Below are 144,179 nucleotides of genomic sequence, written 5' to 3'. Positions count from 1 at the left end.
AGGACACATTATTAGCACTCTGGTAATATTTGCGTGCAACTCCTACATTACGTTTCGAGATATTAAAGTATTGATAGTTGAAATTGTCACAGTTTGTACGATAAGTGAACTTGAAGCAAACAGGCGTGATGTCATTATTCCACACTGACAGCAAAATGTTTTGCTTTTCTTTATGTAGGCTTATCACTGTCACTTTGTTTTGGCATTGGATAGGATAGGGTCCTACTTTGCTTCATCATGCATGTCTTAAGTTATTTATACCACAATGACCGTGTGTGATAATTCATCTCAATTTTGAAGACGACACGGTCTATGACATTACATTTCCTGTTTGCTTCAAGTTTGCGCACTTTGGGTACACACGTTATCTCAACAACGGTATTTAGGAATCGAACGCAAATTTCACAAGGATGATAAAGAAAAATAATTGAGAAATGTACGAATCGCGCTAATCGAGTAGCAGTTCAAAGTAGCAGTGATGTACTGTATAGGATTAGGATTCGCGCATACATATGGCTACTGTATAGTGTATGCCTAAAGTGTATACTAGTGGAGCCATAATGTAACCGAAGCCAAGTTATCTTCGTAGGTATTTTTGCAGATGTTTTATTTTTATTTGTTTGAGACATTACAGTATGCCTAGCTGCTTATTTACGATTCTGAGACATGTTTTACTTTGTCCATCACTTACTTTTGGTGGAAAAAAAGTTTAAATTTCATACCGCACAGAAACATAATTTTCCAATGTGCAATTACGTAGTAGGCCTACCAAGTATCTGCCTCGTGCCTAACCTTTTGCTCATAGAAAGTATTGATATTGTAGATCTGTACTATGGAGACTTGAAGAGCAGTCATAGTGGAGAGTGAATTCTGCGTTTTGGCGAGTAGATTTTTAGTCACGTTCGCTAAATAGCGAGTACATTTAAATACGTTTGTCAAGGCCTGTAAACCTTTAAAACATGATTTCTCATGGAAGAAATCATAGATACTTTCATCGGCTATGGTATATTTGGATTTGCCATATTGAGTACAACAATCCTGTTGCTTGTGAGGTCAAATTTCATATGAGGTCACCAGAGGTCAAAACTCTGAAATGCCTTTTACATGATATCTAACGATGAATCGTAGATACTTCTCATACTTGGTGTGTGGATGTATCACATTGAGTACAGGACCCCTATTGTTTATGGTGGAGGTGTGTATTGCCACGTACAGTAGACTGACCTGTGTTTACCATGTCATATTGTAATTGTACATCAACATAGTGAGTGGTTCGGGAAATTTATATTGTAGCAGCTATTTCTGGTTTACAAGCAGAAGTCTACAGGAAACATCCCTTCTTAAAGCATTCTTTCTGCATAAATAAGGCATCCTCGGTCTATCATAGAACAGTGATTACATTCAATAACATAAATTCCATCATTTTGTTGAAACTATGTTAAGGATGTGAAAAAGAGCGTTGTCGGATTTAGACTTGGGTGAGGCCTTAAGCTATATATAGTTATTAAAAAAAATTAAAAAATAAAATCTTTTCTATTTTAAACGAAAGTTGAAAATTATGATACATTACACGTGAGACAAACATGAAATGCATATGCTTACAATCAAATCAAGTTTGTTGTATTTATTCCACCGGTCGTAAGATCACCACCGATCTTTTCAAACTGACTTCATCATTAAGGCGAACGTTTTGCTCGCCGGTATATACTTCCGTCAGTCCACTTTGCACCGTTCTTGATCATAATATTTGAACCGATCAAAATTACGAAGCTTCAAGTTGATGACAGTTGATCTCGTTTTAGATTCTGAGTACAGGTTACAAAATAAGTCGTAAATCTTGACTGTATTATGAGTTCGTCTCAAGAGAGTTGTTGCGGAATTGATTACTGTTAACTATAGGATTGAGTTAGTCACAAGTTCCTCTGGACATAACCACTAATTTTTTTGGGGACTTCCGATTTGAGTTTTACTGAATTGCTATGACAAATATGTACATATATGAGATACTTCCAAGCTATAACGTATGATGTAAGCTGCACAGTGGTGTTCACCACAAACAGGTGTTACTATCTGAGGGACTTCATGAATATAAGAAAAGCTTAGTAGATTTACAGTTAATTGTTGTGATGTTTCTATGGAATCATCAATACCAACAGGTTGTAAAATCATACTAAGTTTGGCAACAGTTGAGAAATAAAACACTGGCAAATACGGTTTCGATGATAATCGTTACCTTTGCAGTCATGCAGGCGAAAGGGTGTGCGAGTGTGTGTATGAGTGAGTTTGTTTTGAATTCTTTTGCAATTGTCGAGATTTAGTGCCATGATTAAAACTTCAGGTTTGGATATATAGTAACTGTAGAAAATGACCGGGCGCCTGCACAAGGGTGTTTGACAGGTTATCGGAAGAGCGTTCCTTATGTGTGGTGTCAGTGTACTGTTGTAGACACGGACTTACCTTCCCTTGGTGTTATATCGTTGCTATCATAAACATATCACACTGGATAACCAGGACCTTAGTAGAAGAGTAGCGGGGGGGGGGGGGGGGGTTGGTGGGTCGTGTATGATGGGTGATGAGAGGGAGTGATTGGGAGTGGAAATTGAGGAAAGAGAATGGGGTAAAGGGTGAGAAAAATAGTCGTGTATCGGTTGCTCCTAAATATTCTAGAAGTTCGTATAATGGTCACCCTTGTTCATGTATGTATATGTATGTATGTATTTTAGATCCTCATGCAAGCAGTAACTCGCGAAGAAGCCTCATTGGCTTATCAAAAAAAAAAAAAGCTTACTGAAGTCAGTCTCTTAGATTCATATTTAACGTCCATGCTTAGGAATTGTAAATTGTCAACAACTCTGTAACTGGACGACATACATTAATCTTGGAGTGACTCGAACTGGGGAACGTATGATTGGAAGGTTATGATTGGAAGGTTAATCTTTCCAAGAAACATCTACACTGTCACTCCCAAAACAGCTCATGCCTACATTGTAATATTTGTCTTCACAGTGGCCATAAGAAGCTCGGAGGCCAGACAAGACTATTGGCATGATACCAAATGCAGGCCGTAACCAGTAATAAAGTTAAGGCATTAAAAACGCAATGGTTTGCGGTTCAAGGACACCATTGTAAGATGGTCATTTGTTGAGCATTGATGTACAATTTGAGGTTTCAGTTGTCACATTAACGCTCTCATTATAACACCGTTATCATGCACTGCATTACGTCTTCCTGATGAAGTAAACCTCTATCACCAGTCCCATAATCTTATTCTTTAAAGAGATATGTAGACCCACCACGTTAACAAATACGTGCTGACAATATAGACAGCCACAGTAAACAGCTTGAAATAGGCCACGAAAAGTAGGTAGGCCTACATATTGCCCTGCGGTTGACACGGCTTGTAGCTGTACATGTCGTTAGCAGAATATGTGTACAACCTTGAAACTGGAGTAATAATTTAATTTTGGCCTGTTTCAACTGAAGCAATTCGGTGTCGTTTTATATCAAGTAACATATGTAACTTATTTCGTCTGGCACGAAATATTCAATAAGGCGATAAATAGCCTACCAATGAACAACTTGGCACCGTTTCAATACATGTAAAATATAGGTTATAGGACTATGAAATTTCTATTATGAAACATGGTTTAGACATTGGACACGTATGAAAGTTTGTTTGGGAAAATAAAGTACGAATTCAAGCATGGTCGGTGACGAGAGTGCAATTTTTAAGTAACGATATGGACTCTTTACATGTCAATTACATGTGCAGTCATATCAAAGGACGTTACCAGGGCAACCAGCTGTTTTATCAGTTTCATACTCTCTTTTACAATAACATCATTTTCATCTGAAACACTAATTGCGGTAACTTTACATAATGAAAGCCTTGTTGTCCTTATAGTGGGTCACACTTATGAGACTATACTTTATGTCCCGCAAGGCACAGAAAGGGCAATCTAAGGGTTGTAAAGGTAGTTATCGATCAGCCCGATTATATGTTGACTGGTATTCGGGCAGGAGTTGTAGATAATAGACCATTATAAATAAATCCTATTTGACCAGTGTACAATTACTGTCATCTCATGAGGGGCTCATATATCGGTTCATTATCTAACCTGCTTTATCATTTTCCAAAGGGAGATACCAATTAAAATTACCAATTAAAATGAAGTGATAATAATGGACGTTGATGATCAATGGATAGGCCTATACATGATACGATGCAACTATGCAACATCATAGTGTTGAAATCTCGTATACAGGATTATCTCTTATCATACAACGCGCGCAGATTAAATTAAACTCTACGACAGTTACTAGCAGAATGTATGATCAGATATATGCATGCTACATATACGAGTAGTGCTGTCATTGAGCTTACCGTAAAAGATACACTGAGCTTCATACTTAAATTTGGTTTAATGTCAACAGTCCTGGCCCTAAAATTTAAGCGCGTTAAATATTGCTAGAAGTTTTTGAAAAGTTCTTTACTTTTGATTATGCATCTTCATATTTACTTGCCGACTTTGAGAAATATAAATTTGAAAAATGTGTTGAATTTAAATAGCCAATGAAATGTGCAGGCCCGTAGTCAAGGGGGGGCGAAAGGGGGCGCCGCCCCCCTCGACATATTTTGGCCCCCCCCCCAAGACAATTTCAAGCCATAAAAATAAAATGTCATACTCTATTTGTGAAATGTACCAGCCTTGCATAATTACATATATATTCTGTTTATCTGAAAACAATCCAATACCAGTAACAGGCCATAAGCTTCCATACATACCCCATATGATGTGATATAAACTAACTTGTTACATACCAACGTCGGCAAAGTCGGCTATTCCATGTCACCTTGCCTTGAAATAATTTTGACGCTGCACTGCAATTAGTTTCATGCACCCTCGTTCCCTTGTATGTACTGGTACGGTACGGTATTACTCGTACTCGTAATCTTGCGCACCCTTTCGACACACTCCAACCAGAAAATTCAGGCTCACACTGTTGACTGCTCCGGTGCTCCCCCTTCCAACCAGAATGTGAGTACACGGCACAATCATGTTTATTATGACGACAAGTTTCACATCTATTCTTGTGCTTGTACAAACATGTTGTTAGTGCGGCTATTTTTATGTTTACAGGTCGGTCAATCGTTTTTCACTAGCCTAACTGTTAGGCTAGCCTGCCTGGGCCCATGGGGGCCTTACGTTAATTCTTTTCGAGTTTTTGTACTCTTGTGTACTAGGGCCGTGTCACACAGTCCGAAAATAGTTATCAGAATTGTAACAATTGTTCCTTTCTGATCGTGAAACCACCGATCCACATGCGTCTAACTTACGGGGGGCAATTTTACAGACGAGTTGAAGTCGTGGTTTTCCCACACATGACATATTACGTATTGGATTTGTACAGGGTCCAGTTCCACGACATTATTTCACTATAGTACTGTGCACTGTAGCTTTGTGAGAGGAACATGCACATTCAGTCCCTTGTATCCCCACATCGGGATATAATGGTTTTGCCTTCGTCTCCGCCGGATCCGCCGCCGCCGGACGCTTTTCGCCTTAGCGCTCTCACGCTCCGAGACATTAACCGATCGACTTCAAACTTTGCAGATGTGTTCGCCTAAGTAAAATCTCGGATGAGTTCGAATTTGCACATGGTCGCACCCCTGGGGGCAGCTAATTTGCATAATTTGCGCCAATTTTTGTCCGATTTGAATGAAAATTGGTATATGGAGGTAACATTAGATGCAGAAAAAGATGGCACTAATTTTGAGGTCATCCGAGGTCAAATTGGCTGCCATTTTGAATTTTGGGACGAAACGCTTAAATTATCACAGATCTATGGTCTTTATTCATGTTCCCTCAATTTCCTTGCACAGACAACATACTGCACAATGGCCAACAGTCGGCCCGCCAACTTGGACAAGTGGTTTGTAAGAAAACAACGCACACCCGGACTGGAAACCGAACCAAGTGAGCCAAGGGCAGCAGTCCAGGCCCAGGATCAACCAGGCAGTTCTACCAGGGAGACTATCAGGCGTCCCACAAACGTTCCATTTCCAAGTGATGCAAACAACCGTAGATTCCACCCCGAGTGGTACGACAAATATGATTGGCTGGAGTATTCTGTAGAGAAAAATGCTGCATTTTGTTATTGCTGTAGAGTCTTCTCGCCCCCAGGAGTGAGCAAAGAATGGAGTGTGATTGGTTACAAAGCATGGAAGACTGCATTGGGTGACAAACGGAAGGGGCTGGAAAAGCACAACTTATCAGCTCCTCACATCACAGCTATGGTGTCCTGGAGAGAGAAGGAACTGCGGGTTGAGAAAGGCTGCTCTATTTCCACATTGGTGAACGCAGATGTTCTTGAGAAACGTCGGTACTATGTCCGGTCAATTGCGGAAATCATACAGTTCATTGCTGTGAATGAACTTCCACTCAGAGGAGACTATGATATCACTACCCATAATGAAAGGGGCTTGTTTGAGAAACTTTTCCAGTTTACCTTAAGAAAGGACCAGAAACTTGCTGATATTGCAAAAGTCATGCCGAGTAATGCAACCTATCGATCACCGGAAATCCAAAATGAAATAATAGACACACTAGCAGATATGGTCATGAAAGATGTTGCTAAAGATGTGAATAGCACATCCACGAAACGATATACACTTCTAGCGGATGGTGCGCGTGATAAGAACAATGTTGAAAACATCTCGGTAGGCGTACGCTTTGTTAAGGAAGGAAAATGCATGGAATCTTTGGTAAGAATGCCCCATACCACAGAGCTAGATGCAGAAGCATTGACGGAAGTGATTTGCAGCACTTTGGAATATGCAGGTATCCCATTGGATAATGTGATTACCCAGTGCTACGATGGGGCGAGTGTTATGAGTGGAGACAAAAGTGGGGTTCAGAGGCGCATACAGGAAAAAATTGGCAGACAAGTGCCATACGTGCACTGCTACGATCACAGAATCCACTTGATAGTCATCAGCCTGGTGTCATTCATACAAGACATTGGCATATATTTTGACCAAGTAGAGATGCTGTATAATTTCTTCAGAAAGCCGAAAGTAGCAGCCTTGTACAGTGGCACACACATCAAGCGTGTTCTCGAGACACGTTGGTCCGGGCACCTCCAAGCAACCAAGGCCATCGCTGATAACTTCACCAAGATAATGGAAGCACTTACTGGCATCAAGCTAAATACATCAATGTTTGATAGGGAGACCATTGCTACTGCTACAGGCCTTCGACAGACGATCTCGGATTTCAAGTTCCGGTTTCTTATGGTGTTCCTAAAAGAACTACTGGAAGTAATGTCGCCGATCAACAGAATGCTGCAGGCACGTGAAACAGACCTGATCGAGGCATTGAACCTGGTGAGTGCTACGACTGGAGAGCTGGGCGATCTACGGTCAGATGAGCATTTCACAACATTTGTGGCAAGTGCTCATAAGCTAATGGAGGCGGAAAGTGATGAGATTACTGGACCCGAGACATCCCGCCCAAAGCGTGCTAGATTACCCAATGGTCGTCTGGATGATTACGTAATCACGGAAGCTATCGGTAACAGGAGTGCTAGCGCATCTTCTCAACAAATGTCCAAATTAAAAGCCACCATGTATGAAGCAGTTGACATAACACTGTCGGAATTCAGACGGCGCTTCAGTGACAATGCATGGCTCTATCAAGCAACTTCCGCTGCGAGCCGAAAGTCCGACGATTTCTTTCATCACGAAAAGTTAGCCCCGTTGGCAGCGCTCGGTGTTACAGTACCATCTGAAGCCGAACTTTCCGTGTGCAAGAAATTCCTTGATCGCAGCCTTCCTGTTGCAGACTCGAGCGACTCTAATGCTGTACTCAAGAAAGTGTATGAGCAGAGAACTGCTTTCCCAGATACCTACAACATGTTGGCAGACATCTCAACGTTTGGAAGTAGCAGTGCTCTCTGTGAGAGTACTTTCTCTACAGAGGGCAGGATTGATAAACCTACACGTCGCTCAATGCTCACAAGCCGGAAAAGTAACTTGGTCATGCTTGCATTCGAGAAAAAGAGAACAGAGGCCTTGAACCTGGATGAATTTTTGAGCATATTTGCACAGAAGCAAAGACACTTGCAATTGTTCTGAATGACTACAGCAGTACGGTGCTAGGTCAACTCCCACCCTGACAATTCCCACCCGGACAATTACCACCCATAGCGAACCCTAACTTTAGACCCTAACCCTAACCCACTAACGCTAACTCTGACCCTAAACCTAACTCATTGACACTAACCATAACCCCTAACCCTAAAACTAACCCTAATTCTGACGAAAATAAAGCTTCAGTTGGGTGGGAACTGTCCGGGTGGGAATTGTCCGGGTGGGAGTTGTCCGGACACGACAGCAGTTCAGAGTACATGTGTTATCATTTTCACGTATAACACCACAAATTGATGTATGGGACTGAATTCATGTGGTTCAAGATTATCGTATTCGTTTACTTAAAGTGTAACATAAATTTCAATGTGGATGTGGACTTGTACAAATATCAACCATTATTGATATCAATGCCCAGTAACAATCTGTCAGTAGCATCTCCCTGCATGGTCGCACTAAGTCGTGTGAAAGATATTTCAATTAGCTGTTTCATGCTGTAGATTTCACCCTAGAACCGTGGGTGGGTCACTGTGAGACAGAAAAATCCGTTTGGCCAATTCCATAACTTAGCCATTGAACTATCAAAAGAAGCTCATGTTTGGTATATGTAAGGGCACATTCGCACATTCAATTCTAGAAGTTTGTATGCATGTGGCAACAGGGATTTTAGAGCATTTCAAAAATTTCTGGATGTGTCTCACTGTGCCCCAATTTGTGGGGCACTGGGCACAGCGAGACATTGTTCTCAAAAATAGGAAACACAGGGGATTAATAGAATACCTATTCGTGTCTTTCTATGTTTTTTGTGACTGCTGACTATAAATACACAAAGAACTGGTGTTACTCTCAACATGAATCCCTACCCATCTGGGCTAAAATCATTTTATTATAAATGATTTGATTTGACACATGATTTCAATACATGAAAACCCTTTCAAATTTGATGTTCAGATGTCACAATTGAGTCCGAGAAGTGCTATTTCCAGTGATCTGGGGTGTTGTAGAAATCAAAAATTTTCTGGTACGCTCCGCGCCAACCGATGGTGGCGCTCCGCTTAGATAGTGTACCGATTGTTTGCCCCCCTTGGACAACTCCCAGCCCCCCCAGGCTGAACTCCCTGGCTACGGGCCTGGAAATGTGTCAGAGACGAAAACATGTTAAGTAATGCGAGGCTGGTAATAACATGTACTTTGCAGTTTAAACATGGGTGACCATTACTGTGACTTTCTAGCATATTTATGGGCCATAGAAATGACTAAGAATACAGTAAATGCAACAATACACGAGTGTAACGTTATAGGAAACCACATAAATGCTGTCGTGAGAATTTCCTTCTTTTCATTTTATTCGTTCAGTTCCTTTTACAAACAGTACAAGAAATGAAAGTAATACACGGTTGCAATATCAACATATAGCACGACATTGTATGTGATTACATCATTGCAAAAAAAAATGCTTCATCATGGCTTCTCACGCGTTTTTCTTGACGCAGTATTATTGTAAACATCGTAATAACTTTCGTTAGACATGTGCTTTTGTTTTTATCGTCAAGTTATTTTTTTTTATTTCGTGTTCTTAAATTTATATTTAAAACAACAAAATGCACTTTGTTTTTGGCATATCGAACACTTATACCGGCATGCAGTGCTGCACTGGGTTTTCGACGGTGTGCAAAAATCCGAAACAAACTTTCTTGCAGGAAAGTTTAAACAGAAATCGTTATTAGTCAAACCTGACCTATGAACATACTAAAAACCATGGAGGTAAAAACAGAACCTCCTTGTAAAAACCGATGGATAAACTTCGAATATCTTATACCCCTTTGTCACCTATTTCAGTACTTTTGTTTGTTTTTCATTACGTTTAGACATTTTTCGAGGAAACTTGAGCTTTGTGTCATGTTCATGGGGCAATACAAATACAACTTACCCGTCAAGATACCAAGAATGGACCTCGACGAAATAAACGGACGGTCCTCGACGTCACCCTCGGGGTCCTTATTGATGGTGACGGCCAGCGCAATGACGATTTTATAGTTGCGTGCTACCGCCGTATTCAGTTCATGATTGACACGAGAGAAGCAAGTTCAGCGCACTATCATAACTGAGCTGATCTCACACTTACTCACTGTTTTTGCATTAACATCGCATCGCAGGAATGACATAGCTTCGGTTCCTCCCACGCCAGTCAGAGGAGGGTTGGCAGCTGACAGTGGGGCCACATGATGACGAGACTGTACTGTCGTAAAGGATGCCATACGACACCCATACCAAGTAAAATAGTCTAAATCAGGGTTGCTCTAACTTTATCCCCCCACGGACCCCCTGTGGATGTCAGAGTTGTCCACGAACCCCCAACTTTTCGAGACACGATCTAAGTTATTATTATACTATAATACGCATAACAGTGCATCGTAAAAGATCAAGTTCATGTGAGTAATATTGAAATGAAAAATAAAAACAAGAGATGAACACATACTTATTTGGTAACTGTCTGTTTCATAATTCAGTTATTTATCACATACACGGTACGGTACTACTATGGCAACATATGCGTATGGAACGCGAAAAGAGTTTGTCGATAGGTACGACTTTTGTACATTACTAATTTATATGATATCAGATTTTAATTCAACAAAAAGTACTCTAGTTTTGCATTGCAGAAACGTCTCACGAACCCCCTGGGATGGACCCACGCGCCCCCTGGGGGTTCATGCGCCCCAGTTAGGGAACCCCTGGTCTAAATTGTAAAGACTAACACAAGTTAGTTCGAGTCACTCCAAGATTAATGTACGTCGTCCAGTTACAGAGTTGTTGACAACTAACAATTCATAATCATGGACGTTGAATATGAATGTAAGAGACTGACTTCGGTCAGCTTGCGGCTTTGATAAGCCAATGAGGCTTCTTCGCGAGATCTAAAATACATACATACAAGTTCAATATCACAGAGACTTGCTCCTTCTTCGGTTAAAGCTCTTTCTCGACATCAAATTTGAGCCTGCCAAAAGGTTGGGAATAAAGGCTGAAATGAAACATGAAAGTTTAAGACTGGTTCAAGTGACGTAACAACGCAGCACAAAATTGTTCATACAGGGCAGTGATATTGGGTGGGGGAGGGGTTTGCATGCATGTGCGGGATGGGGGGGGGGTTGGATGCACTCCGCAGCAAGAGGTTTTCCATTTGTGAATAGTTAATCAAGTTAAAATGACCAAAAATTACAAATACAACTGTGGATCTGCGACGATTCCACTCTGCGGCGGGGGATTCCGCAATATAATATACCAGTTCATTTTATGTACATGGGCGAGTATACTAGGGTTCGGTGAAGTGACGAACAAACACCACAAGCTGTAATAATTATAAATCACACCTAACTGGATATCCCTCATCCCAATCATTGAAACCATAGGTGGAGTAATATAGCTCACACCTAACTAGATATTCCTCTGCCGAATGATTCCGACCAGGTGGTATAATCATGGAGCTATAAACAGTTATAGCTCCATGGTATAATATTGCTCACATCTAACTGGATATCCCTCAATCTAACTTAGCCACGTACAGCACTGTTTACTCGTACAAGAAGTGCATTGTTGACCGAGTTAACTACAGATTTATGTCATATTATATAGTTTCACGCTAGAAACCTTTGTAATTCAATGCCGAACCTACTCTTTCCGATATAATTGACGGCTGAAACAATCTGTATTTTCAGGTGTATACCCGACCTTCTGTCTATTCCGATGCCGCCATTTACCTTCCAAGTACACTTCAGCAGCTTTAAGCGTTGACTTATATAACTTGTTTCCCCCCTCTCTCTCCACCTTTTACTCTTTCTTTCTTTTGGTTCGAGTGTTCGGTCAAATCTAACCACTGTCATTGCTCCAGGAAGACATTAACATGGTCAGTTTCCTCCAATTATGACGTCAGTCCTAAAATATACAGCTCTAACCAATTACAACTACGAGTGAGGTTCGGAACCGAAATATTCACTGTTGCTGTGAAAACAAACTGCGGATTTGCATCAGAATACCTTCCCGTCCGATTTTTATCGAGAAGAGCGGAAAGAAGATTGTTTTTGTTTTTGCTTTCTATTGATCACAAAAGTGCCAAACAGTTAATGAATCTAACTGGGAAGTGCAGTGTTGAATCGTTTGTTTTCAATGCTATCGAATGGTCCTCATTATGTGTTACATCGTGTGTCAGTACATAGTGGCTTATCGGTGAATTAGCCCAGTTATAATCAACTTGAATCATGGTAAAGAAAATAATCTAGCTTAACATGCGAAATATGACAAAATCTTCTATTGGTACAGTTTATTATGTTTATTTATGATTTATTTATACCACCATAAGTAATCTATGGCAGGCAACAATTATATTATCTTCAAATATACTGAAATACATCTCACTTTCTTGTCCAAAGCAAGTGAAAACATTTCCTATACCGGACACCAATTTCTACGCTCATATACAGGTTTAGTCATACATAGCACGGCATAGAGGTGTTTGGTATTTAAACATTGCCCGAGTATTTCTAACAACCAACGTGCGTCTCATACCGTACTACATTCGTTACACACATTCACTTACAATTAGAACCTTATTACCTTTAAACACCCACACACAATGAATCCGGTTTTCGGTGGTTGCAAATCTAACTTTTTAGAAGTTAACAAATAGAATTTGGAAAGTCCAAAAATGGTCACCGTCATGCTCAACTTAACTTCAACAGGACAAGATTAATAGAAAACAAAGGCTACGATTATTATGACCTCAAATCATATGTTTACAATGTAGGGCAAACTTGTCAAGGACGAATGGCGTTATATATCACCTATTGATGCTCAGTATTGCTAATATGAAGTTAACAGAACATTTTTTGGGGTTGAGATATTACACAATTTATGAAACAATAGAGTAACTTTAACATTTATAGGCCTACACCGAGGAGCCGTCATTGCCATCAATTTAATCTTAAAGGAGCATCTCAGAGATTTGACAAATGTTTAAATTTTGAATAACTTGAAAATCCGAATAGCTGTAGAAGCGTGTTAACACTCACATTTTTCTTTTTTCTTGCACTATAATATGTGAAGATTAATATTCTGCCAGTGGTTCCCTAACTGGGATGTATGAACCCCCAGGGGGTGCGTGAGTCTATCCCATGGGGTTCGTGAGACGTTTCTGAAGTCAAAACTAGAAGTACTTTTTGTTGAACTAAAATCTGATATATCATATAATTTAATAATGTACAAAAGTCGTATACCGGCGACAAACTCTTGTTTTATTTTATTTTTATTACATTATATTACATATTAACTTGATCTTTTACGAAGCACTGTTATGCGTATTATAGTATAATAATGACTCAGATCGTGTCTCGAAAAGTTGGGGGTTCGTGGACAACTCTGACATCCACAGGGGTGTTCGTGGGGGGGGGGGGGATAAAGTTAGGGAAACCCTGCTTTAAAGTAAAGAAGTTGAAGAGTCAGAGGCTACAGGAAAGAACTGAAGTACATATTTCTGCATGTTAAAATTTGGGGATCATAAAACTTGATATACCGACGACCGTTCAGTAGTGGTGTCTCTTCTTTTGCAAGCTCACAATTTAACAACCGTATATTAGTCTATTGCCCTGAATAAGTTTGTCACATGCACGAGTCTAGTTCACTTCATGGCTTCTATATGTGATCATTGTTTGATTCTATATAGTGATTGTTCAAAGTAATGTTGGCCGGAAGGCAACTTTTTTACTAAGCAGTCAAATATTCATGTGGGATCAGTCATGTGACTTGTAACTTACACTTCGTGTCGTCGGGCGATGACTATCTAAGTGACAGTTTGGTCTCATTTTGGGATATTTTACCATTTGGGAGACCACCCCAGATGAGAAAACTGTGGATTCTCCTGGATTTGAAAAAAAAGACCCACAATATTTGAGTTGGTCAGGGCTCGAATCCGAGACCTCCAATCTGCTGTAGGTGTCATTGCTTCGAATCACCACTACAACATATATCCGCTCATTCATATTCCACTGCGCCAGAACCGTCTGAAATGGTTGCTGTTTCTGTTACTGAAAACATGAATATTCAGGAGTTTGCTGAACTCTTGGCGCGAGTTTCGTTTCTTAGTAACATTTTTTTATTTTGAAGGATCATTAGATCGAGTCATCGGTTGCGATTCGTAGTTTGTAAGTTATTTGCATCACTTGTTTATCGCTTTTCTTTCTATTCCTTAACAACGGTAACCACATGAAAAAACATGGCGCGGGAATTTTCTAGTGAATACCAATCAGGCTTACGCACAGTCATATCGGAAGGACGATATCTCCAAGATAAATAAACATTAACCTACCATACTCAGTTTCCATTGGGAAAGTGCCATGTGACGCATGTAAAGATAATGCCGCACGCATTAATCGGAAAACACCCAGATGAGCTAAAATATACTTGGGAACTCCTAACTTATACGGTTATCCAACGATAAGACTAATTAGAGGAAAGGAATATCCGCATATATAAGAAATGGTACATTCTCGAGGACAAGTAACCATGGTGATGTCGGCTGCATCGTTGTCAGGTGCCAAATTCATCTGATTGTGCTTGTGATAAGCTACAAGAATATTACTATATATAGACATAGAAGGCGAGATGTTTCGACGAGGTGTGACTGACATGCAAATTATAAGATTCCTGTAACATTCAAGGGTACAAATATGATGGGACTTGGGAATCGTTACAATGCTCTTTATATGATGTTTTCCGGCCTCTACATAGCCCTGACGTGTCCCGAACATGCAACCTATACACTACTCACAAATATCCCCAATGAATGTTCCCTCAATTTACCCTCCGTCACATGAGGAACATGAGGAAGAGACATGCTCACATCATAAGATACTCCTCAGAACTCGCATACAAGATTCGGGACAGATGTGATCTTGAAGTATTGATAGTTCACGTCACCAACTTCGCTGCCCCAACGAAGACGAAACGCAAACAACTGTTTCAAGCATCTGTTACAATGACGCGAACGCAAATACGCTTAAAATGCACAGGCATAGTTTTCCTCAAATGTAGGATGTTTGCCGGATACTTCCCACTCTGATTAATATCAATTCCAACCCCTACCACCCTCCCTTCCTCATTCTCATTGTGGGTTCTTTTATGTGTTCAGTCCACCGTGGCAGAGGCACACAAGAAGAGATAATGTGAGTTGACATTGCAGTATAGTAAGCCGTGAATATGGTGTCCCTGACGATACTCGGCAGACACCTCACATAAACCCCACAATAATGGGATCGAAAAACCGGTAAGCACCCCCTGTACCACGGCAGTAACGGCACATATAACACACATGGGTGCATAAGAAATGCCGAGTCAACAAATTATTGGACACATTTATGTTAAACGGATGTTATTAGAATTCTTAATAGCCACCAGTAACACCGTAACCTACAGAGGGGATCGCAATACGTATTAGGCCTACACGAGTAACCTACATAGGGGATCGCAATACGTACTAGGCCTGTACGAGTAACCTACAGAGGGGATCGCAATACGTACTAGGCATATACGAGTAACCGACCACCGTGTGTTAAAGGTTATCAGTATTGGTTCCAAGTAGTAGCATTCTGAAAATTGTTAAAAGTTTCAAATGTATATCTTTCCAGAAGGGTGTGAACATTTCCTTATAGAGTCTGACCCTCCAGGTTATTCACAGACACCGAGGCGGGGTTTACACTGAGACATTTAAATGTATCAACGAAGAATAATAGGCGCAATGCAAAATTGCTTGTTGGAGTTTAAATATGCGTGACCATCAGTTGTAATTCTAGCATATTTGACGGCAATATTGGCGCCTTTAACATTGGTCGCTGCGGAGCCAGGGTATATAATACAAGCGTACCGATATACTTTCAGGCCCACGACACAACGGCGTCAACAGGAACTGATGCCACGACCCACCAGAACCACGCACATCCCTCAAAATCTATGCTTAGAATGCATGAATCTAGTTGGAACTATATGGACGTCGGCAATCTTCGAAAACTGCAGATGAATTTTTCGACTTCTGAAAACTCAGCGAACATTTACCGCGACCCACTTTTTGGGTCGCGGCACATACTTTGCCGACCGCCGTATTATGCTCTTGATACAGGCATGTGTACTGTTACTCATTATCAAGCAATTACCTAGCTATAGGCCCTCCATTACTATCAATATTTTGAAATCATGAACGTGATGAAATGAAACCTTCTCGGAACTCTCATAATTTCCTCTCTTCGGGGGGCCAATGTGTTTGAAGAGAAACATAAATTTGAGACAAAACAGGAACTGGTTCTTTTCATGGACTGTTTAATTGATGTGGCATAGAAATATTATACTTCTTTAGGCTTATAACGTGACTCATCCAGCCGTGTGTGTTCATACCTTACCACAGTTTATTGTGTACATAGAAATATTTAAAGCAAACATTTGCAGGGGTTCTTGGCCTTAATACGAGAAGGTATTTCTAGGATGAGTCGTTTAGCACTATATCCCACACAACCTGTTCGGTCGTATGGGGAGTTCAAAGTCACGTGATTATGAGCACATATAGGGTGAAATGGTCAAAATTTTGATACTAAATTATAAACATTCAGCGCGATAGCTCATCTTGCTGGTTAGGATTCTCGGCCTCTTACAGGTTATATAAAAATGCTGCTATTCTTTCCCTGATCAATACTTATAATTGTGAACTCTGCTTCGATTATATTCCCCTTGAGAATACCGAACAATCATGTATCTTGTCTAAAGAGTTGAATAGGTTTTGAGTCTGTCTATTCACTTCAAACATTGTTTGGTATATCCACAAACCATTGCCGTTGGAAACCATCCGTTGACCTTATCCTAAACTTTTCCCCTGCCTACAATTTGATTTTATCAACTTACCGTAAACAATCACCAAAGCCTCGATGTTTAACTGTTTAAGCTAACTTTCCCTGAATCGTTAGGCCTTTGAATATGTCAGCGGCGAGACTCATCAATGAAACCCTTCACAAACAGGCTCTGTTAATATCCCCTAAGAAAACATGACAACGATTTCCTTGATGCGACAATGTTTGTAGTAGTTGGAGGAGGAGTTGACAAAAGTAGATCGTAGTATGTGGGTGGAAAAAATGTCACGCAAACCATCATCTACACACAGCTCTGTGAAATTCATCTATCTTGGTATACAGGCAACAAATGGCGTCCCTTATAGACTCATAGACTATTTAAACATCATTGAATGACCCCCGTATCATTATTTAACCCCCCCCCCCTGCCCCCTCAAACAGTGCGTGCTTTATCTCATTTACGCAGAACAGATTTACTCTTCCGCAAGGTGTCACATTCATGAGTTCAACATTTCTCCTGTAGGTTTATTTACATACTTTGTGTAGGGTATGTGAGGAAAGTAGTGAATGGATCATATCAAGGCTGAATGAACAAAACAAAACTATTATAGAACAAATGCATGAAAGTAATATGTAAGTTGTAAGATCGTTAGACGCAACTGATATCCACATGTTGTATTTTCCTATGACCCTTTAAATATTATAGGCTCACCAATAAAAGTGACTGAACCAAATAGTCTAGCACACTATTCATGGGGACAGCTCCTCTGACGAACATAATACGAAAACTTGTTTTAAGACATCAAATAACGTGTATAGGCAATGCAGCACAAATTATTAAAGACAACGGGTGCTGGATAACATTCATGGGTACTCTATTGTTTGAAAGAAATTGAAAGAACTAGTTGGGTCAGCAAAATTAAAGAGATGGAAGAATCATATAACCCCCCCCCCCCCACCTTACCCCTCCCTTCTTAATATTAACACGAAGGCTATATGTCTTCTTTCCAAAACGGGTAAAATTAGTGGTAGACCTAGTATATCAGAACCAAAGTCTAATGGTTAACCGAGAGAGAACCTATATGTAAAGCCGTTTGAACATTTAATCGGGAATTTCAGATATTTGAAAATTGTGGGTTATTTTTAGATATCTGAAGTTCTAAATGAAATATCTGATATTGAATTCAAGATATCTGATATTGAATTAAAGATATCTGAAATTGAATGCAAGTTATTTGCAACTCTAATGCAGATATCTGACATTGAATTCGGGATATTAAAGATATCTGAAATTCTAATTCGGTTACCTGAAATTGAATTCGGGATATTTAAAATTTAATTACATGTATTTGAAGCTCGGATACAGATATCTGAATTGAATTCGGGGTAATAAAATTGAATTTAAGATATCTGAAATTGTAATTCAGATATCTGAAATTGAATTCGGGATATCTGAAATTGAGTTTACGATATCTCGAAATTCTTGTTCGGATATTTAGATATCTCGATTTTTTCCTCGAACTTCAATCCTCCACGAGGTTGCCGTGTTGGCAACTACAAAGCTATAGCGATATGCGATGAAAACAACAATATTAAATTTAAAAGCTATAAACTGCACAACTTGAATTAATTTCAGATTTCTAAAATTTAAGTTTCCGATTGCTGGACTAGAATATCAGATATCTTCGTTAAAACTCAGATCTCTAAACTTTCATTTCAGTTATCTCGCATTAGAATTTCAGATAATCGAATAAGAATTTCAGATATATGTAAAGTTAAATTTAGGATATCTGAATTAAAAGTTCAGGTATCTAAATTTCAATTTGAGATATCTGAAATTTAATTTAAAAAATATTATACTTTGAATATCTGAAATTGATTCGAGATATCAAAAATTCTTGATTAAATGTTGAAACGACTTATCATGACGTGGGCGTGGTTAGCTTAGAGGGATGGGGGTGATTAGCCTGGGAACTTTGCCGGAAAGGTAGGTGGGGAGGGCTTATGGAGGGCTTACGGAGGGCTTCCCTTCAACTGAAGGGAAGGGCTGACCCTTTAGCTGGTGGAGAGCAGGGAACATGGCAGCGCTGTTTGTTACTGGTTTTACTGTGAAGGTACCGGCATTAACTTATACAGAGGGAGCAAGGCTGTCAGAAAGATAGTATGGTGGTATGTTTTCACTTTGTTTTATCTATTGCCCTCTTCAGATATGTGACGTCACTTTGGTTTTATAGACCTAGCTTGTTGGGGCGTCGCTTATGCGTCAAGCCAATGGCGGCTAATTTCCCGTGTACTCTTGTCGTTTATAACGTTATCTCTCCTTTAAAGTGTATGGTCTAGATGCATTATTTTCTATGTGATCCGCGTCCGCTGTTTCGTAATTAAAATCTGCCTCCTGTAGTACATGTTGTTTAATTACTAACGTTGCCGCATGGTTTATGTCAGTCCATGTTTCTTTATTTTCATATTCGGGGCATTTTAGCTGAAAATTGTATGTTTATCTCATTTTTCATTCTGCTTACATCATATCAACAAACAAGACGTCTCTTTATACAGAAATCAAGGCAGACTAACAGCTTCTTGTAGAACTGACGAGGACCGTTCCGGGAGCGATGACGTGATAGAACACGCAAACGTCGGCTAAATTCAACTATATTACCGCTGAACTAAAACGAGATCAAGTGAACCGCGTCTTGTGAGTTAGCTGTCGAAACAACAAGGAGGTTGTCAATGTATGGAGCTGGTTACTGCAGTTGTGAACATGTAGGCGCGTTCTCTACAGACGCCAGGAGTTCATCAAACCGACGACACCGGTATCCGATATCTTCAATTCCAAGACACCATTTTAGTCCTTGCCGCTTACAACTATAGCATGGTGTGCTAACTAATGTTACGACAAATTGAACATGCCAGGCAATTAGTCCATACCTTGTAGCTTCCAGGATCGAATGTAGGACAGTCATGGGGTGTATACAAAAACAAGTAACTCTGTTTCACGTCTGAATGTTACATAAATATGTTTACATAAATAATCGCAATAATTGCAACTGGGCTGATTATCTGATTACGGAACCCCGTCAAGGCGGATACAGGATGGCGTCTATATTCGGCCTAGTTTATGCGTATTAATAGAACCCTCATCTAAAAGAGAATGAGCTATGCACATCATGTAGGCTTATGTTATACAAAAGGCGGATCAATTAAAAGTATCGTTCGAACGCCTCACAATTAGATACCCCCCCCCCCCACAGGCTTAACATCCCTTCCCATTTAACATCCCTCACCTCTATAGGGAAAGAGATGCACGACACACTCAAGAACTCGAGTGGGATAGGATAGGGTAAGTAGCCTACCCATGAATGTCACCAACACATTGCCATTTCTCACTTTTAGATCTTTATTGCATTATTTATGATATAGCAGGTTTAAATGTCAGATAGAACCTCTACCCATATACCATGCGACAACGAGTAACCTACATGGAAGTGATAGATAGATTAGTCACCATTTATTAATAAAAGAGTTGCCCTGAATTAATTAGTGTATCAACTTGAACCCATTCATCATTTATTAATTAAAGAGTTGTCCTGAATTAATTAATATATCAACTTGAACCCATTCATTTCTCACGAGGGAGGGAAGACAAGCTAACCTATGTTAGTAATTAAAACATGGGATTTAGATGTTCATACAATAATATTGATCTGCTTTTAAAATTTGGTTTCTTTTTGAAGGTCATCAGTGTATTGCACCAAATTATGGTCACTCATGCTCGATATAACAGATATCAATAATCATTTTACTGCCACACTAAAAGTATTGTTATCTAGACTGAGACATTTAATTGTCTTTTGTTTTAGCAATTCTTAATGTCTAGAAATTATTTGAGCACCAAAACCGCCAGGGAAGTACTTTGGAAACTTTCTAGCAATTTTTGGAATGCAAAAATTGTTGCCAGGAGCCTACTGGTGACCTTTCAATGTGTTTGATTTGTTAATTATATAAACAGTTTATTATCTTACGTCGTCAGCATTTGTTTATACTCTCAAATTAGCTATCTGCGATCAGGTAAATACATTGTCGATGTTCTTGATAATAATGCAGTTAATTGATTATCATCATTAATCAAGTTTCAGTAGAAATAATGAAGGGAACGTCTTTTAATTAGTATAACCACTGACATCCAACGAATTCAATGAATTCTCGACACTAATTACTTCGGTAATTAAATTCATCTTGGTGTGATGAAAAATCTAGTATTCGGTATGCAATCGCAATATTCAAAAGCAGCAGAGGTAATCTTTACAATCGTAACACGTGTGATGTGCGTAGTGTGCCATAAGTCCTGGAATCGACACATGTCGAATTAAACTGACATATGTAAGCTTCTCGTGCTTTCATTGGACGATCATAGTCACATGTCGTTTTTTTGTGCCCTGGTCGTCCAATGAGGAGAACGAGAAAACGACATACGTCAATTTAATTTGACATATGTCGATTTTTTTCTTCCAATCAGAGCGCTAGCAAACAACATATGACACTGGTCGTCCAATGAGAGCACGAGAAACCGACATAATGTCAATTTAATTCGACGTATGTCGATTTCTTACAAGCAGACATGTGATTGGTGGAACACATTTTACGCAATGGATCATGACTTCGGAAGAATTCGAATGACTGCTACATTTGAACACGGTCTATACGATAAACAATGTCCTCTTATTTGTGACCGTAAATAAAAATATCCATTTCTTGGATGTAAACATAAATCATTTTACTCTACTTCATACTTGTCATCAATATTTGAACATATTATACTCATGGGCAAACAATTCAATAACATCACAGAATTGTTTGTTTGAAGAGTTAGGCAGCCTAAAGTTCTCCTATTACTCTTTTACCGGATATATCTTTCACGATACGGAACCAGAAATCTGCCATATTCAAGGAAATCAAGTCCAGTGCATTCCAAGAGGAATACGGCATTTGCCTTAAAGGGAGTGAAGACTCGCGCACAAAGAAACGTCTAATGCCGGTAATCTGACCTAGTTTCGACTGAGGTGTAACAGAAGTGTTAGACACCACTATCGATCCCAGAAAATACACACACAGCTAGCTACCGTCGGGAATTAGACACTAGTGTACAGTCAATACATGCAGCAACGGTCAATACCCACAACACAGTGTACATAGCAGCGATGGACATCTCAGCTAGGAGTTGTTATGGAACTCCCTGATCTCAGGTCCATATAAAAGATAACAAGGTATCACGTTTCATTACTGTCTGCATTTTGTAGCGACAAGAAGAAAACTTCACTTGCAAGCGACGGAAAGTTAACTTTTTCACAGGGCGGCACGCGGTTTGGGGCGAGTCTTCAATGCCTTAGTATAGATGCAACTGTCTGATTCGGGTTGATAAGTTTTCTCAACTTTACTGGTTAATACTAAAATCCCATTATAACGTGTTTCATTATAGCTTGATCTTATAGCCAAGTTTGCTTTATGAGAAAATTTATGAGACAACATAAATATTCCCCTTTGCGTTTACGTGTAAGTTGTACTAGAATGCATAGTGTCTGGAGTACGAAATATTACGAATAGAATGTTCATCTTCATTTCATAGAAATTAAAACGTAGGAAAGTGTTTATTTTGGGGTAACTTCTTCGGTCGGTGTGATAAAATAGTTGATCAAAAGCAAAAAGCTGCTTTAAAATACAACGAAATCTCAAATTCAAGGTTCCGATCGTTGTCAATCAACAGTTGAGTTGCCTAAAAATATGAAAGAATGAGAAAATGCTTGATTGTGTATACAAGCCGTGTAACCGTTGAATTTCATTCTATTTTAAAGGCTGGTATATTTGGGTAACCTTGAGCAGGCGTCGATTTACACGCTATATGTTGTGAAAGTCACCTTCATATTGCCAAGAATCTGTTGGAGTTAAGCAGTAGATATTAACATGAGGGAAATGATAATATTTGGATTCATATTTCTAAAGACCCTCTGAAGACTTGACAAATGACTTATGTCAATCATCCACTAAATTCTACCGGATGACTAATGACAACATATTAAAGCAGTCTACTTGCTTTATGCTTGAATCAATTATCGGTGCTAAAAGTTCACAAGCCAACCAATGAAGAATGTTTATTTGAGATAATGATGGATGATCGGTGGTGTCTTACTTGGATCAAGTTGATATATTTAATGTTTAAACTTTAATGTTGAGTGTCCAGTGGTTTCTATCTGACAATTTAGATGTTTCGGGTAAGGGTATGGTGGTAGGGGGGGGGGGGATAACAAGAGGGTCCTAATATGCTATAGTTAATACCTATGGAATGAAAATTACGCACTTTCTTCAAACTTTGCGAAAACAACTTTATAGATAATATCACAGAGTACTTTATTAAAAATTCTTCGTAGATTTGATTTGCTAGCTATAGCCTATAGGTTACTGTTTTTTATCTGGTATAGCCAATTTGATTACATCTGTCAAATCATTCTGAACTACTGAACGGCTGAATCGATAGAGTTAAACTTTTGTCTATTTTGTATGAAAGAGCACACAAAGACAAAAAGAACAGTGAAGAAACTACCATGAAAGCATGCTCTGTTAAGGAGATATGAAACTTTGAAGATATCAAAATTTCTTTGAAAACGACTGGTGTAGAAAGACTTACTGTGAGGGTGTGACGTCGCATCCTCACTTCCTTAACATTTGTGAATATATTTTTTTAAATATTATTTACATTTTTTAACACATTTGAAAATAAGATAATCAAAAATTCTTCAGATATTTAATCTCAAATACTTCTTTTGACAACTATGAGATCTCCTGGCATATCTTTTGGTTGAAAGTCATGAAATCTCACAAAATATTTAGAGAAAAAAACAAAGACTTTTCAGGAATGTGAGGATGTGACATCACAGCTAGTCAGATTTCAGCAGTTTCTACACAATCTGATAAAACTTTACACTTGAATATCTCTTTAAACGAAAAAGATATTTGAACAGTTTTTTCACCATTGCGTTTCTTTTATTGTCCTCTTTCATATAACATAAACATGTATGACAACTGAACCAATCCTTTAAGTTTGCCTATCGATCAAGTAAATGAAGAGTTAAACATGTTCAGCAAAGCGGTAATTATCATTTCGATGTTCGCCTTAGTTACCGATCATTAGATGTCCGCCCTTTCTTACAGTTGTCAATATTCGTTACTTTAAAGCCTTGTTTTTACTTGGAACCGTAAGTTAGGCTATATAATGTTTGATAATATTTTAACAGAATTCTGCTCTCCGTGAACAAAGATTGACTCCTTACAACTAGTTGCTAACGAGTTTTATCCGTTGAATTCCATGCAGAAAATTGTGTGTTCACAACTTTAATATATTTGAAAACTTTTTGAACCTTATTACCATATCATCGTTCCTAGAGGATTGCAAGCATCTTTATTATTCCTATTCGAGAATGCTAACTTACAGCTATTGTGAACAAAATTCATGGCTTGATGGAGAAACAGATTTGGTCAGCAACAATAGATTCCTTAACCGATGTATCAAACTTGATTAAGCTATAAGAGTCTGCCAATGTTGTTTATCATTGAGGAGACCTTGAGATAAATCCATAGTGATTGAAGGTAAGAATTGTGAATGACTAATCACTCGCTTACGTAAGTCATAACAATGTTATTGTGTGTTCATCTGGGTTTGATGGTCACTTATCGTATAGCCTCAGTTATCAATGGCGCAGTTAGACTGATAATATCTGAGATTTGATTAGCTACATCTGTCCAGTATCCCTGCTAAAGCAGGAGTTTGTTTTTAATACTAATAGTATGCCTACACATCCCATATACCATCATTCATACGTGTTCTCAGTGCACCCATACATGTATACTTGGCTATTAATTACTGATGTTAGTTTACGAGTTCTCCGCAAGTATAGGCTATATATACGATAAAAATTATTCTTGAAATCATGGAAGAAAGTATACAATAGCTCAATCACGATATATTATAACAATAGCAATTTCCTCCCATACCTGCGTAAGCAACATGGGCTAGGCCAGTAAAGCACACAGCTATAATGACAGTGTTATTTATAGGCTTAATAAGTGTTTGTATTATCTTATATGTTTTAGTAAAACTTGGTCCAGTCTCAGATCCGTCATATCAAGTGGTAACGGACGCTCTGTAGCCCCTTCGACCAATTAAGTTATTGGTATATGCACGCAACATGTCTCTATACATTCAGTTTAACAATGGCTCCATTATGATCCATGAACACGCAAACAGATTACAAAGATTCTCTGAAGGGCATAGTACTTTTCAATTCTACACGTGACAGAAAACAAGAAGAAGAAGAAGAAGAAGAAGCGAAGTCGTAAATCGAGCAAGTAAATGATGGTAAAAGAGTGTAAAACATGTATGTATATGGAAGAAAACTTCTTTTTAAACTTTCTGTGCACTCTAAACCAACGGTCTGCAAACTACGGGGCGCGACCCAAAAGTCGTTTGGGAAACGTTTTCAGTGTATCGCGCGCTTTTCCCTGCAGATGTCGGAAAATATATCTATAGCCTTTATCTGGAGCTTGCCGGAGACGATCGATTAAGTTATTTTCTTAACATCAAATCGATTCAGTAATAAGATTAATTTACTGGGTTATTGAGCTATAATTATCTGATTTTCCATACAAGTTTACATTCAACAAACCACTGATTACGCTACTTTGGAAAAAAATATAAATGTAAATAGGCCGTATTATGTCTCAATATTTTCATTTAAACCAGGATACTGTACAGTCCAGCCCCCCACCCCTCCCCCCTTAAAAAATAATAATAATTAGAGATTGTTTATGGTCAAGGTGTTAGAGGCTTTTGAATGATCCGTTTTGAGGACATTTTCAGACAATGTAGTTTTCAAATAAAGAGGGGGCGGGGGGGGGGGGGGAAGTGAGGGATTGTCATACGTCTTTATCGGATATACACGTTAGATAGACACCCAATGTTCTGGTTGCTGTTTATGCATGCCTCTGATATGGAAATGAAAACTTGAAGGCAAATTAATTTACTGGGTGGACAATTGTCCTTCCAGTTAGAGTGTTAATTGTATATACTTCCTATAGCATCATGTACATATTCGAAGCTATAGCTTAAATGCATTCTGAACAATGATTTCGAGGGATGCCATGTGAGACCTGGTGGTTCGTGCTCAATTCTCGTGGGAAGATATTGGGTCGTGGGCCGTAAATGATTACGGACAACTGAACTGAAATCTCACATAAGAGCACCATAAAGAAGTTGATTCGGAATTCCGTGTTCCATCCTTATCTATAGTGTTAACTGGTCCTTAGTAGTATATATGTTGCTTTTTCGGTCAAATCTTCTGAAGTCTAAGAACACCGGCTATCAATGCCGTTAAATCGTATGAGAACCGCTTCCCCTCCCCTCCCCCACCCTCCTAACCCCACCCCCCGGATCTCCACTTTAACTTAGATTGACAATAAATTTACTCTCCTTCATCAAAGGGAATTGTTTCTGACCCAACATGCTGGTTTTAATCATCACGTTTGTGCAATCATATCAATTATGGTGAATTCAAATTCTTTATCTACGGTACCGTACGTACACCGTTTATAGTTAGTAACACAATGCAATGATACACTACGTGCTATTTATGCTGTTTTGAATTTGTAAATTTGTAAATAAAGCGAGCGCTATAAGAGCATTGTATTAAGAGGTGTTCAAGTTAACGCTTTCTACTTGGAAATTGCTATATATGTTTATGTTTCGACTCGCCGTTGGCCTGTACAACGAATATAATAAACCTATAACTCTTTTGCATATACTGAGTGTGCAAAAAGTAAAGAGTTTGTATAATAACGTCAGGACTTTGAACTTGAATAAACCGCTTTGTTTTCGACTGAGTATCGGTTTTACCTATGGTCAGATTGGTTCCCACGTTTATAAGGGTTCAGTTTTCAACAGAGAGGAGACCGAATCGGTGAACTGGGAGGCTTGGTTATATACGTGCGAAGATACTGACCTATATATATTAGTGTCGGCAAAAAATAACTTAAAAGAAAGAAAACAGATTACAGAAACGAGGTGACAGTAAGTTGTTATAGTGACTGATTGATCAATAAATAGAGAGGCGATCAACGTACATCAACCACGCCTAATTCAGAGTTAAATGACGACAGACAAACAGTGGCAGATGTGTCCTAATTAGGACTCGAGTCCCCGGATTCTGACTCGGGGTTGTCATGAACTCAAATTTGGATCGAACTTACAGCATCCGGAATTCCAATCGATCCCACCGATAGTTTAAATTCTCCTCACGGTTATGGCAAGCCATGTGGGGAAAACACTGCATAATATATCCGCGTATTAATTCGAATATATACGCGTATTAATTGTACATGTGTAAAGTTTCGCTTTTTGAAGCGATCTCGCGAACCCGCCTAAACATTTATTGTTGGTATATGTACACAGCAAGAGCGGAATTGTTTTTTCGTGTATATTCTAATTAATCCGTGCATATATTGGATTTAATCTCCATATGTATTTTATTTAATACGTGTATATTTTCGAATTAATACGTGTATATATTCGAATTAATACGCGGATATATTTAAGCCATATGATTGGCTCATAATATATACGCGTATATATTCCAATTAATACGCGTATAAATTCCAATTAATAAGCGGATATATTATGCAGTGTTTGTCCCATATGGCTTGCCATACACGGTTGGTAAATGTTTCAGTAAACATCGATTTTTAAGTGCTTATTTTATAAGACCTATATAGGCAAGTAAAGTTATAATTGGCCTGGGTCCGATACTGGTTGGTTAACTCAGACCAGGACTCAAGCTGTACCGTCGGTTGTTCAGCAACTAAAATCACCGAGTGAGAATAGGTTTTAGTAGAATATAATTGCGAAATAAGGCCATTTCGGGTGGATGTCCCCTTTTTGGAGGAACCAAGTGAAAGGGGTTCTGATCGGACTTAGTTTCTTCCACCGTAGAAATGTTGATGTGTAGCAGGTATATAGGGGTGCAACCACCTATTCTGTACGGGGGGTTGGGGTGTGGGCGGGGGGGGGGGGCGTTAGGTCGTCCGTAGTGTAAGGGGAGGGGTGACCCCTACCCTTTGAGAAATTGTTGGGGAAATGGCGGGTGATTATATCAAAGATGGTGAAATATATTTTGAGACAATGTTGAAGAATTGCCTACTCTTTAGTTTTTTCTCCGTCACATACGTCTTATATATTTATGTTCTGTACGCCATAGGGTTTGTGTGTGTGTGGCTCAGCCCCTTGATTTTATTCTGGTTAATCGTATAGAGCAGGAGTGAATAAGCCAATGTAGCTGTATGGACATAACACATTGACATTGTGCCATGCTGTATTGAATTGGCAATAATATACTGGCAAAGACAAGATACATGTGACCTTCAGGTCATCTTTATCCATTCTCAATCTCTTTATAAGAATAATCTTCTTGTGTGTCAAATTTGTGGCAGCATACTTGGAATACCATAGCTATCATGTTTAAACCTAAGCCCCAAACACCCCAAATACAAACCTCACTCAAATTTGTCAGCAACTTGCTCAAATTAATATTCTACATTAAGTTACATCCAACAAAATGGATTACCTTTTCCTATAAATATATTAACATTTTGTATCATAATTACAGTCAACATATTAAGATATCATCGATGTTGTTGTTGTTTCATATTGTATTTTTGATATTTCCTTGCTTACTGTACATTTGCATTATGATGTAGTATTTTTTATTATGTTTTTTATATAATAGATATTATTCTTGTGTTTCTTATTACTGTTTGTTGTTTTTAAATATTTTTCGCGTACAGCGCTATACGAGTTGCTTGTAATTATTATTATTATTATTATTATTATTGTTATTATTATTATTATTATTAATATTAATATTATGATTATGATTATTATTATGTTGAATAGATGAACTTGTTACCTTAAGAAAGTTGTAAGAAAGTCACAGTCAAACATTGATATGTTTTCCGTAAGTAACCTATAGAAACTGAAAATAACTATTCCCCTACAATTTGGTGACATTACATGGTATGGCTTTTGATGTCACATCGGGCACATATATTTTTAATCTTAAAACTTAAAATGACTTCTGCGCTGTACATCCTTGGAATACTAACCGTTGTAGCGCCCCCACTTTATCCGCGATTTTTTTATATTCACGGTGAAGTCAGAACTTACTGACCACAACCTCTGTTATAGACAATTAAAGTGGTTCTGTGCGTTTCGAAATAGGAATTACATGAAACTGTTCATATTCCAAAAAGGAACTTCATTTAAGCTGCTTATCTGACGAGCCATGACAAATGAGAAGGTTTCACCAAGCTAATTTTGTCAACATCTTTTCATAAATTAAGGAATTTATGATCGACAGTATCAAAAAAGTTTTTTTTTTCAAACATGCTTTCAAAGTTTTACCGTTTTTAAGCCGTTTCCATTGGGTTTAACAACTATCACTGTCATGTGCAGTTATCAAATGGCATATTTCATCCATGAACAACACCGGTGGTAAATTTAAAAATAAGGAAAAACATCATATAACAATTATCTTATGCACTTCCCTTGTCGAAACGCACGTTATCACTTTAATTAACAGCCTGAAAAAGTCACCGTCTGACACACATTCCTTGAGATGCTGAGTACGATGCCATTTCTCTAATTTGTATCTTTCTGATCTATTTTCTTCTTTCCTTCAAACCTTTTCTCATTTTTTGTACAAGATTACACACACTCTCCCTCTCTCATTTCATTCTAAAGGATAGAAGGTTCAGTTATGTTAGATTACTGATCACAAGGCCTTACATTTTAAGAGAAACAATGTGTATGCTATAGGGATTTTACCATTAATCGCTGTTTGGTATTTTCTCTCTGTACAGTATGCCCACTTTACCCGATCCGTCAATCGTCAGGGTATATAAACGTTGGTATCTCGCTATTTTCAAACTAAGTACTGTGATGTGTGAGTCTGTAATGAATTCTAAGTTTTTATGTAGCTACCTTCTTCCCTATCTCGTTTCCCCTATTTCTCAATAAGCGAAGTAGTGAGATTTAACCCAAAGTAAAGTTGATTGCATGAACGAAAGATGAGTATTTCCGGTTACTTTCAAATGCCTTTGCGAACAGTGTCAGCATTTGCCAAGCATATTCAACACTCCGCCCCTTCCAAGTTTCATCACTTGCGATTGGTCAACAACCGGAACTAGAATTAGTCTTTACTTTTCGGATGATACCGGAGACTTTTCGATGAAATATTTCCGAACGTACGGGAAGGAACCGATCTAGTATACGCAAACTTGTCATGTTTATGTTACGAATATACCAGTGCGTTAGCTATCAGTTTTCAGTTTACCCAAAGTTAAGCTCCTCCCACTAAAAGGAACCACACTGAATGCAGTTCAGTGTTGTTCATTGGTAGGCAATTGTTTACGCTCTTCATTCAATTGATCGCTACCTTGTACACACATTCGAAAGACGGTGGCAAACGCTGAAGGTACGTGTAACTGAGAATTGGCGAGGAAAGATAAAAAAAACCTTATAGTTCTCTTCAAAACTCAGTTTCATTTTAGATTATGGACCTAAAGTAATGTTCTTTTTTACTCTTTCTGTGCTTCGTGAACATAGTAGCGGAATTTAATTTATATTTATCATACACACGTCCCGCACTGGGAATCTCACCTCACGGAGGCCTTGTTTGGTGATCGAGTCCGAGAGAAGACGGATGTAACCTTATTCGAACGAATGTCAACTTTCGACAAAATTCTCATCAATTGGGACATATTTGGATTACTGAATCGAGATACTTTGACCAATTTCTTCGTTTTACTGTACTGATATCTCGCATTAAGGTAAAAATGTCGGGGCATTTCTTTTTGTTGGTCATCTGTTCGGTGCTTATTCAGTTCGAAACCAGTTTGGGTCAGTACTCTTCGAGGGACACACACGGTTCTAGCTACAATCGTTATAGCGGCACTGAGCAGTACCAGTATGGGGGCAACCGTGTCAGCCTCCAAAACCAAAATGATGAACTCGGGGACGGAATGTAAGTATTATATTATTTCATTATTTGTCGTATATAGACTACATCAATAATAATATGAACCATTGTATAAGGCTAGCACGACCGTTAACTAGTAATATTCAGTGTCTTCTATATTTCTTCACAACCGCTATCACTTAGTGGTTTGTATTGGTACATATGCCTAATTATATCCTGTAATTATGATTCCGTTCCCGGCATTTCTAGCTGACCACATCCTTGCGACACTGTCGTGTGGATCTTCCTCTGCAATTCTGTGTTTTATGCTTTTGTTTTATGTTTCATGCTTTATAACTAGGATATGGAATCACGTCTCTTACGGTTTCTGTAGGGAGTGGGTATTCATCGATTACATACAGATAGTACAATGTACTATGGCTCAACGCTTTTTCTGGGTGCTATTTGTGTTTTCGGTTTAGTTTTTTAGTTTAGTTTTCATGAGGACTCAAAATACTCGTCGTGGGATCCATGAAGCGAGAGGCCTCTGCATACTCCATCTCGCGATCATCAAAAAACTCATTGTGATGTTAGGGGCGTGGTTCCGAAAAGGTCTGCCCAAGTTTTTTTTTTTGTAAGCCCGTTGTACGGCCGGAAACTCAGAACAATTTCGAAGTCACATCAGATCTTTTGAAGTACTGGAATTTGCGCAGCCTTTATACGAATATAACTCTCCTTTTCCTAAATTGCGAAAGTATAAGTTTTGGTAACGAAGCAGTCATAATTTTGAGAATGAATGACATTACGGCTGCATGGTTGCTCGGAAAGAGGGAAAATTACGAACGTTTTGCTGATGCCATGATGTAACTCCGCAGTGGTTTCCATTGTAAAGCATTACTTAGGCTAAGGTTTTTGCACACTTGCGATCATTTAGGCTTTACTTCAACAAAATACACGTGTAGGCCTATACAAGCGACGCATTGTTTCCCAAAACGCTAACTATAATGTGCTCAATCGAGGTCGGAACATTTGCGGTCAACAATTAGGTGAAAGTCTGAAAATCTTGTAAAACACGATAACACAAGAAGTACGTCTTTCTTGAACTATAGTATGTAGACCCAGCTTGGTGAGTGCAAGAATCCTATTGAAATTGGTAGAGGTCACATTAGGTCAACATGCATCATAGTCTGAAAACCTAACTCCAAACTTGAAGCTACAATTAATCTGTGAATTCTCCAATGCTGTGATTTTCCTTTGGTGAGCAAATTGGTCAATTGAGTTCAGTTTAGTAACTTCTGTGAAGGGGCTCTATAGGTCTTCAATAAAACATACCTTGGGCCTCAGGAGAAATATCCAGGACCTCGGGAGATGTGCTTTACATTAACAAGGTTTATATCCTTTAATGTAAAAAAATATATATATAAATACCTGGCGTCCAGGCAATGAAGTCAGTTCCAAAGTTCAGTTCATACTCGTGCTTTATACCCCATATGCATCATTAACATACATGTGTACAGGTAAGTGAATACCAGCCATGTTCAGGAAACAGGCAGTGATATATGCTTAAATTTGAACTTTGATTGCGTTTTCACGCTGCATACAGTTTTCATATTCTACCTCTTAGGACCCCAAGTCCCATGAAAACTTGAAAAGTAGTACTTACACTTCCTGCCTGGCCCTGAACTTCCTGGAAAGTTGTGTTTGAGACAGGCAAAGCAATTCACTGATTTGCTTCATTAATTTTTGTTGAACTCGGTTGGTGCCTGCACATTTACTCAGTGTGATTGCCTTGGCCTAACTGGAACTGTTAACATTCTTCACACGTTGTGCTTAACGCAAATTTTAGTTCTTTGAATGTCTCAGAATATTGACATGATGATCAAGAAAATGTGACTAGTGATTGTTTGATATTTATGTAAATGAGAAAGTGAATATGTATGAATTACATTGATGATGGTGCGATACCACAGTCAATTAACAAACTTGTGAGTGCGCTTATGTTTGTTTATCATCCCTAATGCATCACATGTATACAGGTAAGTGAATACCTGCAGCCATCTTTAGGAAACAAGCAGTGATATGCTTAAATGTGAACTTTGATTGCTTTGGGATCACGTTGCACACAGTTTTCATGTTCTTCCTCTTAGGACCAAGTCCTATGGCCTTGAACTTTCTGGAAAGTTGTGTTTGAGACAAGCAATTACAATTTACTGATTTTCTTCATTACTTTGTTGCACTCTGTTTGCTATTCAACCTGAAATTTGTAATTCTTATCTTTTAATATCAACAAATGCTCTTTATACTGACCATGACATTATGGGGCACCTAATTGATGTGGATCACATGATTGGCTTACTGCACCATAGTTAATAGTTGCAAGGGCAGGTGATGTGATGGGTAAAAAAAGGATATGAATTGTACTGGACCAATTTATTTGTATGGAACAACATTGCCAATGTATGTATGATTCGTGTAGTATTGCAGGAGCTATCACTAAAGAGAAGTGCAAAATTTAAGTTAAAAATTGTTTATATTCTTCATGGGGGTCCCTATATTTAGAAGCGTCAAGTTAACTGTCAAAGTGGGATTTATGTGATCTGGCCCTACCAATGTAGTGTTATGAATTAACTTAATTAGTATCCATTTTATAATAACTTAAATCTTATGATAGATTCAAATTCTAGGTAGGAGGCAATTGCATTTCCCGGGGTTGCTACGGTCACCTCTCCCATGGTGATTAAACATTACACCCAAATTTGCATTTATAACTGCATCAATGAAATGTCAATATTTCTACTATTTCCATGCAGGCCAAACACTTGCCCTTATCAGGAGGAACAAATGGTGGCAACAAGACAACCTTGTGTACGATCCTACATCAAGACTGTGAAGATCTGGAGACCAGACTGTGGTTATACCAGAAGATGGTGTGTTGGATATGAAAGACGGTAAGATCAAGAAGTATTTTGAGGAAATAATTACTGTCAAAAAGTTCTCTAAATTATATCTATGGGGTGAACAAAATTATATCTTTCATTTCAGAGACAGGGGGGAGGGGGGCCTGAGAGATGGTAACAGGATATGGATTGATTTGCCAGTCCTTTAGCCATCAACCAGTTTTGAGTGATGGACAACCAGCCCTGCAGTAGCCTGCTATTGTTTTCTTGTTTGATATAAATTCAGAAAATTCCAATAGCCTGCTAAATTGTTTCTTGTTAATACAAACTCATACTGTTCCAGTAGCCTGTTAGTATTCTCAGATACTGTGTTTAGTAACTTTCAAAAAAGGAGTTAAAACGTGGAAAACATCTGCATATTCTCATCCCAAAGATAAACTTATAGTTTTAGTTATATGGTAATGAACACAATGCTAATCTGCTCATTTATAATAATCAACCACACAAATCAGGAAATAATAGGGATGCCATTGAGAAAGGAAAAAAAGTACTCAAGGTCAAAAATGATGAGAAATTGATCTATTATTACTCTGATACTCTGATTGTATTGTACCGGTTGGTTGGCCTGCCAAAGGGTTTCCTTTGGCATTTGAACTAGTTCTTAATGGTAAATATACCTCCTTTTAGTTCACTCGAAACTCACCAATAAATATATGTCACACAAAAAAAAAATATAGGATAAAAAAGCTATGATGGGAACATATTTCGGAAACAACTTGATCAATTTAAGTTTTGAGTAACATAGTAATTAGATTTTTCCAGCCAAGTAAATTTTGCCCATGAGAGACACACTATATTGCAAATTTATGTAGTTACAACCACCAATTGGTTACTCCTCATTTAGGAGTTGTTATTAACCATCCAAGAAAAATTTCATGTTATATGTTTTATCGTTCATTGTAATATAGGCTATGACTTAAGATTTGTTACCTGTCTCCCATGGAGAACAACACTCGCCCTAAAAAATAACTGCTTGATATAATTAGTATTGATTCTTAGGTTTCATCCTCTGAACAGTCACCAGACAGTCACATGCCATTCTTGAGATTGTTGGATTGCTCGATGTGTTACCACAGTGTTACTTTAAGTAAGGCCGTCTATTATGTCTTGATGGTAGATTTTTATAAAGTTCCATCAGATGCCTCAGCCATCTCAGGTCCCTGACATGATTTGTCACGGTCAATTAGAGATATCACAAATGGGAGTGACAGAATTACCAGGTTTGGAACATGCGCTGTCACTAATAATTTGACATTGAAAGAGTCATAAAGATAAAGAGTGTTGAGAGACCTGATGAAAATATTTGTAGAGCTTTGAATCATTATCAAGTTTGTACTGTCTGTCTGTCGTCTTAAATAGATACTGTACGCAAGATAGCATATTAAGCAGATTGTGTTGAAATCATCTGCATCAGAAGGGGGGGGGGGATGGGGGGTGGGAGGAACTGGGGGGGGGGGGAACAACACAGCCTGATAGTACATGCTCTAATATGAAGATTTGAATTTTCAATTTTAATTTAACTTGTTCAATGTATGTATCTGACTGCTAGGCTATGATTGAAATTAACATGACATTTGGGCTGAAATATATGCTTAAATTCTACATTGGTTACCACTCAATTATGCACGGTTCTGAAGTAATATTATTCTTAAAGACAATAACATGCATGTCCTTTGCATCTTCAAGTCATAAAGAAACAGAATGTAGTGTAATTTTCTGTAAATTGTTGGCACTCAGACTTTCTATCATAATAAATCAAGTGATCTAGATCGTTGTTGCCATGGTGATAGTCATTTTTAGCTCACCGAAAGGGAAAACTATAGAGTCACTCTTACCGACCTTGCAAAATTGTGAGGGGCACCGTGGATTGCAAAGTCGTCAATGAGTATAATGTGGATGGCAAAGTCGGTAATAACTATAACAGTTAAATTCATTCAACATGGCAGCATACAGAATGTTGTACTCAAAGCCGAAGCCAAAGTGAATTAATCAGGTCACAAATCCAGAGTCTATGCATGTTAAGTTCTTCAATACCGCCCTCCTCCTTGGGGGGGGGGGTGGTTTGATAAATAGCAAGGAGACTCCTACAGCATATAGTATATCACTGAACAGACTCAGTATCATTTGTTAGCATAATTGGTGATAAAAATGCCAGCCTAGGCCACACTACCAATCAACACTGCCAAACAAAAATGTCAAGAAAATTTCTGATGAATATAAATTACACTTTACTCATATCCTCACAAAAACGCACATTATCACCATAAGTCCAAATGATCAACTGAGGTCATAATTTTTGGAAGTTTTGAGGCGGAAGCCGGTGCGTGACTAGGGCACAGTATCAAAATGACTGTACCTGGCTTTCACAGCTAACATTGAAAAGAACAGATGCATTGGAAAATTCTTACCAGTTTTTGTGTATGCCCTTGCCAGTCATAAATTCAGAAATGCCCACCACATCCACGGCAATTATCTAGATTTGTGTTGTAACAGATTGCCCATTCAATATTTCCCATTTGTGCATAATAGATACAGCTTGATATTTTACCCCCTGGATTGTTGATCTTGGATGACCCTAGTTAACTCCTCCCTCCCCCCCCCCCACATTTTCCTTTCCCAGTTAAGTTAGTGTTGACACCTATTACATCCTTGCTGATAGCATTGATTGATTCAATCATTATCATTCTTTGTGGTTGCCCTTTAATTTGATTCACTATTTACATCTCAGTAGACCAGTGCAGCATGTTGACGACACTCAAGTGGGCTGTAAATACATCACTCCTCTAACAAGGGCTTCTAATTGCAGATAAATTGTCAAATCATATTGTATTCCACTTGACCATTTTTTTTTGTGATGATAGACTTCAGGGAGATTTATGGTTATTTTTGCCCTTCAACATTGATCCTTGATGACTAATTAATATCTTCTAATCAAGTGATGTCAGAGTCTTCAGGGGTTCTTACCATTTTTACCCTAATTGTTCCAATATTGTGGTGGAGTGATCTAGACTCCTTTATAAACTTAAAGGATGATAGTAGCCATAAATGTAGAGTGGATATTGTTACAGACCAACAATACAACCAAAACAGATAATCATCTTGTATTTTAAATGTCTGGAACACTCCTTTAACGCTAAATAGTTGGTGAGATTAACAGGTCAGTTCCGGCTATATATGTTATTGTTAGTTTAATAAAAAAAATTATTTTACAAATTATGCAACCTTGGAACTATGAAAATGTTTCTCATTTGAAGAATTGTTAACTAATTGATGTTCTTCTGAATCTTTCACAATAGGAGTGCATACTATACCACCTACAGACTTGTGTATGAGAGGCAGTATGTTACCAAATACAAGTGTTGCCATGGCTGGTCGAGGATGAACGGAGAACAAGGATGCATGTATCGTAAGTATTACATCTCATAGAGACTTGCATGGTCTTAATGTAAGCACTGAGTTTCCATTTTACAAGTGGGATACACTAGTGCTAGACAGTGGCGGAGCGTCCATACAGTCAGGGGGGTGGATGCCCCCTCCCCGACGGACTCAAATGGACTGCTGGCGCCCTTTTCAGCTTTTCACCACTTTTTACTTATTCGCGATTGTTGACTTTTTTATTGCGCTCTCATCTACCTATTGACATTTGTCACAAATTAGCAAGGCTCGGAAAGGGTCATTTCCGGCGATCTTGGGAGTATCTTTACTCAAAAAATTTCTGTACGCTCCGTGCCAACCTGTGGTGGCGCTTCGCTTAGATAGTGTCAAAAGGCTAAGCGCCCCTACAGACCATTCTCGCCCCCCCTGACCTATACCCCTAGCTCCACCACTGGTGCTATTGACAACTTAATAGGCCTCATGGAGTGAAACTAGGACTAGGGGTTAGCTTGATCATGAATGCATTGTATAACCGTTGTGTAGAGTGCAGTGTAATTAATATGATCCTCCGATAACTACTGCAGGTTTATATGCAATTGCAAAGTAAGTGCATCATCATGGTACATCAATGTAAGAGTGACAATTGCTACCGAGTAACAGCATCTTAAATAGTTCCCAAATGACATGATCTGATTGTTTTTGAACACACGTTTTTCCAAACAATCAAAGAACTAATTTTAGGTCATTCCCTGTGGCCAGGGCACACAAGTGCAACATAGTTTCACTAAAATGTTAATTGGTGCTTGCTAGTTAGTGAGTTCATTGAGAGTGACCAATAATAAGGAACAAACATAACCAAATATAATATACAATCAAAGTGCGTACATGCAACCCCAGCATTGATATATGACAACGTCTTAAAGGGTAGTTTTAGAGAACCTGTAATTATAAAACGTTGGCATTTTAAGAACTTTGAATCACATAGAAGTTGCATTGACTGTTAGCAAAACCCAACAGCTTACTTTGCACTAAGGAGATTAATTTTGTGGAATTCTTGTAGAGTTGCAGTAAAAGGCACTGCTGATAAAGTTCAAGGAAAGAGTACTCTTTCCGTGAAGGTTCAATGGCAGCTGACTTAATTTTGTGCATATTAAGGTTGTCTTCCAGCTACCTGATGGAAAATAGTGGCTTTATTTCTTTTGTTGTAGAAGAGAAATGATAATGTTAAGTGACAGTAATGTATACTGCATGCTATAGTGCTACATGTTTGTTTTGATGATCTTCGCTAAGTATGTACTGTAAGCTACATATTTTCCCTCAAGTTGCCCTTTAGTGGTTCCCATGGTAAAGCAATGCAGTTTAACAACATAGTTGTTCCTATGGTGTCAGTACACAATCAGTTTAAGTTGTTAAATTATGATAAAGTTATCTGATTACCTTATGTTTAAATAGTGCTTCGTGATCCATTGTATGTTGTTACAATGGGCTTGCCAGGAATGTTGAAAATGTGTGTTGTTTACACATGTAGATACAGAGCTTTAGTAGGAGTTCGGCTGGGATTGTGCAGTTTAGTCTGGGATTCCATTAGTATTGGCATTTTCACCAGACATATAGCATGACATACTAGGGGATAATTAAGATAATAATAAGTAAAATATATATAGCGCATAATCAACAGGTGCTCAAAGCGCTTTACAAATGTGAAACTTAAAAACAAATAGTAACAAAAACCAAAATATTAAATATATAGAACCAATAAGGCAAAAAAAAAAAAAAAAAAAAAAAAAAGATTGCACAGTTTGGGTAGCTTCATTGGTTTCATGAATTTTATATCTCATAAAATACTGAAATAAGTCTGCTTCTTCAGTGTGCATAAAATGCTGTAGATATTTTTGTTTCTGTAGCAATTTGCCTATTTTTTGATACGAGATAAACGATTCCCTGCATACTCCCGTTAAACCTTGCATTGTATTAAAGGTTAATGCACCTAACAACTATCTCTCCCCAAGCCATGGTTGCTTCCAAAAACTGTATTCAATCATAAAAGTAACTGGTTGCACAAATATCTAGAAATTGGTAAAATTCTCAACTCCTGTTAGAGTAAATTCTCAACTCCTGTTAGCGAGTTGATTGATTGGTTCACACTTATTTGGTGTATTCCTCTCCAGCTGAACAGATCAAACAAAATCCGACACAATTCAAAATTTGAGAGCTTTCAGCCCAAACTGCATACATAGTTAAAATCTGAAAATCATTCGCAACCATGACGTTAACTATAATTCCATCACTTAAAATTCAGCTTCTTACAAATCATTTCTTTGCATGTCGTCAAGGACGTTTGTCCTAATGTCGCAATAAATGTTCTTCCACTGGGCGATAGTGCTACTGACTAAGGACCAACAAAGTTAGTATGAAAATATGAGGTAACTCCTTTGATTTTTCCAAATTTCCCTGTTCCTAGTCAGTATTTTTTGCGTACAGTATAAAGTTAGAACTTGTCTGCTCGTTAATGACCTTTTCAGAACTTTTGTTGAAATTCAAAATCCAGGAAGGTGATCAATTGCTTCGGTCTTCCTCAGTGTTCAGACAAACATTGTACTTTTGACAATTAAATGCCCAATAACATGCTGGAACTTCATTGCGTAGGAAACTTTCACTTTGCATTAATTACTTACAGTCAATTGCACATTTACAAAGCCTCCCCCAAAAAAGAAAGAAATTGGACATAGAAAGGAAAACAGAACTGCGTAGGAAGGGAAATCTTTTTTGTTCAGAACCTAACTGTACTTTCTGCTTGGACAGTTTCCCTCCTCTCTGTGCATCAAAATTGAGAAAATTATGTAACTCTGCTGAAGTCGTGAACTCGCATCGGAATCAGGAATATATTAAATCTTACAACATATCATAACTTGTTGGTTTTGTATACGTTTCTAACTCACTAGAAAATTGAAAAATGCATAGTAGATGATTTCTTTTCAATTAGTAACATCATATTCTGTCACTGATGTTGTAATAAACTGATTATACCTGGAAGTGGACTGGAGTATGTGGGATTGTCACTATCAGGGCGTTATAGGGAAATGAAAACTCAACCAGAGAAAATGTACAACAGCTGCTGTGACTAAAATGCTCATGGAATAAGCCCGAAGATCTGTTTAGTTTGCCTCTGAAAAAACATCCTGTTAAGATTGCAAAGCCAGGCTCATGGTTGTTTATGATGGGATTAGAAAGTCCATCTGTACTTGGTATTACAAGAAGTGTCATGTTGACAATACTTGTCTTTTTACTAAGCTCGAAAACATGGAACTGTTCTCTTTGGAGTTTGAAGCTTTCTTTGTCCAAAAGAAAAATGACAGTTATCTGTATTTGCCTTTCCAAAGAGATCTGCTTATATTACCAATGTTGAAGTAGTTGGAACTAGATGGTTTGTTAACACAGTACTAAAGAGAGCATCTAATTACTTTGCTGTGAGTATGCTGTTGAAAATCACAAAAGCATCTCGTGTTAAAGTGTCGATTACTTATTTGGGATGAAGCTCTTGCAATGTTAAGATGTCAGGAATAATTTAGTTCTTTCTTAAACACACCCATCATCTATAATCCTCACGCCTTCTTGAAGAAGAAAGCGGAGAGAAATTGGCCTGCATCCTATTTGAGTATTAGAGAGGAAATGGCTACCTCATATGAAATGCTAATTCTGTTTTCTCAGCCTAAAAGTTTGTCGAGTTTATTTGACAGAGTTGCTGAGGCGTATCTCTTGTGGAATAACTGCTAGTACTCGACAGTTTTCCCCATGACATGGCACTTTGGTGTCACTTCAACATTAAATAAATGATACTAGTGGATTGAAAAAGAGGATAGCTGGCAAGCCTGGCATATACAGAAGAACTTAGATACTAAGTAAGTGAATTGGTGAATGATCATTTTACATAGTCTGTCTTTTTGACTCGATATAGCAAGATAGCATTCAGTTTTCAAAGTCATTCACCAACTGACTGACTGATAATTTATCTACAGACATCTGTCAGGTTTGTAAGACTGGTAGGCTTTTGGATGAGTGCAGTCTTTCAGACTATGCATGTAGTCTTTCAGAGTCAATCCCATTCAATCACTGATCAAACAGAAATGTACCATTTATTTGTGCGCAAGATTAAATAGATCTATACAATTTCGAGGAGGGGGAGGGGGCCCGGGACAAACTTTGCCTTGTCATTTAAGTTTTGTTGCAAAACCATAATACAAGATAAGTTGACAGATAAACGATATATGCTATTGCAGCTGAAACACTTCATGTACAAGTTTGGTCTTGATTAAACATGGATACCTGTCCTCTGAATCAACAATAATGTACATATTTTCCAATACTATTGTGTAACCAACATCCTCCCATTAGACCCAGATCAGATATGTAGATCATGTCTAATACCCAGTGCAATGATATAGCATCCTAATAGTCTGTAGATCTGGCATATTTGACATGACCAGATAGATTCAATCCAGAGCTTTAGTATACATAGGGTCCATGGGATATGCATGCAGTGTTTATACGAGGGGTCACACTAGACAGACAAATGTGTGACAAACCAAACCAAACTGATAGTTTCCTGCATGCAAGTATGAGCTATTAATCTGGGCGTATGTCTCTATGCTCATCACCATAATACACTACTTTACTGTACTGTATGTGATGGGCCCTGTTCTGTCCTGGTCCCCATTAACTGGGCACAGTTATTCTTTACAATAGCCCCTAAGCATCTTTTAAGTCTGTAACACACAATAGGCGAACTGAAGAAGAGGCTTTGTTGGTTTTTGGCCAATAAGGCCTGCCTTACCACACAATGAGACTTCTTTATGCAATGGTATTTCCATTGCTTGAGGGGCTTTTGTCTGGGGTAATCAGGCTGAAGAAGATAAGTGTCTGAGAACCCATCATTACCAGCATGGCCTATTATTGATAGTTTTGTTAATGTGGTGTTTCCAGAGGGGTAGTAGTGTTGTGGTAATACTGTGGTTAGTTGTACATTGTAGGTGAGGAATGTGATATATAATGGCAGCGCTCTAGCAATGGGAGAATATAATACCAATGGCATGTTACTTGACAAGTTTGCATATCTGTAGAATATATGGTTACCTGCCACTTGGTGTAACTTCAGTTGCCATGCATAAAAAGAAGTAGATCATAACAGCTGGAAGTAACCAAGCTTAGGCTACCAACAGATGCTATGGATTAGTCATGGCTTTTCAGACTTGTATAATAACTGCAGTGATAAAATTGTCAAAACTGTTGGCCTTACCATTCCTATGTTGAAAAGTATACTGACAGCTTGCCAAAACAAAAGTACCCATGTCTGCAGTGGATAGTCTGGAAATACATGTTTGAATGTGTAGCTTTCACAGTTAAATTGCACAATTTTCTAAACCATATGGTTGCTAGTAGTCAACTGCTTTGCCAGTAAATACATCAGGCAAGGACGTTGACGGTGGCATGTTTGGCTGAAATTGCTCTGGACCTAAATCTGCCATTCACAACACTTCCCTAGATGCCACGTCATGGCACCTTTACCATGTAATTTCACTAAGTCATCCTGTAGTAATGGTTTGAAAAGTTTAATTGTGCATACAGTAGGCTGTGGCAAGCATCTTCATTATATATACTACTAATTTATTCAAATAAACATTTTGTTATGTTCAAGCATTTTGTGGGGTTTGGACTAATTTGTTTTATTGTATGTAACATACATGGTATATATGTAGAGAGTACTATGTGTTGTTAAGTATCACTAATTGGTGAATTAATTGAAGCGGTGGATGGTATCTTTGTAACTACTTTGGGATCTCTCAGATGTCTCCTTGAGTGGTGTACAATGTGAGACAAAGACATTCTGTAGAGGCTACACCTAATGAAAGAAAGAGTTTAAAATTGAACACGTCAGACTCACGGCAAACGACTCCTTGATCACACGATGACAGTATGTAAAGTTAGCAAGATGAAATCAAAAGTCTGTTCTTGTAATATGAGTTCAGATGGGCTGGTTACATTACTTTTGAATAGCAGACCACAGCAGATTCATTGTAATGCCCAAGGTAAAGGCAGCTGTCAAACTTGTTTAGAGAGGTCAGTGGCCTATAGCACCCTTATTTTGACAGAGTATGATGAGAGAAGGTTTGGGTTGGGACCGTTTATAATGTTTAGAAGAACAGCTCTTTGTGCTGTGGAAGAGTGTCAGAATAAAGTTTCTAGACCTGTGGAAACATTGGTGAGAATGAAGCAGTGATAAAGTTTTGTGCAGTGGCACTCTCCACTGGACAATGGTCAAGAATTGTGTGTTTGGGGAAGGGGAGGGGTGGGAGAAGATGAGCACATTGTGTCTGATATGAAAATGATGGTTAAATGCATTCGAGTTACATATGCATATCTACTGTATGTATACATGTTCACATTTTAGTTTGATTAATATGATGCTGGAGAATTATCTCGATAATGTTTAAATGCTGAAACAAGGGATTGCTCTGTCAGTGTCTTGCTACAAGATCCTTCATACAGTGTGTATGCTGCATAGGCCATGTACAGGATGTTGGTATGATTCATATGACGAATGCGATGATGCTGTACACCATGAAACCAGTTAAAATGTTACTCGTGTTGTATAAACAATGTACAGTAGGTGAAGATCTATGGTTTTGTTATTTAACACTGGTTAATGTACGGTATTGAAAACTGACAGGAAAAGGTTAGGGTAAAAGTTAGGGGAGCATTGAAACAAACTTTTCTAGACTTTTAGTGATTGTTATGATGTATCAAAGAGCAAGCGTTATGTCAACAATATCCAGGATATTGTGCACTGAAACAGGAGCTTACTTTGTTGTTTCATGATCTGCACATTGCTGCAAACATTGAAGTTGTCGTGGAGTGTTTTTTTATTAGTGTTCATGATTTATGCCTTTGTCTTTCGATGCCAAAGATGTACCCAATCCTCCTGGAATTGACCTAGTCTGCAATCCCTGTGATCTTGGCTCTTGAACATTTTGTATGTTTTAAGCATAGGTCGGTAGTTTTTGCAATGTGATGTTTCCTCAAGAAGAAAGAAAGAAAGAGAAAAACAACAAACAAACAAACAATTTTATAAGAAGAATTTATCATTACTGACCCTAGACAATGAAAAGAACAACTGCACAGTGTTATACCTCTACTTCTCTTCAAAAGAGAGATCAAAAGTGAATGACCAAATTATAACTTTAATTATGCAGTTTGTACTGTTGACCATTTATGAGTACTATCAACCAAATTTTGCATCCTGCCACATAGAATTACAACAATCCAGGTTTTGTTTGAATAATCAGAACATTACTTTAAATGTGACCGATAGAGGAACATTTCTGTCCTCTGAGAAGTGAAACATACATAATGTTAACCCGTATTGACCCTACATTAGAACTAACCCATTTACATTAGGCATTTGACATCGACCACTTCTGCTTGGTCAATCTAGGCTGACAAGCCCTACCCATTTGCTGTTGGGTTGATGGCTTCCAAACAATAAGGATGCTAAACCAAGGCTAGGTTTCCCACATTTTGTAGAATATCTGTCAATGATAAACAAAAACTTTGTTCCCCCTCTTCCCTCCCAAAATTCCTCACAAGTGGCATCTGATTGTCTTCACTGCATAGTTTGGCCTCTTGCCCAAGAAAGTCTAGCAAACAAACAGGCAATTGATTGACAAGTTGACAATCCCCAGTTTGGTAAGTGTAAAGGGCTACTGCTACTACTAATGGACTCCTGTATAGATGTGGATAAACATATATATTACATATGTTATAGCTCTTTAAGGTACTTGAAGGAATTGTATGAATTGTGAACTTGTTGTTCATTAAAAGAAGTAGGTTACTATTAAGCAGGAGTAGCATTTTTGTATGAAATGTATGTCAGCAACACCTGTCTGAAAAGCATTGGTTTTGACTTTGAATGGCCAAAAAAAAAATGATTGTTATATCAAGGGTAAACACAGTGACGAGGCTATCAACCCTCCATAACAAATATGTACTAATTACAGTGACAGCATGGTGACCTATCCATTGTAGTACCTGCATACAGTGATGTGTGCATTAGACCATTAGACTTTGATCATGCAGTTATGACTGGGTAATTCCAGAAGGAGGGTTGGGATTTTAGCTTTCAAGGTCAATTTTAAGTATAAATAATAATTGAAACAGTCATGTATGTCATTGTGCATGAAGAAAGCATATAGAGCTAGTTCTCATTTATTCAATACAATCATATAGCAGGCTTAAATGTGACTTGTGGTAGAGAACTAAAATAACTAAAGGGGAAAAAAGGACCCTTAAAAACATCAGAGACTCATAATTTGTCAAGTTGAGTGGACTAATTTGTCTAGCATCAAATATGAGGTTAGGTCCTATGAAACAGTGCAAAAGTAAATAACAAAAAACTAAAAGAGACTTTCATTGACAGGATGAATTTCAAATTTGTCAAAGGACAGGTGTTATTTAAATTTAATCCATGGTGTGCTCTGTTGCTTGCATGAACTTAAAGGAACATGCAAATTATGAAAGGTATTGAATTTATAAATTTACTTCGTTCCCCACTTACCTGTCTCCCCACAACCTATATAAATTGAATTTATAAATTGATGGACTAACATTATCAATTTAGCATGTGGAGCTGACATTATGGCTAGTTAAGTCTTAAAGGAGCATTGCAGACTCTCAGCTCATGTTAAAAGTTCAGAATTTATATGATCATTGGAAAAGGTATAGATACATATTCATTGCACTTCTTGCAAAATAATATTTCAACACTGTAATCAATTTTTGGCCTAATGTCCATATATCCTTTACATTGAATTGTTGCTTAGAACTGATGCTTTGGTTAAAGTAGTCAATCATTGCTACCAGTGTGCTTTATGTCATTCATATAGAAGGATTGCCAAATATAATATGTCTGTCAATTTATTCTTTGAAAATAATAGAAACATTGTTCAAGCACAGACTTTGCATTCCAACCTGATAACCTTTCCCCTGTTTAGATAGCAAAGGTGTTTTGTAGCAGCACTTGGTATATATAACCATGGAAGTGTTTCATAGTATTATAAGTCAATCATATGTAACAATATGCTGGAGCTAGTAGCCTCTATATATATCTAACAAAACTGACTAAACATGTAAATGTGTTGTATCTACCTCACTGGATGTCTCTATATATTTGTCTGTCTGTATGAGTGTCTGTTTGTCTTCATGGCCTTCGGTGTCCCATTTTGTTGTCAAAATTGAGTAAATCATTCAACTGTGTTAAAAACATGCACCTCAAATACAGTTAATGTGACAAAGTATGGGCTGCAATGCTGCTTCTATGTTGGTTTTGAGATTTAGTCTTCTTGATTTTCTTCTGTTGATGTGGAAGCAGAAGGATCCCTTTATTATGTTGATATACTGAAAAGTGCCCAGTAAATTTTATGTATCATACACGAAATATCATTTGTGAACCACCAGAAGTATATCTTAATTGTCATATTTTCTCCAGCTAACGGTTGTACAATAAGATTTTACTATGAATCTTATGTCCGGTTTGCACAGTATTCGTGAATCAGAAAAATACATTTCTATAAAATTATGAATAGGAACACCTATGTTTAGTTGTTGGGCACCAAACATTTTATAACCATCAGATTGGTGTCACTAATAGATATTTAAATATAGATTAGTATGGGTGTCAAATTCAATGAATAATACGCTATACAGGGTGTACCATATGTACAGCCTTAGTCTTAGCATCCTACCTGGGAACATCTCAAATTGACAGGTGCATGATAGTTACTCAAGCTATTACTACAAGTTGCCTATTAAGGGGGCCAAAACTGCAAGCTTAAACTTGCACATTAATATAGGCGACTTAGTAGACTGTTGAAACATCAAGTGAGACCTCATTAGTCTGTACTATGGATATGAAGTACACTGTATGTGAAGCTGTCCACTATCCATGGTATATAGTGTTGAATAACTGTTCAGAAAGTGCAATGACTCACACAGTATATATGTGCCATGACCCTGGCATCATATTGTTTTAATTTAATGATTAAATACATCCTATTTTAGTCTCTGAGCTCATGGGGTAAAGCAGGTCCCTCAGACCACATTCAATTACACCTGTTATTTATACAATGGATTTACTGTGTCAGAAAGATAGTGGGGATGAATACCTTCTTCACAGGGGATAATAGTCTGATAAAGCACCAATATGTCACCTAGTGGAGTCAGGCTATCCACCTAGCTGACAAGTTTCAGCCTTTGTCAATGCCTAGACAATCTTTAAAATCTAGTGGTATGCATGGCGGCTCTTATGCTTGATTTGAGGCGCATGCCTAGAAGCAGCAGTTGATTGGACTGCCCTACATCCCCTGTTGGTAATGGCAAATTATGGCACAGGCTAATTCTAAGATACCATATGAAAGTCTGCTATATATCTGTTTTCGATGCTAATATCTGAACTTTCTGAAGTATGAGTAAGTTTCAATTTAATTTTACCAAATAGAAAATCATTTGCATAAGTATGGTCTACTGTCCAGCACAAACATTATATTCACAGCCACTGGTTGCTATGGTGTTGGCCCACTGTGTTTCAGCTCCCTGCTTCACATACAGTTTATGCTTTCTGGTCTGAGAGTAGAATTCAGCAATATTAGTCATTATGCTGAGGTTGATCTGGCTGGTGCATCTGCTGTCTGTTAATAAAGTTGGCTCAGTGTCTTGGAATTATTGTTTTCACTAATTTGGATTAATGGAAGGAAAATTATGCTAAACATGATGAGTAACAGCTCATATTTACCCTTGGGATTATCATGAGGTCATTAGTTCCTGGCAGTATTCCCATTACAAGATATTATAGTTTCAGAAGCCTAACTTCTCTAAAATCAGAAAGTCTCTGTGATGAGTGGTATGGATGCATGGAATTCATAGCTCCCTGATACATGTATCGCAGCCAATTAGAGAGTTTGTCGCCAATGCTTAGCTGGGGTAAATGATAGCCTGAGTGATTGGTTGGTTTGATGAAAACAAATATTGAGTTAGTATTGAATGTATGTTTGTCAACTTCTTTGCCATTTTCCTTTTTTGTTTCAGTTGATGTTTTGCATTTTGTGTAGCTCAGTGAGTGACCATGTATAGTTGGTTGTCTTTGTGGATTCTATCTAAAATAATAGGTCAGTAGGTAAAAAAAAAGACTTGGTTATCACCGATCGTTGAGACTTCGCAGCTTGGTCAACCGCTTATCAAGAGCTATCTCCAGCAAATCAACATGTGTACACAGTAGCGTGTTTGCTTAGGCCTTGTTATTTCTATAATATCTTTGTGGGTTACCGCTTCATCCCGATAGAACAATTTAAAAGTACACAGAGTACCACCAGTTTGCCACTGAATTTATCAGACATTATAAGATGAAGCATACATAGACTTACATACATGTGTAAATCCAATATCTAGTATATATACTGTACATCCTTTGAATGTTGCGTCAAAAATCGGCATCATCTAAGAACAGACTCTGTAGTGGAAAATGAATGGATTTTCTGTGTGTTATCTAGCTGATCGAGTAGACAAAGTGGGGAACATTGTTATGAGAGATCGGTAGCTGCGACAGGAGTAGCGTTAACTTGACTCTTAAGAAGGAGTCGCGACTCTGAGAAGGAGTCCAGTTAGTTAATAGTAAAAACAGTACATAATGCATTAAAACAATTGATGCATATATTACAGTGTAATATATTTGCTGATACGTACTAATCCAATGCGGAAACAGTATTACCCACACAAATCCAATACATATTACATACAAATCTGATACATATAGGACATACAAATCTGTATCGTTTGTACACTGTGCTTTGGGTATATTGACCGCAGCTAGCTGTTTGTACTACTGACTGTACACTAGTGTCTAATTACCGACGGTAGCAAGCTGTGTGTGTATTGTCTGGGATCGATGGTGGTGTCTTACACTTCTGTTACACCTCATTCGAAACTAGGTCAGATTACTGGCATTAGACGTTTCTTTTTGCGCGAGTCTTCACACCCTTTAAGTACATAGTATAAATTGATCTATTCGGTGTACACTAGCTACTTCCATGTGGAATGTCCTCAAGGTGCAAACAAGGCTAACACTTGGGTTTTCTTTCGGTATTCTGACATTATGTCAAGTATCTAGGCTATAGTGTGATTCTCCATGCTAGGCCCTCCCACTGAACTGCAAAGACTCCGACATGAATACCTATATATGTGTATCATACAGAGCTTCAAGCAGTGTTAAATGAACTTGCCTGTTCTGATACAAATGCACTTTGTATTCATGTGGTTAAAGCAGGCAAAGTGATTACTATTCAGTTTCCTCTCATATGTGTCTGCTAAATGCCTTTGTATTAAAAAGCAAATTTCTTTCAGTCTGATTCTGATTCATAATCATTGTCTGTGATTTTGCTGCAGTCTTGTTCTGTTGGTGTTATTTTTATGATTAAAACATATTGTTCTTTATCGGAGATTCGTTGACACTAGTTTGTGTGGGAGTTATTTTGTTTTCTAATACCGATAGAGATATCTAAGGATACAAGCGGTTGGTGTCATAGCGATGAAACAAATATCTCCAAGCAGTGATAAGCTTAGTACTGTGGTAATCATTGATACCCATTTCCCTAGTAGTTCCCCCCCCCCCCCCCCCATGATCACAGTTCTCCTTGATACACAGATGTTACACCTAATTCAAGGTTACACCATTAAACAACATTCAGTTCAGAGGCCTTTCTTATATTCACCTGATGTTATGTAGATCACCTTCATGTGCATGTATAATATTGAAACAATTAAGGTGTGGTGCAGTTGGGCAATATACTCTTTTTCAAGATTGGTTGAATAAATACTTTGAGATAGTGCTTATCTGAGGTGCCAATCAATTTCTGATAGATACTGTTCTTTGGAATGTTTAACAGTGCATATATGAATTCAGGTAGATTATAATGTGACCTGACAGTTAGTGTTATGAAATTTTATCTGATATCTGTATTAATTTAATTGACCATTTCTGTAAAAGGTCTAAGTGTTTTCCTTTGTATTTAATAGTTTTGATGACACTTATTGCATTCTCATATATGTAAAAATAATGTACAGAAAATTTTGTTTGTTGGAACAGTGTGTTCTTAGAACTTGTTGGTCTGTTCCCATTGTTTAACCAAGGGACTGCAGTCACTACCCAAAAACAAACAGGGTCAATAACTTGGACTTGAACACTTAACTGACCTCTTAAGTAGAAAGTTCTAACAGTAGTAAATGTTACCTCTCCCCCCATTTAGATGAAATCCCTGTTGATTGAGCCGCAGGAAATGCTCACAGGTCAGCCAATTTTAAATGTGACCAGCCTGAACCTAACACACAGGTGCACAATACATGCTACCAACCAGGATGAAATTGTCCACAGAACTTTTAAACTTGACAGGTGTGCCAAAGATGATCATGATATATACAACTTTGGGGTATTTACTTCGCTCCTCACTTACCTGTCTCCCCACAACCTTAGCACCTCATTCTACCGTGTCTAATATGCCCTGGTAATCTTTTAACACTATGCACCCTCAGCAACAGGTGTGCCAAAGATGATCATGATATGCAACTTTGGGGTAACAGTGGATGTTTTGTGTGCATTACTAGCAGCCTGTATCCAGCAGCCGAAATATGGAGTTTTTGGGGGTCACGGTTGGGGGACGGGGTGAGTGAAAGCTTGAACATTGGAAACGTGTTCAAGGGATGAAAGTAACTGTCTCTGATTACCTTAAAGGAGAAATAAACCCTAGTTTTTTTTGCATCCATTCTTACGTTTTGACAGATGGTCTTTCCAATAAAAGCAAAAGAAAAGCATAAAAATCCCTTCTTTGAGGTGAAAAAACGATTTGAATGTAGTTCATGTGTCGCGCCATTTTGTTTGAATTGAGCCAGTACCCGGATGTACCGTGACGAAAGCTAGCCGCATCGCGTATTTCAAGACAAAATCGTTGCCAATCTCTAAAATAATTAGAATTGTACTTTCAATAATAGTAATGAATAAAATATCGATCAAAAAATATCTTTTGTCTTTATTGATCTGTAAAAATGCTTAAAAAGTGTGTAAAATTTGTTATTGTAACGAGTATCAGTAGAAATATAAATTTTGGGATCTTTTCAAGGAATTGATTTTTAACGTGTTTAAATTAGATTGCTTTCAACACGCAAACCGTACTCAGTCCTAGCGATAGCGTTACTTACGTCCATCATTGCACTCCAATTTACTGCCGAGCAAATATCTTCAAACAAGAAAATGGAAGCCTTTGGATTGGAATCGTATCTTTTCGAACCAGAATATTCAGAGGGAGAACTGAGACATCGAGAGGAGGAGTTTGTGCAAAGAATCAGTCCGCGACTGTTGGTGATGTTGGGTCGAATTCCGTTGCTGATACGAATACCGGTTACGCGAGCCACTGCGAAGAATGGTGTCTGTGTGCACTCTGTTCGCCATTGGAAAGCGACAAGGGGAGGATATGCTGCTATGGATTGTTCGCGGAAAAAGCTTTGTTGAACGCAGGAGAATGTCTGACCAACAGACCTGAATTCTCCCAGATATTTTTGCAGCCAGTTCATTTAGAACTCTGTTTTGTAAATTTCTTGAGGTACAAGAAGAAGAATCCTTTTCCTACGGCTGCTGAGAACATAACGAACAGGTACTGTACACCTCAGTGAAAGTTTAATCTTTTCCGGATATTTTATTCCATCTGGAATAACGAATATCTTTTACCTTTTTCTGCTCCCTCTTCCCCTCTTCGGTTAACACAACCAAAGGCTTGGCATTCGGGCATTTTAACCGGTGAAATAAGCGAAGCAAGATGCTCGAACATAGTGCGAATAGACTATAACTCGTATGCAAAGCTTCATTGTTTTGAAGTTACGATGTGGCTGGTGTACGTCACTTTTGAAGCGCCCCCAATACTCATTTTAACAAAATGGCCGTTGTTCAAATGGGTAAAAAAAAAAAATTGGAAAATTCGCGTAAAATTCAGGGAAACTATATTTTGCTTAGTAATTTCATAAATGGTATCAGAAAAATATCCCCTACCGCATGTACGCTCCAAAAATCCAGAGTTTATTTCTCCTTTAAGAAAATCAAGAGAGCAGTTCACAAATGGGGTTCTTCGGCTCTCTGTTAATCCCTGTTTATCCCAGACAGCTGATCTTAGACGTTTTCCCTCAATGTCCATTTTCGTCGGTTATCCACAGACAACTTTACAGTGCACTGCGCAGCAAGATGAAATATCAAGTACGCCACAACGGGGTACTCGACATGCTACTGTAGCAATTGTTGTTTGCATTCGGGCGAAAAATGTGGTTGGCAGAAAAAACTGCCCATCTTGAAAGCTAGTTCTCTCCATCGCCTTGACTGCTAAATTAAGAGCATATGGGCTCAATTTCTCCTTTTCCATTCCTCTGTTTGTGAAGTACTCTTCCTCAAATTGGTTTCATAGCCAAAGGATGCAACATTATAGATATCTCGCTAATACCAAACGACCACCAAAGAAGACTATACTGTAGCCTCTATCTGACTCCATCTGCTAGTTAGCATGGTAACAACTGATGACCTTCTTGTGTCAGATGTATACACAGATAGGGCAATGTATTATCCTTATCAGAGGGGAATTCATGGCCTTTATTCATAGGATGCTATTAATCTCATCACTGGGAACTAATTACCTCACAGGGGTGGTGGAAGGCTCATCCCCTGGGCTATGGAGGGTCTTCCATATCAGTCACAGTTTATACCTCAGTTTTGCTGCTAAGTTTATGCTAGGGTGTGAATGCTATCCCTACTGGCAATGGCATGGAAGGTTTGTCAGTAAGGTGAAGTAAATTGAGGTCACTATATTTATATCTCTCGGTTATAGAGAGAGAGAACTATTTAGAGTTTCTTAGAAGGGAAACACTAGTATTCAAGAAACTATGTGAGGTTCTATTTTGAACTGTTGAACTAATGACACTTTTGTGTGTACAGCAGTCTTTGTAAAAGGAAATATGATGACGCCTGCATTAAGTCATTAACTAAGTGCTTTGTGACTTTCCTGTATGCAAACAAAGTATATAGTGAGCAAACAGTAACCTTTGAGGATCGAAGGACTATGCGTGTGTGTTTATGGGATATTTATTGTGTGCAGATATGTCATTGTTGGTGAATAAGACAACTCATAACCATGTCTGCACAAACTGGCTGAAATGGTGTATATGTTGTATATATGCTATAGATATATAAACATATTTTGGATATTTAACTCTGCTATGGCTCATCCTGGTTCATGATATGTATTGCTTTCTTCCAAAATCTTTGCTTTATGAATTAAACCACCAATGTTTCATAGTTCTGTACATAGCAGAAAAAGTGAGAATTAAGATCTAGAATCATGATATGAAACCAATCTGTTCTACAATATTTGACAGAAGATCATCCTGGCAAGGAATCTGCAGGTGTCATTTCCTTCATGAGATTGTAAATGATAGGTGACCACTTCCTGTCTTCCCTAATACTCCATGTCAACAGTCCAAAAACATTGTCAGATTGTCAGGAAGCCCATTGTAATAGTCACTACTTGTTTCTGAATGTTAAAAGTGCAATGTGGTGGTTGTCATCAGTGTAGTTAGTGTAGAGCTGCTATGCTCTGATAAGAACTGTTTGTTTGCTTCTCATTAGGTGGTAACTGGAGTGGGATTGATGAACCATTCTCTTATCTATTCTTGGGAATAATTTGTTACTTGAAATTAGGCCTTTAATTGACGTTATTGACTAACGTGAAAAGTGAAAAGTGGGAAATTGTGCCACTGAACTTTGTAATTTGTGTGAGAGCTGCTACTCAGATGTGTTTTTATTGTAAAACAACAAAATATTTCTATCATTATTTTTTCTGTTGTTGTTTTTTTTGCAATAAAATTGAAGATTTAAAGCTTTAAATGTATCCCTGCCCATCCTGGCTACAAGACTGGATCAGTTGTGCAGTTGTATATGATCTGCCTTTGAAGCCTCTACAACAGTAGCTTTGAAAGTATCAAAACTTGTAGCGATATGTAACACATGAGATAACAATGTGTCCTCTGCACTTTGTTAAATTTATGCTTGGGAATTTGTCCTGGGAAGTGCCAGGGACTTGAATTTTGCATTTACAGTTTGGTATACAACTTAACAATTAGTACTAGATTAGAGGGAATAGTTTAGTGGACACAATTTCAAGTAGTGGCATGTCAAAAAATATAGCTTGATGTCAGTCTTGTTTCATATTAAAAAAGTTATTACACACTGCAGGTGTCAGTTGCTGTGTACTGCATAGGTTGAAGAATCTTTTGTTTCAAAAACTTTACCTTCTCTTGTGATAAGATGAACACCTAATTTAAAACCTGCTTTGTAACCATGGTAATAGCTGCCATTTGTAGGCGGAGTATTGATTTGGTCAACAAATATCAATTAAAGAGTGAGGAACCATCTACAAGGGAGAGAAAAGGAATTTGTAATAATACATTCTTCAGCCTCAGCGATGATAAATATTGTTTGTTGCGGTTACACAAGTTATTGATCAATTTACAATTTCATTTAGTTCATATGTAGTAGTGTTGATTCCATGCCATTTTCCATTCGTATCCAATATTCTACGGTATTCAATATTTTGGTCATAATAATTATTGATATTACCTTAAAAAATTTATACGAACAGATACATTTCTGACTGTCAAACCACCGTTTTTTAGTTGTAGCAATTTTCCCATATTCATGCTGAGGGTGCTATTAGGTGGAATTCATGCAGAGTGTGGTGCTTAAATTCCTTGTAACATTCCTGCCATAAAATAATCTTTTAAGTTATTGTAAACTGCTGATGATTTCTTACGTGAATGACTTAAAATGTCTACAGTGAAAAATATACTTTATTATAGGATTAAGGAATGTCATACATGATTTCACCTTAAGTGATGATTTGACTATGATATTTGAGCAAAAGACATGATCTCTAGGATTGGTCAATTTTCTAGTACTTTGTAAATGACAATTTATTAACTTTCCCAGTGAGGATTAAATCATCTGGCCTGCAAAGTGCTACTTAATGTCACAGATTGAAAGAAAATTGAAGGTGATTTGCTATCCATCCAAAATGAACCATGGCAGACTTTGTTAACCAGCTAGGAGTTTTGTCTGACAGGCATTTCCAGATAAAGATATGCCTGTCAAATCAAATTAACTCTTCCAATGGGTAACAGAACACTGTGTATGTAAGTAACCTTGGCCTGACCCGTGCACAGTGAGCTCCATTAAAATTATTATAACCATCATATGACAACTAATATAATTATATTGCAGGTAAGGTTTTTTCTCTTTTCCTGCTCTATTTAGCTGTTGGTACCGAGAGTTTTAATCAGCTGAACTCTCAAAAAAAAAGCTGTTGTAGAATATTATTTTTTTCAGGGTGAGATTGAAGGAAAGCTAAATAGCTATGCTACTACAGATAAGTGTCTTAACAGTGTTGTATATATATTCTTAAAGAAAGTGACGAAAGAGGAGTGGGAAAGAAAGTTATTGTAGGTGGAAAGAAAACAAACAATTATTTGTTGTGAAACTTAATGACCAAATTACTTGCGTTGTGAGTGAGCCAAGACCTACCTGAACATCATGTAAAGGAAATTTGAGGACTGACTTGGAGATTAATCTTGAGCAAGAAATAGTTCTTTGCATATATGTGAATTATTCTGATAATAATATGTTTATGAGCTGCTTTCCATTACGCCATTATCGGCACTTCCAGTACCCCCCTCGGTGAGATGTTTCCCGTGAACCTGTTTTTTTTCCAGTGAATGGAATGGCGAGACCTAAGACTCTTGCCCATATGAGCTTCATTATGTCTCTCCTCATCTTTCCCAGCAAGTGTCTATCATACATCTAGATAATTCAGTAACCCTGTCATGCTACGTAACAGTTCATCAGCTGCGTGTCTGCCAAAACCACATCCTTTCAGCTCAACAGCAACAATTGAGATTTGAGAATTACTTCCTTTCCATATCTTCAGATCTGTTCGATTTCCCAGGAAATTGTTGGCTTTAAAATGATCTAATTTTACCCATGTCTCTTTTCTTTGATGTAAACTGTAAGGAGCTCCATAAGTTCTCATTTAGAGCACTAATACATCGCTGTGGTGTGGTTGGGTTTGTACAGTAGGAAGAAGCCATGAGGTGTAAGGAAGCTTCCATAGCCTGTCTAGTTTCCCAGAGTTTGCTAACTGAGATTAAAAAATCTGTATTCTTGTTTGATGTAATCCTTCTGTGTTGATTATAAGATGTTTCGTGCCATAAGATTTGCAGTTAATCCCATTACAACCTTACCACTTCTTATATAGAAAAGAATTAACTCTTCAGCCTCCATTTCAAATTGTCCAAGAATTTGTGTATTTATCAGTGTCATACTTCATATTTTAAGGTAAGATTGACTACTTTAAGAGATTATATGTTGACCGGGAGAAAATAATTCTGATTGGCCAGGAATACAGTAGATGCTGATATTAATTCAAATGAATATCAACAGATGTTCCAAGTAATGCTGTCATATATACAGTATTCAAATTAACAATAGCATATTAATCATTTATTTCCTATGTGGGCCAACCATAAAGTGAGGATGATATAATCTGTAAATAATCGTGAAAGAGACCAAACTCTATAAAGGTCTGGTTTTGAATAAATTCTTGGACAAATTTTCAACTCCCTTGCTCTGTATTTAGTCAAATATATAAGTAAGACTGATGTTTAGCCTTGATGTTTAATTTTGTGTGGTAGTATATTTTTATGGATGTGAAGCCATTCCCCTGTAACTCCTTGCACAGCTAGGAGTCATAGATATTATCATAATCAAGTCACAGCAATATCCGAGCAAACAACAGGGATTAAAATGAATCAAATAATATCTTCAACTGTGCACTGTTTCAAGTGGATGCAACCCTGTTAAGCTTCTCTGAGTGGTTCCCTTAGAAATGTTGAGTTTAAAACACCTGTTAACATTATATCTTTCCTCACCTGCCACATTTCCAACATTTCATGAGGGGATTGTCCACATAGGATTTACCCTGAAGTCAATGAGTCCTAGATGCTATGATGGAGTGTTCCCTAAAAACCTCTAATCCTAACTGGTTTATTCACTTTTGCAGCTTTAATTGTACACTAGGCCAATTGTCAAGGAGGTGGTAACAATGAGGAATTTAACCTTTCATTTTATATACAGTTAGTATCATCAGTCTTAAAGATCTGGCATATTTTGTGCCTTAAATCATCTTATCCAAAGTAAACAAATATCAAGCATGATTTAATTGATATACGGGGAGTATTGTTTTCTTAACTGCCTGAGCTCAATGTCCTTTTCTTCAGTTTGTTACCAATAACAATGGATGACTAAATGACAGGTCAGGTGAAATTTCATGATGACAGTTGTCTAAATGAAAAGTCAGTGGTTAACAGTTTTACTCCCATATTCCTCCGTAGTATGTTTGGAATATTACATACCAAGATTCCTGGGATTACAACATAGGGATCTGACACTGTATTGAATCAGACCATGGAGGTAAAACATATTTTAGCTCCATGATCAGACTAAGCAGTTAGTATCCATTGAATGACACAGTCAGTATCCACACTTCGCTTCTTGGCCTTTTGGCTAAGATCATGTGTAGTATCTGTTCCCTTTCGCGGGGAATGGTGATGCACACCCGACGATGATCACACAGTCACAGTCCCGATGCAAGGGGACTGGGGTTGAGAGCGGATCAGTCGTTTGGTAGTTTGGTTTTCGTGCCCAGGTTCTTTCCTGGTCGACTTTTCCTTAAAAAAAAAAATGTCCACACTTTGCAGTCAATATCCTTTGAATCACACCAAGCAGTCAGTATCCACACTTAGCATTCAGTATCCACACTTAGCAGTCAGTATCCACACTTAGCAGTCAGTATCCATAAAGCTTTTCTTCTTGGAGTGCATGTCAGTCTTTCAGACATGTATGCAAAGTGGTTTAATTTGACTATACTATAAAGTATAGCCATTAAAATATGCGTGAAACTCAAATTTAAAGTTGTTTGACAAATGACTAGAATAGAGACGGGATGTACACTTGTTTAATACATTTCAAGGAATAACAGAGGCAAGGATCAAAGGCAATTTATATGATTCAGTAACGTCAAAACTCTCTAATATTCGATTTTTAAGTGAACAGCATCTTGTTTGACTGAATACGCTCGCATTGAAAATTTCGCACCTAAGCCCTCGATCACCACAATACACAGTAAGCCGCCATTGATTACGTAATACACTTAAAATTTCATATTGATGTGGTAAGGCATTAGGAGCCAATTTTCAAAGCGGGCATATTCAGTCAAACAGGGAAGCAGTTAACTTAAAAATCAAATAATAGAGAGTTTTGAGGTTACCGAATCATATAAATTGTCTTTGGACTGTCAGCCATGGTTATTCCTTTAAAGAGGCAGGGTTAGATCTCACTGTGCAATCTCCTGTGCAATTTGTCTTCATGTTTGTGGTCAAAACTTACAAGGAAACTCTGAGGTGTTGCAATACGCTAAACCATCTAGTAGCTATGATTTAATACAGAGGGCACATGGCAACATCATCAGAAACATTAAAACAGGAATGGCAAGTGGTTAATGGGGTCATGAGGTCACATACTATTAATATGAGGGAAGTATTTTGACCCTTAAGACTGAATAATCTATGGACTTGAACATTGGATTGGGAAGAACAGAGAACTGCTATTCAGAAATGATGGTGGATAGTACAATGATGGGTAAGCCATTAAAAGGTTTCCATGAGGTGAATTTGTCAAGGTATTTATATCTCTTAATCCTGTTAGTTTACTGCAGCCTGAGATAACCCTAACTGGTATTTTACACCTCCTATGGAGAGGACAAAAGAGTCCTTAGTTCTTACTGTAAGGGAGCTAACAGTTTTATACCATGATGAGTGAGGAAACTAGACGTTCAGGGGTCATAGGTTTGTCTAATATTTTTTCAGGTGGACTCTGGTTGCCATGGTGTCTCAGAGTTAGGTAAGATTTCGGAAGAGATAATTAAACTAAGGTATACAGTCGAGCTGATAGGCTTGATTCTAGGTAAGAGCAACAACAATAGCCAGCATAGGGGATGTGACAATTAGGTATATAGCCAACTAAGGACTATTATTATTAGCCATTTACCTCCTCCTCTTTTGAGATCTTATCAGTCTAATAGAACTTTATTATTCAATACAATATTGCTGCACTCTCTCCATGTGCTGCACAGTTTGGAAGATCAAAGGGCTTTTATTTACGATAAGTTATATTCAAGGCATATTCAGATAGCAATAGACTAACTTAAATTTGACATTGCTACCTTATAAACCCCACCTCAATCTCTGGTCGTTAATGCTAAGGATTTTCAAGGTAATTTATATATGGCATAGGGTTTAAGTTAAAATGTATGCCATATTGTGAGGTGAAGGCCTCACGCCCCACCTCAATATCATTTCTTCATGCTAGAGCCCTGGATGCCTCCCAAAGGAACTCATTTTGGCCATTTAAGCCTTTGTTCATAGTGGGGAAGCTGTGATAGAGATTCCTGTAAGTTAAGTCTCTTTTATCATCCATAGGGCTTGAAGATCCTTGGTCTTAGATGGGTCTGGGAGGATGGCATGTTCCATGCAGTCAAGCATTGTCATGTACCATCATTCCAGCATTTCAACAATACATATATGCTGACTTGTTTTCTGTTGGTCCATGAAGTCAGCAACAAATTTCTGTTTAAAGGAGCATATTGCATTTCAGTATCACCCCAAAGTGATGCCTGCATTATGCATACCATTAATTGTGATCCCTATGTTACTCCAAACATGTACCAAAACATATTTTGCACGAAAAATGTCTTGAATCTTACAAAATTTAGCAAAAGGGACGACAATGGAATATGCTAAACATTCCAGATAAATGCAATATGAACCTTTTAAAGGCATCCTATATTTTCAATTTTCACCCTTAGTTTATATGAGTTAATTGAACACACTGACCTAGAGCAGAATGCACATTGTTATTGCAAAATTGGCCAATATCATGCACAATTTGTGAACTTATGACAAGTTCTGAGGCTCGCTTCTTTTTTTTTAGGTTGACAGTGTCAAAGGTCAGTTTACAGTTCAAATAAATTAAAGATGAAGGAGGTGATATGTAAAACAAACATTTCTGAAATATCACTTAGGTAAATTTTTTAACCAATGAACCCTCGTTGCACATGACCCTCTAAGAGAAGAAAGGGTGGTCTTGTTAAAGCCTTGCTTCTGCAGTAGCTGGTATTTATGCTGGACTTTTTGACCTAATCAAGGGAAGGTTGGTATAGAAGCTATTTTTCTGCATCAATAAAGTGTCATGATGAAATAAATCAAAACTTTACTCGAAGAGTTTCATTGAGGATCGACTTTGAGATTGGTGAACATCTTGATTTGCAATATCCTTCCAAGTCACAGATTGTGTTAACAGCAGAATCAGCTTTTTTTAGTTTGTTTTTGTTTAATAGTTAGTGATTATAAGAGGTTAAAAATTGCCATGGTGTGTTGTTGTTTCCTGCTCAGTTCAAGTCTATTGGCTTCAGGGGCGTAGCCAGGAATTTGCCAAGGGAGGGGCGAACCTGTAGGCAAACTATCAGAGCGGTAGATTCTGCATTGAAAACTATCTATCGTAGCGCCACCAAGAGTTGGCCCTACGCGTACAAGAAAATTTTGGCTGAAAATGCCTCCCAGATCGCTGGAAATGGCACATCCCCAGGCCTTGTAAGCTGCATCTTAGCATTTTCTCTTTTGAAATTACTAGCGATATCATAAAAACATACAAAAAAAATATGCTCAAGGGGGGGCGGCTGCCCCCTTCGCCCCCCCTTGGCTATGCGCCTGATTGGCTTACTGATCTTGGTACAGTAGTGTTGTAGTTATTAGAGAGACTACAGTATATATATGTTGACTGGTGATTAGCTGTGCAGTCAATTATTACTGAGCTAGAGTTACAGAAGCTAATTTTTTAATTTATGAAGATCCGATTTAAGCTCTTTCCCTGAGATTGTATGGGACATCACTGTGGGTTGCTGGGGTATAACTTTAATCTGCAGCACCCATATGACTTGTGCACCATGCTGATTCTATTAAAACATTGAACATGCCCTGAAAGCATGTTTGTGTTTCAAACCTTTAGTTCGAAATTTGTTTAACATTTTTTTCCTTCTTTGTGTGATAGAGAAAATGAAATTCTATACCCGCCCTGGGATGGCTCTGTAATGCTGGGTGTTTGAAAGTTCCTCCGTTCTTTGATTAGCAGTGGTTTGAGGTATTAAACTTTCCTGTCAAAACTAATCAAGTATGATTCAAACATTTCCATATGACTAGCCAAACAGTTCAATTCAAATAGGTAAGGCTAAAACTAGACAGGTTAAAGTCTGATACGACTTCAAGAAAAAAACCCAGCATTCTTTTAAGTGGTTTTCATTGCTTGTTACAGTTGATATGTGAAATTTATCCTAAGGCACCCACCATATGTATGCTCATCTCTCAAGTGGTTTCATTGTGAAGTTGACTGATATGTGAAGCCCCTGGGGGTCCCCTAATGGCCCCTCACATGGTTCAGTGCTGTGCTACAATTGCTTCTTAGATCCTTAACGGGTAGCATCCCCATATCTTTGAGGTATTTATTAAATCCAAAATAATGTCCAAGTATCTTGTAGCTAGTCTATGACTCAGGTTTTTTCCCTTACAAATAGCAAATATCACATGAAAATTACACTAAAACAGTGATTCAGTGCTGTGTATGTCATAAACTGTACTTTGCAATACCTGAAAGGTTAGCCCACCACCATGCCTCCAAGTGGGTCCTTGCTCTCCCCAATTAGATTTTGATATGCCCCTGGTTTGAAAAAAAAGTACTTATTGGTAAAGTCCATGTTAGTGGAGTATCTGCTGCATCTTTCACTATAGTCAAAAGTGTGTTTGTGTCAATAGAGAAACATCCTGTTGCAAGCAGGGGTAAAGTGTCTACCATTACAGTTAAACTATAGATTTGGTTAAGACACCCATTTGAAGAGAGTCTTGAAGGAGTCAATAAATGGAGTGTAAGACATCCCCTTTGGGGAGAAAATTCTTATCTGATGGAAGGGTCTGGCATTGTCTTTTACAAAGACTGGAACGTGGGTCAATAAAAGTTTTTGAGGGGCCGAAGTCAAATTGGTGTTGGAACACAATCAGTTTAATAAACACATTCCTAGTGTCCCCTTGAGTGTGAAAGCTCGGCAGAGATCCGGGGATCATCCGAGGGTCCTCAAGGATAAACTAAGGGAGGATAGGCCAGCCTACTTACCTTGGGTGTTTCTTCTCCTCTTGTATAGCCTGTTCGCATCCATCTATTGCCAGTTGAATAAATAACACTTTCCTGTCAAGATAAGAGAACAGAGGTGAAGGAGAGATTATCTAGATTGTTTGCTATTTTTCTCCTTAACTTCTGCTCTCGTTATTTGTACCATAGAATAATAGCCTGCCTGCTGTTGTTAATAACAGGATAGGTTTTCTTGTCAGCTTTTAGGGAACACTTTACAGTCTTTGCGGACTCACTTGCTCAAAATATTCGGAATAGGAATTAAAGAAATAGCAAGTCGAATATTCCAGCCGCTCTGATTTCAATGTGTGCTGCTTGGCGTCACACTTCACGCTTTCAAAGTATGTTTCATTGAATTCATGCATTCCATTCGATTCAGGGTCATACACATTCTTTAGCAAAAGTGAACTTTTAATCAAACAAGTGTGATATTGTAGATGCTCAGCTACAAATTTTTCTTCCAAATTTTAATTGCTGCAATATAATATTTACTTTCAGTACTGCATAAAGACTGCATTGTTTTTTATATTGTTAACTAATTGAGACACTTCATTGTTCTTTGCCTCACCCATCGTTCCCCATGCCTCCCCTTCTCCATCCTTCCCTTCCCTATGACTTTCTTTTTTAATACCCTTACCTTCCCTTGTCTACCCCCCCCCCCCCCCCCTTATTTCTCCACGCATTCCTTCCTCCACAGGTTTTTTTCTAGTTGTAATATTTTCATGTTCTAAGCAATTCATCTGGCAGTAGTTGTTAACAGAAGGTTATTCTGTTGGCACAGTTCATTGTGTGGTAAAGACTGTTTGTCCTATTTCAGAGATTCAATATTCCTGCTGTGAAACAGGGTATAGGTTGATGTAAACTCTTTGTAATTACAACTTGTGATGACCTGTTGCACAAATCAAGGCCATGTGGTATATATTTGTCAAGATTATCATGCAGGGTAATTATCAGTAAAATTGGAACAGTTGGTTAGTGTTACAAGCCTTTTGAGGTTTTGAATCAAACCACAAATATTTTAACTTTAGAGTGAATTCATATAATGGGAAGAAGAAGAAGGGTCTAGTGTAATATGAATGTGTACTCAATATAGGGCTAGTCATAATATAACTTTGATAATAGAAATAAAATGATTGGGAATGTCAGTCATTCTGCTGAATTCCAATAGTTATTGTTCATTAAGTGGTTGAATAACGCCAAGCCCCCCTTTTGCAATGTTTTGGCATACCTATTAAAGTAGGCGTACATTTTTTGGATTATGCCTTTATGTGCCATCGTGCTGGTGTCAGTTTATTGCCCTATTGTTCAGTAGCGAGCTAGGTCTTCCTACTATTTCCATACTTGATCACTAGTGGCCTGTCTTCCCTGCGATTTTCTAATGTTTTTCTTTTCTCGTTTTTACCTGAGGCAGGTTATAATATTTCTGGTTTGGGCAGACAGTTGGCACTGTACATAATTTTCAAGGTAAAGTTCCCTGAGGATAAACCTACTGTACCACTATGGGCAACTTGTATGAGTAGAAGTATCATGCTCAGCAATTTAATGAGTATACTGGCACCCTGTTGTGTGTTTAGGTCTCCATTACAGTCAGAATTTACTCCACCAAATGGCTGCAGAACAAATATTTGTACTTGATATTAATTCCGTTTGAACAGAGTAAGGAATCCATTTAAAGTCGAATTAGGCTGAATAATTTAATGTAATGGGCAAAGATTGATCAAATTACATTCACTTAGGTGGCAAGGATTAGTGGGTATTAACCAGGGGTTTTCCTTTTATGACAGCCTGTTGTAGTTTTGTCTAGATAGAAAGTGTAGGCCCAAACAACAACAGAAAAACCAGAACAAGAATATAAGGCATATTATATAAGGTGGTATTTACATTACAAATTATAGGGAACTACAGTGCCATGCCATAAACTGTCTTACTTATATTCAGATGAAATAAATGTAATGGACAAAGATTGATCGAATTACATAAAATAATTCAGGCCAACTTACGTTTACACATTCTATTACACAGGCTCTCTGTTTGCTAACAGTTTTATTTTATTTTGAAATAAATATTAAGGGTTTATGTCATGGATCAACCAGAAGGCTTGATGGATTAATCTGGATATATGTAGGGCCTACATACCATGCATGTTATGATATGTGTATGGAATTGGTTTATAATAAGGCAAGAAGCAGGGGGAGGGGAGGGGGAGGCTGGAGGCTGGAGGAGGGGTGTCAAAAGAAGATCTGAGAAGTGACCATCAAGTATCTATCTTTGAAATAGTTGGAATTAATGTCAGAGAGATTGTACAATTGAACCTGTGAGCTTACACTACGTACGAACCTTGTAAATGAAGTGAAAAGTAGGGCAAAATACGTGTAGCCACTCCAGGAGAAGTTCCTGTTGTGAGGTAATTAAAGGTGCTATTTCTACCCAGGTGATATATTAGAAGTTCATTCTCAATAAGATGGGACCATGTTGTCAAGTGGAAAACTGGGGCATAAGGCAGAAGTTACTGTTCGACGGTAGTTTCTTTTGCAGCAATTTCTCAAGTTTTCCGAGCTCCTAGCTGATTTTATGATCACCACGGTAGTCACGGGTAACGACCCAGAAACCCAATCTATGTAGCTAACCTTTTAATCAGGTGTGGAGAAAGTTGATCATCTTTCTCACAAAACTGATACTTTTTGACAGGTTTAGGTCTTTCTTTATTAAGTGTGGATGATGAAGGAATGTAACTATGAAATCTATTGTCCATTTCCAATGTGTAAAGTTTGCTAAAAGTATGTATCGGTGTGTACTGTATAACAGTGAGTAGAGAGCAACCCTTCTACAGTATGCACCGGTAACCATCATCATAATCTTACAAGTTGTGCTGATCTCAGCTGTTGTTGTCCTGGTGCAATCTCTAATCATTATTTCTGTCCTAGGGCTGTAATAATTTCCCATCTTTAACCAGTTGCATCCTACCTGCAATTATCCTCTTTAATGAGGTTAAACAGTAGAGACATGTAGATCTAAATTGCTACATCTGGGCACCGATTTTACTGTGACTAATAAATGTCCAATTGATTTGGGCTCTCGGTCAGACAATTCCCTGTAAAGGCTACTGAATGTGTTCACAGTAGACACCAGGATCCCACCAAACAATGATTTAATCCCAGTGATTATACTTACTGTAGCTTTCTTTATAAAGCTCTGCTTGTATCTGTACAGGCATCATTTCAGTGTGTAGTTAATGCAGTCATTGCTGTCAATATGTCATGATCTAATGTATTGTGTGATTTGAGTAATCAACTTACTCTGAGTGGGTCTGTATGGATCCATGGTGTTGTATAATGAGTGGACAGTCTCTCCTGGACATGTCATCTCATTAGTTCCTTCCTTTTGTTATTTCCCAAACTTCTCAAGACTGAATATATCTTCTTTTAACCATTGTCTGTCAGTTGACTTTTCACCGAGATGATAATTCTACATTCTTTGCAGATTTTTGTAGAAAGCTGGGTGACAATAGATTCATCAAGTAGTTCACACAAACAGTGAAACTGGTTTTTTACTGTAGACCATATTAAATCATGTGGAATGTTGTATTAAATAAGACCCACATTTTATGATGTTGACACTTGATAGCTTCTCAAATATTCCACAAGAAGTATTTGCAGACAAACGTGACACAATTAAACTGTTAAAGAATGATAAATTGTAATGCAGTCGTTGTGTGGTACTATATCATAATTTAATTCATATGATATCTTAAAGTCCGAGGATTTTAGGCAAAAAATTCAATTTAATGTCTTGTAGATCATTCAAAAACACAATTTCAGTTAATCCTCTTTTATAATATCCTAGCTTGAATAATAAGAGACTTATGTACAATATTTAACAATGACACTAACAATTACAAGAATTCAAAGCAAAGAGAAAAACAGAAAGACATAAAGAAAAGCTTGCAAACCAGGCTTAATTTCTACACCACATTTAGTTATTAGCAAATGACCACTGTAAACATGGATCTCATGCTCATCAATGGAAGTGGCTGGACTAAGACTAAAGGTGCTTTTACTCCTGTCCAAATTAAATTCATGTACTATATGAAGATTGAACCAACCTTGATGAAATGTACTAAAAAAATGATTTGTCTGTTCCATATGAATATTGACAATAATACAGTCTCCAATGGCTTTGGCCTGTTTAAATCTATGGTCAAGCGCTATGATTAATATGGTCATTTTAGTAATGTCAGTATTTATACTGTAGACTGCTTTTATGCCCTGTGAAGTGGATGTCCTTTTACTCAGTGCCTGGGAGTTATTGTTTGCCCTGTTGTTTGTTTGCTGACCTACAGTAGTGCTATTAACCTAGTGTGAAATAACTAGTATATTGCAGCTTAAATATTTGTCTTTGTGTGGCTTTCACAAAATAAACGTCATCTCACAAAGACTGGTTGCTGTAAGTCCTTTTGAGAGAAATTTCCTACTTTAAATGGATAAATTGATTAAAACACAAGGCTTTCAATGCAGATGTTACTTGCAATCAATCACAAATTTTGGTGACCAAAGATTTGATTATAGACCTGCAAGTGGTGACTTATTAAACTTTGCAAGTACCAGTAGGCTACAGTATTTGTGTAATGTTACCTCAGATGATTCCATCAGTAGAAGTATGCAGAGGCGCATGGTTAAAACTCCTTCCACCCCAACTTACTATGAAAAGTGTGACGAAATCAGTGCCACTTTCAGAAGTTTGCCTACATCAGTTCAACAGGGCTAATGGCTTCTTTCTTTTTTGAAGCAGAGATAAACATGTACAGATGTTTCAGTTTACACAAATCAACAAATTGCACTATTAAAGACACAGTGTTATCCTGTTATTTATATCATTTTACAAGTCTTCTTCTTGATTTATGTTGAGGGAATGATGTATATAGCAAGTTATTAGCCTAGATATATGGTCATGGAGACGGGAGGATACGTGTCCTGTTACTGCCTGATATGCCGTGACCTAAATCCAGTATAAAGTAGTACTAAGGACCTGCTGCATGTTAAACCTTCAAGTTTTGTCTGGGGAAGTATTTGAAGTTGACAAAAGTAAATACTGCAGCTCGTTCCATAAACGTCTGGAACATTAATTGTTTGCAGAGATAGATACACTCACGTAACTCTGAGCACTACAGATATACCATGATTCTTGTCATTGGCACCAGACCGGGGGTATATATTTGTATGTATGTATGTATTTTAGATCCTCCTGAAAGCAGGAACTCACGAAGAAGCCTCATTGGCTTATCAAAGCAGCAAGCTGACTGAAGTCAGTCTCTTACATTCATATTTAACGTCCATGATTATGAATTGTTAATTGTCAACAACTCTGTAACTGGACGACATAATTTATCTGGGAGTAACTCGAACCTGAACCTTATGATTGAAAGACACAGGCGTTAACCACTGAGCTAACACTCCACATTAGAATGATAACTTGTGGAATACCTGAGATCCAATCCTTCCCTTTCATTTGGTCTGAACTTTACGGCTGTCGCTGGTTGTGTTCCTGTTGACAACTTTTTTTCTGGATTATTTGTTGTGGCAGGCCAATTGCTAATTCATCCGTATTAATCCATTTTGGCAGAAACAAAATCACTCAGCCATTCCAAGATTTTTATCAGTAATTTGTACAAAGTTCATTAATCCTGAGATAATCTTTCCAAATATTTCATTTGGGCTAAGGGAAAACAGGTCAAGTAGCATTACTTCCTGAGAGAAATGAAGCCACTTTTAAAAAATGTTATAGATTCAAAGCAATTTATAAAAGAATTTAAAGTTTGCTATGTTGGGTCTGATCTGTAAAGTATGTTTGAGTGAAGGTGCAAGTTTCCTGTTCAGAAATAAAGCATTCATGTAGAATGAAAAGGATAGCAGTGGAAATACGCTACATAGAAAGATTGACTCTTAGCCCTGAAAAGTGCCTTGACACAATGGTCAGAGCTGGTATTTACGAAAGTTGGCACTTGGGCAATCTTGACATACTTTAAAAGTTGTCTAGAAAGCAAAAACAAATTTTTTGATGGGTGTTTGGTGTTGAAGGGGTTCAGCAAAAGAGGTGGTTAAGCATACAAAACCTGCAATGGCTGGATGTATCCATGGTTGAGGGAGGGGGAAAGGTTTGGAGGCACGGGAGGAGGGACCAATCAGATACAACCAACATGCAAACACACATTTTCATTACTGTCTGCATTCTATCACAGATCTGTGTGACCTGTCATGCAAAAATTATCTTCATGATGTTATTATTTGTCACCCTTTCTAAACTTCTGTGGTCATTTAACTCTATTGTGGTTGGCAAACAAGACTAACTTCTCTCAGAGAGGGCTCTTCTCAAAGCAAATGTTACATCATTACAATAACTGATTACTTGGAAATTGAAGTCTAGGGTTAGGATTCAAAGTAAACTCTAGAGAGATTTCCATGACAGTGAGGTTTGGATGAGTAACTTCTGGGAATCTTGTAAAACAATAACAAGTTACAAAGTAATTAGCTGGTTTCAGAGTAACTAATTCTGTGCTAAAAAGCTTAAACTTTTCCTAGTCAGATTTATGTTGTTGATTATTTACATATAAAGAAATGTGTGTGTGTGTGAACTTTGAAGAACATGGTGGATGATGATTTGTTTGAAAATGGCTCTGTGTTTTGTTATGCAATCTGGCATATTATATGCTCTGATTCTGAGAATGCATTATCTTTGCTACACTTCTGTGTTTTTGCCTCAAATGCATACTTTATCTTTTTTCTAAGAGTTAAGATTTCATGAGTGAACTATACCCTGTCTTTTCTCAGTTGCATTGTGGGTAAAATATCCATGGATTATAGACAAAGCATGTACTTGTTGTGCGACTGAAAAATGTTAGATTTCAGCACACCCTTATTCTCTGAATGTTGTATGCTATAGCTGAATGGTTTGTGTAAATATTGAAGTGAACTTTAATTGACAGTTCTCTGGAGGTGACAACAAAACCCAGCATATTTAGTTACCTGTGTTTTGTATTGCTTATTTGTGATTATCATTTACAATGGCCCACTGATGATATACAGACAAAGACATAACTGTTATGCTTACTGTGTCCTTTAGTGCATGTAGTTGCCTCGCTGTTTGCATGTCTGTGCTCAAAACAGGAGATAATGATACAATTGTAATACTATGTTTGTACTTTGATGAGATTTTACCTGCTGGTGTGTGACCCCTCATGTGTAAAGCACAAGTGAATGAAGAGAGTGCAACAGTACGTGGGCGCACGTGAAGAACAGCATGCACCTCAGATCACTTCAAAGTTTGACTCCAGTGACATATTTAGTGACTCTAGTAATCCACACTTCCTGTTGTAGTCATTTGTTGAATTGATTTATAATGAAGAAGCAGTAACTTTTTAAGAGTACTTTCTGGCTCGTATGACTTGTTTGTAACGGAGCGATCTTTCGTGGGACATTCTTCAGAAGAAATCCAGCGACATTGCCCGGTGCGCTTTCTGCACGCTGTTTAGTTTAACTTGACCTAATCACTTACTCAAGACTGATCTAAAATACTTCCACATGGATATCCTACACTTCCATCTGATAAAAATGTGAGATAATTCGGATGTTTTTTCTCGTCCAAAGAGGAACAGTTTTGTGTACCCTCTGTCGGTTTCATCACCAAGGTGCGCTGTGTGTTTTAGACTCATACAGCTTAACAATTTCCTGTTTTTGACAAGTGCTTCTTCGGTTGGAAAAGGCTGCCATTGAGAACAAAAGACAGACGGAAGTTGTAGCTTTTAAATTGTATCGGCCAGTATTGGGATCTGTACTGGTCAGCTATGCAGTCGCATTATACAGTATTGTATGGAATGTTATGTACTCTCTGAGAGCTTTATTATAAACAGTTTCCCTTTTTGTTTCAAACTTTAACCGAAATGGCTAGATTGTACATTAGAATTGAAAATAAAATATTACGGAATGAATAGATTCAGAGAAGAGGCATGAAAGAATAAGAAAAGAGGCATGCTCAGACTATGCCCGCCTTTTTCCTTACAATAAGTGCTTACAGAATTGACTAATTAATATTAAACTCAATGACAGACTGACTGTGTTGAAAATTGGAACTTCCTGAGTACTGTATATGGTGACTTTGCGGTTCAGAAATTTGAATACATAACATGTGGCAATGCTTGAGTCTGTCATTTTATGAGTATAAAATATGTATTATCAAACATGTGTTTTGCTGCTAAATTTTGTTAGCTTACATAAGTAGACTTCCTGCTTCAAACATATTTGTCATGTCTCACTATAGACAATGGGAGGAGGGAGACCAGTATATAGTGTGTAACATTTGGTCACACTTCTAATTGGCATAGCTCTAGGCAGATAACCTTTCAAGAACCATATTTGTGTCTGATGTATTCACAGCCAATAAACACAAAAACGAACATCATGTACACAACAGGGATATTTGACATCAGAATGTGCAGCTACTGTAAATTTGCTGCTTTGACAAGCTACCTTTTGGCAGCAGAAATAGACTGTTTGTCACTTACACAGCAGAGCTGTAAAAACAGATTAAAGGCGTTGAAGACTCGCCCCCAAACCGTGTGCCACCCTCTGAACAGAGTTAACTTTCAATTGCTTGGAAATGAAGTTTTCTTCTTTTCACCACAATATGCAGACAGTAATGAAACGTGATACCTTGTTATCTTTGATGAGATTAGCTACTATGTACACTGTGCTGCATGTATTGACTGTACACTAGTGTCTAATTACCGATGGTAGCAAGCTGTGTGTGTATTTTCTGGGATCGATGATGGTGTCTAACACTTCTGTTACACCTCATTCGAAACTAGGTCAGATTACCGGCATCATAGTTTCTTTGTGCGCAGTCTTCACTCCCTTTAAGCCTACAGGTCAAAGTGTCTATTCTGGGCATATAGCATACATTTATGTTTGCTGGCTTATCTGTATGTATATCTCTGAATAACAGAAATTCAAACTAGACTGCACTCATTGCTTTTCCTTCAAACTGTATTTTGGATGACTTCAAATGTTTAGGAAATTTGTGGAAAAATGCACAATTACCTTCAGCGCCCTCTATCATGTTGAACTGACAGGAAGTCTTATTTGGAAATGCTGGTGAACTTTCAATGTTGAAAGTTCGGTAGAACTTCAGTTCTAATTATCAAGGGAAAAGAAAACAGGTTTATTGTCGCACCAATTTACTGTTTCCTCAAATTGTTTTTATATTCTTTTATAGTTTTTACTTTAAGCTCAACAAAACTGAAAAGGCAATTTAATTGGCACTGAGAGGCGGTATGTGGTTATTGTATTGGTTGTTGTTCTTGCTGCAAAAAGGAGTGTGTTTAGTTAAAGTCTCAATACCTGTTTGCTGATGAATTTCGGAAAACAACTTGGGAGTTTTAAAGAGTATTCTCTTGGTTAACTGCATGGGTATGTTAATGCTATTTGACCACACAGAAGGGGGGCAGTCTTCTCACCTCCAAATAGCAGTAGTACGTAACTTATCAAATAAACTGCAGTAACTATAAAATTACAAAACTTTGGGGTAAATTAATGAGTGCAGAGCATTCTTTTTCATATTTTAGGATTAAATAGAAATTCTGATCTAACTACTAAGTTTGTAATGTTTCTCTTACTTGTGTGGAATATGAAATGCCAAAGTGAAGAGATATCTTTCAGTTTTTCAGTTTTTTTTCTCAATCCAGCTAGTTAACTCCTTCTCTGTAGATAAAGATTTTGCTATTTCAAAATTTCTTAAGTGAAAGGAGAGACCCCATTCATCAATCTTGACAATCATGATGTTATCTTTGCTATTTAGGTACAATATTCTAAAATTGTCACTGATATGCTGCAGTGATAGCAACCACAAAGACCTCATTGTTAGATCTATGTGTGTGGTTGGTAGGTAGCGCTCCCTCCTGCTGGTCCATTCAGGCGCTCCCTGGTACCCCTTTGTCCCTAGATCAACAATGGAATCCCAGTATCTATTATCAGGAATTGTGTGGGCATATTCCAATTGTCATGCAACTTGTTAGTTTCTGATTCTGTCTACCACACCTGTACTTTATGTCCCAATCAGCTTCACTGTTAGAATATGAGGGATTATCAATCACACTTAAGAATATGAGGGATTATCAATCATCTTCACAGTAGAATATGAGGGATTATCTATCAGCTTCACTGTAAGAATATGAGGGATTATCAATCAGCTTCACTGTAAGAATATGAGGGATTATCAATCAGCTTCACTGTAAAAATATGAGGGATTATCAATCAGCTTCACTGTAAAAATATGAGGGATTATCAATCAGCTTCACTGTAAGATTATGAGGGATTATCAATAAGCTTCACTGTAAGAATATGAGGGATTATCAATCAGCTTCACTGTAAGAATATGAGGGATTATCAATCAGCTTCACTGTAAGAATATGAGGGATTATCAATCAGCTTCACTGTAAGACTATGAGGGATTATCCATCAGCTTCACTGTAAGAATATGAGGGATTATCAATCAACTTCACTGTATGAATATGAGGGATTATCAATCAGCTTCACTGTAAGATTATCAGGGATTATCAACCAGCTTCACTGTAAGAATATGAGGCATTATAAATCAGCTTCACTGTAAGATTATCAGGGATTATCAATCAGCTTCACTGTAAGAATATGAGGGATTATCAATCAGCTTCACTGTAAGACTATGAGGGATTATCCATCAGCTTCACTGTAAGAATATGAGGGATTATCAATCAACTTCACTGTATGAATATGAGGGATTATCCATCAGCTTCACTGTAAGAATATGAGGGATTATCCATCAGCTTCACTGTAAGAATGTGAGGGATTATCAATCAGCTTCACTGTAAGACTATGAGGGATTATCAACCAGCTTCACTGTAAGAATATGAGGGATTATCAATCAACTTCACTGTATGAATATGAGGGATTATCCATCAGCTTCACTGTAAGAATGTGAGGGATTATCAATCAGCATAAAAAATATCGTTGGTGTTGCAATGTTTCTTGTCATCCGTCCTAGGCATCCCATGACATATTTGTGTATGTTTCCTGGGTACTTAACTGAAGTAGCAGGTGGCCTGTCACCTCAGGGTGCACCCCCTATAGTCGAGTCTGTATTCATCTAAATACGGTGCTGCCTAAATGTGAAATGAAACTCGTCAAGTGGGTGCAAGAGAACTGCTGCTGGTGAGAGGCAGCAGGTAAAATTATGAAGAGATCATTGAAAAACACTGAAAAGATGCCGGTGAAGGTATTAACCCATTATTCATGCATTACAAACACAGCATGTTGTACCAATATTTGGTATCTATGGCCGATCTGTTTGTTGATTCAGGGCTTTAAAAATGTACTTCTTTATTAGAAGTTGTCAATTAGAAGAGTACAAGTACAATTTAGTTGAATATTTTCAAGGTGCTTAATGCAATATGATAAGCTGTGTGGGTTGAGTAGAGCTGTTAAATAATTAATTAATTCAAACAATCACTGAGCTCTTTAACCTTCACTTGTTAAAATAGTAGAAATACCTTAGAACTGAAATGATTCTTTGCTCTACAGTTTTGGCAACTGCACTGTTTTTTTTACCCTGAAGAGAAGGGAATATGTTGGTTAATAAATCTTTAGTGTACTCAGCATCCTTCACAAAGGTCAATATATTATGATTATTATTGTTTCACCCCACTATTGTAACTAAGGTGAGATAAAACATGATACAAAATGATGATTCATGACTGCACTGTTTGGCAGTAATGAGTTGTCTCCAGGTATCGGATGGTACCACATTGATGCTTTCAAATTCCTCGTATGGGCAAGTAACCATTGGATAGAATCTGTGCTCTGGTCATCATGTAAGATGGAATTGATATGAACAAACATTTTGCTGAATGACATACAATATACCAAAGCAGTGTCTCTACTAACAATATTCATAGTATCTATCGGTCCCATTGCAAAGGAAAGAGTTGAATGGAATTCTTATCTACAGATTATAGATTTAATTAACAGTTTTACAGCTATTATCGCACCTCTTGAGATAAGATTTAACAAAACACTCGCTCCACTTACCCATATCCTGTTTTTTCCCGTGAACAATCAGCGTCTTTGTGAAATATCGAACATGGCCGTTTTTTAGTAGGTGATGGTATGCAGCACTTGAGGGGGGATGATAAATTTATACAGAGATCAATTTATACCTTTAAATATCCCAGAAAGGAAGATCATTATCAGTGTCAACAACTGTGAAGATTGATTTCCTGTATTTTAAGACATTCTTTCATACCGGCAGCATAGTTAGCGGGGCAAACAGTCCCATATTTATATCAATATTTAGGTTGTTATTCCGAGTACAATGTTAAGTATGCAAAAGAACATAAATTACTATCATTGAAGTATTGTTGAGTGTTGTTTCCAAACATGATTGGAAACACATGTGTATATAGGACCCAATCTGGAATGCAAGCTATCTTTAGATTGGATTTACTGCAGTCATGGAGGGCTTGTATTTGAATATAAAGGTATTTAAGTAGTGTATAGTTCTAAGAATCAAGTTGGAAACTGGAAAAACTGTACTTTAAGCGGACCTAGCATAGCAAGTGTTTAACAGTTGTTATCAGGACCCTGTGTACAATTGGCACATCACATTTGTAAGATCTCCACTATTCTATTGCTTCATATATTTACTTTGTTTCCTTGCTTACCTATCTCCTCACAACCTTAGCACTATCACTATACTGTACCTTGCCTAGAGTGAACTGGTCAACTTTTAGCCCTGTATTACCTCACTTTGACCAGTCAATGATCCTCCTCATTCTACTACACAAAGTGTCAATCAGTGTTACTAATTCCTGGCACTTTGTTATCTTTTCGTATCGTCATAAAATCTACAATTCACATTTGCCTTATTCCTTCTAGCGTAGTGTTTGACATTTGTCAGATCCATACAGAATCCTATACCTATTAATATCGTGTAACATTCTTCTGGTCAGATTTGTGATATTATTCTAGCCTACTGGTTAATACTTATCAGGCCATATAACGGTCAGATCAGAGAGAAGTTAAAATATTCACTCATCAGATACCCTATGTATATATGATACATTAATGAGTAGTAAAAGACCAAAAGTGGTTTCTTTCCATCCATCGCAAATTGTGGTAGTCATTTTTAGAGTAGCTTAATTGGTATTATGCCTTGTAAATTGTAGGCTCAAGTTAAGCCCTAGCTACCATGAAGTATGAAGAAACTTGATATTAGTTAACAGCACTATTTATTGTCCAGTCATTCTCTCATTTTCTTCCATAAATTCAAAGACTGCGCCCTGAAAAGTCACTTTATTGTCCCGTGCTATGATGTGCCATGCTATAAGTAATTAAGAGTTAAAGACTATCAGGAATATGTCCCATTGAACAATTCAAGATTGATGTAGTTTAAGCTTTATCCCCGAAATCCTCGGCCATGTTGATTGTGTATACGGGTCAAGGATCTCTTCTTTAGGTAATATACGTAATCTCTCCATGGTAGTTGATCTGATCTTTTGGTTGCTGTCACGGGGTAGGAACTGACAAGTATGTTTTCAGCAAACAGTTGATAGACCATCTCAATGGTCCATGAGAGGCAGAGATGACAAAGACTATAAGCCACACTATAAGTATTTGCATTGTCTTCATTTTAATAGAAATCTAATCCACTAGATAAACAAAAGGGTTTGGGTGATTGAAAGCTTCATCTCTGAGTGGCAACAATCTCTCCTTTTCATATGCTCTCCTTAAATTACCAGTTTTTAAACAGGACAGGATCATTCTTTCTCCCTTAGTACTTTCTCTGCAGGGAGGAGGGGTAAAGTTGGGGTGATATTTCTAAAAAGTAGTTAAAATAGAAACCATATTCAGCACACCAAGTGAAGTTAACTTTTATCACCCAACATTTTAGGTTTCCCAACTTTAGGGGAAAACTATGGAGTCACCTTTACTGACCTCAATTGCATCATTTTATACATAAGTTTTTAGTTAAGACTTTGCAAGAAAAGGCATTACTGATAACAGTTTAAAGTGTGGTTGGGATATCAAATTTGTTGATGACTATTAAAATATTGATAATGAGCAACATTGAAAACAGTGAAAAAATAGCATAGTTCTTGATTGTGTGATATCAGAGCAGATGCTAAATTAGTGGTCGTGAACATTCATAGGCCGCGACCTAGCGATCATCCCGGCCCCCTCCCTCGAAATCCTTTGCAACCCAAAGATTGGGTTATTGTGACCCATTGGTTCCGGATTGCCTTAGTAAATAAAAGACAAAAATTGACATTTCATCTCCGTCTCAACAACAAATACATGCTTTCTCTGTAAATTGAAAGTACTTGAAATGGACATTGTGTTGCTGTAAATGTCTTTTTTTATTTATTTTTGTTTTTGTTTTTGATTGTTTTATGCCATTTTATTCCTAGTTCAAGAAACTTTCTTACTTTCCGTGATCTATCTAACCCCTGCTCTCTTGTCATTGGAGTTTTTATTTGATTTAAGTTAGGACTTAAAAGAGGAAATTAAGTCAATGCAAGTCATTTAAATCATATTGGATGTAGTTAATATAGCAGCTCCCTGGTTTGTAATTGGTCAGCTACTGGTGTTTTTCAAAGAGTGCTTTGCCAGTGTTCAACTAACATTAGAGTCATTTTAATATCAGCATATTTGTATCATTTCATTTTCTGTTTGTCTTTCAGCAACTTGCAGTGTTGGAGTCTGTTTCAATGGAGGATCTTGTAATGGGGGCTACTCACAAATGTGCAGATGTCCACCTGGCTTCCAGGGACCTAGATGTCAATATGGTAATTCATCTTTTAATCTCCATGGTTACATTACAAGGTGGTATATAGTTTTGTTTAAGAGGTGTGACAGATGCCTTGACATTGTAGTATTTGTGGTGGCAGCTCTACAGAGTATTTAGCTAGGATATTTTCAAGATTGGAGGCCAATCTGTTGAGAAGTTAGAATGTGATCTCTTGCATCAGGAAACATCTATTAGAAGAAGAATGTTAACCGAATTTACGCTTGTGTAAGAGGGGGAGTGCATAAGGTCATGGCATTTTGTCTGTGCGTCATAGACTTTGTGTGAAGTTGAAAGACATTCAATTAAAATGTTTGAAGTAGGTGAGAGGTCATTTGAGGTTGATTACTGCATTTAGCTGCAGGGGTACACTGACACACTTTACATGGTTAGGGGTCAAAAGTCATCGTAGGTAACTTTGAATAATTACAAAATAGATATATAGCTGATGATCAGCAAACTTTGTAGGTTGTTACACTTCTTTTCCTTGAAAGTTGGTTGATTGACTAAGGGATGCAGACAAACTAAAGTTGAGAAAGAAAGGTCATGTGTTTTTGGTTTTTTCAAAGCATACCTATCATGGTAGATTTTCAGAGAGTTCACATGGTTTAGAAAGAAGTATGTAAGGTCATCTGAGGTCAAACCAAGTTCCAAATTTTAAGGATTAATTTTTTTCTTCTTCTCAGACCATATCCAATATGTTGATTTGGTGAATGAGAGTTTAGTACTTGAATCATTGTTAACAGTCACAGTCAGTTGGACGATTTAAGAACACATATAAAATCAGATAGACTAATAAGTTAATAGTCTGACTAGGAGACATGGTTGCTTCAATTCAATGATGTTATTGCAGTAGATGAAATAACTTAAGGGATGGCCACCTACTTTCTTCCTGACCTTAAGACAACTTTGCCTTCAGGAAAGTAAAACTGTATGGAAAGTAAAAGTTATGAAAGAGACTGGGACATGTGTTATATATTGGTATCATGTCATAGATAGATCTGTGGTCTGACTTGCAGCTCCCAGAGGAGAGAGAGATAATTATCTGCACACAACAGTATATTTTCTTACCTGTTTGAATAAACTATTAAAAACATTATTCCAAGTTGAAGACAGAAATGTGAGTACTTGATGAACAATCAATCCCTGACTGCAGAAGTTGCGGTTAGCAGGTCCATTGCCCCTTGGATCTTGTCTTTAGATACAGATTAGTTATTAAATACTTTTGGGATTATAATTGAGAGTTTTATGGCATGTTCAGCCCTGGTTGTTTTTTTACTCACAAGTGACTTTCTACCCTGGACACATTGTCTTCAAGTGTTAAATAAATCCTTCAGGCAACTGTATGTGATACTTCTCTCTGTGAGTTCTTCCTATATATTAAGTATTAACATGCTTTTAGTTTAAGGTGATCCAGTTGCAGTTGTCTAGCAGCACCTAATCTACATCCTACATCTGGGGGGGGGGGGCAATTTTCTTTCCATCTGTAAAGTGATATATTTTGTCGTGACATTATTCAGCTCACATTTCGACTTATGATCAAAGACTTCCATTGCTTACTGATTTGCCTAGGAGCTTTATAGTGTATAAGTACTTCCTAATTTGCCAAGAGGTTAGCATAATCCACTTCTTACTAGAATTATGCCAGTTAGTATCTCCTGAAGCCATCAAAATAGATGTTAAAGAGTTACTTTGATAGCAAGTTAATTATACCCTTAAGATGGAATATCTTCTCTATTTTACTGGTAACATTTCAATGTTTATGATAACATTTATAGGTTTGACCTACAAAGATTATTGTAATAGATATCTGAAATGAAGCCAGAGTGTGGTATGTTTGTGTACATCATCATGTGAACGGATGCTGAAAACATGTTGCTAATGTTATATTTCAAATATATATGTAATACTCAAACAGTTAGGGCTCTTAAATTACTTGGCTCACCATTCAACCTGTTACAAAATAAAATCAGGCAAAATGTCTTACAGATATATCTAAATATTCATTTAAATTTCTTCTAAACAATTGATGTCAATTGATGAAAACTGTGTAACCGTTAATATGTGACATTGCACTGTAGACCTACAGTACCTATGCTGAGAGCAACTTCACTTAATTTGGGCCTAAAATACAAATATTACATCTCTTCTTTGCATGCTAGAATTAGGGCAGATCTGGTTTTGTTTTGTTATCAAGTGACCAGTTAATATTGCACCTTTCTGGGGAACTATTTGTTTCATTAGTCAGTTGGATTAATCTAAGGGAAGTGGCAACCATTGGTGAATTGATTTTAGTTATGGAATTCAGCCTGTTGCTTCCAAGTTCGGTTTGACATTGAATATTTGTTTGTTTATTCTAAAATGGGAATATTCTGTAGCAGAAACTAGGTCACTGTTTAATCATCATAATGTCTTCTGACTTTTGGCCCCAGTGCACTGTGACTATGGTTTCAATTTGCCTGCATGACATTAATACCCATCACGAATAATTGTCAGGAAATTAGGAGGACATATCGTGAGGAAATTAATGGGAAGGATAGGTTGTGGCAGACATCCTATTCTTTAAGGGACGGATTGTCCAGCAGAGATGTCCACATGAAGAATGCTCTTATTCTTTTAATTGAGGAAACATTTGTTAATGATATTTTAGGGTTGAGGTCAGTGACTCTGCATGCAAGGTTTGCCTGTCAGTAACGGTTGTGAGAACTTTGCTTAGTGAGGAGGGTAATATAACCATTGTCTGAGGGTCAGACTACATTTGAAGAATAGTCAAATGATACCAAAGTATGGTGATGCTTTCCAGCTTAAATTATATAGGGAGGTTAACTCAGACCCCCAGACATAGAGCAAGTATATCACATTTTGAGTTGTTTGCTGCTGGGACACCAATTGCACATTTTTACCTAATACAGGTCTGTAAGACCATCCACTGTTTAAACATTGGACTAAAACTGGTAAAACTTTCATGAACTCTAAGAAGGAATTTGATGCTCTACTTTGATTCATTGTTTTTATTGTTGGGTAGTGTCTGGGTGGGTACCAGTGACACAGGTACTCGGAAACACTGGAGGTCAGTAAAGAGTTTCAATGAAAAACCGCTGTTTTCAGCAAAAATTTGGTTTTGCAGATATGTGGTTTATAGCTATATGTGGTTTATAGCTGTTTATAGCTGTTCATCTGAATTCAATGTATTGATTTCTTTCATCATTACAGCATCTAGTATTTTCTTTCTCCTAATTTATGTTAAAAGACAGAATATAAAGAGAATACTTTTGGCAGTCTAATTGGCATATTGTCTTGAGAATAATTGATTATCTTGTGAAGTTACTGAGCTTCTATATTAAGTCTGCTTCCTTCTTGTTGTTATATAAATTGTAGAATTTGAAGGGATTTTTTTTGAGAAACATCCATTTCATCATAGCATTGATTTAAATAGATCTACTGGAACATGCCTCAAGATACAAATGGGAATAGTCTAACAGGAAAAGAATAAAATCAATTTTCTCATCATTATATCTTGGATGATAATCAATTAATTAGTTTCTCATAGCTATCAGTGGAAGTCATTAATTAAGGTGAAATGAAAGTGTCTTTTATCACCATGGTAACGCGTCTAAGTTTGCATTATGTCCTTGGAGATCATTCAATCACTAATTACCAATTATATAATTATGTTCGGTAGTCAGCGTTAGAATGCAAAGGGCAATAAATCAACTTCTAACTTAGCATTTTTAGCTACAATTAGCTGATTTGGAGTGCAGTTAAGGAAATACTTTACATCAACTATGGTAATATTTCTTTTCTTAGTTTTTTTGTGTTAAATTTGCCTTTTTCAACATTCTCAACAATATCCCCAAAGTTTATTCCCAAGACATGTAGGGGGAAATTGTTTTACAAGTCAGTTGAAAGTATTAATTTACTTTTTGCTGAGAACACTGAAGTGGTTGAAGTTAGGAGCTGGTTCAAGAGTCTCATGCCAGTGTGTGAATTCTAAGGCAGTAGGGTACTTTAGCCTAGGACAGTGTGTGAAAGTATTGCTTGCCAACAAAAGAACAGTACTTTTGACACAATGGTTTCAAGGAAAATAGTCCTGTCACTTTTTTTTATAATGGTTACATTACAATAGGACAATTTTAGTTTCAGGCAAATATACAAAACTTACCCAAATTATTAAGCTGAACAACTACCTCCAAGAAATGATCATATGTTGATGTTTTATGCTTTGAACTTAGATCTATACAGATTCAATGCTCCTTTAAAGGTCACCAGTATTAGCACTAAATATGCTAGAAAGTTCAATACTGGTCACTCATGCTCTAATTTCTGCATTCATTTTTGTTACTACCACACTCAAATATGGTTCCTCGCTAAAGCATTTAATTGTCTGATTTTGACACCCCTCAATGTCTGGAAGTAACATGCAAAACCACCAGTAAAGCACTTTTGAAAACCCCAAGAATTTTATTTTAGGTTGCTCCAAAAAATTTGAGGCTAATAACTGATGATCGTTAAAAGCTAACATCGGTTGTGTAGATGTGTTGTTTTTGAAGGCTCTGTGGAAGCAGGGAGTTGTTATGGAACTCCCTGGTTGAAGTAGTGACTTGAATTTGCTGAAGGGGGTTGAGTGGTGGTGATAAGAAGATTGATTGTGTAGAAGTTATTGTATCAATATCTCACAGTTGGATAGCCTGGCACACTTTGCTCCTTCATCAATTTGTAACCAGCCAAACAAGTCTTAGCAATCCCTCAAGCAAAATTCCTTCTCATCGGAGGCATGACTTTACTGACATTTCTACAGACACCAGGGATGTTTCAGATTTGTGACTGGACAGGAGGTTCATACCTCCAGTGTTGTGCTCCATCCTGACCAATAGCTGACTGAGGAAGTATGTGTTCCTTCAAACTTACTCTTGAATGTCAAATAATGTGTAGTATAAATTTAAAAAAAAAAAAAAAACTAGCACCAGGGATGCAGGACATTTGTTCAAATGTAGTTACCCTGATGCTGTTGCAAATGATTTTAAGGCATGGAAATGTATTACGTCCATGGTTTGGGGGAGTTTATGGAAATATATTACGTCCATGGTTTGGGGGAGTTCACAGTTGGTGCAAGGTATGGCTTTTATCCAGATCTGCAGGCAAGATATGATCCTAATTGTCAGGGACTGGAGAGGATAAAATTACTAAATAATATGACAAATTAGAGCCTTTAATCCCGATGATGTTACTAGGTTTATCATAATTATTGCCTCGCAGCCCTTGGTGATGTTTGTTGTTATTACCTGTCGATAGTTCATTCCCAGTTTTGTCTGTTTATCAGACTTTCCATTTAAGAGGAAAAGCAGCTGTACCTTCAGTGAGTTCACCTGGCAAATCAAACAACTTCAAAGGAAAATATTTTCTTACTCTGTTGAAATTTGCAGCGAAAGTTTTCTGTAGATTGCGGGAATACCGTCTGTTGAATTGTTTTAGACCGTGAAGATGTTACAAGAATAATAAAAGAGTCCTGATAACTTTCATACAGCATGGCAACCAATGGAGTGTTCGGAGAAATTGAATTTACCTGAATAAACATCTACCAGTGTGTGTGAATGAGATGGCTTTGGTTGACTACCTAGCAGTCAAGCTTAATTTGTTTGCTTGTGTAAAGCTAATATACACATCATAGGGGACCCCTTTGGGTGATCGGTGTGGCGAAGAAATTCTAATCCAAACAGCTTGTCCTCTTCGATCAGAAGTGGCTGGATCCAGTTGATGGCTAGCTGTTGGAGAAGTGGCAGGGGTGCAGCCACTGGTGTGTTTATGCAGTTGTTGAGTATCTAAGTACCTCAATCTCCAATCCAAACAGGAAGCTAACAGTTGAATGCAGTAACATAGACCATGATCAAGCAGCTAGGGGATAGGTCAAGGTTCATAAATTCTCCTACTGTTCACACTGTAGATAGTTTAACTCTTAGAACAGTCCAATTTTCAGTTAAAAAGGAGAATAAATGTTGTCTGAATATTTCTCGTTCACAGTAATACAAGGTTGATATTGAATTGAATGCAATGTGAAAGTCAAATAATTCTAACAGGTATCAATGTAGAGATCAGCTCTTGACAGGGTTTGGTCTAAATTGAAATGTTGTGAAAGATAACATCCTTTGGCTAATGTTTGGAAAACTGAGGAACTGAGAAAATTATTTATTTAAATAAAAAAGCCAAAATAGACCCCCACAAGAGGAAATGTGACTGAGTATAACATATATTTCCCACAATACAGTCTGTGGATTAGACAGGTTGTCAAGGGACAAACTTAATTCCACATTTTGCTTTGAAAAAAGCAAGCTGTATCATCAAGATTCGGTGAGAATTTGTAGACTTCCCATGACTGAGAAATTAATTACAAATTAGACAAAAGAAAAGTTGTGTTAACACCCTATAAAAGAGGAGAATCCAAAGAGTGACGGTTCATTCAAAGGCATTGAAGATTCGCCCCAAACCGCATGTCGCCCTCTGAAAAAGTAAACTTTCCGTTGCTTGCAAGTGAAGTTTCTTCTTGTCACTACAACATGCCGGAGTATTAATGAAACGTGATACCTTGTTATCTTTTATCTAGCCCTGAGATGTCCATCGCTGCTATGTACACTGTGTTGTGGGTATTAACTGTAGCTGCATGTATTGACTGTACAATAGTGTTTAATTACGGACAGTAGCAAGCTGTGTGTGTATTTTCGGGGATCGATGGTGTCTAACACTTCTGTTACACCTCATTCGAAACTAGGTCAGATAACTGGCATCAGACGTTTCTTTGTGCGCGAGCCTTCACTCCCTTTAAGCCAGGAAACAGGGATTGCCTCATACATGTCACACTATTATCATAAATACATGCTGTAATTCAGTTACACACAGTTATTTTCATCTGGCCGATGATGTCATAATTATTCTTACAAAATGGTGAACTCTGAAGTAAAATGAAAGACTTTTGTATGATTTAATAATGCAGAAAAATTGCCTGGGCATTTGACATTGGCAATCAAAACAGTGTAGCACCAAGTTCTTTCAACTAGTAATATTTGTCATCTCCAATATTAAACATGGAAGTTTTTATTGAATTTCTGTATATTGCAGCCTGAGGTTAAATTTTGGTTTACTTATTTGAATGATGTGATCGATATTAACTTATGTCAATCAATCTTCACTGTTATAGCATGCTAAATGTAGTAATTAAATGAGGGCTAGCTATATCGTGCAGATTCTTTATTTCTTTATTCCAGCCAAACAAAATGTTCAATTAGCCATTTGATAGTGTTATTTTTAGTTTCATTGGGACATATTCCAAATAGCTAACTAGATTCTTATCTTCATACATTTGTGATGTTCCTCTTTTGAGGAATGATCACACTTATGTTAAACCTGAATGCAGCTCACAGAAATAGAGGGCGACAATGTAGAACAATAATCAAAGCTTAGCATATATATAAACACACACAATAACTAAATTGTATAATAACCCTCTGGGTCTGCTGTCATGGATGGTTTCTTTCTTTGACTTTTTCAGATACTAATGAATGTTTATTCAGCAATGGTGGATGCCAGGGAAGATGCTGTAACACCATTGGCAGCTTCTACTGTAAATGCGAAGAGGGATTTGAACTCTCAGCAGACGGTGTTACGTGTTTAGGTAAGAGCGAGTGTCTGATCAATGAACTGGTGGGAGCCTACTCACTCACTCAGTAGATAAACACAGTGTTAAACTAGGGTCACCCACATCCTGTGTAGTTCAAAGCCCTTGTGACCGTAAATTTTTCTGGTAGGATTCGGTGATGAAACATGGTTCAATAACATTGTCTATGTTCACTGCATATGTCAAACTTAAAAATGGATTTTGGCTGTCTTGTTTTATCAACTGCTAGCAATCAACAAGACCTTTGAGTCTTTAAAACAGATAACATATATAGCAAACAACGAATATACACAAAATATGAACCAGAGCATTTGTTTTCTAATTACACATGATTGGAATGTTAGCTATGTGTAAAGCATTAAACTTCTTCTGAGGGAGCAAAGGTAAATGGATAAAGTATGTTACTTTTGTAGGATCAAGGGTAGTGGTTAGACAGTGTTGTTTTTTTGAGAGCATGGGTAGTGGTTAGACAGTGTTGTTTTTTTGAGAGCATGGGTAGTGGTTATAGACAGTTTATTTTTGTGAGAGCAAGGGTAGTGGTTACAGTCAGTTTCTCTTTTGTTAGAGCAAGGGTAGTGGTTATAGACAGTTTCTCTTTTGTGAGAGCAAGGGTAGTGGTTATAGACAGTTTCTTTTTGTTAGAGCAAGGGTAGTGGTTATAGACAGTTTCTTTTTGTGAGAGCAAGGGTAGTGGTTATAGACAGTTTCTCTTTTGTGAGAGTAAGGGTAGTGGATATAGTTTCTTTTTGTGAGAGCAAGGGTAGTGGTTATAGACAGTTTCTCTTTTGTGAGAGCAAGGGTACTGGTTATAGACAGTTTCTCTTTGTTAGAGCAAGGGTAGTGGTTATAGACAGTTTCTTTTTGAAGGAGCAAGGGTAGTGGTTAGACTGTTTTTTTTGTGAGAGCAAGGGTAGTGGTTATAGACAGTTTCTTTTTGAAGGAGCAAGGGTAGTGGTTAGACTGTTTTTTTTGTGAGAGCAAGGGTAGTGGTTATAGACAGTTTCTTTTTGTTAGAGCAAGGGTAGTGGTTATAGATAGTTTCTTTTTGTGAGAGCAAGGGTAGTGGTTATAGTTTCTTTTTGTGAGAGCAAGGGTAGTGGTTATAGACAGTTTCTCTTTTGTGAGAGTAAGGGTAGTGGATATAGTTTCTTTTTGTGAGAGCAAGGGTAGTGGTTATAGACAGTTTCTCTTTTGTGAGAGCAAGGGTAGTGGTTATAGACAGTTTCTCTTTGTTAGAGCAAGGGTAGTGGTTATAGACAGTTTCTTTTTGAAGGAGCAAGGGTAGTGGTTAGACTTTTTTTTTTTTGTGAGAGCAAGGGTAGTGGTTATAGACAGTTTCTTTTTGTGAGAGCAAGGGTAGTGGTTATAGACAGTTTACTTCTGAGGGAGCAAAGGTATTGGATAATTCATGTTACTTTTGTAGGAGCAAGGGGCAGTGGTTAGATAGTTGACTTTAGCGGGAGCAATGGTAATTGTCAGCACATTGTCCTATTGTGGGAGCAAGGGTAGTGGTTATAGACAGTTTCTCTTTTGTGAGAGTAAGGGTAGTGGATATAGTTTCTTTTTGTGAGAGCAAGGGTAGTGGTTATAGACAGTTTCTCTTTTGTGAGAGCAAGGGTAGTGGTTATAGACAGTTTCTCTTTGTTAGAGCAAGGGTAGTGGTTATAGACAGTTTCTTTTTGAAGGAGCAAGGGTAGTGGTTAGACTTTTTTTTTTTTGTGAGAGCAAGGGTAGTGGTTATAGACAGTTTCTTTTTGTGAGAGCAAGGGTAGTGGTTATAGACAGTTTACTTCTGAGGGTGCAAAGGTATTGGATAATTCAAGTTACTTTTGTAGGAGCAAGGGGCAGTGGTTAGATAGTTGACTTTAGCGGGAGCAATGGTAATTGTCAGCACATTGTCCTATTGTGAGAGCAAGGGTAGTGGGAGTGTATAGTAATGGTACAGTATATTAATGGTTAGCACATTCCCTAATTAAGGTTGGCTAAGATGCATTTGTTGCAGCCAACTATTAAGCTGATTTCACAACCCAGACAGAACACTATCTTATTAATGTGTATCATGTGTTCTTTGATGTTTCCTCACAGATATTGATGAATGCCGCCATAATAATGGTGGATGTCAAAGAATATGTGACAATATCCATGGCGGATACTCCTGTGCATGTCCAACAGGAGAGAAATTACACATCGATGACCGGACATGTATTCGTAAGTGACTGCTGTTATTATGTTATCAAAGTAATTCATTTCATAGAAGGTGAAGTTGTCTTTGCTTACTGCTGGCTTTATTTGCTTTATGTTCTTGGATAATCCCAAAAAGTTTGATCTGATAAAGCTAATCGTTCGTGTTTGCAGTTTCATGGAAGTTCTTGAAAGTGTGATAACCCATGGCAGAAACTACTTTGGCATTGAAGTCTTTTAAAGTTCTGTTATCTGTCTTGGAAGTGTATACTGGTTAATTCATACTTTGCCCATTGGTATGGGGGGGGGGGGGATGATCCAATGTGTTGTGTAAGTTATCAAATGATGACATAGCACTTTGAGCAGTCTTATAACACCTACAACAGCATGTCATAGTTAAAATTTAGACAGACAATTTCAGAACAGTCCCATGCAGTTTCATGTTTCACTGCCATTGTCTTCTAATACCAACATGATTAATTACTGTTATTGTTTTATGTTTTGACAGCTGAAGATGGATGTGAAGTTGATAATGGTGGATGTCATCACCAGTGTGTTTCTTATTCTCAAGGGAGGTATGCCTGTCAGTGCCACACTGGATTCAGACTGAATGATGATGGTAAAACTTGCAGAAGTAAGTGATTTCTAATTTGCTAGTCTTGCCATATGAATGCCCCTGTCCTCATTACCCCCCCCCCCCCCCCGGTCAGTGTTGTCTTTATTCCTTGGTTTTACTTAAAAGGACTGATTCTCTCAATGATTGTTCATTGTGGAGTAACAGTGGCTGAGACAAGTACAATGTACACAAGTTGTTTGTGCAGTAACTTTTCCAAATTAACATCAAAGCTTTATCACACTGCGATATTTGTCGGAGTGTTCAGTTCAGAAAATGAAAGCTTGGATGAAGAGTGTAGTGTGTAGGTGCAGAACTCCATGGTTTTCTGTGTAACTCAAAGGTCGTTTGAGTTCAAGTGATACAAAAGTCTGAAAAACCTTGTGAAAAACTCTTTGAAAAATTTCTCTGTGATTTATACTAGGTGACCTTTGCTTTGGAAGTAGGTTGTGAAAATATTTCACATTGTGTAAACAATGTCATGTAACTCTCATTCATGAAACAAAAAAATGTTAAAGGGATGGTTTGTAAGGTGGCAGGGCTCATTTGCTAGCTCAAAATTGGTCCTTTCATTCATACATCTATGTGTCTATATTTCCCATGGGAAGACTGTTCTTGCTGGATATTGAAACATGTTGAAATAAAAATCCAATACTGTTACAAATCCTTACTAGTGAATGAAATATTCTATGCCCACAAGGGAGTGATACACATAAGAGCTGGAAATCTCTGATCTTTTCTGGTTTAGACTTAAGTTATTTAGACCTTAAATTTCCATCCATGTGTCATGTGTCCCATCTTATGAGTCATTTTCATTCATTTATCCCTGTCAGTTGTGGTCATGTGAGGATTAGTGCTTTTATAGATGCATTGTTGTCTTTGCAACAAGGGCTCATTCTTCACTGACCATTTAGCCAGTTTCTTCCTCTCTTCTATCAAGTTTATGGCCACATTCTAAATCAGTTGCTAAGTAATATGTAGAAATCCAACTATGTAGGAGGAAATGAAGAAAATTATATAGATTTTGCAGAGAGGCAGCCTCTTAGTGTAGTCTGACTATGGTATTAAGGTGACCTACTTTAACCTAAAAGTGTCATCACCTGCTGTCATTCCTGAATATTGACTTGTTACCAAATTGATTAACCAACTGTCAAGGGTGGCAATTATGTCACAGATCTTACTGCTAACTTCTAAAATGATAGAAAACAAAGTCTCAGGAGAGTTTCTGTGAAAACAGCCAGGCAAACTGACACATAACAGGAATCCATCTTGTAATATTTTAAGATAGCTATTTTGTAACCAAAAAAAAAAAAAAACAGTCTTAGTATCTTGTTCTTAACTTTAGATATTTCTTTGGAGAAGACCATTTATTGTTTAGGTAAAGCGTACTTCTTAGTACAGGCAAAAGAATGGTCTGTGGTCTGATGTCATAATGGCATGTTATTTGGTAAAAGAAATACTTTTAATTTAATATTGACTTTTTGAATTCTCTTTGGAATATTTGCTTATAAGACAATCATGTCAAAAAGAAAAAGCAGTAGCATCTGTGAAATCCCCTGCAGCAAGGATGATTCAATAACAAATGATAGAAAATATCTCAGCTGACCAGCAGTGACCTATTGTGTGAAACTGCACAGCACAAAATAGTATGTCCTACCTGTATATGCAGCCTGGCTGCATGATCCTGCAGCCCCCCCCCCCCCTGAGTATTTTCCTTTGTAATATAGGTGTGCGTTAATAGCCTGTATATATAATCAGATTGCAACTCATTTTTTTCCATGATTATTATTGTGTCTCTTCATTTCTATGACCATTGCCAGATCATACAGTCATCAAGTTGCAATCATACCATAACAAGTCATATCTTTGATGACAAATCATACTTAGTAATTTGGTCAAATGTAATGTGTTTGTGTGAAGTGTCTGAAATATATCCTCAGTGACCAGGTTTAAGTATGAAGCATTTCCACTCTTTTTTATAGGGTACAATCCTTGTGCGTTGCGTAATGGAGGTTGCCAGCACATTTGCACCAATAGCATGGATACTGCTATATGCACGTGTAGACATGGCTATGAACTGTCTAATGACTTCCAAAGTTGTGTTGGTATGTGTTTTTCTCATATTTCTTTCTTCGTTTTCTACTTTTCAAAAGTGTTACTGACTTGCAGAACACAGAGACGATTGTGATATGTGTATCGTTGACACTAACGATATATCAAACAGCACACAGAGATGATTGTGATATGTGTATCGTTGACACTATTGATATATCAAACAGCACACAGAGACGATTGTGATGTGTGTATCGTTGACACTAACAATATATCAAACAGCACACAGAGACGATTGTGATATGTGTATCGTTGACACTATTGATATATCAAACAGCACACAGACGATTGTGATATGTGTATCGTTGACACTATTGATATATCAAACAGCACACAGAGACGATTGTGATGTGTGTATCGTTGACACTAACAATATATCAAACAGCACACAGAGACAATTGTGATATGTGTATCGTTGACACTAACGATATATCAAACAGCACACAGAGACGATTGTGATGTGTGTATCGTTGACACTAACAATATATCAAACAGCACAGAGACGATTGTGATATGTGTATCGTTGACACTAACGATATATCAAACAGCACACAGAGACGATTGTGATGTGTGTATCGTTGACACTAACAATATATCAAACAGCACACAGAGACGATTGTGATATGTGTATCGTTGACACTAACAATATATCAAACAGCACACAGAGACGATTGTGATATGTGTATCGTTGACACTATTGATATATCAAACAGCACACAGAGACGATTGTGATGTGTGTATCGTTGACACTAACAATATATCAAACAGCACACAGAGACAATTGTGATATGTGTATCGTTGACACTAACGATATATCAAACAGCACACAGAGACGATTGTGATGTGTGTATCGTTGACACTAACAATATATCAAACAGCACACAGAGACGATTGTGATGTGTGTATCGTTGACACTAACGATATATCAAACAGCACACAGAGACGATTGTGATGTGTGTATCGTTGACACTAACAATATATCAAACAGGACACAGAGACGATTGTGATATGTGTATCGTTGACACTAACGATATATCAAACAGCACACAGAGACGATTGTGATATGTGTATCGTTGACACTAACGATATATCAAACAGCACACAGAGACGATTGTGATATGTGTATCGTTGACACTAACGATATATCAAACAGCAAAGTGAGACCTCTTCCATCTTCAAACTTGTACAGTCAAAAGAACTAGGCCTGTTGATGTGTGTTTGAAATTGTATACAGTGAAGGGATCTGGGTAGTTGGTGTTCTTTGTACATTCTCCTACCATTTATGACTGTACCGCTTCCTTTTAGTCTCCACTGCATCCTCATGATCCAATTACAGTAAGTGTCTCGAATATTATTGACATGTGCAGAGAAACTGCCAGTTGCATATTTGTTTATGATCAATCTCTTGCAGATATTGATGAATGTGCAACTCCAGGAAGTTGCCAACAGAACTGTCTGAACACAGAAGGATCATTCCGTTGCAGTTGTAATTCATCATACACCCTCACAGAGGATGGGAGAAGTTGCAGAGGTGAGTGACTGATATTCAGAACACAAATGTTGTATTTACAGCGGAGTGGCTGTTATCTGCACCGATCATTTAAGTTTCCAAATTTTCATTGTGGAGTGACGAAGGAGTAGAGTATCGACTTTTAGATCCGCAAGTAAATAATTCAATAATTTGAGGATTAACTGAAGCCTAATAAATACAATGCATCCTTGCTCACATTAGTCTTTACAGAAGATAGTATTTCCTTACACCACTATAATTACACTCAAGTCTCCCTAAAGATAATTATTATCACTAACTACTCTACTTAAACTGGGAATTATTATTACACCGCTCGACTATAAGTATACATTTTGTTTTCATATAAGGTGATCGTTTGTATGTCTGTTGCATAATCAGCCTATCCTATCCTTTCAGGTACACCATTGGCATTGATCGTTTGTATGTCTGTTGCATAATCAGCCTATCCTATCCTTTCAGGAACACCATTGGCATTGATATGTCTGTTGCATAATCAGCCTATCCTATCCTTTCAGGTACACCATTGGCATTGATGGTTTGTATGTCTGTTGCATAATCAGCCTATCCTATCCTTTCAGGAACACCATTGGCATTGATATGTCTGTTGCATAATCAGCCTATGCTATCCTTTCAGGTACACCATTGGCATTGATCGTTTGTATGTCTGTTGCATAATCAGCCTATCCTATCCTTTCAGGTACACCATTGGCATTGATGGTTTGTATGTCTGTTGCATAATCAGCCTATCCTATCCTTTTGATTTGCAGACAGGTACACCATTGGCATTGATATATTTGATATATGTCGCTCTGAGACATGTGGCGGGCTCGGCGATTGTGTGGTGGTGAATGGTACCGGGATCTGTCAATGTCTAGAAGGCTACCAGGTTGCAGACTATAATCCCCTTCTCTGTGTTGGTAAGTAATGGTGTTAAGCCCTCTGTGAAGGCTTCATTTTTGGAAGTATTTTGCCTCTTCCTCTCTCTCCTCTCTCTCTCTTTCTGGGGTTTCATCATTTCATCCATTATTCTGTTGTGTGTGGCTTCGAGCTCTTCCTGATGCAAAACTATTCAACACTTGTTTTAACCTAGTCCATTTTCCATCCTATCTCACCTTTCATCTATTTGCAGTGCAGTGACTGAGACAATCGCCCAACTGACATTTATAATTCAGAGAAAGGCTAGGATAGGAGCTGTGGAATATGTCTTTGACTTTCATGGCCATTATTACTATTGCATCCTATCAAGATATGTTTGATTGGATTAATCACTGTATGCATGATACAAACATCATAGCAAGATATATCAGTTCTGAAATGTTAACATATTTTAACAAACCTGCTAGAAGCAGGTCAAAAAAATTGTATTATGTAACAGGAGAAAGTCTAAAAAGAAAAAGATTAAAAAAAAGAAACAAGAGGTGGACCCTCCACATGAAATTAAATTTGGAATCTTTGTCCAATTATAGATAAACTTATTGGATGAGTTTGAGGTTATTTGTTGTTGTGTCATGTGTGTTGTTCATCTTACTGTGGTTTTTTTTTGTTTTTGTGGTGTTTGATTTTTGTTTCATATTTGTACCACTTGTTATCACTATGGTGCACATATCACTTGCTGGTTCTATATATTCTCATGCTTCTTCTTACTTATAACCTCCATCAGCTCTCTTGCATTTAAAAAGTGGCAAATGTCTGGTGTTAAAAAAGGAAAGACTGTACCCTTAGGATCATAGTGTGCGGTTACCCTTAGGATAATAGTGTGTGGTTACCCTAATTAGGATCATAGTGTGTGGAAACAATTAGGATCATAGTGTGCGGTTACCCTTAGGATCATAGTGTGTGGTTACCCTTAGGATCATAGTGTGTGGTTATCCTAATTAGGATCATAGTGTGCGGTTACCCTTAGGATCATAGTGTGTGGTTACCCTAATTAGGATCATAGTGTGTGATTATCATTAATATTGGCTCTTATGTAGTTATTGTTTTTACAAAACCCACACACCCCCTTCTTCACCTTACAAATGAAAATGAGTAAACATCAGTTAACTTGACACTTGATACTTCCAAGAGTAGCTTTAGATGCTCTCATTGTCTTAGAAATACTGATATGAGATAATATTGTCATAGAACATGACCTTGAGAAGAATAAAGTAAAAGAGCTTCAAGGTTAAATACTGATATTAGATAATACTGAAGATGGAAGTCAACAATGGTCAATAGTTGAAGAATAATGTTTAATGGGCTGATATAAAACTTATGCAAGGAATCAGTCAGTTGGTTTGTCTGGTTAGATAATTGTAAAAGACCATGCCCTTAAAAAAAAAAACAGTCAAGTAAAGCAAAACTGAATAAGATGGCATATCTGCTTGTGCAAGACAGATTTTATGCAAGGAATCAGTCAGTTGGTTTGTCTGGTTAGATAATTGTAAAAGACCATGCCCTTAAAAAAAAAAACAGTCAAGTAAAGCAAAACTGAATAAGATGGCATATCTGCTTGTGCAAGACAGATTTTCTTTTCCAACTTGATGGTCTGTGAAGGTAACGAATCTTTGATATAAGCAGGAGCCAACTGTAAGCGATTGTTATTCCTGAAGCAACTAATTTAAATTGAATTATCTGAATTAAGTCAGAAAACTAAAAGCCACGCACACTGTGTAACACCACTACTACTACCAGAATAGAATTTATGAAGAAAAATAGTCTCTGAGCCCAAAATAAAAAGGGAAACTGTTTGTTAAACATTTGCCACTTTTGGAAACACCTGGGTTTGCTGCACTCATGCTTTGCTGCTATATGTGATTTTGTATTCGCTCAGATATCAACGAATGTGAGGGCGCTAATTGCTGCGAGGATGGGCATAAGTGTTTGAACATGATTGGTTCATACAGGTGCACATGTAACAGTGGGTTCATACAGACCCCTGACGGCTGTGGCTGTAAGGGTAAGTAACAGTCTGCTGCAAGACGGCTCATCTTGTACCAGCAAAACCTTGTTTTATTATTAACTGTTAGGCTGTGTAAGCAGTCCTACAATGCATCTTCAGAGTGCTGAATAATGAGAGTCTGTAAGCCCACCGCAGTGAACCAGAATGCTCAATTAGCATCTAGCCTCAAACTTTAACAGTGTGGGCAAAGTTTATAGTTGCAGTGTAAAAAATATGTAAGTAGGCGGAGTACTACAATATTGAATACTTGGGAGAGAGGAATTAAGGTATAACTGGATATTATTGATACATATGATGTGAGTCAGGAATGTGCAATGGGTAGCATATATATATGTACTGTTGAGAAGGGGAGTGTTGGCACAGCTAGTCACAATATAGACAAGTAGTAGGTATTTCACTGCTGAGCACCCTCTGTGGAAGAGCAGGTAACTGCAGATAATTATATCATAAATGGTCATAAAATATCTGAATTGTATTTTATTCTCTGTGTATTTCAGATATTGATGAATGCGCTGCCGATGACTATGGTCAATGCGCTCAGTATTGTCTCAATACGGTTGGAGGACATACATGTTACTGTGAAAAAGGCTTCATAAATCTTAATAATGGAAGAGTTTGTCAACAGGCACCTACAATCCAGTTTGAAGCATCGCCCGCACCACCTTTTAATTTCCCTAACAACAATGACCAACGGGCTGCACTCAGTGAAGGAAATTCTAGTTTGAGTAAGTTCCAAACATCATTTAGTATTTTTGTGTTTTTCACATATGTGTGCCCAATTCTTGTAGTATCCTACTCAAGTCCATTTGTTCGAGAACATTATGTGTGCCCCATTCTTGTAGTAGCCTACTCAAGTCCATTTGTTCGAGAACATTATGTGTGCCCCATTCTTGTAGTAGCCTACTCAAGTCATTTGTTTGAGGACATATGTGTGCCCCAGTCTTGTTAGCCTACTCAAGTCCATTTGTTCGAGGACATACATGTGTGCTCCATTCTTGTAGTAGCCTACTCAAGTCCAAATTTGTTCGAGGACATATGTGTGCCCCATTCTTGTAGTAGCCTACTCAAGTCCATTTGTTCGAGGACATATGTGTGCCCCAGTCTTGTAGTAGCCTACTCAAGTTCATTTGTTCGAGGACATATGTGTGCCCCAGTCTTGTAGTAGCCTACTCAATTCCACTTGTTCGAGGACATATGTGTGCCCCAGTCTTGTAGTAGCCTATTCAAGTCCATTGTTCGAGGACATATGTGTGCCCCAGTCTTGTAGTAGCCTACTCAAGTCCATTGTTCGAGGACATATGTGTGCCCCAGACTTGTAGTACTTAAGTCTATATGTTCAAGGACTTAATTGGACCTTGCTATGCAGAACCAGGACTCAGATTTGAATGTGAAGGACTTGTATCAAAATTAATATTCCAGTGATTTGTTTTAACCTTTTGTATCATTTATTTGCCCTGAATTGAATATACTCTGCCCTTTGATATGCTGGAGTTGACTACAACACTGGTGTGTATTACATGCATTGTTTAGTGGTATAATTTCAATGAGTCATTGTATACCAGGTGAACTGTGGTAAGTTTACATGGCAGAATGTGTTAGTAGTCATAGAAATATAAGCAGCTGTTTTCAGAATGACATTTGACACCTGTTAATTGCCATCCTGAATAGTTTTACATAGTTTGTGCCTATCAAAGAGCCTAACTATGTGTGAAGAAATTACAGGTATCTTTATAATTCTGGGCAAAGAAATACAAAAATACAATACAAATTGATGAACTACAAGGTTGTAAGACATACCTGTGAAAAGTCCAAAATTCAGTTGGTGTTAATAAGTGTAACATTTATTAAAAGTTTTGGATGTTGAAATGTTTCTTTTTTCTTCTTTGAAGTCTGTGGCGAGGGCACTTTCGGGCCACGGTGCCAGTATGACTGTGACAGTTGCATGAGAGGAGGCATCTGTAATGATGAAAATAATGGCTGCATTTGCCCATCTGGTTGGACTGGACTTCTCTGTAATGAAAGTGAGTATGCCCTGCGGCAGAGAACATTTGCACAGCTTCAATGGCACTAGGAGAAACATTGTGAAACAATTTCCCTGCATAATCAGAAATTTAAAAGCATTATTAAATGGTAACCAGTAGAGCCCCAATTATCCAAACCCTGTTCATCCGCACCCCGGATTTTCCTAACCAGCCATCCGTTCATTAATAAAAAGTCTGGAGGCCTAGTGTTATTTATTCCAAGTACCGTACAGCACTCATATTATGTGTGAAGTCAATTAGTTAACTTACCTAACGATCAGCTTTCAAATTCTTTTGACAAAGCATGAATATTTTCAGTTCATTCTTCTATTGTCTTATATATCGAATAGATTATCACCTTCTAGTCTCCTACATAAACGTCTGATTGTAGTTTGTATCAAGATTGTTACTCCTTAACAAAAGAGTTGTTATTTTCTGATCACACATTCACAACAATAAACGTCCTTTTGACTAGCTCTTGTGTGTCTAGTATGCAGGCTGTGGCCTAATGATCACATGATTTCCAGATATGTGCCATTGACACATTTCTACTCCCCAGGAAGATTTATACAACCAGTTGAAATTCAGGCTGTGGCAAAAGCCTTTCATGATTGTGAGATGGCTTTCTACCGGATGATAGCATATTACTATCTTCACACTTCGGTACAATGCTCGGATTATTTATGTCTCAGTGTTTGCATCATTTTGAGATATAAAAAAATCAAATAATCAATTCATAAACATGGAGAATAATGAATACAATCATTTAGAAGGCATGATATCACATTACAAATTTAACTCACTTGCTCTACATTTAAGTCAGATGGTTAAAATGTGGAAGTTCGAGCAATTGTATGGCAAGAAATCGCAAAGCCAACTGGCAGTCTGGTTTTCGATTTGGAGGTGATTTGGACAGAGAGAACCTCGCATGGGATGTATGAGACATGTGTGCTGTACACACCATTGGTGCACTTGTTTGGAATTGATTCAAGCAAGTTTATGTTTGTTCTGTTCTTTGCTAGCCTGTCCAGCAAGATTCTATGGCATTGACTGTGAGCAGGAATGCCCATGTCAGAATGGTGGTACATGTGACCCCGAGACAGGTGACTGCACCTGCCCCCCTGGGGTATCAGGTGACTTCTGTGAAGATGGTAAGTACCACTAAACCTACTCTTACAGTCTCACTGATAGTAGTAGCATGGTCAGGTGAATATTGGCACACTTTAGACGTTCTTACAATTCTTGACAAGTTTTACTCATCGTCAAATTAATTAATTGATTTTCATATATAACAAAGATCTACGATGTGTTAGAAGTTTGGGCAGTTTCTGTGGAAGTATCTTCATCAATACTGGTTATGTTGAGGTAAGGTAGAGTCTTTACATAATACTGTTCTGTGTTAGTGATCTACAAATTATGATAAATACAATAGGAATGGTATATAAAGAATACTTTCCTTTTATGAAAGAAACGAATGAAAAATTAATAATTGTGAGAATTCTGTCAATTTCTTCAACATGGTAGCCTAACACAACACTTAGTCAATGGGGAAATCTAGCTTAAACATCTGCTTATTCGATTAGAGAAACAAATAACAGTTAAGATGGTATACGTTATCTAACACTGAGTCACTGACTATATTAGTGATATAAATTGGGACATAGTTTTGCAAAAACACACTGAGATTTGTTAGAACACTTCAAGCAGGGCTTACCTTGTTGCTATGATGAAATCAACCAAGTTTTTTTAAAAGTATGTCATAATCTGTTCTGCCCCATATCACATTCCAAAAGTTATACTTATGTATGGCTTTTGATGAGTTTGGTACAATACTGAAACATTACAGTAACTTCTTAAAGCATTTATCTCTGTACATTAGTCTTGTACAATTTACACCAGTAACAATGCACTCCTGGTGGAACTTTCAATGGGTGGTGCATGAAATGAAGTCCACTGTGTCAGTTGTTCAGTACAAAAATGTTCTTCATTTAAGTCTGATAATTACTGATATTTACAAAAGCAGAAAGTACTTTTTAATAGCTGCTTTGATGTTTAATATTGGTACCATCTATCAACTGAGTGTGAAAGATAAGAGCAGCTTCTGTGTGTTTGGTCTGCCCCGACTGTTTGTCATTATAAACAAAGCTATTGCTGTGTTAAGACCCGGCATCCACTAAACATTGGATATCTTTTTTGTACCCCCTCCCCTTCCCTCCTCCCCCTGACAGTTATTAAGACCGTATGTTTCTTAAAGTGTTTATCATAAGAAATATTTTTTTTTACTCTGAACATATTTCACGCAATTGCATGAGGCCTAGGTGTAAATCAGAGTGTCTTTTATGAAAATAATTTCATTGAACCTAAGTTTTATCAAATTCAAAGGATGCGATTACACAGAGAGACACAAGAGATTAGGGAACGATTGATATCCATTGATATCCATAAAGTTTCTTTACGAATGAAATTCAGCGATAGGTGTTAAAGTTTGGCATCATCTCAGTTTGACTTCTCTGTAATTTAAGGTTGCCCTCCTGGTCACTTTGGTCGAAGCTGTAAAAAATCTTGCCAGTGTCCAACAGGCATTCCTTGTACCAAGAGGTTTGGAATCTGCCTATGTCAGCCAGGATATTTCGGAGGACAGTGTGAACAACGTAAGTTACTCTTTTCTCTTCAACTATTTTGCTAAGCATTCACATCCATGGTCAATATTGGGCAGTAAATACCTTTGACGAGATATTACTTTAACTGGTACTTTATTTCCCCCCACCCCCCCCCCCGCAAAAAGAGGAAATTTTGAAATATTGATTGAGTGGTTTGTATATATTACATACACATTTATGTATATATTACATATTAAAAACATATCTGCACATATGCCAGGACACTAGGAAAAACATCACATTTTTCATCGAGTGTAACAACGATTAAAATAAGGAAATGTGGAATAAGAATGCTTTGCAAATGACAAATGTTTGGGACACAAGTTCCGGCAAACTGAATAAAACGGAAGACAAGTCGTTGTAGCTAAAGAGTTGGTAGCGCATAACTTTGTTAATGAGATTGAGGAGTATCATCATCAGCTGTTTCCAAATCTACATAAGCTCGCTCAAAATGATGCAAAGGTTACTAGTCAACTTAATAAAGAAATGGTTTCAATAATGAAAGAAGATCGGAAGAAAGAATCTCTCTGATTCGATATTTCTCCTCCTCCCTTCCAGCATGTCCCAGGTTTTTCTATGGTGCAGGCTGCAGGCAGAACTGTGACTGTCACGCCACTAATTCCAATGGCTGTGACCCTGTCGACGGTACCTGCTTGTGTAACCCGGGGTTTGAAGGAGATAGGTGTCAAGATGGTGAGTCACGAAAATTATTATCATCTAGAGGTCTGGTATTAATTGCTCATTCAAACTCCTAATATGTTATGTGAGATTATAGAGAGAGAAGTCAAAATGGAGATGCAGATAATGTAAATGAGAAATCATTGGTTCAACTCTCTCCACTGTTTTCATGGAGACAGGTCATTATCAGGAGATAGGACCCTGAGGGTCACATAGAACACAGATGCATGTAAATGGGAATTACTCATCGGTCCAACTCTCTCCAATGTTGTCAATAAGAGAGAGCTGTGTGCCCATCAACTAACATACATTTCCTTGTTCATGGTGTTCATTCATATTTTGATATCATTGTTCAAAATCTTAAACATTGATATGATCATGCTTGATCACAATATCAGCTGAACAATGGATAGTTTAGACGGTTGTCTTCATTTACAAGCTTATATAATATTTAACTGAATACAGAAGCTCCATGTCATTATAAACTGTGTTTATTTGTTTAGCCTGTTGTTATTTCCCTTCTCCACTACATGATGGAGACTTGACCTAGATATCAAGCAGATGTTTTCTTGGTTTCTCATCTTAGAATGCCCCCTCGGTCATTACGGTGAAGAGTGCAGACATATTTGCCAGTGTCAGGATGCCAATGCTTGTAACAAAGTAACCGGTGAATGTAGCCTGGAGTGCCCTGCAGGATACACAGGAGAAGCATGTGAAAGACGTAAGTCAAAATCAAACAGAATCGTGGAAGCATTTGTTACAAATTCACCGCATTGTGAGCTGAAAATGATAATATGAATTAAACTCGAAGATAGTCCACTTGACTTGGTATTTCTATCAAGATACACGTAGGTTTAAAGAATTTTCACAGAATATGGGATATGTTCTGTTTGAGTTTATTCATCCAGGAGGGACTGTGATCCACCACATCAATTTTTTTTGTAATATTTATTTTTAGTAGATTTGGTTTATTCTTGTGATTTAGATTAATTAGACTTACAAGTAAATATGTTAGTATTGTTTGCATGTTCTTTCCCTTATATCGGTAATTCCCTTATTTGAGTTGTATCCCTTATTTTGTCGTTTCCCCTATTTGAGCTGTTTTCCTCATGTGAGCTGTTTAAGAAAGAGGCATAGTAGTGTAGCCTCAGTTTTAGGCACCATATTACATTCATTTCATGAGTTTGTTTAGCAGGGCTTTCTATGTCCTTGTTGCAATGCAATACCTTTCATGCCACTATTGTACTGACAAGTCTTTTTCATCTCTATCTACAGCTTGTGGAATGCGAAAGTACGGAGTGAACTGTAAGTTCACTTGTCACTGCGGGGGTCAGGATTGTAACAGTATCTCAGGCGAGTGCTTCTGTGAGGCAGGTACAATGGGACAAGACTGTGCCCAGGGTGAGAACTAAGTCATATGCTATTCTACCATTAGGAAGTATATTTATGCTGGTGTATTTGAAAGTCTACCCTACTTCAGAAAGGTGTGTGCGGTGGGGGGAGGGGGGGGTTATTGCTAATTCCTCGTTTATTACAAGTTGCATTAATGAATGAAAGTAATTCTTTTCAGTAAGGAAGCAAATATGTCAACACTGTCTGGCAGAAAAAGACATCTTGGAAACTAAAATTAGTCTCATAGTTGCTTTCCAAAATATGAGATTAATTATAAGTGAATCTCCCCTTTCTGTCTAAATACACAACACAACACATATTACTTTGTCATTGTACTTGTATTGTATGTCTGTAAGTTTTTCTAGCTTGAGTTTGCTTAATACCCATCACAGAGCTATATCAAATTAGATGACTTATATGGATGTATTGAAGTCTGTGTCTGGTTTGGAGAATCTTTCAGTAATTGCACTCACCGTTTACGATGCCGATTAATCGTGGCATAAAATGGCCGTTAATCACCGTCGTTCCCAGCTACTGTCTTTATTAAGACTGCAGCTTTAATACTTTGTAGTCGTTGTTCAATCTTTCTTTGTTTTGTCTTTTTCAGAATGTCCTATCGATACATGGGGTGTCAACTGTGTCAATAATTGCACATGCGCCGACCACGAGATTTGTGAAAAGTCCAACGGTCAGTGTCTGTGTCCCCGTGGCTTCTTTGGAGACGAATGTTCACAGGGTGAGTCATTTTAATTATAATTCTGAAGGTAACCACATTGCTAGTTGAAGTTTGTCTTTAATAGCTGGCCCCATTTCTGAAGAGGTGGCTAACACATCTCGTTTGCTCTGTCCTCTCGTCTTTCAGCCTGCGCTCATGGAAGATGGGGGAGTAACTGTCGCCATACTTGTATCTGTCAGAACGGTGGTATCTGTGACCCAGAGAATGGTGACTGTGCTTGTGCACCAGGATGGAGAGGGCTCAGATGTACAACTGGTAACTATTTCTCTATCTTTACTTTTACTGGCATCTATAATGGCAATTAGGTATCATTGAGTTGGGTTTATATTTTGAAATACAGCCCCCAGTTTTTTCCAACGGCAGAACTTAGCTCAGGTGTTTGTCAACTGCATATCTATAACAAGTTAGGAATGAATTTGCAAACGAGAGTTGAAATGCATAGCACTACAGAGCCGAGTGGTATCAGAGCTCCATATAGGAAAGATTGTTTTAACTGATTGTTAAAACTGATGGTTTAATTTTTAACCCAAATAGGTGATCATTCAAAGAGTAACAATTAAAATTAATAACAAAAGGACAGTCAGGTGTCCTGCCCCTTTGTTTTAAACATTTTAATTTTTCCTTAATTACCTCAGAATGTGCTGTGGGTACTTACGGTCAAGATTGTGGTCTTCAATGTGACTGTGAAAACAGCGCAGGCTGCGATTCAGAAACAGGGGAGTGTATCTGTGCTGATGGATGGAGTGGACCGAGATGTGAAAGCAGTAAGTTGTAACCTCTGTTGCTATGGCTGTACTGTATTCTGCTGCAGTAATTTAATTATTATAAGATCACCATGTATGTAAATGTATGGGATTGTTCTGTAATTTATACAAAGAACAAGAATGCTTATTCAAAATTAATGTTAATCTCGATAATTGATTTATCATAAGTTTGGTTCAGATATGCTTACAGCATCGAGACTCTACATAGTTGTGCTAGTGTGTGCATGTACATGTGTTTGTATACCAGATGTGTGTACTGTGTGTGTACCGTATGTACATGTGCTATGCCTTGCTTGTAAACATGATATATAGGAAATATACGTTGTATTCATGTCGTCATGTATAAGGGTAGTCAGATAGCCAATGGGATGAAGATGTGCCCTATTGCTTTTACATGTGATGTCATGCATATTAATCAGTGGGTGGGGCGTAATGTAAACATGGCCATGTTTGACAACTTATCCTTTGTTTCCATTCATATTTGGCATGTTTCTATTGTAAGTTGCATCTTGAGAAGCATCAGAACTATCAAGCGTGTTGGTGTTTCTGGTTATAGTTTTCTACTATAGGTCTCTTGCTGTGAAATAAATTACCTTACATGATGATAAACATTGTGATGATAATCTGGAGCAGTTGACGAGAGAATAGCAACTCAGTCACCTCAAGAAACCGTTCATCCTCCTTCGATGCAGCTTAAAGCTATATTTTTAAAGAAACAATATCAATGAGTCCAGACAAAACTTAATTTCTTGCCTGTACTTTCTTCATCAACAGAATGTCCTCGTGGATTGTATGGTCGTAACTGTGAGAATGTCTGTATGTGCAGAAACAATGCTACCTGTGATCATATTAGTGGTGCATGCACCTGTGCTCCTGGCTGGACCGGAACTATCTGTAATAAAGGTAGGATATCATTTTGTTAGGTTAAAGACGTCGTTAAAATTGAAGAGTTGTAACCGATGAACAATAAACGGTTGCAGTTCATTGTAGTCGTACATTGGATACAACTTCTATTCAACAGTTTATCTGGTCTTGACTGTGCTGGTGATAAAGGAATTGATACACTAGTGACTCTCAAACAAGTCTTTGAATTAACATTTCATGTAATAGCTGTCACATTTCATGTTAGCTGTCACATCTTTTGCAATAGTCATACATGGATATCTCCTCAAGGTTTCTTTAAAGCAGTGTTTTCCTAACTTTATCCCCCCACGAACCCTCTGTGGGTGTCAGAGTTGTCCACGAACCCCCAACTTTTCGAGACACGACCTGAGTCATTATTATACTGTCATGCTTACACCAACTTCACCACAGTCATGCGGGCTGTGCCTGTTTCATAATTCCGTTATTTATCATATGCACGGTACTGTACTACTATGACAACATATGCGTTTGTCGATAGGTACGACTTGTGAACATTGCTAAATTATATGATATATCAGATTTTAGTTTAAAGAAAGTACTCTAGTTTTGACTTTCAGAAACGTCTCACTAACCACCTGGGATGGACTCACGCACCCCCTGGGGGTTCATGCATCCCAGTTAGGGAACCCCTGCTTAAAGTGTTGTTGCTGACTGTTCATATTTCTTTACAGCTTGTCCAGATGGTTTCTTTGGATACGAATGTCAGCACAGATGTGATTGTGGGAACGGTCAGCAATGTAGCCCTACTAATGGAGCGTGTGCCTGTCGTCCTGGCTTCACTGGATTCAGCTGTCAACAAGGTCAGTTGTGCAGGGTCAAAGTGCTGCAATTTCTAAGACCGTTCTGATAGGTGACCGTGGTAACATTAAAGTTTCATCCTATTTTGTGCATTGAACTGTGAGCACTCTTGTGTTTCTCAATATTCCCTCAGAATCACTTTAGTCATTTTGTGAATTATTGGATGAGCCACTGGCGAGTTGTGATAGTTTGTTGTAAGCCTCTTGAGGTAAATGGGATATGTGTATTTATTGTAATCAGCTTGAGGTAAATGGGATATATATTTAAGTATTTATTGTAATCAGCTTGAGGTAAATGTATATATTTATGAATTTAATATAATCAGCTAGAGGTAAATGTATATATATTTATGTATTTATTGTAATCAGTGTGAGGTAAATGGGATATATATTTATGTATTTATGGTAACTGTTAGATGACGTTGGGTAAATGGGATATATATTTAAGTATTTATTGTAATCAGCTTGAGGTAAAATGGGTCATATATTTTATGTATTTATGGTAACTGTTAGATGGTGTTGGATAATTGGGATATATATTTTTGTATTTATTGTAATCAGCTTGAGGTAAAATGGGATATATATTTATGTATTTATTTAAAGTGTTAGATGGTGCAGTTACCTTCTAGAAGAAGGAGCACGTTAGCTTATGGTTCCGTCAAGGCAAATGGTAGAAAGGTTTCAAATCAGTTTCATCTAATTTGTATCCTGTAATTGCAGTTGTTAGTAGAGGAGAGAAATATCCATAAATCGACTCCAGAAGGGAAACAAACACATTCCATTGTTTTTGTTATAACTATCAACAGTGTTACAACATGAAGGGTGTCACATATAGGTTCATTTGATGGAGTTTGCTCTCTGATGTATCCTTTTGGTTTGGTGGTAGTGATTCTTTTATTGCTTCCACAAGTCTGTAGTAATTTTGTTGATCTGTTACAGAATGTCCAGTCGGTACCTGGGGTGAAGACTGTAGAATGAGTTGTGAATGTGCCAACGGTGCAACGTGTGACTCTGTGAGCGGTCAGTGTATCTGTGCGTCCGGCTGGACTGGACGTCGATGCAACCAAGGTGAGAAACCAAATCGGTCAAGGCTTACCTGGTTGCATCAGATATACAAACATGTTTTCTCCTCCAGTCACGTTTATATGATGATAACCACTCGGAGATATATTGGGCCTGCTTCCCTCTAGAAATTTGCAACACTACTTGTGTCTAATTAATGTGTTGTTTTATTTCAGAATTGCATAATCATGCAGCAGTGCATACCGCTTGGATGTGCTTATTAATTACATTGACTTTGTTTATTTGTTTTTGTTTATTTATTTGTTTTATCACAAAAAATTACAATGTGAAAGGAAGTCTTCTATAAAGCCTGAATCAGCTTAACAGAGTAGAAGACTCACTGGTAAAGAAGAAAAATATAATGCTACATTAACAAGGCATAGGAAATGTAAACTGTGGCATGGACATGGGTACTTTAAAAGGAATAAATAGTAACATTTCACTCGAAGGAACGATTTTGTAACAATCGAAGAAGGAAATCTTCTAGAAATGTATTGCAAACAGATTGATATTTTAATGAATTTGATGCTAGCATTTTGTTCAATTAACTTTGCAGCTTGCTTGCCAGGGTTTTTTGGTGCCGGTTGCACCCAAACATGTAGCTGTCTACTGCACGCAGAGTGTGACCACATCACAGGAGAATGTGACTGCCCTGCTGGCTACTGGGGAAGGACTTGTGAGAAAGGTAAATATAGAAACCAGTCAGCTATACACCCCCTATAAACAGTCTCACTTGGAGTTTACCTTTCTTCCCGTCAATCGCTAACAGACATTCAAATTATTGCTAATTTAATTTATCAAGCATGTCCTAGCTCCATTGCAAATTATACTTTGAGAACAAAGTAAACTAAGGATCAAATGTTTTCCTGTTAAGTCTCAATTTAGATATAGAGATGGTCCTTTCATTAGCTGTTATTTTATTTGTTATTTATTTTCATTTTCTTGTTTACAGAATGCAATGCTGGTTTTTACGGTCCAGGGTGTCAACAGATCTGTGATTGTATGAACGGAGGTGTTTGCGAGAGATTTAACGGAACCTGTCAGTGCCGACCTGGCTATAGTGGAGACCGGTGTGAAGACAGTAAGTTTTATGGCTTATGATTCTTGTTTTGGATCGGAAAGTGAAAAGTCTAAAATTCGTTCTTGTGATTGGCTGGTTTGGTGTCATGTGACCATTCCTTTACAATTTGTCGATGCAATAACAGATTGCGGACATCATCGGCTGCATGCATGATTCTGTGATAATATAAGATATTTTTGAGGGTATAATGTAGAGAAGATTTGCTGTTGCTAAGGTGACAGGTTGATAAGGTAACAGGGTTCAGTGACATTTACAAGAATATTGTAAAAACACAATTTTCCAATGCTCAGCCATAGAGAGCAGATTGTAACAACAACTGAAGCATTACAGGCTGTCATTTCAGGGATGTATTGTGTTATATCTGCCTTTGTGGTGAGTCTGTCATGTCAAGGCACAAAATTAGGGAAAATAATGTCATGAAAGTGACAGCAGAGCACAATTCCTTGACTTTTCTGGCACCCTAAAGTGTAGACCTAACCCACCTCAGGGAGAGTAGTCTTGTGTAGGTCACTTTTTAAATTGTAATTTAGTTTACTAGTGCTGGGGTAGTGACAAAACAAACCCATGTTATAGAATGTGTGAAGTTAGAGCCCATGTTAAACGATGTTTGATACTTGCAGCTTGCATGCATGGATTATAATGTCAATGCTAACAACAAATGTCTTAACCTAAAAGTAATGAGCATATTAACAAAATATTTTAATAATTCTCAGTATTTTGCTTAACCACGTGTTAACAAACTTGTTTTCTCTTCATGACAATTTGTTAGGTGTACTGCTCTGCACAGAAAATTACACATAGTACACTTTAAAGATGTGTTTATTGTGTACATAATGTGTGTAACAACAGTATATGTATGTAGCCATACCACCCGGCAAAGGGTCCTGGACAAAGTGAAATTACACCAATTCAATTCTTAGGTAAATGACTGATTCTGTGGTCAGTAACTGGATTCATCATTAAGATATAATTGGTATTGTTTTACAGCCTGTCCTAGAGATTTCTTTGGTGAGGGATGTATGCAGAGATGTCTATGTCAGAATGGAGCTGATTGTGACTCTATCAGTGGAATCTGTATCTGCCCCCCTGGATGGAAGGGTGCACAGTGTAATAAACGTAAGTATCTACGTATAGGAAGGGTGTACAGTGTGTGTATGTATGTATAGGAAGGTTGCGCAGTGTGTGTATCTATGTATAGGAAGGGTGCACAATGTAATAAACGTTAGTTGTGTGTGTCTATGTATTGGAAGGGTGCACAGTGTAATAAACGTAAGTATCAACGTATACGAAGGGTGCACAGTGTAATAAAGGTAAGTTTTGTGCATCTATGTATTGGAAGGATGCACTTGATACCAGTTGATAACTATCAGGTTGTGACAGGTAAACACATCAAAGTGTGTTTCTAATTGAAGAGTGGGGTGGGGGGGGGTGGGGGTATGGAGGCTATATTTTATTCTTGTTTTATAGCCATCACTATAATTAATGTAGTTGTTGGCATGTTTCACCTTATTTTGTTATCTATGTGTTGTGTTTTCTTTCCATCAGCCTGTTTGGCAGGTTACTATGGTGAAGACTGTCAAGAGATTTGTTACTGTGGTGTCGGTAACCCTTGCAATCATGTGACCGGTGATTGCGTATGTCCAGTGGGCTACACAGGGACAGAGTGCAGTGAGGGTGAGTCTCAATTAAGTTGAATTGGTATTACATATGATTGTAAGCCAGTGTTCTGGTCAGCAACATATGCTGGGATGTTTATGGCTTGTTTATGAACTTAAAATCTTATTCAGGTCGGAAACTCCAAAAAATAAAACAATTGATATGTTTATCATCAGTGTGAGATGCAGAAAAATCACTTAAACTTGAAATTATTGTTGAATAACAACATAATACTGGTTGCAGACTGGGGGCATTTGGAGCTTTTACAGATGAACTGGAATTTATCTCCAATTTAGCAAAGTAACATTCCGTCTGAATATTTCAATAAAGGCTATACACAACACATACCAACAGCCAATTGTCTTGCTTTCTTTGTTTAGCTTGTCCTGAGGGTACCTGGGGCCAAGATTGTACAGAGAGCTGTTCTTGTGGGGCTAATCAGGTCTGCAGTCCGATTACTGGTGAATGTTCGTGTCGACCTGGTTACCGGGGGAGACACTGCAGCAGAGGTAAGTTCACTGTTCAAAGCAATTCACAGAATAATGCTGTATATGTCACTAACATGTAAACTCATAGTAGATACTATATTGGTTGTGTGCATTATCACCATCGATGTTACCATAGTTACTAGTATTTAACATTCTGTCTATATGATTCCAACGTTGCTTGCTCGTGCAGCAATTTTTGTATTGTTTCACCGCAAATGATTGTATCATTTGGCAAGGGGGTAATATTATATAACAATAGTTGATATCATGTGACCGGTGTTGATAATCATGTAAACACAAGTTAATGGTTGATTTTTAATTATCATGATTGATTGATTAATTGAGTATCATGTAACATAAGTTAATGGTTGATTCATTACAGATTGTCACGAAGGGTCTTATGGACCTAACTGCCTTCAAGAATGCCAATGTGAGAATGGGGGTACTTGTAATCATAATGATGGTTCCTGTTCCTGCACAGATGGCTATATTGGAAGCCTTTGTGAATTATGTAAGTCATCATACATCACTGTTAGTGCCTAGCTCTTTCATCTAAAGGGAGTTTTGACAGTGAATACGTATATACTTGGTCAGGAAGAAGAATGTATGCCCTTCCCCTGTGCAGACTTTTATGCAACCCCCCCCCCCAATCTGAGCCACCATCATATGTACAAAACCTGATGCACAATGGTATAATAGAACTTTGGAAAGATAAATGATGGTGTCTCCTCTTAATTTTGTACAATGTGATTCAAAGAACAATTAATACAAATCCACCATTTAAATTAAATCATATTTAAAAAGAGATTGTCAGATGTGCTAGTTTTTATCAACATATATGAGATGTTTCTTTTACATGCTCATAGGCTAGAATTAATAATTTAATGTAATTGAACTGTAGTTGGAAACTTTTGATGGAATAACTTAAAGGTAACCTCAGCCCCGACAACAAAAGGTACAGAGCGTTGCAGCCTTATCTTTCTTGAGGAGCATGGGCAGCTTCTTATTTTTTGAGGAGTATTGTAACATGAGGATGGGGCAAGTTGGGACAGGATGACTATAGACATGAATGATTGTTAATTTGAACATTTTGTCCTCAATTGCTGTTCTTTTTTTTTGGTACAGCTTGTCCAGAGGGAACCTATGGACGAAACTGTGCCGAGAGATGCGAATGTCAAAATGGTGGTTCTTGCCATAACATCACAGGAGAGTGTACATGTCCAGCAGGGTACACTGGTCCTAAGTGTGAAAGAGGTATGAACATACAGATGGTATATGGTGGCATTCATCAAATCTTAATTTAATATGTATGTCTTACTGTAGCATACAACTGGTGTAGGTCTATAAAGGTCAAAGGTCAGCAAACTATGACACATGACTCAAAAGTGCGTTGCAAACAAATTTAGGTGGTTGGTAGGATTTTTGTCAATGGTGGAAAACACTTTCACACTTTTTGGAACTTGCCGACATCAATAGTCCAAGCTATCTAGCTTTCGTGCATTCTGATGCATGGAAATAAACCGGGTCATGGCTCATGAAAACCCTTGGAAACCCTTGGGTTGTGGGCCTATGAGTTGCAAACAACTGCAATAAGACCTAAGTATGTTTTGACTTAATGCTGCATACAGTACATCTGATGTAGGGATTATTAACTTTGTTACAGCTGTTATTGGGTCAATGAGTTGTAAGTTTGCAATTTGGGATCATAGGCATAGAGTCTTTTCAGAAATTTTTCAGTATCGGACTGGGATCCTTTCCTTTCTTGAAATGCTGTCAGTGAGTAGGTCATCTAACTATCAGTTATATCTTTCATTTACAGGATGCCAAGAAGGAAGATTTGGTGAATACTGTCAAAGTGTGAAAGACTGCTTGAATGGAGGTATATTGGATCCAGTGACTGGACGATGCCAGTGTCCCATGGGATGGATGGGCAACATGTGTGACCAAGGTGGGTTGTCCATTCTGATCTTATTATCGATAGTACCTCAAATTACCTGGAAATCAATAGATTGTTTATTCAAAAGTCATTAAAATATGGTTGCAAGAGAAGTCATAATTTAACAGAGAAATACATACTTTTCTATATTGGATTAAACAGTTAAATAACATTGAGATTAGCCTTATGATGATTACCATGGAGATACCTTGGTTAGTTTGGCAGGTTACATGTCTTGTTCAGAGAGACACAAGCCTACAATGTAACAAAACCATAGTTTTATGATTCATTTGTTGCAATTAAATGACACAATGTTTTTGCATGCCTTCAAAAGGATTCAGGTACCTTAAATACCTCTTTTCTTTATCACAATTGAAACACGTAATATGCTGTGCTCAAGAAAATGTTAACAGTTTTACAACTAATATGTCTTCAAGTTCATACACAGTCAATTTCTTTGTGGTGGGTAATTATTGATCAGATTTGCCATGATTTTGATTATATTTATTATTTTACTTTCTTGATAAATAGAATGTTCCTCTGATCAGTATGGACCGAACTGTGAGCTCTCCTGTCAGTGTCTAAATGGAGGCCGTTGTGACAGATATACTGGATGCTGTGAATGTAGTGATGGATATTACGGACACAACTGTCAATTTAGTATGTATAGTCTCTTTTTCCTTCCTTCCTTCTTCCTTTGAACAAATATAAGCCTGTTTCTGATCTCATGTTAGCATTACTCATGCAGCAGAGCAAATTTGAAATATCCATATTGTCAACTTTCTCATCTTCATTTCCGATGAAAACCTAAAGTAAGACTATTCGAGCTATGATTGGATTGCCTATGTTAGTTTTAAGTTTCAAGTTTATTTGTACCATCGTCATTAATTTATATTTTATAACATGATTAGTAGTAAATTAATATACTTATATATTATAAATGATATGCAATAATCAGTATATATATATACATATGATGGGTAGAGGAGTCAGAATAAGCAGAGCTTTTTGAGTCTGACCACTTACTATAAAGAAAGGAAAAGAAATAAAGAAAATAATTAGCAATGTGCTAATTACAAAAGAATAACAGCAACATTTAAGAACGGTCTAAATATGCATATACTGTAATATGAAGTCGACATCAATTTTCTCTCAACCTATTATTAAAAGTATATAAAGTAGTATCCAATTCAGTGAGATTAGATGAGAGTGAATTCCAGAGAGTAACACCACTTGAACGAATCTCGGACTGTCTAAGTCTAGTTCTTGAATATGGAATGTTTAGAGTATACATTGATATTGTGTTGTAATGATGCAGATTAGCTTTGAGGACTGACCGTGATGCAGAAAGCATATATAATACAGTGATGCATTATTGCTGATGGGTTAGAAATGTTATTTAATATTTGTTTCTTTATACTGGATCACTTCAAACTCTCACTAATTTGAATCTATTTATACCGATAATAGCTTGCCCTCAAGGGTCATACGGTCCTTACTGTGCAGAGAAGTGTGACTGCCACAGAGACGCACAGTGTGACCCTGTCACGGGTCAGTGTAGATGTCCAGCTGGGAGGACGGGACCAGAGTGCAAACAGAGTAAGTTTCACAATTTCCATCCTTTTCTCTCTTTGGAATGTTTTAGATGAACGACTGTAATGCATGCTTCATGATAGTCAAATGTCATATCTGTGTCAGACATATGTATGTATGTTATATTGTTGCCTGTAATATTAACAATAGTCTGAACTTTTAGAGGTAGTTACTTGATGAGGAATAAAGCAAGATATGATATGATTCATATCTCGACCTGTCAGTCCTGTCATGGCAATGTTTCCTCATTTTTCATTTCTTTATTACAAAGCTGTTGAATAGAATTAGGGAATAGCAGGGTGGCCTGATTGCATACAGGTTTCACAATTTGTTATAATTTTTCTTTTATGTTGTCTTTTCTTCCACAGCATGTCCTACTGGATTTTTTGGATCCAACTGTTTTCAACTATGTGACTGTGCTAATATGACGCAGTGCAACCCAGCTACGGGTGTGTGTGAATGTCCCCCAGGTTTAACTGGAGAGACATGCCAAACAGGTTAGGCTATATTTCATTTTGGTCACCTTTTTCATTCCAATGTTTGCATATGTGTGTGTGTATGTGCAAATGCGTGTATCTCAAGATCAATCACAAATATGTGATTGGTCAGGGTCCATTCATGATCCCTACCATTTGTGGTGCGGCTATCATGATGAGTGAGTGGGGCTTACTGTAAAAGGCCTAAATTGCTGTTGCAAAGAACATGTACATACAATGTAGTTAAATCACCATTACATGTTAACTAAATCGGACATACGGTTCTACAGATATTGACATTTTCAAACTGGTAAGCCTTGCCAACTCATTAATATTCAAGAGATGGGAACCAAGAACAATAGAGCACATCTACACATCATGGGGCATCAATCTACCAAGGATGACATTGATTTAACTTGTGCTTGATGAGATATCGTGTTTGCAAGCTGTTTTCAACGATTTCCCAGTAAGCCCCACCCACCCACTCATGAATACTAATGCTGTAAAACTTGTTGTTGCAAAGAACATGCATACTATGCACTTACATCACAATGCCAAGAACGAATTAAATCGAACATACAGTTGAAGAGATATTGACATTTAAAAAAAAAATCTGTTAAGCCCCTCCCACTCATTAATATGCATGAGATGGAAACTACAAACAATAGGGCACATCTACACATCATGGGCCATCTACCTACCCAGTATGACATTGACTCAGTTGTGGTTGGTAAGATATCATGTTTACAAGCCGTTTTCAAACTATTTCTCATTAAGCCCCACCCACACTTTGTCTGATGAAGTTAATCCTCCATTAAAGTATCAAGTATAATGACCCGCAGAAGTTCATTCTCCTCTCATTGTCTTATCTTTGATCAGAATGTCCAGAAGGCAAGTTTGGACCAGACTGCTCTCTAAACTGTGACTGTTTAAATGGAGCATCATGTGATTCAGTAACAGGGTCTTGTCTCTGTGTAAATGGACACTTTGGAGCCAGGTGTCAACTAAGTGAGTTTAATCATTTCTTATCGTCTCTCCTGTGATGTTATCGACTTCAAGATGTAGAAGATTATTAAACATGTACATTTTTTTCCTCAGAAAGACATTTCTACAAGTCCAAAAATACATTTTTCCAGAAAAAAACATTTCAGTGTTGATCAGATTTGAATCTTGTCAGAATGGTTAATAACTTAATGCAGCATTACAAATATGAATTAGACAGTATTAAAGCTGAGATTGATTGTGAGATGCATTGGAAACTAAGAAACAATAAAAACAAAATTTTTGCTACATAGTGTTTCTGTGATTTTATCCCAGAATTAACCATGACCAATAGTTCAAGATTCACCAAGTCATTCAGGCATAAATCTATTTATATTGAAGAACAAGGGCTAAGGTTAATTTGTGTACGGTAAATGGTGCATTCAGAATACACTTCAAGTGTAATAAATATGACATAATGTTAATGATCTTGTGAGCCTCACTAAAGGATATGTTGTGCAGTTTATTTTAGCAACATGCATAGTATTGATCCAGTCTCTCTACAAGATGTTAACCAGTACATATACCTTATCTTTGACAGATTCTCTCAGTGAAAGGCTACGAGGAGATCTTGCAGGAAATTTTTAACTTTTTGCCACGAGTATCCTTTTAGTGCCAGTGAGGGAGGTATCTTAACTTCTGGCCGCTAGTATCCTGATTAGTGCCGGAGGTATCGTCGGTCATGCCAGAGAGGATGAGGAGAGCAAAGATATGAAGAAGACTTGAGACTACTAACTCAGAGATATTCACACTCTGTAAATATGTTCCTCTGGCAACCAGAGGAATGTTTGGTACCCTTAGTGTTGTCATATCTGGGTAGTAATTATAGAGGTGAAGTATAACCACCATCAAGGTGTTTGAAGAGGTAATCAGAAAAGCTGCCTTCCCTCCCTGAGCACACATCAAACATGATGGTGGTGCATCTACTGCTGTTGTGAGTGGAAGACTCCTCCCAGTGGGGGAGAAACAGACAAATATTTGACAATGTGTGATGGACATGGAGTAGATTTGTATGTATTTAAAAATTCAGTATTTTGTAAAAAGAAAGAGCAAAGTCAAGTTACCTTTTTCATGCATTATTCTTAAAAATTTAGATTTCATATTTAATTTGAGTTTGCATTTTAGGATTTAAATTAGGTCAACCCTTAGTGCCTTAGAGAGGAATCAATAACAATTTGAGAGCTAACTGATTATGCAAAGACTTGTAAATACTCTTAGTGCACTAGTCAGTGGAAATACTCATTTTGCAAAGCAAGTATTACCATAGCCATGGGATTGAATGGAAAGATAGCATCACTTCCTTCTCACATGCAAATCTAGGCTATATCTGAAGAACATAGCAGATGTGTGACTAGTAATTAAAGTTGGGTCACACCAACAAGTATTCTATGAAGTAATAAGTGCCTAGTACAGGATTATAACATGTAGAATAGAACAACCTTTAATGGGGTAAGAGAATTGTAAGCAATACCTGGAAGGGTTTTATAATCTTTGCTAATTGCTGCCACTCAATCACTTTTTCCACTGATTTATGTTGTGATCAGTTAAGCACCACAAGTTTAAAGGAGCTCCCTGTGCATAGCTGTCAGAAATATTTAGCCGATATGTTTGTATGAGTCATGTCTTTCATGAAGACAGTTTTGCCTCTCATTGTTTCGATTAAATAAAAACAATACAGGGTTTTTGAGAATCGGGAGTAAACAAGAATAATCTTTACCAAGAAAGCTCTGTAGTACTAAGAGGAATAGTTTAACTATCTGAATTAAGTGAGTTGGTACTCCAGTAAAGCACGCTGTAGTATGTGACAAAATACAGCAGTCACACTATTTGACTATGAAATTGATACATATGTTATGACTATATCTTTCCTACATGGCTTGGGTGACACAAGTATAGTAGTGGAAACTAATCTCAATGCACACAATATATATATTAATAGCAATCTAATGTGCATGATGTATGTAGTTTAATGAGGGGGATCCTCAGTAATTAACTACCAATTTATTTTGATCACAACAAAACTTTGAAAATGAACCAAACTATTATCATGACGTCCTACTTGATAAGTTACTCTGTCTACATTCTTGACAATGTCCTATAGTCAGGTATGTATGTGTGTATGTATGTATGTATGTATGTATGTATGTATGTATGTATGTGTGTATGTGTGTATGTATGTATGTATGTATGTATGTATGTATGTATGTATGTATGTATGTATTTTTAGATCCTCCTGCAAGCAGGAACTCGCGAAGAAGCCTCATTGGCTTATCAAAGCTGCAAGCTGATCGAAGTCAGTCTCTTACATTCATATTTAACGTCTATGATTATGAATTGTCAATTGTCAACAGTTAAGCAGTTAAGGTCTGTGGTGACCGCAATGTACAAGGGTAACCCTGAACATGTGTAACCATCGTTCCGTAAAGTGATGGGTCATAGTTCTCCTCGATCTCAGGCTGGGAGTTCAGATAGGTTTTTGAACTTCCAAGCAGCCAATCAGAGACTTTCATAGTGCGCTACGCGCTAGAAAAGAAGAACGATCAACTCTCGGCTACAATACATCAAAATACAACTTGCAATGACGATATTTTTTACCGTATATTGTATGTTCACATCTATGGCCTGTGGTATATGCTTGGAATACGAACCAGCGGTTAGACAGACATTGAAAGCTTTCATGAGCTTCTTAAAATATGAACACAATTTTGGAAAGAAGTCAAGTTCACCCTGAAGTGTAATCCTTAGTAAATTATTAATCTTTTGCCATTGAAAGTGTAGTTAAGGAAAATGATGTAGTGAAGCAGTAGCTTAGGGCTCTGTGAGAATCAAGCTGGTGATGATATTATTAACTAATAACTAATAATAATAATATTATGAATTGCCGTATAGATACATGAACTACTTGCCTTATATTAAAGGTGATTTGGCTCGCTAAGGAGTTGATTTCAGACGATTAAAATAGAGGCTGGCTCCTTACTTTCTTTTTCTTTTTATTATTTATTGTTGCTTTTGTTTTTAATGCTTTTTAATTATACATATAACAACAAGCCATTTCAAGTAATTTATTTTTAATCTTTTTGTACATTTGTTTAATTCAGATATTTTGATGCAGACAATTGATATCTTCAGTATAAATGTTCATAGATAATTTGACAGGTGTTGTGACTGGATCTTCATAATATATATCTGATAAGAATAATGTTTGATAAAAGTAACCTATTATATGCCAATGTGGACTTAGCTTGGCAGTATGATATATATAATAACACTGAACTGGGTAAATCTGTTGAACCTAAACAGAGAGATTCATATTACTCATACAGCATCCCAGTGGTATAATAATATATGTAAGGGTAAATATAAGGGCCAGGATTATGTGTGCTGCTGGGGTAGTTCTTATATTACCATTATCATTTTCTTTTCTTTTGTTTTTAGTATCTATTATGTGATATTATTTATGTAATCAAGCATCAACCATTAACCAATTGATTATGACTATCTGTGAAGTCACTGAGAGTATTCAGACTTTGATTGACTCTATCCTGCCAAAACCATCTATTCTGCCATAATCTTGTATAATTAATGGCTTTGAAAGAGACATACATGCCTAGAAACATGTATGCTTGCTAGCCATTTGACTCTACTGTAGTCCAGCTAGACTAGTGATATATGGATGTATAAGAGACCTCAGTAGTCCAGCTAGACAAGTGATATATGGATGTATAAGAGACCTCAGTAGTCCAGCTAGACTAGTGATATATGGATGTATAAGAGACCACAGTAGTCCAGCTAGACTAGTGATATATGGATGTATAAGAGACCTCAGTAGTCCAGCTAGACTAGTGATATATGGATGTATAAGAGACCTCAGTAGTGCAGCTGGACTAGCGATATATGGATGTATAATATACTTCAGTAGTCCAGCTAGACTAGTGATCCATTGATGTATAAGATACTTCAGTAGTCCAGCTAGACTAGTGGTATATGGGTGTATAAGATACCTCAGTAGTCCAGCTAGACTAGTGATATATTGATGTATAAGATACCTCAGTAGTCCAGCTAGACTAGTGATATATGGATGTATAAGATACCTCAGTAGTCCAGCTAGACTAGTGATATATTGATGTATAAGAGACCCCAGTAGTCCAGCTAGACTAGTGATATATTGATGTATAAGAGACCTCAGTAGTCCAGCTAGACTAGTGATATATGGATGTATAAGATACTTCAGTAGTCCATCTAGACTAGTGATATATTGATGTATAAGAGACCCCAGTAGTCCAGCTAGACTAGTGATATATGGATGTATAAGAGACCTCAGTAGTCCAGCTAGACTAGTGATATATGGATGTATAAGAGACCTCAGTAGTCCAGCTAGACTAGTGATATATGGATGTATAAGAGACCTCAGTAGTCCAGCTAGACTAGTGATATATGGATGTATAAGATACTTCAGTAGTCCATCTAGACTAGTGATATATTGATGTATAAGAGACCCCAGTAGTCCAGCTAGACTAGTGATATATTGATGTATAAGAGACCTCAGTAGTCCAGCTAGACTAGTGATATATGGATGTATAAGATACTTCAGTAGTCCATCTAGACTAGTGATATATTGATGTATAAGAGACCCCAGTAGTCCAGCTAGACTAGTGATATATGGATGTATAAGAGACCTCAGTAGTCCAGCTAGACTAGTGATATATGGATGTATAAGATACTTCAGTAGTCCATCTAGACTAGTGATATATTGATGTATAAGAGACCCCAGTAGTCCAGCTAGACTAGTGATATATGGATGTATAAGATACCTCAGTAGTCCAGCTAGACTAGTGATATATGGATGTATAAGATACTTCAGTAGTCCATCTAGACTAGTGATATATGGATGTATAAGATACTTCAGTAGTCCAGCTAGACTAGTGATATATGGATGTATAAGATACTTCAGTAGTCCATCTAGACTAGTGATATATTGATGTATAAGAGACCCCAGTAGTCCAGCTAGACTAGTGATATATGGATGTATAAGAGACCTCAGTAGTCCAGCTAGACTAGTGATATATGGATGTATAAGAGACCTCAGTAGTCCAGCTAGACTAGTGATATATGGATGTATAAGAGACTTCAGTAGTCCAGCTAGACTAGTGATATATGGATGTATAAGAGACCCCAGTAGTCCAGCTAGACTAGTGATATATGGATGTATAAGAGACCTCAGTAGTCCAGCTAGACTAGTGATATATGGATGTATAAGATACCTCAGTAGTCCAGCTAGACTAGTGATATATGGATGTATAAGAGACCTCAGTAGTCCAGCTAGACTAGTGATATATGGATGTATAAGAGACTTCAGTAGTCCAGCTAGACTAGTGATATATGGATGTATAAGAGACCTCAGTAGTCCAGCTAGACTAGTGATATATGGATGTATAAGAGACCTCAGTAGTCCAGCTAGACTAGTGATATATGGATGTATAAGAGACCTCAGTAGTCCAGCTAGACTAGTGATATATTGATGTATAAAAGACCTCAGTAGTCCAGCTAGACTAGTGATATATTTATGTATAAGAGACTTCAGTAGTCCAGCTAGACTAGTGATCCATTGATGTATAAGAGACCTCAGTAGTCCCGCTAGACTAGTGATCCAATAATGTATAAGAGACCTCAGTAGTCCCGCTAGACTAGTGATCCAATAATGTATAAGAGACCTCAGTAGTCCAGCAAGACTAGTGATCCATTGATGTATAAGATACCTCAGGCTAGACTAGACTATTGATGGGACATATAAGAGACTTCAGTGTATTATGTTGATGGTGGTAACATATTAATTCTAGCCATCCTTCACAGAGACAGGTATCGGATTTGCTAAACTATGCCAACCTTACGAAAGGTCTTGAAGTATTCAAAATGGTGGTAAAATTTGTGACTTATTACTTGTATGCTTTCATATGAAAATGTATTTATTATCTATATTTACAGTTGGTGTGCTTTTTACACAGGTTTATTATGCAACACTTTCACATTTGTATGTGTGGCAGATAATCAATGTATGCAGCCTTTTTTAATATATTTTTTTAAAATTTCTTATTTTAATGAGGGAGCTGTCTTACTGTCAGTGGCAGCCAAGGCTTAATCGTAATTATGTAGAAAAATTCTAAGTTGATCACTGAGAGAACCAAAAGTTAGTCAATGCTGGTTATTATGCCTTCCGTGATAACAGACAAAAAAAATTATTTTTTTCCCCCCAAAGATGGCAAAGAAGTGCAAATAATAGATTCATCACACAGTAATTTGACTAACTCTACTCAATGCTGCATTTCTGTGTCCTATTTTCCTTTTTTAATGGTTTCATTCATATTTTTTTATTGAGTTTAAGTTGGTTAATGACAAACCTAACAGGTGACTCTGTATGTGTGTGGCAGCCATTAATTAAAATAACCATGTTTTAGTAATGTTCTTCGGTGGCAGTTGTCCTTGAACAGAGGTTTTCATGTACCTGTTATTGTATAAGCAAGTCTTGTAATGGAGTTAATTAGTAATTACCCAAGAAATATTGAGTCATGGTTGGTAGTAGCCCTCACCCCCACTGGAGACAGACTTAATAGTGTAGATATTGCGCCTAAACAAACAATTGTAATGAGTTAACACTAGGGTGGATTGGATCCTCCTAACCATTCTGGTGGTCACATTCAAACAGGTTAAATGATGTTGTTTGGAAATGAACTGGATAATACATAGTGTACATTCATGGACTGTTTGTACTGACTGTGTTATTGTGCCCATATGGGTATAATCATCAACTGCATTGATAGGTGACAAATATTAATACTCTTCCTCACCTGTATATTTTCAATGTTCAGGTTTGTTTTCCTTTTATTGTCTGTGTGAATTGTTATGTATTTCTTTCCTTTTTTTACAGAAAACCTTGTTATTTAAAAAAATAAAAAATATCAAAGAAATTAAACTCATAACTTCTTGAATCTTTTTTTGTCGTTTGTTAGTTATACAACAGAAACCCCACAGCTGTTCAAAATTTTCTATAGCTTGTACTTGCAAGTCAGCCAGTCCTACCAAAGTTCTATCACATGACCCTCATAGCGTGGTATGCTTCCACATTATAAAAAGAGATCCAGTTGGTATTGAACATCAATGGTTTATTATAAGGCAGAAAATTGAGTGCGGTCTCATTACAGAAGGTGCCGTTAATGTCTTTGTGTCTATTTTGATTTAAAAAAAATACCCTCGTATAGTATAGACCAACTGCCTCAATTGTTGACCGACCCATCTTTGCCCCTAGCCTTATTGGTGTATATGAATGTATTTATGTGTATGTGTGTGTGTATGTATGTATGTATGTGTGTATGTATGTGTGTATGTATGTGTATATGTATGTAAGGGTGTATGTATCTATTCATACTCGGATACATATCTATGTATGTATTACAGTTTAAAATTATAATTATACCCTAAGACGGTCGAATACTGTTATCACCAGATTAAGTTAAGTTCCATGTCATATGTAACATCTGGGTGCAGACCTATAACTTTCAAAGTTATTCGTCCTCCTTCGCGAAAAGGTTATCATCCTCCATCGGCCAATACAAATGTGACCCGTATTTTCAGGCACGTGATGATCGTTTGCAAGTTGTCGAATTACATATTGCAATCGATTGTGACCTGAATGAACTGGGTATCGGGTCTCAATGAGGTGTCTATATCAGCAAACAACAGAAACATGAGATAAAGAACGCATACCCAGCACCTTCCTCTGTACATAAGAAAAAACAAAAACACCCCTCATCAATGGATCGGATGAATCGTTATGGTGTATTTGATAATTTTACCATGTATCTATTAACAGCTTTTCCTATATTGCTGTAGACAAATTCGACAACAATCTACAATCAAGCTATACTGAGAAATGAATCGAAACAATTCTTCTATAAAGATGAAGCTGGTGTACGTCTTAATGTTGAGCTTCCTAGTGGTGTCACTGGTGGCGACGACTGACTCTTCCAGCCCCCCCCCCCCTCCACCTTCCGCTGCACACTCATCACTTATGTCGAGGAAAGTCAAATCGGGTTCGAAAAGAAAGATTTTTCACCAAAATAGTTTGACGAATCTAAAGTTTGAGGAAAGGTTTGTTCTTTCGGGGATTTTTTGTTTCTTCGTCGTTCTTTCTTTGTTTATTCTCTTCTTGATTCTCGAAAAACCGCGATAGGAATCTTACACAAATAGTTACCTTTACATACGAAAGTTGTAATGGTTATGGCGGAAATATCATCTATAATTCGCCCTCTACCATAACCGTCTTTTGTGTGAGGAAAAGTTTGTTCTTTCATCTGCATTATTTATTCGTCTTCCTTTTCTTTCCTTTTTTTTTTTTTTTTTCTTTTTTGGTATTCTGAACTTTATATATTAAAATTGTAGTTTTTATGGAGGAAATATCCATTGACTTCGCCTTCTGAAACTACAACCACACGATAGCCTAGTATTTCATGAAATGTTGTATGCAAAACTCCTTTTCCTACCAAGACCGGGATTTTTTTCAATAACCCCATGGCAGCGCCTCCTTTGTTAAATATTTTATTCGCCTCTGGCCCTTCGACAAAAGTTCAGCCCTCTACCTTAATCAGACGGGGGGAATTCGGAATCCCCCCCCTCAACACCAAACGCCACAAACACCCAAAACCTGTGCACGCCACTGGGTAATTATCCAGTCCATTAATGGGGTAATTGTGACAACTCTAATGTTGTGTAATTGTTATGCTGTAAAATATGTGACAAGGGTAACTATGTCGGCCAGACGGGTTCCAAATTTAGAAAAACAGAGACTATGTTAAACTTTAGTCATGTAGGTATCGCTCACTGAGCAAGCAATGCCAATCTTGTAGCGCGCACCACAAGAAATACCCCTCACACTGAATAGGGCCTAAGGATTTTAAAGACCAACTATGGTGGCAATTTTTATTTTTGGATTTTCCATTAATTTAGGAGTTTACATACCCATAATCAACATGTGTAAAAAATAATCTTCGTAAAACCTACTAAAACCCATATAAAAAACGACCACGAAAGTGGACATTTTGGATAATCACGTGACATGAACCTCTGGAATGTCTGGAAACAGAGATTGACCCAAAGGAGCCTCTGGTCACCGTGTGACGTCATTGTTTGTATACCGCGAAAATCAAACGCTGATATAGGCACTTTTGTACACAGATAGCGATCAATTGTACTGTTTTTGACTTCCAATTTCGAGCGTTTGAAAAGCTGTTAGCTTAAAACAAGAACACATGAAGGTTAACAACTAGTTTTAAGACAATTATAAGCAGAAATTTTAGTTAAATTGGTTATTTCATTAGCAAAATTTCCACTCAAATGGAAGCATCTTTTACATAGCGGAGCGTCAATAGGTCCGTACGGTACAATATACTGTAGAACATGCTGGCAAGCAGCTTGGCGATTCCGTAATACAATTTGATCGCAAGATACCGTAAACTGAACAGAAGAATAGAGCTAAAAGATACCTCATGCGTGATATGTGACGGGAAAATGGCTTACGTTACTGTCACCGAATTACCAAAAAGACACTAAACATAATCGAACAACTACGAGAAGACGCTGACCCGAATCGACCAGGGTAGCATATACATGACTAAGCTTCAGCTGAACATAGTACTTACTCGTTTTAATATCCAAAAGTACAAACACAGAAAAAGTATCCTTTCAATAAACAAAATTTAGCAGTGAATATCCAAATCCACGTTTCTCGTTCAATCCTGTGCGAAATACTACCGTGACTCTGTGTAATTCCATAGAGTTAGGTCAAGTTGAAACAGGCCTTGACCAGTTACATCCCACAATCACAAGACAGTCACTAACGAAATAAAACGTCCGATCGCTATATAGAACTGTTTTTATTCAACTCCTTGGTCAATGCTGATGCCGGAATAAACATAACGGACAATATAACACAATGTATCACGAACTCACGATACTGGAATACAACAAAGGAATTAGATAAATGCGATGAAATCCTATAGCATGACTATTTACACATGCTGTGAGCCATACATGTACTAACAATGCTACCCTATAGGCACGGTATATACACGGTCATCTCTTACGGTAAATATTATACTGTCAATTGCGTGATATAATGTTACATGTAAGGACGTCCAGAGCTTGTTTACGGTCAATTTCACATTAGCTATGTCCGGCCATGGTCCGAAACAGCTATCGACAGAATATAACTTTCGCAGAATGAGACATTTGCAGCTTACACAGAGGCAGGGTCATGCATGTGGACTCATGGGCATGAGATACTCCGGGTGCTGAAAAATCTTTCCGCGTGGATCTCAAAAATTGATCCAAGGTCTGCGGCGTTTTACGTCGGTTCTTTTACTCGGAAATCTAAAAAAGCTGATGCTTTTGTTGGATGAGGTATAACTGCAACCTCCAACAACACAGAATTGTGGCATTTCGGGGGAAAAGGAGTAATATCGTTGATGTTTTTGCAGCTCAAGCATACAACTTTACACACTAAAAGTATTGTTGTGAGTGAGGTATACAAACAGTGACGTCACATGGTCACCTGATGTCTTCGGAATGTTTCAGGAATGTGTGAAACAGGTTTCATAAAAAGCTGACTTTTCTTCCCATTTTTCACGTATTTAACGTCCGAAATTGGTAAAGTTAATTACAGCAATGTAATTGAAGTGAGTTAAGGATTACATACATGCAAAATGGTGGGATTTTATGTTCATCGAAAAGTCTCCATAGTTGGTCTTTAAGCGATTTATCCATTTGTTAGGGATAACGGATCTCTGGGATATTGACTTCTCTTGTTCTGTTGACAATGTTGTTGTACTTTCTAGTTCTATGTACGATGTTCGATTGCTATTTTTCAGTTCACTTCGCACGCGTGTCAGAAGTAACCGCTGTTCGTTAAAAAAAAACATGTGTGCTCATATTATATCATGTGTTGTATACGGTATCAATTTTGGTTTCGATGAAATCGTAACCTATGCAATCATGCAGGCGGAGAGTGTGTGTATGTATGTATGTATGTATGTATGCGTGTATGTATGTATGTATGTATGGGTGTATGCATATGTGTGTGAAGCCCTAGCTCGGTAAGCACATCTCAAGTACGTCTGGGGAATGTTGACAAATGTCATAGCATCTGGCCAGACGATAATTAGTGCAGTATCCCTATTGGTTGATAACACATGAACTTGAAGAATGTCTTTAAGTTGTCGTTAACGTTTAACGTTTTCGCTTCCGAACACCATTGCGTAAAGTGTCGTATTCAATTACTTCCCGCAAAACATTTGGATTTTTCGACGTTCTGAACGTGGGTAAAAACTAAAGCGTAGTCGCAACCCATTGTTGATCACTCTTTTGAAAAGAAAAATAAATCAAGTTTTGCCGGAAGATTAGCACATCAATTTGAGCTTGACAATGCCAGGGGTCAACATAGGTCAAAAGATGTCATCAGAGGTCAAAGTCCGAAAACCTTGTTAAACGCTGTAACTCAAAAATTGTTTCGTTAATGAACTTAATACTTGGTTTAGTTCGGACAAGAATTCCTTTGCTTTTTGTGAAGGTCGTGTGACGTCATCAGACGTAAACGTCTTCAATCCGCCCTGTTTGCAAACTCCTAATATAATGCATGAATACATTCATAGATAAAATATGGGTCTGCACTAGTGCAAAACCTTGCTTGATCACATGAATAAGTCAATAATGATAAAAACTCAACCATCTTATGTGTGCAGTGTTATAGCTGAATGTTCTCATATAATATAGTTTCCAACACAAAGCCATTGGAATTTCTGTGAAATCTACCTGGTTAAATGGTTCTTTCTATCTCAAAGATCTACGTGGTTACATTGTGTCATCTAACTGAGAGTTATATATCAGGTGCGTATCCAGGGGGGGGCGTTGGGGGCGCGCGCCCCCCGGGTAAGGAAAAGAGGAGAGAAAAAAAGAGAAGAAAAAAGGGAAAAGGAGGGGGAAAAAAGAAAAGGAATAGAGGAAGGAAGGGAAAAGAAAAAGAAAAAAAGGGAAAAAGGAGAAAGGAGGGAGTAGAAGATAGCCAAGACCTCGGGAAGAGAAAGAGGAACAGTCATAGTTAAAGCGCTGATCCCTATTATATACACAGGTAGCCAGTGACAGATCAAGGATTACGGAGGGGGTTTGAGCCTCACCCTACCCCTTACATCGACAACTCCATTTTTGACGTTTCCATATTTCCTCTCTCACTAATGTATCTATATAAATACTATATATGGTCTATCATAACGCGTGTGTGTGTATGGACGCCTTAAACAATTGTAGAATTGTGCTATATGGAACCAACTGTGGCTGGTCTTGAACTCGACCGAGTCGTCGGGGAACATTTCGGGAAGGGGGCGACCGCCCCCCCCCCCCGAGCAAATTTTCTTTATGACATCGCTAGTAATTTCAAAATAGACAATGCTTAGATGCAATTAACAAGGCCTGGGAAGTGTCATTTCCAGCGATCTGGGAGGCATTTTCGGCCAAATTTTTCTTGTACGCTTCGCGCCAACTCGTGGTGGCGCTTCGCTTAGATAGTTTGCCTACAGGCAATTACTCGCTACACGCCTGTTCGAATTTGTAATGCAAAGAGCAGATATAATATCATATCAGTGAGCATTGAAATGCATTTTCCACGATGAACAGCCTCAAAAACTGTCTATGTGTGTAGTCAAAGGCGTAGGAGCCCAATTGGATTTGGGGGCTGTAATGACTTGCCCGAAAAAAAGCCAAAATTTTTCGCGCGCGAAGCGCGCGTTCAACATATCGATGCCAATATCATATAAGCAAACATCGGTCAATATATTGCATGGCATCGTGTACCGCACGGTCCGTGAAAGTTGCACAGTATACCGCCAAATGCTAATGTAAACAACGATATATCTTATGTAGATGGAGAAAAAACATACAGATCCATTTAGGTCAAAACTCTCTTTTACAGTAGTATTGTCGGCCAAGCTTACAACTTTATTTTAATTACCACGGAGATCATTTTTAAGCTATTCATTGCTATTTATTTTTCTTTCAGTAGGTGTCCTAAAAAAATTGGAAATAATTGGGTTGCCGGGGGGGGGGGGGGGCTGCAGCCCCCGCCTCCTACGGGACCTACGCCTATGTGTGTAGTGTTCGGTTTCGATATACCTGATATCGGAAATATCTGCTATTTTTCTGTTCCTTCAACCAAGTTTTATAATAGCCATTATTAGAGGTTGCAATATTTCTACACCAATAAATTAACTGTGTCGGAATTTTCGAAAATTTCCTCACCAACATTATTCATCATACTTTCCTCTCCTCGTGCAATTTTGACCTGTCTGTTAGGGGGTTTTTCTATATTGGTTATCCATAGATTGAATTTTGTGCAACATTATGGGTATGTTTTCAAGTGATTTTATTCACGAGAAATGTGAATTTTTAAATTCTCAACAAATAATGGGCTTAAAACCTTGAAAAGTGGGGCTTTCGGATATTGTGGGCCGTGACGTAGAATCACCTACAAAAGCAATGAACCATAGGACATGCAATGAGGTCGAACATGATGTGTGACTGGTGACAATCTTCAAAAAGGTTATGGATGGAAAAAAAAGAAACAAATTTTCGCGCGCGAAGCGCGCGTTCAACATGTTAATGTCAATATCATATAAGCAAGCATCGGTCATTACATCGCATGGCATCGTGTGCCGTACGGTCCGTGAAAGTTGCGCAGTAGCCTATACCGCCGGATGCTAATGTAAACAACGAAGTGTCATATGTAGATGGAGGAAAATCATACAGGTCCAATTATGTCATTTATGCAGTGAGGTCGAACATGATGTGTGACTGGTGACAATCTTCAAAAAGGTTATGGATGAAAAAAAACTATTGGGAAATACTTGGTTCTCAGGCAAAAGTGTACATCTGGTTCGTCATTTTCAAGCCCGAGAAGTGCCATTTCCGGTGATCTGGGGGGTATCAAAACCAAAAATTTTCTTGTACGCTCCGCGCCAACCGATGGTGGCGCTCCGCTTTGATAGTAATTCGCGCCCCCCGGGTTAGAAAATCCTGGATACGCGCCTGTATATGGTTACACTGTGTCATCTAAAGCAGATATCTATATGGTTATATTGTGCAATCTCACTTATAGATATATATTTTTACAAGTTGTGCCATCTAACAAAGAGATATATATGGTTACATTGTGTTATCTAACTAAGAAATCTATATGGCTACATTGTGGTATCTTACCAATAGATTATCTAACTAAGATATATAAATGGTTACATTGTGTAATTAATGGTTACATTGTGTCACCTAACTCTGAGATATATATGGTTACATTGTGTTATCTAACTAAGAAATCTATATGGCTACATTGTGGTATCTTACCAATAGATTTATATGGTTATATTGTATTATCTAACTAAGATACATGGTAACATTGTGTAATTAATAGTTACATTGTGTTACCTAACTTTAAAATCTATATGGTTACATTGTGTCATCTAATACATCAACGTGGTTACATTGTGTAATTATAACTATTAACAATGCACTTGTAATTTACTGTGATAGTCTTATGAAATGAGGAACATGGTCACGGTTGCGGCAACTGTGACTGGCTAATGTAAGAATCAAACATAGGTCAATGTGAGCTCTCCGCTTCCTTTCTTTACTCGACGATTCTCTGTGAGGTTAGATAGTGATAACAAATGCTACACCTTTAAACCGATCTATCTCGTGGAATCACGTCCTGTGGTTACTCATAGTAGCGGTCATTTCCTGTAGGCGTGTTTGTTACCAAGTGATTCTTATGGAAGTAGGACGGTTTCCGGTAATAGGTCTATTACTTCCGGTAAAAAAGACACCAACTATGTTGACCAAAAAGAACTCTCATTTCTTTAACAAGAAAATCTATAGTACTTCGTTTTATTCGCAAATATCTTTATAATACAATATGTTGAATGTACGAATAAGTATGAAAGATTTGTTTTGCTCTTGAAAGGAAGAATGTTTAATGAATAAAAACATAATTAAGAAAGAAAGAAGGTCCAGTTTACAAACGTTGTGCTAACCCGCCGTTACTACATTATCACACAGTATCACACAATATCTCTTAACATCAGAGTTAATTCAAAGCAAAAATGTCCCGATGAAGGTAGAAATTATCCATTCCCCAAGCGTGGTGAATTTATTAGAAAAACCACAAACATGAACATATTGCTATTTTTAATTAGCAATCAAGGAAGGAACATCATTTTCAATGACTCCATACAAGTAAGGCAACATAATTTGGCAATGTAAATCGAAATTCAAATATTAAATAAATTTGACTTTCGAAGGGACAAAATGTAAAGCCAACATCAAAGTGTGTATCAGTATTAATGCACTTGGTGTGACATTGACTTTCCAGAGCTGATAGTGTTATTGTAAATCGAGTGCTGGTTCGCCATCATACTATAGGAAGACATGAAAACCACCCAGAATCAACCCGCCCCATCCCGTCATGAAATCACATTCCAACGGCAAACTACAAGTCAAAATGCAAAAATGTTTATTAAAGAGTATAAGTGACATGTGACAAGAAATTATGAAAAAGGAGATATTATGATCAATTATCTTATATTTGGTACATGAAATTTGGTATTTGAAATCTGTAAGTTGTCCTTTCAATTGCAAAACCATAAAGGTTTGTATTCTTTATTATAACTGTTTTGTCAGCCAGACTCCCACTCAGGTACACTAATTTGAGTCCTACTTTGCCCTACCAGTTTGTTGATTATGTGTTGTTCCTTATTCACAAATCAAATGAAAATAACACGAAATATACATGAAAGATTCTAAAGATGTTACAGGAAAGACTAGAATCAAGAGAAAGACAAGCCAATCAACCTTCACCTGAAACGCTCATTATTCATTCACTAAAATGGTACATTCATACCGAAGAAGTAAAAACTTATATATGCATATCATTATGTAGAACGTTTAGGGTATTATTATAATAGAGAAAAAGAATCATGTCATATGAAAATACATCTTAAAAATGGCAGAAATTACTGAATTGCTGATTAATTTCAAACTGCCAATTCGCATTCAAATCCCATCGACTTAACATCTTTAGGTAAATTGATACATTGTACATAGTTGTTGCCTTTTCAACATAGTGCAACAAATGGTTCTCGTAAGTTTACGGATTTGTCATTATAATGCAGAAATTTAACTGATTCATTTGGTAACATTTAGATGTGATCAATTAAGCAATTTTCAGAAAATCGTCAAGATCTTCAGAATTCGATATCCAAGATAGAATAATATAGATATATGTCGATGTTTGACATGAATTGATTTGACAATGAAGTGATATGATAATGTTGAATTCTCGAAGTGAAATAATATGTATTTAGTATGATATAACTAATAATGGCGGATTAATTGCAACACTACTAATGTTGAATGTCCCACGTATAGGGTTCATTGCACATTAATACTTACATCGTTATTGGTCCGTCTTCCTTTTAGACAGTTGCAATACTGAGTTATAAAGCCGTAATTTGTAGTAGCATCTTGTAAAACTATCGAGAGATTTATAAAACATGGAGACTAGTCTGATCTAAAGGGTGATCTACCCCAGCTTTAAAAGATTACCTTCACTATAGTAACCAAGGTAACCATGTTTTTCTGACCTTAATGAATGTGTCGTACACTTCCCATACATATTCATGTGGTGCGTTAGCTGATGTCGTCCCTAAAATCCAACGTGGTCCTTGCACGTGTATAATTTTGAAGCCATGCATATGTAGCAGCTCTGTTTCATGGTTTTTGACCCATGTGCATCATAAACTGTTTTAGTTTCAGTTGTACACTAGATGATATTATACCTGACTGCTTCTCTCCTGTCGAAATGACGTCATCTGTACTCCAGGTATGTCACCCTCGTAGATACCATCAGTAGTATGTACTTCAAGGCGGGCTGCTGCTGCTGTAGGCTTGGATGAAGACTTGCTTTCTAATCTCATATAAACCCTTGCTTCCTCGTATTGACGAAGATCAGCGTATCCGTCTTTGGCCTGCTTCACACCATCACGAGCGGCGGCGGCGGCTTCGGCGTCCTTATCTCCGACGCTCTGATACGGATGGTGATTGTCAACAACGCGTGGAGAAGTCTTAAAGACGTCATCAGAGCTCTCCTTGCCAAGGAGCTCTAATGACTGAGAACGAAACAGAAATATCATATAAACCGACAGAAAAATAAAAAATATACAGAATATGGCCAACGCTGAGCCTATCCCTATTGCAATGATCACTAACGTTATCGGGATTCCCAAATTTGACTTGTCAGTTCCTCCGGAGTTTTGTGAAAAAGTAGTTCCAGTGAATGCGACCGTTGGCTGCTGATGGTCGGGTGATTTGGTTTCAAGTGGCGACTCCGTGGTCGTGAGAAGGTAATCGACAACCTGGATAGTGACTGCCTTGGTGGAAGGAGTTGAAGGAGTCTTCAAGCAAACAATCGAGATAGTTGGGTCATTTGGATCAGCGTTTATCAAGTATATAGTCAAGTGGGCGCCATTGTCAAACTTCTCGACCTCGTAACTATGAAATTGTGTTATGGTGTCTCCGGGAATGTACCAACCAATATCCGTTCTATTGTCGCTTGGAGACAGACATGTTATCGTATAATTGGTTCCATTTTGTGCGACAGGATTAGAAGGGAATATTACTAACCCGCTTTGTACCTCCAGTGGATAACTTGAGGGTACTATAGTCACAGATGACATCTTGCGGTGAATTTCATTGTTATAGTTTACCATGCAGAGGAACGATATGGTAGAGGAACTCTCGTCTGGTAGCCGGCTGCCATTAATTAGATGGAGATTACTCCCTCCGGCAAAAGAAGAGCTCCGGATGGTTTGAAAAGCCAAATGACTCTCTGGAACTTGTAACCAAGTTAACACCGCTCCAGGGATGGTACTGGAGCAGCTAAGTGTGACGTCACTGCCTTCGTGGACTGAAGGGTCCATCGGTTGTACGTCAATGATGTAACTGCCAAGGATGCCGGAGGCAGAGTGAAGGCTAAGCAACACGATAGTTAAGATGTTATAATCCATTATATAAACAACGAAAGTATATAGGGAGAAGAGCCGTCCACCGCTAATTAGCAAGCATGTACGTAAATCTTACCTCCCTTTGCTGCTACAAACAATGTCTGAATATGGCACATTATTTCCCTTCGGAAACTTTGGAAAGCGTTTATTAGGAAATTATCTTGATATCAAAATCTTTCCTGACTTTGTAACTTCGTTCCTAAAGAGGCCGCGAAGTGTTGTTGTAGTTTAAGACTTGACGTAAGTAATGTCTGTACGCCAATTAATCAAAAGCTCGGCCAGCGAGTTGTAACGTGTGTGATCAAATGAAATACAACTGAATGCGAACTATAAACGTTGACTCTCAGTGCAACACATATTTCAGAGCGGAAGTTTTCGAAACCACTATTGAGGTCAACAATTCTTGATAAAATGAACTCACTCGTTGGTTTCTTCGGAGGTACGTAGGAACTAATTTGGATACTTTTTCTTTCAGGTAAAGGTAAATATTTATATTTCCAACCCAATTAGCTCTTCTGAGAAACCCGATTAGAGCGTGGACTACGAAATGCTAGAGAACACAGCGGACGCGGTTCCAGGTATAGCTTGATGAGTACTTTCAGTGGCGTAGGAAGGTACTTTTGAGTGAGGGGGGGGGGGGGTGAAGACTTATGGCCGGCCTGGGGGAGGGGGATAAGGGGAGGGGGTGTGGGTGTCCCCCTCCCCTTTGGAATTTTTTGCATTTCCAGGTAGCCTCAGATGCAATTTGGTGCAATATAGCACACTTCAACACCGACTCCATTTTGTAAACTTAATTTTGTATTTTCACCTGGCCTTAGATGCAATTTGGTGCTCCAAATGAGATTTTTTTTCTCATTTGGAAATGAAAAAGGGGTTTTCTGACTTGCGAATCGGGGGGGCGGAATGATAATTCCGCCCCTCCACATTTTTCACTGGGGGGGGGGGCTGGCGCCCCCAGCCCCCGGTTCCTACGCCCTTGAGTACTTTTAACGATTAGACCTCACTGTGGATGTGCCAATCAGTGTGGCTATATATACTAGCATGCACCTTCGTTACAGGGCTCTTTTTTCTTCCCGACAGATGCAACTTAAACAACAGTAAGTACAAATGAAAATTTCGATGGATTACTTTGTAAACTCAACTGGTTCATGAAATCCACAGATGCCGTACAATACGTAAGTACCTAACACCGTTATCCAACACACCAATAACTATACTGTACGATGAATTGTTCTTTTCAAAGTATGAATCATCGAGCTTTACACCTCATCAACTTTCCAGAGAATTATTGTGAAACTTGCATCAGCAGGAATTGTCCGGATCCCAGCGGTTGATCATTTATCATGCTCAGCTATTACATTAACCCTTTCTACCATCTCTCTCTCTCTTTGCTTTGGTTTTAAATTTCATTTAGGAAGTATGATACAATAACGAAAGGAAGTATGGTTTTGCCAATATATCATTTTCTTTGAAGATGATTTTCTACTTGGTCATATCTTGATCGAATGACACAGTGTATGTCATGTTTGCAGAAGTGATCACAATTTTGTACCTTCAGAAGTTTTCTGCAACGGAAAAGGAAGTGAGTAGGAATCTAAGGTTGAGCGGTTGACAATGAGCTAGCATAGGGGGGGGGGGAGGGGGGGGGACATTAAACGATTCTCATACAGACTGATCGTCTTTGTATCAAGCAAAATCCTGTTTGATAGAGCTCATAAAAGATTTGATGTGGGTTTGTAATTATATATATATATATATATATATATATATATATATATATATATATATATATATATATACATATACATTACTAGTTCCGTTTTTGGTGACGTATTTGACTCGCTCTAGAGATCAAACATAATGCCAACCAACTCGAAAGCATTTGTGATTCCTAAAACCGGATCTCGAAAGAGATACTTTGAACAGACTTTTGTTAATGAAATGGAGGTTAACGACAAAGGCAAATGATAAAAAGTACATATATTTTATGTAATTTTCGTTTTACATGCTCGTAAAGTGACCTCATTGCACAAATATTTTACTTCTATCTTCGAGTAATATTTCTATGAGCCTTCAGTTGTTTACGTATTGCCGCTAAATAGTAACGACCTCTATAAGCCTGACCTGTGCTCAATCTAATCTTTTCTCTCATATACTGTATTTCTAAAGAAATATTCTTGAAGATGCAGTCATGCGTTCATTTTAACAGCTATGCAGTTTGAAACTGCAGAGGAATTTGGTTCATACAATATGGTTTGTTTCATGTATACATGCTGCAGGGTATAACAGCGCCGTTTTGACTATGATACTGAGGACTGAACTATATATACAGAACAGGGTTCTATGAAACATCTTAAACATATGTTAAAACGTGTTACAGTGTACCGTCGACTACCTATTGGACCAAGCTTTTGCATCAATGACGATGACCCACGTTCCAATTGTGTGTAAATAATACCGACGTGTTTTCTATGGGAGTTCCTTGATAACAACATAGTTTTTCAACAAACTGAACCGTTCGTTACTAAACACCTGGTTAACTGTACATCCAGTCAGCGGTCATGGATAGTTTATTTCTGTTACCAGCTAAATTGCTGGTGTTATTTATACTCTTAGTTCCATTCGTGGTCGGTCAGATTGAGTTCTCGGTGGCAGATGACATCGTCTTAGAAGGCTCACGAGTCACACTGCTATGTTCAGCCACGTCGTTTTCAGAAGACGACTCAGTGACACTATCACACAATGGTACTGTTCTTGGTGTCTTCCAAAATATGACACAAATAGACGCCGATGGGAAGCAAGTTTCCTCGTTTCCAGCACCATCTAGTTTCTTTCTTTTAATAACGATTGATGTTGCAACTGTCAGTGATAGTGGATTGTACACATGTTTGATAAACCAGAGCAACAAAGCCGAATTTTTCTTGACCGTAGCTATTGAGTCACTGCAGTGTAAGTCTAAAGTCTGTGGACGGCAGGAATATTTAATAGGTGAACAGATCGAGCTCACGTGTGATAGTCTAAATAGTAACGTACCTGGTTGGTTCTGGAATAATTCCAGGCTTTATCCTTCTCAAATGGTGGTCTCTTCATCTTCATCTTCTGTGAACGTTTCTCTTGATTCAGTGCATAATTCAACAAACTTTGATTGTTTCTACATTGAAAATCAGAACATGTCTGAGTCATGTTCAATAGGGCCTATTTTTGTTTACGACTCGTATTACATTTCAATTGAGGAAGGGAGTCAACTTAACGACTCGTTCACATTAACTTGTCGATTAATACCGGAAGTGAAAGGAGTAGTCTACGAGTGGTTCATTGAACCCAACATTACATCTATGGAAATCTCAGATTCACAAGTCGATTCTACTTTAACTATTTACGATTTCTCATCGCCAGTGGAGGACACAATAACATATAGTATTTCATGCGCCGGGATATTGATCAACGACAGTTTTATTTCAGGATATAACTTAACTTTTGTTAGAATCTCCAATGGAAACAATCGTTTTTTTATTACAATTTCAGTTATTTCTGGTATTTTACTGTTTGTTGGTGCAATAGTCATAGCATGGTCTGGCTGGCAAATACTAGTCAAAGGTTATCAGAGAGGTTCATTCGGCTTTTCCGGAACAGATGGATCACACTTACAGGATTCAAACCCTGACATTGTACTGAACGCGTATGAACAAGACATGGTACTAACTAAACTGCCCGATGGAAGACTACAGTTACAAGAACGACTATACTCTAATGATATGAAACAATCTCATGCCGGTGACTTTATTAACCTCTCAAGTACTGACGAACTTAACGGAGCCCCACCTACCAATCCTCAAGGCGGACAGTGGAGGGCAGAATAGGCCTCTCTGGTTGGTCCTACCGGTAGTCTAATAACAATACAGAATAACTACAAATTAAAAAATAAATATATATATATATATATATAGATGTCTAGACAGATAGTTGCAGATAAATTAATATATCGATTTATTGTTTGCTATACCTATTTTACCCAGTGATAAACCTGTAATGTATGCTGCAACAAGTGAGACGTATTTATGTACACACATGGGTTCAAGAACAACCTATAGATAACCGCTTCTCGGGTGCGAAGGGTCATTGTGAATGGATTTTCATTACATTTTGTTTATTCAGAGAAACTTTCCCGGGGCTAGAATTCAATTTGATCTGAAATGTTCTCAATTGTTTTTATCAAACATTCTGATGTCATAATTAATTGGTTAATTAAGAAAACAAAATGGTTATTTCATTGGCGTAATTCAGGCGTTATTATGATGCAACTGTAGATATCTATATTGCTAGAAACTTTTCATACAAAAAAAAATTATACCTCTCCTAAAATTATATATTAGAAGAAAATTTGTTTTTTGCTAGTGACAGAAGAACATATTCTAAGTAACTTCGTTACAATTGTTTATAATTCCTACATTGCTTTCCAGATATTGTCCCAGTTTGTACCGTAAGTAAACGTAAAGTAAATAGATGTGATTTAATTTTGTTGCACATTGACAGAAAAGTGTTTGTGTCTCTTTTTTGTTACTTTACTGTTTTAGCCTTGGATTGGATAGGGTCGTTTTAGCGGGGTATGACATTATCAATACGCTAAACGAATTGTAATCATATGGTGAAGACTGCAAAGATAAACAAAACACAAATTTGTTGGTGTACAATTATGACATCACATTTATTTGCCTCAAGTTCACTTTTGAAGCAAAGTATGTCAACTTCAAATGTTGTTTGCTTGAAAACGATACATAGCAAGAATAAATGTTCCTCTGGAGTAGGCATACCGCTAGTTTAATGGTTAGCATACATACTACAAGGCGGTATAGAGAGAAAAAGGCATCGACGCTTCCATAAAATCTGCCTTAATCACTCCACAAAGCACCATTCGAAGCTACTTGATGGAGTGGTCTCTCTAGCAGAAACATCACATCCAAATCATATGGTGACGTAAGCGTTGAGATTTGGTTCGTCGTATGCAACACTTTATAATCATGATTGGCAGGTCCGTATCGAGAAATCTGAGTTGGAGGGACAAAACCAATTTAATGAGGGGCACGACATCCTTGACTTGTAACTTGTGATGTTTTTTATACACATCATTGATAGATAAAGAGATGGGGGCACAGTGGTCTGCACGGAGATGGGTGGGGCACGCCCCTTGCCCGGCCTGGCTACGGGCGTGACGGTGTTTGGTTGTGATGTTAGGTTTGTTAGTACAGTGTGGTGGTTTCAGTATTTCGTACTTGGAAACTGACGTTTTCATTTTCACAAATAAAAAATGTTATGCTTAAACTTTTGAACCTGGTCTTATGAAACTGAAGACTTGTTTTAGTTAATAAGAGCAACAATGGCCAGCAATAGATATAGGAAACAGCTGAATTAATAGCCGAGCCAAAATGACTATTACATTAAATGGGAAGAATATCATTGCTACTGAAGTATTGAAAATAAGGGACTTAATGCTCTACTGACGACGTCATTTAATACGAATAAGTTAGAAGTTTGTGTCTATTAATCACATTATAAAGGACGCTTATGATTTTCAACATCACATTATTAGTCTACTTGAATGATATCAAATATATACCATGTCTTCCATGTCTTTAAATTAAGTTCAGTGTATGCTTGTTACGGCAGGCCATTGAGCGTTTGTTTCAAATTTTTCAAGCCTCATTATAAAATGCCGGAGCAGGATGGGGTGGGGGCAGGGCAGGGTGGGGTGGGGGATTTTCCTCTTTCTTGTTTGATACAATATTCCTATATAACAAAGAAGAACGACTAGGCCTCTTTAGCTAAATTGCCATTATGATGTCACCCATCGGCTGTTGAAGTCACCATAAAATCACACCAACAGGATTGGGAGAGTGCATGAATAGCATGCAAAATACACAATAGATCGCTAGATCCATGAAAAGCAGTTGAACTAAAATTGAAGAAAAAGAACGTGCATTTATAATGACTGTGTTATTTTATTGTAGTAAAATATTAGTCGATTTCAGGGGTTGGTAGTGCAAAACTCTAGCATGTGTACCGCACCTTCTATTGTGTAACATTGTGTGTGTGGGTGTGTGTGTGCTGAGTTAACGAATTATTATCCTAAAACCTTGGCGAGTGAATCATATATTGGTATCTGACTTTTAATATAATGCAAGGTTAATTACACTGCCATACGTTGTTTGTTGCAGTATAACAATGAAGTGACCTGTGGAGAGCAATAGGTGTAGGTGGAACCATTTATCAGGGTACACCGGGCATGACGAACGCATTTTAGTGTTGAATCAGTGTGTACACTCCACCAATACAATGGGGTACCTGCATATCAGCATATACGCTACATGTGTCTTTCTTCATATGTGTTTATTCTCAAACGACCAGGGTGTGTTCACATTGAATCCAAGGTACGCATTAACGTCTGCAGAATATGATGTCAGCATAGTCGATTAAACAATCCAACAGTGACTGTACGTTGAGGAGGATATCAATAAGTATAAATAACCACATCTTCAGGAAACTAACTAACATGACGGATCCGTGAAGCACGCAATTCTGCTTCTGTCGGCAAGCAATATTTTGCACAACAACGATTCAAGGGGCACCTTTACTGTGATTGCAGAATTTGGATAAAGAGATGTCTATATATAATTGTTTATGATTTCGTTTCCAAAGATACAAAAATTTCTACAAATTAGGACGTTGACACGCATATAGGATACAAGTGTCAACCAACCATTGCAAGAGACAGGAAGTCATTCATTATACTGGAAAGGTGTTGTGACATTTGGTTCTGCTAAATTTGTTTCATAGTATTAGAAATAGTGTACAGTAATCTTAATCATTATGCAGGGTTTTATTGGTGTGACGGCATTGATCCTGTGTTCTTTTACAATAACCTATGCCGAATCTGATGTATCAATCAAGCTGCTACGAGATACACCACATCTATTTGAAGGGATACCTCTCAATGTACTTTGCACAGTCCATAGCAGATTTCAATCGCAAACGTGGCTCAAAGATAACATCAGTATAATTAGTTACGTAGGAAAAGACATACAGGTGGATAATCTTCCTAAATTTACGAAATCTTCGGTTATTTCGTTATCCTCCAATAGTTTATACTTTTTAACCTTTGAGAATTTAACTCGCATGGAACACAGTGGGATATATGAGTGTGTTGGGATGACTGATGGAGGTGACGTCACATCTGCTGAATATGCATTATCCGTGGATGAAAGGATGCCAATCTGTTTAGCGAACAAGCAAAATACATTGGAATATTTGGTTGGAGAGAAACTTGTTTTATCTTGTTACAACCCAATATACCGCGAACCGACCAGGAGAGTGAAGTGGTATCGAAGTGAAGATCGGTCCGAGGCACTGGAGAGAGAGAGAACAGAGGATGAATTCTCAGCTGTAGATAATGCAACTCTCTCCATCAAAGCTGAGATGAATGGTACTAGTTTTATATGCATTGCAGAAACAGATGATAACCCACAAACTACATCGAACTTATCGTGTACGTTAGGGCCAGTCGTTGTTTATAACTCTCCTTTCATTTCTATTATAGAAATCAACCCAGGGAGCACATCAAGCAACAGAACGTTTAGTTGTCGCATTACACCGTGGCAAACCAATGTCGGTACTATCGAGTGGCTGGACGTTCCTACCAATTACGTCATTGCTAGTACTAATGAGACTTCTTACATAACATTTACTGATCTGTCGAGCTTGTCGAACCTTGGGAGAGAGATTAACATTTCATGCGTAGGAACGGCATACGGGATGAACCTGTCGACAAGTTACATATTTTCGGTATCTTCTTCACCTACTGCAGAAACACCGGGTCTTGCTATTCCTTTGTTTACACTGATTCTGATTTCTGTAGCTGTTTTGGTTTCTATATTTTTAATTTGCGTTTTCATTATCATATGCTTTACAATACGAAAGTGTCGGAAAAGCAAAGATAGTTCTGAGGGATCCAAGATGGCCGAAACAAACGAGTTCGTCTCATTTCCACCGGCAAAAGACAGTGATATGATGTTGACTACGCTACCCGATGGCAGGTACCAGTTACGGCCCCATCATGTTAGTATAACTAGTGTAGGCTCTGCAGATGAGGATACCGAAAGATCGCCATTAACTCCTTTGGATGAGGACCTTTATGACTTACCGCCCGTGGCTCAGTTACCTTGACTACCCTGTCAACAACAAGTAACAACAACAAGTAAAGCACATACTGCTCATTGATATGCATATACACCGTGAGGATCATCCGCGTATAGTGTGTTGCTGCTGAGTTCACTAAGTTCACTGTAGGACGACCACTGGAACATCTAAAGACTGCTGTATACCACTACAACTATACGCATTGATATTGAAAGAATGATCAATTACGCAATATCTCTCCGTCGTTTGACTATCTCTTCGAGACGAGGTTTCCATTGTATTCTGAATGTTGCAGAAACAACTCTTACTGCAACGAAGTTCAGTAACAACTATACACCTCAATTAATACTTCAGTTTACTTGACTTAACTGACAAATTTAGAGTGGACTTGTGACAGATAATGAACGCCCTATTTTTATTTCAATAGAGAGATATTTCATCAAGAGCATAATTACAGTCATATAAAGCACTCAATCCTATTATTTTATGAACATGAAAAAGACGTTCTGTTGGTCATGGGCATCGGAAATAAGTCCCCGACGATAATTTTATGTTATAAGAAAGATAACAAAAAATTGACTTTGAAATTATGTGACCAGTATTCAGGGAAAAGTTTTCCGAAAAGAGAAGCATGCTATGGGGAAACGTACTACACTTGATCAATTTAAACTGAAAGTTTTGAATATTCGCACGTAAATTGCAAGAGGTAGTAGACACATGTGTCGAGGTGTTAACTTCAAAATGAAAGAAGAGTTTGTAACTGAGCATATCGTCGTCGTAAAAGTAATTAGTAGAAGGCGTTGAGGCATTAAATGTTTCCGGTTTTCTCGAACGATCACAGTTTGATACAAAATGTTTCTATACGTGGACGATAATTTGCATGACGAAAACACATCAATTACATACAAACCCTTTCCGGTTGTTGTGTTACATTCCTAGTACATAAAGCTGCATTGATATTCCCTAAAGCACAATGGCATTTCGTGTGTTGGTTGTAGCAATGTGACATCATAAATTACATAATATCCATGACATGAGAGATCGCAAACACGTATCCTTCTATAGGGGAGGGGTGTATGTATTATTTTCTTTCTATGGTTGAAATATTTTAGTTTTAATTAAACCACGAAATAGACAGAACTCATGCCGGCGTCTTGCTATTAATTATCTGAAAAACATGACATTATCATAATCAAGCGTTGAAAAACGAACTAGAACGTTACTCATGAAATCCGTATTGTTAACTAAACTATGATGACAATGATGTCATCCGTTGTGCGCTATATACACTCTTTTTTGAGTTATAAGTTACAAGTGTGCATGAGCGAGTCCCAAAGGAACTTGATCAATGTTTCAAGCTCGTCTAGCCTGCTTGCATGAGCACGTAAGATCATAACATGATGAGAGATGTTACGTTTATGGTGCACTGGAGTACAATTAGCCCGGGTATAAGTGCAGTGGCTAAGTCTTAGAACCCGACGTGTGAAACTTGCTAAAATGTTGATACCGAAACCTAACTGATTCACTTTCTGGCTAAGCTTTATGTATTCATTGATATTTTAGCTTCTATTTTCAGCATATCGTAGATAGATATATTATTAAGTTTAGTTGAATTCGCCCGGCCGAATATAATTATATTATTTCTGACGTAACCACTGTGGTTCGAAATTGTGATAAACAATTTTGATATCTACAATGAATTGTAGTTCCTTATGCTCGAAACTTCAGGTGCATCATCACTTGTCAATGTGGTCAGATTCCAACTAACCGTAGCATGTTAGAAATATTAACACTGCGATTGATATTATATAATTATGTTTATAAGTTCTTAGCTAAGCTACATATATGAGTTATTTACATATGTCGTTTTTCGTTGTTTTTGTCTATCAGTGCATTGCTTCATAAGTAACATCTTCGAAGTTATCATGATCCTTACTGCAGCCTATCCACGGTTGATCGCTTTTCACAATACGTGTTGAATAACCAACTTCATTTAGAGTGGACTGCATACAAGATGATCTTGGTCTAACATAACGTACTGTGATACAAGCTACAGCTAATAACACAAACGTAGACAACAAGATAATGTTGATTATAATTAGAAGAATAATATGCACAGGTATACCTTTGTGCAATCCTTTGCTTTGTTGCATTTCAAGATGTTTTGAGGTCATAAAATGGCTTCGTTTGTCATGTGTTTCAACTCCAGTGGAATGTTCATTTGACACATGTGTTGAGGTGCCTGGGGTTGAATCGATTCCCACACTCACGCTGATGGGATACCCATAAGAAGCCCTAAGCACTGTCCCGTTATTGCAAACTACTGACGCCAAACACCACACGGAGATTTCTGTGTTTAAATGTGCTTCTTCTATTTGTATGTCAAGAAGTATGCTAGAGCCATTTCTAGTATCCATAGAAACTGTGATACCTGGTTTTTGGTAAATCTGAGATATGTTCCATTCGAGCGACGCTAGTGGAACATTAGAATTACACACGAGAGATGTAAATCGAGAGGTCACCACTCTAGTTAAGACAGACACATTGAAGTTGTCCCTTACATATAACCTCCCTGAGAAACACGAACTGCGGTAACCACTGGAAGACCAAGTATCACATCGAAATTCCATCCCTTCCAAGGAAGTGTTAACTGTCAGGGACAAAGTTTGAATCAGAAAAGAAGAATTTGATAAATCATTGGCTTCTAACCAGATCCCTGCTTGATATTCCATATTAGTTGAGACGTTCATGCTCACCGGTGGGTTTCCATACTCACTTGAACATGTAAACGATACATTATCTCCTGCAAAAAATGAAGTTGTTTGAAAGTCATTGCATATTGGATACGACGGAGAAGGATCGTAATAGACGGATAACCGCAAGGTCCTTGAGAAGCTTAGAAGAGACAACTCTTTTAGTATCATCACTTCACATGTAAATGAGTCGCCGTTGAAATATCGTGGGGTTGATAACAATGTCAGTTCGTAGTTCAATTGTGAGCTACTTCCCATACTCTGAAATCTGTACTGACGTGGCTCCCTTAAATAACCATTTGATAAGACTACGATATTATTTTGAAGGATTTGGTAAGAAGCAATATCACTTGGTAATGATGAGTTAGATACAGAACACACAAGTGTAACATCCATGCCCTCTCTTAAACTGTAGCTTCCATTTTGGACATAAAAATCGACGTTTGTGCAAACAGTTCCCACCACGAGAAGTCTGGCAATCAGGACATACGTTATACCTCGCAAAGCCATTCCTTTGACCACTGGCTGCATTTACCTGTATAGGCCTACCTGTTGTTTTCTGCGTGTTAGACTGGTGCAGTGAAGCGAATTGACTGCTAACGTATACTACCTGTTGAAACAACAGCCTGACTACATGCATGGAAGACTTGTTCAGGCTGTTGACGGACACGGCTATCTTTGATAGGAACACCCACCTATATAATTGATCGTCTTGTAAATGAAACATAATTACATCTTATCAAAAAAAATCATATTTTAATAGCTACTCCTATAGCTACTAATAGTGAAATTACTAACCATATTCACATATACTTTCAGTTTCTAATCATTTGTCGACGGTGATTATATTCTCACTGATAAAGTGTTTGCTACGGACAAAAACTACTGCAGTCTTCTGGGTGAAGTGTCATTTCCCGTCGAAATGAAAGAAGACATAGTAAATACAGATTCAACAGGTTTATACCCCTATGTATGCAGATATACA

At 37.7% G+C, this 144,179-nt stretch overlaps 2 protein-coding genes and 1 pseudogene across 3 annotated transcripts; all 3 read left to right on the top strand.

Annotated features, from left to right (window-relative positions):
- Positions 1–5,899: 5,899 nt before the first annotated feature.
- LOC139976386 (zinc finger MYM-type protein 1-like) lies at positions 5,900–8,137 on the top strand. The gene has a single exon (XM_071985091.1). The coding sequence runs from the start codon at positions 5,900–5,902 to the stop codon at positions 8,135–8,137; it is 2,238 nt and encodes a 745-aa protein (XP_071841192.1).
- Positions 8,138–30,584: 22,447 nt separating this feature from the next.
- Positions 30,585–117,998, top strand: LOC139975815 (uncharacterized). Of its 2 annotated transcripts, XM_071984011.1 has the most exons (37): positions 30,586–31,154; positions 33,899–34,036; positions 37,342–37,451; positions 77,653–77,757; positions 85,297–85,419; positions 87,508–87,630; positions 88,112–88,237; positions 90,199–90,321; positions 91,740–91,859; positions 92,627–92,776; positions 94,672–94,797; positions 95,298–95,525; positions 96,690–96,821; positions 97,844–97,972; positions 99,344–99,472; positions 100,040–100,174; positions 100,746–100,880; positions 101,435–101,560; positions 102,159–102,287; positions 102,414–102,542; positions 102,923–103,051; positions 103,826–103,954; positions 104,647–104,775; positions 105,712–105,840; positions 106,391–106,519; positions 106,787–106,915; positions 107,903–108,031; positions 108,461–108,589; positions 108,952–109,080; positions 109,442–109,570; positions 110,185–110,313; positions 110,879–111,007; positions 111,527–111,655; positions 112,466–112,594; positions 112,957–113,085; positions 113,944–114,072; positions 114,647–117,998. In XM_071984011.1, the coding sequence occupies exons 1-37, from the start codon at positions 30,967–30,969 to the stop codon at positions 114,691–114,693; spliced, it is 4,815 nt and encodes a 1,604-aa protein (XP_071840112.1). In that variant the 5' UTR covers positions 30,586–30,966; the 3' UTR covers positions 114,694–117,998. The 2 variants fall into 2 exon arrangements, with proteins under 2 accessions (XP_071840113.1, XP_071840112.1); XM_071984012.1 differs by lacking the exon at positions 94,672–94,797 and having other exon boundaries at positions 30,585–31,154.
- LOC139976569 (U2 spliceosomal RNA) lies at positions 58,144–58,220 on the top strand (annotated as a pseudogene).
- Positions 117,999–144,179: the final 26,181 nt, after the last annotated feature.

The sequence above is a fragment of the Apostichopus japonicus genome, chromosome 11, assembly GCF_037975245.1.
Source record: "Apostichopus japonicus isolate 1M-3 chromosome 11, ASM3797524v1, whole genome shotgun sequence".
NCBI lineage: Eukaryota > Metazoa > Echinodermata > Holothuroidea > Aspidochirotida > Stichopodidae > Apostichopus > Apostichopus japonicus.
The sequence above is the reverse complement of the archived record's forward strand: the minus strand, read 5'-3'. Positions and strand labels throughout refer to the sequence as shown.

Coding starts and splice junctions, on each gene's coding strand:
- LOC139976386 (XM_071985091.1), top strand. CDS start 5,900: ATGGCCAACAGTCGGCCCGCCAACTTGGACAAGTGGTTTGTAAGAAAA.
- LOC139975815 (XM_071984011.1), top strand. CDS start 30,967: ATGTCGGGGCATTTCTTTTTGTTGGTCATCTGTTCGGTGCTTATTCAG. Junction 102,288..102,413: donor TGGAGACGAATGTTCACAGG/GTGAGTCATTTT, acceptor CTCGTCTTTCAG/CCTGCGCTCATGGAAGATGG. Junction 111,656..112,465: donor CGGACACAACTGTCAATTTA/GTATGTATAGTC, acceptor TACCGATAATAG/CTTGCCCTCAAGGGTCATAC.